The 130550-nt window shown below is 38.8% G+C and overlaps 1 protein-coding gene, 1 non-coding gene and 1 pseudogene across 2 annotated transcripts; 2 read left to right on the plus strand and 1 right to left on the minus strand.

Moving 5' to 3' along the window:
• Nucleotides 1-8944: 8944 nt before the first annotated feature.
• Nucleotides 8945-51729, plus strand: LOC139719543 (uncharacterized). Its single transcript, XM_071630957.1, has 13 exons — nt 8945-9034; nt 37551-37714; nt 38853-38991; nt 39584-39741; nt 40152-40311; nt 43190-43286; nt 43975-45912; nt 46336-46441; nt 46850-47019; nt 47689-47857; nt 48898-49072; nt 50123-50214; nt 51241-51729. The coding sequence occupies exons 1-13, from the start codon at nt 8945-8947 to the stop codon at nt 51449-51451; spliced, it is 3669 nt and encodes a 1222-aa protein (XP_071487058.1). The 3' UTR covers nt 51452-51729.
• Nucleotides 51730-59006: 7277 nt separating this feature from the next.
• Nucleotides 59007-79932, plus strand: LOC139719544 (uncharacterized; annotated as a pseudogene).
• Nucleotides 79933-84795: 4863 nt separating this feature from the next.
• Trnal-cag (transfer RNA leucine (anticodon CAG)) lies at nt 84796-84878 on the minus strand. The gene has a single exon. It is a non-coding gene; the product is annotated as a tRNA-Leu (tRNA).
• Nucleotides 84879-130550: the final 45672 nt, after the last annotated feature.

The raw sequence follows: 130550 nt of genomic DNA on the forward strand, positions 1-130550 counted from the left end.
AAGGGGGAGGGTGTTGTTGTCAATGCTGGAGACCTCCCCTTGGGCTATTCAGCCCCCCCCCCCCCCCATTTTAAAATATTTCTTCATCATACTTTGCTTTTTTTAGGCATACTTCTTTGTTTTATTTTTGTTTTGTAATCTCGTACAATGTATGCCTCTATGAACTGAAATATGAATATTAAAGATTGTGAAAAAGGGTAATTGTGGACTGACTTTAATGAAATCGTGTTCAAATTTGTGAAATTCTTCCGTTGAGAAGTTTTCATTGCAACTGATTGACAAATTGCCCTACATCGACGTAAATAAGCAATGAATTGATCAGTGTTTTACTAGTATAGCCATGATAAAAATCATGGGCGTACATACTCAGACAGATTCAAACCTATGACCTCCTGATCTCTGGACAGGTGTCATCTCTACTAGACCACAGAGCTTGAGTATGTATGCCCATGATTTTTATCATAGCTACTACTAAAACACTGATCAATTCAGTGCTTATAAACGTCGATGTGGGGCAATTTGTCCTTCAGTTGTATTAGTCATGTGTTTCCACTTTTCTTACATGTAAGTTTTTGATATGTTTGCACCCAGTAACATTGATGCCTTTTGCAAACTGCCTCTAGTGTTGATAAGTAGCAACAAATTTTGAGACTTAACAGATAGCAGGCAGAATGACCCATCATGGGCGTCACCAGGGGGGGTGCGTTGGGTGCGAACGCACCCCCCTTCAGACCCTAAAAAAAAAAAAAAAAAAAAAAAAAACCTTCAGTCTGCGAGCGACCTCAACGCCGGACACTAAATGATTATTATTTTTTATCTATTTATTTATTTTTTTGACATTTTGCATCGGGGACAAAAAAAAAAAAAAAAGAAAAAATCGTGGGCAAAAGCAATTCGCACCCCTGGTTCTGGCAGCACTGATTTTATACATAATTATCTACTAGTGCAAGTGTATTCTATACAGTGTTGACTATATACATAGATTTTGGACATCCTTCCCATGCTTGGTCACTTCGACGCCACCTCGCTGGTCATACCCCCCCCCCCCCCCCCCCAGTCATGAACATAAACCGACACCCTTGACGACCAGTGGCGGATCCAGGGGGAGGAGCTCACCGGGCGTCTCCGCCCCCTCTTAATTTCCAAAGCGAAAAAGTATAGCTACAAACGGCAGTTTTTGGACTGTAATGTCAAAATTTTCAAGCTCGCTCGCTGGCATTTAGTCGTAATGCCATTCTCCTGAAGTTGCTGCCAGTAATTGCCGGCAGTTCCACCCGGTGCCCCCCCCCCCCCCTTACTGCAAAAAAATATATGTAGCTACAAACGGCAGTTTTGGGACTGTAAAATGTCACAATTTTCAAGCTCGCTCGCTCCGCTCGCTCGCATTTAAATTCTCCTAATATTGCTGCCAGTAATTGCCAGCAGTTGCGCCCGGTGCGCCCCCTCAATTTCCAAAGCAAAAAAAGATATAGCATCAAACGGCAGTTTTGGGACTGTAAAATGTCAAAATTTTCGAGCTCGCTCGCGTTTAATCTTTATGCAATTCCCCTGATGTTACTGCCAGTAATCGTCCAGTTGCGCCCGGTGCGCCCCCCTTAATTTCCAAAGCGAAAAAATTTAGCTACAAACGGCAGTTTTTCTACTGTAAAATGTCAAAATTTTCAAGCTCGCTCTCTTCGCTCGCTCGCATTGAATTGTTATGCAATTCACCTGATGTTGCTGCCAGTAATTGCCAGCAGTTGCGCCTGGTGGCATGCGCTCCATCCCCCCCCCCCCCCCGCCCCTTAATTTCCAAAGCGAAAAAAAATATGGCTAGGAACGGCAGTTTTTGGACTGTAAAATGTAAAATTTTCAAGCTCGCTCGCATTTAATCGTTATGCAATTCACCTGATGTTGCTGCCAGTAATTGCCAGCAGTTGCGCCCGGTGCGCCCCCTCCCTTAATTTCCAAAGCGAAAAAATATGGCTAAGAATTGCAGTTTTTGGACTGTAAAATGTAAAATTTTCAAGCTCGCTCTCTTCGCTCGCTCGCATTTAATCTTTATGCAATTCCCCTGATGTTACTGCCAGTAATTGTCTGCAGTTGCGCCCGGTGCGGCCCCCCTTAATTTCCAAAGCGAAAAAATATAGATAAAAACGGCAGTTTTTCTACTGTAAAATGTCAAAAATTTTAAGCTCGCTCTCTTCGCTCGCTCGCATTGAATCGTTATGCAATTCACCTGATGTTGCTGCCAGTAATTGCCAGCAGTTGCGCCCGGTGGCATGCGCTCCCCCCCCCCCTCCCTTAATTTCCAAAGCGAAAAAATATGGCTAAGAATGGCAGTTTTTGGACTGTAAAATGTAAAATTTTCAAGCTCGCTCGCATTTTATCGTTATGCAATTCACCTGATGTTGCTGCCAGTAATTGCCAGCAGTTCCGCCAGGTGCGCCCCCTCCCTTAATTTCCAAAGCGAAAAAATATGGCTAAGAACGGCAGTTTTTGGACTGTAAAATGTAAAATTTTCAAACTCGCTCTCTTCGCTCGCTCGCATTTAATCTTTATGCAATTCCCCTGATGTTACTGCCAGTAATTGTCTGCAGTTGCGCCCGGTGCGGCCCCCCTTAATTTCCAAAGCGAAAAAATATAGCTAAAAACGGCAGTTTTTCTACTGTAAAATGTCAAAAATTTTAAGCTCGCTCTCTTCGCTCGCTCGCATTGAATCGTTATGCAATTCACCTGATGTTGCTGCCAGTAATTGCCAGCAGTTGCGCCCGGTGGCATGCGCTCCCCCCCCCCCCCCCCCTCTTAATTTCCAAAGCGAAAAAATATGGCTAAGAATGGCAGTTTTTGGACTGTAAAATGTAAAATTTTTAAGCTCGCTCGCATTTTATCGTTATGCAATTCACCTGATGTTGCTGCCAGTAATTGCCAGCAGTTCCGCCCGGTGCGCCCCCTCCCTTAATTTCCAAAGCGAAAAAATATGGCTAAGAACGGCAGTTTTTGGACTGTAAAATGTAAAATTTTCAAACTCGCTCTCTTCGCTCGCTCGCATTTAATCTTTATGCAATTCCCCTGATGTTACTGCCAGTAATTGTCTGCAGTTGCGCCCGGTGCGCCCCCCCCCCCCTTAATTTCCAAAGCGAAAAAATATAGCTACAAACGGCAGTTTTTCTACTGTAAAATGTCAAAATTTTCAAGCTCGCTCTCTTCGCTCGCTCGCATTGAATCGTTATTCAATTCACCTGATGTTGCTGCCAGTGCCAGTAATTGCCAGCAGTTGCGCTCGGTGGCATGCGCTCCCCCCCCTTAATTTCCAAAGCGAAAAAATATGGCTAAGAACGGCAGTTTTTGGACTGTAAAATGTAACATTTTCAAGCTCGCTCGCATTTAATCGTTATGCAATTCACCTGATGTTGCTGCCAGTAATTGCCAGCAGTTCCGCCCGGTGCGCCCCCTCCCTTTATTTCCAAAGCGAAAAAATATACCAACAAACGGCAGGGTTTTTTTTTTACTGTAAAATGTCAAAATATTCAAGCTCGCTCGCTCCGCTCGCTCGCATTTAATCGTTATGCAATTCACCTGATGTTGCTGCTAGTAATTGCCAGCAGTTCCGCCCGGTGCGCCCCCCCCCCCTCCCTTGATTTCCAAAGCGAAAAAATATGGCTAAGAATGGCAGCTTTTGGTATGTAAAATGTAAAATTTTCAAGCTCGCTCGCATTTAATCGTTATGCAATTCACCTGATGTTGCTGCCAGTAATTGCCAGCAGTTCCGCCCGGTGCGCCCCCTCCCTTTATTTCCAAAGCGAAAAAATATACCAACAAACGGCAGGGTTTTTTTTTTTACTGTAAAATGTCAAAATATTCAAGCTCGCTCGCTCCGCTCGCTCGCATTTAATTGTTATGCCTGTCTCCTGATGTTGCTGCCAGTAATTGCCGGCAGCTGCGCCCGGTGCGCCCTCCCCCCTTTATTTCCAAAGCGAAAAAATATAGCTCCAAATGGTAGTTTTTTTTACTGTAAAAGATGAAATCCTAGCTACGCCGGTGCCCTTTCCCCGCTTGGTTTCCCTCAACAACAGTAAAAGTCTAGGGATTGAGAGCTTCCTATATTCCAAATGTCTATCCAAAAAAAAATGTCGCTACATTAGGGTCAAAACGCACCCCCCTTGAAAAAAAGCTGGTGACGCCCCTGCCCATTGTCCCATAACAGGAGCGGATCCAGGAATTCCGTAAAGAGTGGCCGCCTTTAGAATTAAAGAGGGGGGGGGGCACATGCACCCCTCCCCCATTTTTTTCTTGTTATTTTTTTTTTAAACTAAGAAATAAAGGGGGGCGCCCAGTGCGCTCTTCCCTGGATCCGCCACTGCATAACATGAGAATTATGAACTCGTGTTCCAATTCTTTCATAATATTGTCCATTCCTGGCATACCAGTGTAATCTCCGATCTCAGAAAAAAAAGTGTTTTCGCAGTTCTATGGGAAGCAATGATTACAGTTGAAGCAGCTACTTCATTAAAGTCCCAAGGAATTTCAGTTTACTTCAGATCTGTGAAATTTACCATTTGCTAGCACTATTTGACAATTGCTAAATCTAACCAATCATTAAATTATTCTGCAGAGGATATTGATGGACTTTTCACTTCTCTTTAGTAGTCCAGAAATTGATATAGATGGAATTTCAGGCACAATTGGGATGAGTAGCATTATTCATGTATGTATGTATATTATATGTATATGTATATGTATATGTATATGTATATATATATATATATATATATATATATATATATATATATATATATATATACATATTGTATCTATCTACTGTATCTATCTATTTTATATTCATATATATATATATATATATATATATATATATATATATATATATATATTATATATGTATATAACGAGAAGCGGGCTTGGCCTCGTACGTGGTGGGTGCTGCATTATTGGGTTAATGACTTGCAGTATAGACGTTGCAGTGATGTTCACTATGGCCTTTATTTCCCAAGCTTCCGACTGTGTAACCAGCCTTTTTCAAGGGCTTTTAAGGTGTTGGGATTTGCTTGTGGTGTGTGGTGTGGTGGCAGAGGGATCCCTCTGACACCACACCACACACCAAAACAAATATACAATGTATGTAATATAGATACATATATGTAATATATTTTATATAAATGTTCATATGAATATATATGTAATAACATAGAACATAATATTATTCATATATACAGTGTATCAGATCTAAGTCAGTCTAACCACCAGCGCCTGTGACGATAATTGTGAAAAGCTACAAAGTGTTGTATGTCTTTCTTCCATGATAGTGGTATACTGTACACATAATGAATGCTCATCTACTTATACAAGTGTTACCGCCGGTGGTCAGCAAGGGAAAGGGTATACTTCGTTTCTTAGGGGGGAATTCTTTTTTTTTGGGGGGGGGGGGAGGGGGGGGGGGGGGCATGAAAAGATATAATGCCAGGGCTGTGACGCCTCCTTAATAATGTCCAATGGTAGGTACTTTTGTCTTACAATGTTGTACTGCGTGTACAGTCTGTATATCTACTGTTTTCAATCATTCAAATTTGTTATGATGACAATAATGAAACTTAGATCATAACTTCATCCAGGAGATTGTTCACAGCACAAACGCTCCTCGGCACTTATTGGAAAACGCCAAACTAGAATACATTTTAAATAAGTAATGGGTAAGCTAAACAACCGAAGAGATAAAAAGAAAAAACAAAACAAAACAACCACAAGTATACATAAAAAGGTAGAGGAAAATGAGAAAATATAACGATGATAGGTAATGATGATACCTAAGGGTGATAATGATAGTGATAATGATGATGCAGTAATATTGATGATAACAATAATCGTAATCTTCTTGCTTTTTTACACCAAAGGATGCCTCTTCAATGATGCTAGTAACACTGATCTCCGAGAGCCCTGCTTTTATACTAATTTACCCCACCATCATCAGGTCAAGAGGGATATAATGGGTGAAAATGGATTTGCTCGGGATGTGAACTCAGCTAAGACCTTCGTTTGAAAGTCCAGAGCTCGTACACTGCAAAAACATCGGTGTAAGATTTAACACCATGGGTGTTAAATCTAACACCGATCAAGTGGGGCCACACCCACAGGTGTAGAAAGTATGTTGTGATAGTGTTCGAAAGTGTTTATCTGGCACTTCGTGGTGTTCATTTAAGACTGTAGCTGGTTATATTTTTGACACTGCACTTGTGTTAATTCAACAATGACACCACATGGTGTTGATTTGATATTGCTGGGGTTAATGTCAATGGTATAACACCCGTCCAGCTTCAATAAGAGACCACACCATCCAGTGTTACTGTGGTGTAAATGTGTTCACACCTTCTTCTTTTTTTTCAAAAATCAAGTACTTTATCGGAAAATTCTTGATCGTCTTGTTGAAGTTCAAAAACAACAAAAAGAACAGTAACTAAGAAACTAGGCTATTCGAAATGACGCCCGGACGTGTTAATATCTAACACCATGGATGAGCACCGAAAATTTAACACCAGCTCGGTATTTCATATTTAACACCGGACTTTTTGCAGTGTATCAGTACACCCCCTTCCCCAACAACCCCCGGCTACATACTGGTTAGTCGTGTCAGTGACATGGTTAAAAGTAATGATAGGGTTAGGGTTAGGTCTGTTGTTAGAGTTTGTGGTAGGATTAGGTTCAGGGTTAGGATTAGGGTTGGGGTCAGGGGAAAGGTATACTATGCATGGGGTAGTTGTCCAGGGGTTTTTATCCACAATACTACACATTGGCCTATCGTTTGAATAAGGCGCCAGTAATCGCGAAAACATCAAAGGGTAATCCGACAATTCGTGCCCAAAACGATTAATGCCCCTTGAACAAGATTTATTTGTAGTATTCTATAACATTATGTTGACATTGACGAACCGTGTGAATGAAGAGTGAAGCCTTTAATTTACACTGTTTTGTTACGCTGGAGACCCGATTTCTTTATGCCGCTGCATATAATAAGCAGGCATATATACCATTGTCGATATCACTAACTGTATACATCCGGAAACCGGTGAGGAAAGGGATCGTTCCGGTGGTTTCAGAGCTTTCCTTTGTGTTATTACCGGTTGTACAATTTTCGGGGAGACATGCACTTTTGTGAATTAGAATGAGGAAAGAAAGTTGCTAAACATTGAACAAACGCCAACATAAACATTCGTCCAATGGTCCAAAGTAAATAAATGTGTGGAGGAGTTTGACGCATTCGCATTATAAAAAGTACACATTCATTAATGGACATAATATATCATTGTTCTCCATGTTTAATTCTCGTCGAACTCGATGATGTGATTTTAAGATGTCCTAGATTTTATCATTTTTATTGCAAAGTTAATCGGTCATTTTCTGTGTGTCGTACTGCTTTTGTAACATTACCATATTTTATCGAGTTTCCTTCTATAGGGAAAGTGACGTATTTGTAAAAAAAAAATTGTAAATTCTTAAACTCTTTTGTGGAGTGTGTACTCAATTGATCTATCTGCATTCACTTAAGTCATGTTTTTTTTTTGTTATGTTGATGCTGATGGTTTTTCTTTTTCTTTCTTTGTTTTTTTTTTTTGGGGGGGGGGGGGGGGTGGGGGGACTTGTTTGTTGATCTCTGAATGTTCATAGGTTGCAAAGCAGAAAAATGTTTGACGAATTAATGAAAATGAAACCGGCTTCAATTTACGCATATGATGGTTTGATTACTTGCGTGGAGCATTTTAATGTTTTAGTTTTGTATGTTTTCATGTATCATAGTTCAGCAAGTTTCGGTGTACTAAAATGTGCGATGATACGTTTGTATAAAATGTTCGATTTATTTGTATCTGATTACTACCGTGTATGTGTTTTAGTTTGCCGTGATTTCTGCTACTAATGTTCGAAATGTTTGTAGGGTTGCCCACTTCCAGCACTTCTGTATAGTATTATGAAATGCATACGCTTGAACTTCACCCGCAGTCCACATGTAGATTTTATCTGTGTACGTCCCACCCCCCCCCCCCCACCTCTTCGCGGAAAATGCTTGCGGTGGGGAGCAAATGAGCCCCAATGCAAAGCAAATACAGTACCTTGCAAGGTACTATCCATGGACTATGGGCGGAGTTTAGAGCGCTACTTGCCATTGGACAATAGAATCTCGTTCAGAATGTATCCGCACCGACTGTCCAGACGATTGCCCGCAGAATTCGGCATCTTTTTATTCGTAACCGCGGATAAAGCGAAACATCTCTTCTCAGAAATCAGCGTGTGGGCGCGTCTTCTTCTTATCTGCTACAGTACTTCTTTGTGTTATGTTATTATTGTCTTACGTAATTAGAGGGACACTGATGGGGAGTAGAAAACCTCGTACGCTGAAAAAAGGCGCGAGTCTTTAATCTCTCTGAAGTGGGAATCATAATATTTGGTCACATGACAAAAACACACGCCAGGAGTATAACGTGCTGGGTCAGACCGGCAAGTCGTGGGCTTGTAGTACGGACGCCGGTGAGAACGTGGGCGGGGATGGACCACTGGTGTTGTAGTGTGGATATGGCTTGATATTAGCTCAGAGGAAAAATAATTGTTGTTCTTGTGCATTGCAGACTTCTTCCTTTCCCTGACTGTGTGCCACGATTCATCACAAGCACTTGGGTGACTGCACTGTGCTTCGACGAAGCTGATGTATGCAGAATATTTTAGCAAGTTTACTGTAGAGCGCAAGCGCATTATTATCATCTAACCACTTGAATTGAATCTCCCGATGTAAATATTTTATGAAAACAGAAGTTGCATTACATGACCTTGCCGTAGGAAATCTCAACACGTCATCCCGTGTGGGCACTCAAGTTCAGCTTTTCTTGCCTATGAACTGTAAATTATCAAATTCCGACAAGGAGTTGTTCTTTCTACTGTCTCAGCGGCATTTACTTCACGCAGCATGGCTTCACCGACCCCTACAGCGAGCCGTCGGGCGTGGCTCTCCGTTCCCATCGTACGACTGTATCTCCTGGCTCTCCTCTGCTCTGAGGCAAGTATGAATTTCTTATTGAGCTTTTAAATCGCTATTTGGGATTGCCGCGACATCGAATATTAATCGCATTTGCGTTCAGTCAAGGCTAGTGTAAAATTATTCATAAAGCTCTTTATCATAACAAGAGAAGTTAAGCTCCTCTTCTTTCAATAATCCAGCGATACTGATGGTGAGAATACACCTGTATCTCACGTTTGGCTCGTTTCCGAATCTGTGTTCATGAAGACCTCACGACGATACTGCAGTCCTGATAGTCGACACATGTCAAAGGTCCTTACAGTGACAAGCTAGCTTCCTTGATCGCATGTGACAGATTGAGATGTAAAGTAGGTCGAACCGTGCCCTCGGTATCGTCTGCATCTCTGCTGGCATGGGGCTGACCACTTGTGCTTGGGTCAGCGTGTGAAGAGAGAGAAGGAACTCTCTGTGATAGTAAGGGACATCCATGGAGCTACAGCTCTATGGGACATCCATCCCATCATCGTGAGGAACGTCTTGCCATCATCCGACCAGCTGTAGTCCTCTTGAATTCCTTGCTGCGTCCATGCTGCATAATGACTCATCCACCCTCCAACAGCCACCCCACCCCCATTAACTCATCACAACCCCCACCCCCATTAACTCATCACAAACCCCACCCCCATTAACGGCATCACAAACTCCATATGCCCGTGTTCCCATCGCACATGAGTTAATTACATGGTTCCGCACAGACACATTATTCTGTTTGATACATACTTCATTACCCATATACAGAAGTATCATACTGAACCACCGAGAAAAACGTGCAGTGATTTTCGATTGGATGAACCCAGACATGGCTACGTCAATCCACTGTATAGAAGTGGCCGACGAGATACCCCGAATACGTCCGAAAGGGTATCCTCATTAAAACATTCAGAATGTGAGTTTTTGTTATTATCTCAACTATCAATCAGGCCGTAAATGTAAGTCTCTTGCTAAGGCGTTCAGTGTCCCCAAACAGGTTTCTCATGGACATAAAACGGTCAACTTATTATACGAGAAAGAGATGGTGAAAGATAGAGGGAGGAAGAGAGACAGAGAATATAGTAATTATTTGCTTTATATGCCACAGGGACGTTTTTATTTTAAGATGTAAAAACTATATATACGGAAATTGAAGTACTCCACTAATTTGTTCGCAGGTATCGTTCCCATTAAAACAATTGTAGTTTGTTTCTGTTGTTTTCACCAAACATTAATTCGCCTATATCTTGCATCGATTATAGAGTCTATTCTAGATAGATATGTTTGAATGCATATACATGTGAGGCAGGGTGGGGGGGGGGGGGTGAATTAGTGAAATCTTGTCTCAATCTGTTTATCTGCTGATGAAATTCATTCCACTTTCCTCTGTTGGATGAGATGAGGAATGGAATACAGGCCCTACAATCGTGAATACGTGTAATATTATGTGCAGCACTCGTGTTTGTGTCAGCGGTGAATTTCCCCATACCTTGCGATGTCTGTAATCGAATGAGACATAATCGGGTTAGGTGATCAGTAGTGTGTTTTATATCACTCGAGTCCCACCACTGCGCCTGTTTCCTGATATATCTCAAGTGACTTTCAAACTTGTTTGGATGATTTTTTTCCACTTTTTTTTGGCAACTTGTTTAACCCTTATGTGCTACGTGAGATAATACGAGTTGTTGTACAGGCGCTGAAAAATTGAGTTAAGCCCACACTTCGTGAGTAATCAAACCACTTACGAGCAAATTGTATATTACCAGTATATACTCCACTCTCTAGATAGAGAGGTCGGGAAGGGGAGGATGAAGAGAGAAGAAAGATATAGACAGCACTCGAAAAGACATCTTCAAATAAACAAGCCTTTAGTCAAGTATGCAGGCAAATGGACCGGAGACATAATAGGTGATATTTGGTTGTAGACGATAATAAGCAGTCAAGATGGTACACTTCTTTTATCGATGTTATATCTATTTATTTGTTCATTAGCAATGAAGTAATTCATTTGTCTATTTATTGGTATATAAGACTGATCAGCAGTGCAGAACAGAAAAATATCAGTAAACAGGTTTACAAATGTGTTGAATATGAACAATAATAAAAATACATAATTTTTACAATCACATATGAAATAATAGCTTTGAAATTCCACATATAACACAAATGCAAATTCAAATACAGTTCATAAATATTAAAACTCATGATACATTAGTTTTTGTAAACACATTGAATTTAACACATATTTTTTTATGTGCTAAATGAATTTGTACGATCATTCATGCTTGAAAAAGTTAGAAGAAAAATGACACTGAAACACCCATTCCTTCCTTCACACACATGCAGACATTCATTATTCAGAGTCATCGTATACATAAATTAACCAGTGGGTAATACTATGGACCTTACGGAGCAACTGTTATTGATATTTCTGGCTTCAGAGCAACAGCGATGTGTTCGTTTATCACGCAGTGTGATCTCTTATTGAGAGTTAAAGAAAGGCCGCATTTACCAGCGTATTATACGACGGATTTGTCACCTTTCATAAATCAGTGCAATTGAATGACAATTTAATTGATAGTTTGCTATGTCCTTGTAGGGTTAATGGCTACCCAAGCAATCCCACATCTAGTATTTACTGTCACAATGACAGCAGCTTTGACGGAAATCATGAGATATCACAAAATGTAATAGACTTGCTCTGTTTTGTCTGAAATGTGCATTTTGTTTGTCTCCTAAACACGGAAATAATATTTTTGGGAATGCGGGGTGGATTTGAAACCAGTCATTCATGATGTTAAAAAAATGCTGAAATATCATGCTCCTTTGGCTTCAGATAGACGTAATGATAGCTCTCTAAATTACCAAACAGTGGTCTGTACTTTCTTTTCATGTTTACTGTTTGAATCCGTATATAGCTGCATATCCGTGCTGCGCTATTGTAGTTGAAAACAACCCACTTACATGACTTATAGACAGGCGTTTTTAAGGAGGAAACTGACAATGGATTAGAAAGTTTCGATGCTCGCGGAAGAGTAGAGATAAAAGGATGATAAGAGTATAGATCATTCCAATAACTACAACGAACGATTTAATGGTACCATAGGCAAATTGATCGGAAAGGCTTGCTTGGTGATGGATCAGACCTCTTCATCATCTTTTTACACATGCAGTGTAAAAGTTCACGATTGCATTTATAACACTGACAAACTGATAATAAAAGGTCAAAAAAGAAGAAAAATCAGAGGGAGTGATCAAGCTGATCAAGGGGGGGGGGAGGGACAGAGAGAGAGAAAAGAAGATACTGTAATCAGCTTCTTTTTCAACTTTTTCCACGTTTTTCCTAATGATAATCCGTGATTTTTTATTTCTTATTATATCGAAGTAATAGGGACAGAACAAAGTCTGAAAATTTATAAGAACAAATTCCTTTCAACACAGCTTTATCACATACAACGAAGGAAATGTTTTATTCGGTATTTCTTTCTCTTTCTCCATTATACTTTCAATTTAAAGTAAAATCTATCAACATCATGGATTCCGTGACTAGATTTATTATCCCAAACAACTTATATTGAACACATCTACGTGCGACAGCCTTTAAAGATACGTGATATTTTCCTCTTTTGGGGGGTGATTTTGTTTCTAGTAACTTGGTGCTCTCTCTAATGGTTTGCGTTTTGGTTGAGATAGGGATGCAAGTTTTAACTTTTGCCCGATAATTAGAAATTTATTTGATGAAAATTGGTTTTGAAATGGCTGAGAAATCCAAAAAACAAAGAGGTGCTGTAAAAGGTTGGACCCACCTTTTATCAGGACCACTTTGTTTTACTTTGGCTTTGGATTTCACAGCTCAGCCATTCCAAAACCACTTTGCATCAAATAAACTTAGAATTCTATGCTCTTTAAGAATATGATTGGTTTTTAATTATCGTGCAAGAAGTTGAAACCAGCATCCTCATCTCAACAAAAACCATATCATCCCTTTAGCGGACTGACACTGTCTGTAAAAGGAAGACACAATATGTCATCATCGCGACAATCAGGCTGTTGTCATTCTCACATTCTCACAATGATGTACACAGGCACCCAGCAATAACTCAGACATGCACAAGATTTTAACGTCCTCAACAAACACGCTGGTGTCTGTGAAAGTAATTTCTCCGTGTTAAACACAGCTCGCCTTTCCCATTTTCACATGAATTGGCTCCCTCAAATTGAAACGACACAACTTACTTTCTGTATAAGTCCCTGGCAAAATCGCTTGACGCATTGCAAAAATAGACACGTGAAAAATGAGAGTATAAACCATTCCGGCCTTGGAACCGACATTAAGTGGGCTATAGATACATGTAATTATTATAATAAAACGAAGAAAACTGAGCAATATGTTGGTCCCAGACGCATAAAGGGTGGTGTGGCATAATGACGTCATCACACCTAATTTGCATACGTGACCTGTGATAGGTATTGTTTTGTGAATACACGCGAAATCATATTTTTCCTTTTAACTATCACCGTTCTTTCATATTTTGTTGTTGTTGATTAGTGACAATTGACATGAATCTTCAATGTATGGAAGTTTGTTCTTTTTTTCATAAGTCGCTTATCTGGTAGGTCTGGTATTTTAGCATGAATGATTATACACATTTTATAGAAATGACATTATTTTACGGCAGGGTAGAACAAGACTCGCAGAAGAAGGAGAAGAAAAGGAGGATGTATACAAACCTTTTCTTGTAGATATTTCTACAGGGATGGTGTCTTGGAGATGATTGCAACTATCGCGGGAAAAAAAAATGAAATCCACTTTCCCTCTTTACCATTGTTTACGACACATAACTGTCTCACTCTATGCACCAGTGAAACTTTGTTTGAAAAATAACACGTTCAGACAGAGGTTACAGCAACAATATCTTTTCTAGATTTCTGGGACAATCAGCATTGATTTTCAAGTCTACGTTATTTACAGCAGCAGCATATACAATAACGATGACAGAGTGAGGAGCCCTATTTCTTGGCTAAGTCATAATAACATTCAGTAAATTTGGAAAATGTGTTAGAGTATCTCATCTTGAAGTGTATGTTCTACTTTATTTTATCTGATTTAAATCGATGATGTCACAGAGTTTGATTATTCACATCTGGCGATGGTGGTCCCCCTCCCCCCTTCCCTCCCCGAATATCGAACATATCAATGCTGTTTGAATGATTTATCAAATGGCAGTTATTCCCTTCGGGAACTGATGCAACGCCGGTAGAGCTCAATGATTCTGGTATCCCTCTTCTTGTTCAAACATAAACATGATATCTCCCTGCGTGTTTGAAAATTGAATTGATATTCTTTATAGACAGAGATATTTCTAACATTCTTAAAGTCCGACGAAACATACATTCGAGAGGTCATATGAAAGTGCAGTCTCGTTGATATACATGTATATAATATATATACATTTTTTTCAATGTCATATGCTGATTATAATTGCCAGCGCAAGGCACGTTAGTTACATGGTAAGAATATCTTCAACCGAGGTTGATCTCTAACACTATGAATAATGCCTGATGTTTGTATAATGGCACCGTATGTCTGACTTATTACTATGTATTAATTGAATTTGGCAGTAAATTGGCATCTCGAATGTATCGTTAGTGTAGTATAGTCTCAGCATAGTGTAGTGGTCAGTGCGAATGTATCGTAGTCAACAGAATTTCTATTGTGATATGACACTACCTCAACGGATGCTTGGACAGTTAACTTCCACAGTTTAAAGGATGCTAGTTGCCATAACCAAGTTCACAGAGCTGTGACATTTCCCTTGATCGTTTGGTTACAGCTCGTTATTCCGAAGGTTCGTTATTCCGAAGGCTCTTTAGTCCGAAGATTCGTTATTCCGAAGGTTCGTTATTCCGAATTTCATTTTCGGATTAACGAATCTTCGGAATAACGAACCTTCGGAATAACGCCGCAAATGTTCGGATTAACGAACCCTTTTTCATTTTCGGATTAACGAACCTCTAGGTATAGGGAATTTGTGTGTTTCGGATTAACGAACCTTCGGAATAACGAACCTTCGGAATAAATGAACAGCACCCGATCAGGTTGACGCTTTGTATACGCTGCATTGGTTTGACTGATATCACCGTCATTGTGGAGCTACAGCTCAAGTTATGGCCATATCGATATGAAAGTAGAACAGACCGTGCGGAGGCAACTTTCGAGTTGCTGTGAAATAATCAAGCTCAGAAAGGTCACTAATCCCAAATGTAAACACTCTCTGCAACATTTCCTCGACCTACAAGCAAGAAAATGGGGGGGGGGGGGGGGGTAGAACGGAGACCCCCCTCCCCCTCCCCCCTCCCCCTCCCCCCCCTCCCCCCCCCCCATCACCACCATGAAACCGTGGTTGGATCTAGGGTTGTTGCGCAAATTCAATGTCTTTCCTCCCAGTTATAATCAGGAAAGTGGCACTTCTTTCCACCTCCTTGCAGTATACTGTATGGCCTCCATCCAGGTCATTCCTCACCTTACGTCCGTCTCGGATATTGCCTTGACCCCTTTCCTCAGCCCCCAGTAAACACCCTCTTCTTGAAGTTGAAGTTCCTCCTGCTTCGGGGCTGACTTGATGGCTATTCTTTTCTTTTTTTTAAGTGAAACTCCGCTCCATGCATCATGCTCTCGTTAATCGGGGTAGGTACAGGTGCACCGGTAAAGTTCCATAAGATAACGCAGCAGTCACGGCGTAATGAATGTTTGTAACACATTTTGACAGCTATGGAAATTATGAACCCCTTAAAAACTTGCTGTAAGTCATCTCAACTCTAGAATAATTTGATGGAAAAGAGTTTCCTCCTTTACGAAAAAAAAATGTCATTTGAGGTTTAATCTTTATAGCTTTTCAAGTTTGTAAAGCTGCGCATGCTCAACAAAATCATTGCAAGACATCTTGAGACAAGCTTGAACCAAAACCCCAGGTTTTAACTCTGTATATGTCAACTGCTTCATAAGATTCTTTTTATATCCTGCATCTGACTCGTTGTTAAACGTTATTATAATATTTGTAATAACCATAAAGTGTATCTATTTTTGTTCCTTTTTTTGGATCGAGACATATACAGATATTGTCTTTTTTCTGTTTTCCTTTTCGGCGTTGCTTGCTGTAAAGAACTATGCAGGCTCTCAATACTAGATGATCTTGCAAATCGAACACGAAACTTAAATAATACTGATGAATAATCAGAAATGATATCTCTAAACATTAAATTTGCTGTATATTTTAGGAGGCGTGCAAATTAATGTATCTAATTAATCTACGTGTAGAAGCGATGAAATTAGATGAGAACGTTTATTAACGAATATTGTTGGATTAACCTTTTCAACTTCACACATTGTCGTCATGTCAAAATACAGTACTTGGAATCCAGTTTCATTCACACTAGTTGTTGCTAGTTTGGGCAAGGCTCTGACAAGCTTTCTTGATTGTCGGGAAACAAACTTAGGAAGGAAGATTATGCATAAAGTTTGACCGTGGAGCTAAATACCTGTAGTGTAGCTCCATGGTTTGACCGAAAACACGTCTGTAGCGTGCAGCTAAATGTCATATTGTGCAACAGAGCCACGCATTCTGCCAGTGATTGGTACTACAGGCAGGCCCATGCACTACGCTCTCACTGACAAAATACGGCCAAGAATATTGTTGATTATTACCTATACGAGGGAGTTTTGCGAGGCAATTCCGGTTGTTATTTTGCAGGGTTAAAGGTCAGCAGTTGTTATTTTGCAGGGTTAAAGGTCAGCAGTCAATATGCTTTTCGCCACGTCGCTGCGTAACAGTAACAGTATGAGCAAACAGTGCAATCTTCCGGTTTGGGGAGGGGGGAAGAGAAAGAGTGAAATCTCTCTCCCCACCTCCCTGCTTTAAACGTAAACATTCCGATCGACCACGAAAGGAAAACATTCCAGGACGTCCAGGGTGTCAGTTACACGCACCGCAGAAGAACGCTGATAAATCAACTCATGCAAGGTCGACCACTTACAGCAGCACTAGGCAAATGACTTGTCCATTTGTGATCAGTAATTGCACAATGACCATCAGTTTTACAACTCTCAAACTGTAAACAGAGAAGTAAAAATAAAGTGTAAGAACGTTCAGAAGTTTGAAGTTTGCCTGTTACAACTACATATATCTTTGAAATTGGAGTTGAATGATATACATTGATGAACAATTTTGCAATTATTCAACATGTTGATGGTCTACAGGTAGTCAAATGTGGCTTGATCTGTATCATATAATGTATAGCCGTACTTACATATTTTCTTAATTTACCTAGGGGGATAGGTAATAATTATGATATTGACTGGCCTTTCTTTCGGGAGGTACCAGATAAATATTGCCCGCACTGAAAACATATTGCCCTCGTCTTCGACTCGGGCAATATGCTTTCAGTTTGGGCAATATTTTCTGGTACCTCCCTCAGGGCCAGTCAATATTATATAATTATTACCTATACGAGGGAGTTTTGCGAGGCAATTCCGGTTGTTATTTTGCAGGGTTAAAGGTCAGCAGTTGTTATTTTGCAGGGTTAAAGGTCAGCAGTCAATATGCTTTTCGCCACGTCGCTGCGTAACAGTAACAGTATGAGCAAACAGTGCAATCTTCCGGTTTGGGGAGGGGGGAAGAGAAAGAGTGAAATCTCTCTCCCCACCTCCCTGCTTTAAACGTAAACATTCCGATCGACCACGAAAGGAAAACATTCCAGGACGTCCAGGGTGTCAGTTACACGCACCGCAGAAGAACGCTGATAAATCAACTCATGCAAGGTCGACCACTTACAGCAGCACTAGGCAAATGACTTGTCCATTTGTGATCAGTAATTGCACAATGACCATCAGTTTTACAACTCTCAAACTGTAAACAGAGAAGTAAAAATAAAGTGTAAGAACGTTCAGAAGTTTGAAGTTTGCCTGTTACAACTACATATATCTTTGAAATTGGAGTTGAATGATATACATTGATGAACAATTTTGCAATTATTCAACATGTTGATGGTCTACAGGTAGTCAAATGTGGCTTGATCTGTATCATATAATGTATAGCCGTACTTACATATTTTCTTAATATACCTAGGGGGATAGGTAATAATTATGATATTGACTGGCCTTTCTTTCGGGAGGTACCAGATAAATATTGCCCGCACTGAAAACATATTGCCCTCGTCTTCGACTCGGGCAATATGCTTTCAGTTTGGGCAATATTTTCTGGTACCTCCCTCAGGGCCAGTCAATATTATATAATTATTACCTATACGAGGGAGTTTTGCGAGGCAATTCCGGTTGTTATTTTGCAGGGTTAAAGGTCAGCAGTTGTTATTTTGCAGGGTTAAAGGTCAGCAGTCAATATGCTTTTCGCCACGTCGCTGCGTAACAGTAACAGTATGAGCAAACAGTGCAATCTTCCGGTTTGGGGAGGGGGGAAGAGAAAGAGTGGAATCTCTCTCCCCACCTCCCTGCTTTAAACGTAAACATTCCGATCGACCACGAAAGGAAAACATTCCAGGACGTCCAGGGTGTCAGTTACACGCACCGCAGAAGAACGCTGATAAATCAACTCATGCAAGGTCGACCACTTACAGCAGCACTAGGCAAATGACTTGTCCATTTGTGATCAGTAATTGCACAATGACCATCAGTTTTACAACTCTCAAACTGTAAACAGAGAAGTAAAAATAAAGTGTAAGAACGTTCAGAAGTTTGAAGTTTGCCTGTTACAACTACATATATCTTTGAAGTTGGAGTTGAATGATATACATTGATGAACAATTTTGCAATTATTCAACATGTTGATGGTCTACAGGTAGTCAAATGTGGCTTGATCTGTATCATATAATGTATAGCCGTACTTACATATTTTCTTAATTTACCTAGGGGGATAGGTAATAATTATGATATTGACTGGCCTTTCTTTCGGGAGGTACCAGATAAATATTGCCCGCACTGAAAACATATTGCCCTCGTCTTCGACTCGGGCAATATGCTTTCAGTTTGGGCAATATTTTCTGGTACCTCCCTCAGGGCCAGTCAATATTATATAAGTATATGAATTACGTTACTTCAAAGCAAATTACAGATTGGTTACTCAGTTTTGTCGAGTTTTGTCGAGTGAAAATGCAGTGAATTTGTACTGCATGAGTGAAGAGAGTGAAGTGTTTTAAAACGATGTATCGTTTTCGTTTTGTTTGTTTGGATGGGTAGCTTTTTTTTTTTTTAATTCAGATTTATTTCTCGGCACATACGAAACTAGACTTATTAGACATATTTAAAAAGTAGTAAGGATGGAAGCGTCTGGCCAGCTCCGCGACCGTGAACCTTTCCTCAGGCAGCTCTTCTTTGCCTTCTCTCCGCGGCCTTACCGTATATGGGCATGAGAGAATCAGCGGTAAAAGTATTTTAAATGTCACCGTTAAAAATCATGAATATTCATAGCCCTCATCACTCCTCTCTCTCTCTCTCTCTCTCTCTACGGAGGGCGGGATTTGAATTACGGTGGCGAATATGGTTATTGCTGTTTTCTTTATTACCTGCATGTTGTTAAAAGGCTTCGTATCTTTTGTGGGGTAATGCCCATTATGCTTTCGACGTAGCTGTCTTTTTTTTTTTCTTTTCGATGTCAAGTTATTAGAAACACCGGTGACATCACAATACAGAAAAGTTTAAATTATCATGAATAGTTAGCTTCGATAACGTATGAATGTATCTAAACCACGGGTACAAGGTCTTGTATATAGTCTTGTTTCATGTCCTCGTATTTTTGTTCTTCTCTGATTATCATATACATGTAACTAAAGTTGTAGTTTGTCACAGCACACCTGTTTGCTGATCAGACACAACCCCTATCTCTTGTTCCTCGTAATTTACTAGCCCTTGATTGTTCAAGCACCAACCTATTAACGGTTTGAATAACTCCGTCACCAAGATGATCGTCTGTACACTAGACTAATAAAAATCTAGTTTTGCCAGGAAATTTCGGATAAAAGATCCATGACTTCGCACTTTGCAGAAAGGTGACTGGTGTAAATTACATGAAGCTACAAGTAAACAAACACGTCTCCAATCTGATCCATAAAATGTTACACAATGGCCCATAGGACTCTTGAGCGTTGCACGTTGGCGTGTGTTCCGCTCGCGTCTAAATTCAGTGAGGTATTCCGTCGATAGTTGGTTTTGAAAGTCAGTCTCATTGCAGTGAGAAACATAGACGCAAGGGACTTAATATTATAACAATAATCGCTGTTTTCAGCTTGGTTTTATCAAATGTTCAAAATGTGAAGTTCGCACGATTCTCAAAGTCATCGTAGAAGCAAAATTACAGCTAAAATCAAGCCCGTCCTCAGCTGCAATGAGGTAAATGACCCGGCTTGTTTTGATTGAGTTAATACTCATCCAAAACAAGCCTGGCGTGCTAATGACCCCAAAGTCAAGGAGCCGAGACAATTTCGTTAATGATTAACCGCTACGTGCCGACATGATTGTAAAGGGTAACCATATTGACAGCCTTCTTTTAAATTGGCGACTTTTGTGTGGTCTGTACGACACCAAACTCTCTCTCTCTCTCTCTCTCTCTCTAGAGCAGACCTGGAAAAAAATTAGTCGAACGACTTGACGGTATCTGATTCCATCCCTGATTTGAATTGTAGCAATTTGATGTTGTGCATGAGATTAACTGTAACGCTACATTCAATTCCACACGCATTCATGATGCGATGAAGACATCATGACGAAATGAAGGCATCAGTGCCGTCGATGGCGAGCGTGCTGCCTGCGGTCCCATTCTTCAATATCATACGTCAAAGGGTCATCATCTCGTAATAGGATACTAGTATTAAGGCAGGGCTCGACACTAACGGTGGCCCAGTGGCTCGGGGCCCCCAAAAATGAAAGTCGGGCCACCAAATTTCGAAAAAGGGCAAATTTGGTGGCCCGCCTCGGGCTACCAATTTTTTTTTTTAATAGTATGTCAATAAATTCGTAACTTTTTGCGCCGGAAATTAGCAGTTAAATTTGTTTAAAGGATAGATGAAAAGGACTGAATGAGTGCCTGAGAGCGAGTGTTGCAAGTTTGTTGAAGTTTATTTATGAGTAGATATGTCCAACTTCTAATTCTTACTATCATAAAACTTAAATATTTGACTCATCAAAAAAATGGACTTTTAATGTTTTTTATTGTTTTTTTTGGGGACACCAAATTTTTCTCTCGGGCCACCAAAAATTTGAGATTTAGGATTTTGGTGGCCCCATCGGGCCACCGAACAAAAAAGTTAGTGTCGAGCCATGATTAAAGTACAAGAAATAAGTAACAAAATAACAGAGGTAGGTCCTATTACAACCTGTATTTTTTAAGACGAGTGCACTAATCTCCGATGTCAAACATCGTCTGTCCTTGTACTATTGTTATCACGATGTACAACATAACTAGGCTGCAAAGTCAAGTTTGTTTACGGTAATACCGCCTTGGTGTTGATACAGGAGATGATTGTGTTGCCAAATTGTGGATTCAACTGACTCTTTGTCTGATTTTTTTTTTTTTAAACTCGGTCAAGACTGTAGGCACTGGTGATGAGATTTACATTCTTACCTCAATACTCTCTAAAAAAAATCGAGTGAAAATATTCACTCTTAAAAGAGTGAATACAAAAAAGAGTGAATTTCGAGTGAAGTTGGAGTGAATTTTGAGTGAAAATGCTCATTTTCACTCATTTTGGAGTGACGTCAGGGATCACTCCAAAATCTTCGAGTGATCCCTGACGTCACTCGAAAATGAGTGAAAATGAGCATTTTCACTCAAAATTCACTCCAATTTCACTCGAAATTCACTCTTTTTTGTATTCACTCTTTTTAGAGTGAAAATTTTCACTCGATTTTTTTTAGAGAGTACATCACCTGTTTGCATTAGCTTTGCGAAACATTCTGTCTTGAGATACATTCGCAATATAGGTTAAATATATGAATCACGGAGGTCGAGAAAAAAAAACAGAACATGTGTACAGAACTCGAATGGAGTACAATATTTTCCAGGTATTTTCTCAGTTAGTGTAATATCGGAGCAGGCAGAATTAGCTAAGAAATTAATGCTTTGAGTTGAGCTACCTGGTTCCAGTGCTGACTGTTCGAGTTCCGTGAAAATACCATATTACAAAATGTGAGAATCAATTACACTGACATGCAAAATATTCCTCTGATATAAAATGTACTTCATTGAAATCAAGTCCGTTTCCTAATAAGATTATCGAATTCATACAGGCACAAGCCATTAACGGTGATTTACAAGGCAAGTTTCTCGCATGGTCATTCCCCTGCGAAATATAAGTTCAGATGATTTCCTTGTCTCGAATTCGACAAGAAACGACAAGTGAATGACTTTATTTTCAGACCTGGTGATCTAATTTTGATGAACAAACAGTAATTCTCTTTCGTAGACTGCTTCTGAGAAATCATTACCACAGCATAGATAGCTGTCATTAATCATGTTTATAGAAACAGGAACCAATAATAACATTCTTCTTCCACGCATACTGGACAATAAAAAGGTTAGTGAATTTATTATCCTAAATCAAGTATGTCCTAATTGTATAGACGGATTTACCAACAAGTTATGAAAGACACGAGGAATATGAAGAAGGAAGTAGAAAACTCTCTCATAATTTCAGCTCTTCGTTTTAACGCAATTGTTTTACAGTTTTCGGCCACTTGTACTGAAACTCAGTTCTTACCCAGCTTGATTCACAGATTCCGTTTAATAGAATGTGTATTTAACCTTCTACTATGTACCAAGTTATGTTGAAGGGCAAAACTACTCTTTTGTGTCGGGAAATCTGAATATAGTCACGCTGCTTCCTCCCAGACCAATGCCGCTGGTTGAGATAGGACAGGAAACCGAGAAGGAACCGCAATAAGGGGCTACTTACAAGTAAAAGATGAATATGAATGGACGGAGGGGATTGAATATTAGCCAAGCAGGATACGAGTCCATCTGCCGGACGCGGAAACAGTAAAAGGAAGTCACTTTTAAAAACAAAATTGTAATGTGTTGTTAAGGTTGAACGGGAGTACAAGAAAACATGATACAACTGTATTTTGATTTCCCCCTTTTTTTTCCAACGGTGAGATCAGTTTTTTAGAATCATTTTGATTTGGATGAGAAGATGATATCATCATCTCATAAATTATTTGTGGAGAAAAGTAAAGATTATCATGAAATCATCCTCGTCACTAGTTTATACCAACTAATCAAGTTATTATAGAAATAAGTTCTTCTTCTTCTTCTTCCAGTAAAGTACAGACCGCCGTTGGCGTATTATCGTACTTGTGCTTGTCAAGTGCCCAGATGAAAAGTGCGAGTAAAAGGATCACTACAGATTCTATATGTGCAGTTAAAAAAGACAGAAGAGGCTTAACAAAGCCTAATCTGTTGCACCCCCTGTTTGAAGAACTGTAGATAGGTGCTTCTACTTATAATTGGTGGTAAAGAGTTCCATAGTTTATTTGCGTCAGGAAAGAATGAATACATTACATAAGCTTAGAATAACTTGAAGTGAAATATGTAATTTCCTCTTTGTGATTAAATTTCATTTAATTCAATCTATTTGATAAAGAGTTTTGTGCAGATCAGTGAGTGAGTTGTGGCATCACAACTTGTTTGGTTTGACTCTGTGTATAATTGTGTGTAATTGTTTCATGAAACGCGTGAAATTTTGAATTTCAGTGTTTCTGTGTTTTCTGATATAGCGTCTACTTTTCGGCGCAGTTGGTTTTCATCTCATCATCCCAGACAACATGAACAGGAAGTGCAGTATATAACTTTAACATTCCATCGGTGGCCACACTTAATATGAAACATGGAGGTGAGACGAAATACTCATCTCCCTTTCTGAAATGGAGAATTCGGTTTTTTTCACAATGACTGCCAATCTTTTATGAATTGTGTGATTTTATGTAATTATTAATAACAATGATACTACTACTACTACTACTACTACTACTGCTAATGATAATAATGATTATAATAATAATGGTAATGATAACAATAATAATGATAATACAATATACATTTATTAGGCGCTTAATACGGATGTTTCTAAGCGCACATTGTGAAGCAATAAAACATTTGATTGAAAAGAAAAGAAAAGATTGGACGCTAAGCCAGAGATGAGATAGAGAGAGAAAGAAGGAGAAGGGGGGGGGGGGAGGAGAAAGAGAGGGTGGGGCGGGAGTCAGGGGGAGGAGATTCGCCGTGGAGGCCCCGCCCATCACTGCGCTCTCCTCGCACTCAGTTACAAGCACAGTCCCGCGGGAAAATATGAGGAGAAGGAGTCTAGATGTTTGTTTCCTGTGCCGCCTCTCCCGTCATCCCTCGCAGGGTACGACATGAGGTCGTCAAGGGCGACCAAACAAACAAATAACATGATTCAGTCCTCGAAATTTTCTAAAATATCCAATATGCTTGTTCATAATCGTCATACTTCGCAAACACTGGGAAAACAGTTCATGGCAATGTAACATGTCACTCTACTAAGATAATTCAGTTGGAAATGGCGGGAGATGTCGAGATGTTGGCTGGAACTTTTCCAAAATCAACCGGAAATTGCGCAAAATACAACCCATTGGATCGACCTTTTAAAATTCCAACCCTGTTGTATTACTGGAAAAAACACAATGAATGATGGTTCGAGGTCTTTACTGTCACTGTCACTTGTTCTTGTCATTTTTTTTTTTACCAGCCCAGCTATAATTGCCACTAGCCCGACTACCACCACTGCTACTCGTACTCACACTATAATGTGTATACTACTTCTACTACTCCAGTACTTCTTCTACAACCACTACTTTACTCTTGCTACTACTCTTTCGGCTTCTTCTATACTTGCACTACTTATACTACTACTACTACTACTACTACTACTACTACTACTACTACTACTACTAATACTACTACTATATACTACTATACTACTACTACTATTACTTCCACTACCACTTCTATTACTACTGCTGCTGTTACAACAACTACTATTACAACTACTTTACTGTTTGTAGGCCTACCACTACTTTTACTTACAACTACGACTTCAACCACTATTCATACCGCTTCTGTTAGTCACACTGGTGTAGATGCTTCTACTATTTCGCCCCTTTAACTTATAGACGTACCTTAAATCATCAGTGCAACCTTTTGTGATGTCGCTACTCTTTCCGTTGCTATTGGTCATTTGGATTTATGTGCGAAGTATATTACCACCATTACTGTCGTAATAATCATTACGATGTATTTGATGTATCCCAACAACAACAACAACTATACAACAATGAAGGTAAACACTACTCTTGTTACTGCTACCTTGTTGCTCTCCTCTAAGGACCTATTCCTCCTCCTGCCTGCTTCCGGCAAAGTGTAAAGAGATATTTAGGTTGGAAGAGTGAAGATAGATAGGACAAGCAGGGAGATAACCAGGACAGTGGAAAAAGGATGAAAAAAAAAAGAGGCAGATAGGATGGTGGGATAAGATATCATGTCTATGAATTGACGAAAAATCTTTCGGAAACACAAACCCAATTCCTGTCAACCTAAAATTGCTACAGTTATCAACAGACAGAAAAAGAATAAGATGGATACGCTGTGTTGGAGAGCACCGTCCTGGTTTAGACGTTATTTGGTTACAGAGGAATATCGAGAAGAACGAAAGCAAAAGGTCAGACCTTGGTCTATGGCATTCGATGACAGCAAGGCGGCATTCGACTCGGGACTGTCATCCCGACTTCGAATCCTGCCGAGTGCCTACACACTTGGAGAGACAGTGTCACACAGGATCTTTCTAGATCCAAGTGTAAACGAGATATGAAACTCGTCACGCTGACGAGTTAGGTGATACGCTTGGGGTCATCAGGTGTCGGTCATCTGTGATCGACAAAGAAAAGAATGTGATATAGGCACCTTGAAGTTATATTGAGCGTGCATGCAAAACCGTTTCTCTAACCACTCGGCCACGGGACATCCCCGGAAATGGTAAGGGAAAAAAGAAATGTATAGATATTACAGGGGGAAAAGTCAATGCCCACTCAACAATCGTGGCTGCGTGAACATGTATTGCATTGCTAGACAGAAATGCGGCCTTGTAACGACTGATGTCGCTATGCCATTTCTGGCAACTTGGGAAAAATACGCGCCGTAGACATAAAGCCTATAATCGGCTGGTTTTGATACCTTGCCTTTAATCACAATTTTCAATGTGATGACGTCATCAAAGTACAAAACAATGACATGGTCTTGAAAGACAATTGTTCAAAGTACAACACCTCCGTCGTCGTCATTACATACTATGATCGGTTTGACAAAGTCAGCCTGCAAAATTTTGCAGCAGTCGAAGCAATGTGGTCTCCAACACAAAAAAAGAGGGATATGGTGTGTGTCTGTGTGTCTGTGTGTGTGTATAGGTGCGTTTATATACGAACGTGATTTCTACATGGACGAATATGTGATACAAAATTGAAAAAAAAAGTAAAATAGCTAAGTATTTTGTTTCGTGATCTTGTGGGGTTCGAACCCGCAACTTCACGTCTCTGAGACGTCGCCTTTAACCACTCGGCCATACGTCTCGGCGAGAAAATATGAGGAACGTAAACTTATGTATGTGAAAGCTGAATCGGGAATCGTTTTGTCCACATTCCATTCTCATTTTCAGTTTTAAACTGCAAAATTGTCAACCTGATGAGGAGATTTCGAAGAAGAAAATGCATGATTATTGCAGCTTATTGTCTCAGCTACAACATACTTAAGTTTCAGAGGAAATGAAGCAGAATCAGCTGAGATAAAGGTGCTTAAACGTTGTCAAGTCAATGCATGGTTTTAAAAAAGATCCCCTCCCATAGACATTACACGTAAACTTGTCCGATTTTGCATCTTTACCTTTAATCACAATTTAAGGTATGATGACGTCATTAAATTTCAAAACCATGACATGGACCTGAAAGGCAAATGTTCAAAGTACAACATATCTGAATTTGGGATAATATTGAGCTTAAACAACAGAGATACGAGCAAATGAATGTCAGAAACAGTACCTCAAAAAAATTAATTCCACTTTTTTGATTTCAGATGATGATATGATGACGTCATAATGTAATTATGGAAATATTAATACTTGAAACGTTATTTCCAATTCATATGTTTTTGTAATATGCAATAAAAACATAGGGTAACCAGACGTTTTAAAGAGCTATGGCGAAATAAACAAAGACATGTTTTTCGCTATATTTGCACAAAGACGCGCACACGAAATTTCAACTTTGACGCCAACGCATTCCTTTGTTATAGGTCAAAATTGATCGGAAATCAATGGATATTGTTACTTAATGTATCAGGAATCCAAATCTGTCAAAAAATGTGCATTTTCAGTTTGCTTACGCGCACTACGCGCGAAAATGTGCGGACGGACGCGAACGCGCGAAACGCTTAAAATTGTCTGAAACTTCGAGATTTCCCATTGGTAAGTTGTTTTGAGCCTTTTAAAAGTTTGACGCGCGCGTACGCGCGCGTAATAATGTCTTAGGTAATTAGCATTAAAATGTATGATAGAGCGTGACCTGAACTTAATGTCCGCCGAAAATGATACAGACATGACCTTTAGATATGAAGTTATGATCGATCATGTAACATGGTCCGAAAATCACAAAATGGCGCCTAGATGACGTCATAGATATGTTACTGTCATGAAAACCTTATTGTGGCTAGATTTTGTCATGAGACATGTTCCCTGAAAATGTCATGTTATTCCGTAATGTCATTCTTGAGATATTGATGACACAAAATTGTCCAGAAAGAAAGAAGAATAACTAGACTCGGAATTTGTCAACACTGACAAATTAGGTGATCCGATCTCTTCGAAAGTCAATGATTTGAGTCCTGATCCCAATAGGCATGACCGTAAAGGTTCATCTGTGGTTATGGACATTGGCCGTGTGATGTTTGGATTCTCATTTAAAAAAAAGGGAGTCGGGTTTGCCATCTTTGGTACCATATTCCGTATACACTATAACGAAGATACAGAATAAAGTATATTTGACCATTGACCCCACTTTGCACAGCCAAGATGGCATCTGAGAAAGAAATGGTTATTTTGTGAAATGATCCTGGTAACGTGATCTTTGTGTGTGCAAAATATTGGAAAGATAGGACATGTATTCACCAAGATACAGGATGAAACATTTATGAAATTTGACCCTAATTTACATACCCAAGATGGTGTCTGATCAAGAAGTTGTTATTTTATGAAATAATGTAGGTGACATGAACTAAACATGTGCAAAATATGGGATTGATAACCATTGTTGTTCTTCATCTATTGCACAGAATGTAGTAGAAAGAAAGAAAAATAAAGAAAAAATTATGTTATTTTATAGAAATTTGAAGGAGAAGCATTAAAAAATCAGAAAAAGATAAAAATAGGAAGGGAGATTAAGACTAAATAAAGAAAAAGAAGAAAAAAAGAGTTTGAAAAAAAAAATATTGGCAAGGGTGAGGCTCGAACCAGGGACCTTAGGATTACGAGTCGGATGCGCTATGCAATGACCTATTTCATGCTCCATAGGCCCTGTGTATTAAGCAAAATGACGCTGCATCGAAGCCACGTGCCATTTTCAACCAAGTTTTTCGACGTGATGCCGGCCTCGTATGAAAAAATGGAGGGCACATTAACGATAGCCCAAAGTCTCAGCTACAACATACTAAAATCTGGGAAAAATTCACCGAAGCATAAGTGAGCTAATGCTCGAAAAAGATAGTCATGTCAATTTTCACTGCCAGAAAAACTGCTCTCCCATAGAGATAACACGTAAACTGGTCAAATTTGAAAGATTACATTTAATCCATTTTTACGAGGTGATGCCGCCATCCAATCAAAATGTTGTAATTACATTAATGAAAGAACATTTAATAAGCTACAACATACTGAAATCTGGGTGAAAATTGGCAAAGGATAAGTGAGATACGCCCAAGTAAACTTGAAAATTGATGACGTCATTTTGAAAATTTACTTTTTTTACTTTATTAAGAAATTTGATATCTTTGAATCACTTTTTCAGTATCGCCAACCCATAAACTGACATGTACAACTCATCAGCTTTCAGAATATGTAAAGAAAATTGGGGGTCACCGTCCATCCTGACGAGTAAAATCGGATTTAAAATTGGCGGTTTTGGGGCATTGTTGTACTGTATATCGCCATTGACGCGCGCGCGGAATTTCAACTTTGACAGTCCCGTATGACGTCATATTGAGTCGGATTGACTTGAAACTTGCTAGAAATATTCCTTGACTTTTCAGACATCCGATAAATGTAAAAAATCGGGAAATTTCTGTTGCATATGAGCTGTACGTGCGTATATGTGCGCGCGCGTACGCGTCCGTCCAATTTTTTCAATTTTTCAAAAAATGCTCCAAATGGTCTGAAACGTATGCAAAAAAAATTTGAGCTTGATTGGAGCATACAAATATTTCAACGCGCGCGTACGCGCACGTCTTTACGATGCGAGGAATTCTGAAAATATGGGTAGAATTCCCTTGAATTGAAATTTATGTGACGTAAATTTCATTGAGAAATTCCACTCCATTAATGAGATATGATTGAAAATGTGTTTTCATATAATGACGTCATAGTGACGTCACGGTCGACTGATCACTACGATTTTACTTGACATGTCGTCTTTGGGACATGATACACATATGGTATAAGTTTGACATTCATAGGCAATGCACTTTCTGAGCTAGTCTCTACACAACTTTTGCGGAGAAATAAAGAAGAAGAAGAAGAAGAAGAAGAAGAACAAAGAATCAGTACAGATACAGAAGGTGATCCGAGAGGATTCTCGGATCACCTAAAAAGAAATAAAGAGAGATTTTGACAATCACAATAGGTGATACGCTGATAGCGTATCACCTAAAAATGGGATGGGTGCCGAGACATTTGGCGATGCTTGGGTAATAGTAATAGGTATTCTTGTGGAGCGGGAGAGCGAGACTGAAGAGGATATCCCTGGTAAATTATGCTCACGGTATCATTCTAATCAAAACAGACAAGAATTCTGACTAAAAGACTGCCTCGTCCCTGTCAATGAGGACGAATGTTTTGATAAAGCGATTCGCCCATCCCATCCCAAACCGCCGCCTCTCGGTGCTCTTCAAACCGCTGGATGTTGCCAAACTCACGGCAGTCGGATGAGCCTTGACACACAACGCGTGTGATAGGGTCGTACGAGAATGAGGTGATTTGTGTTTTGGCGGAAGTGTGAGGCAAGATCAATTTACAACCGACTTCCGGATTCTCCTCCTACGCGGACAGACGGGTTGCCGAGCAGCAGGGAGGAGACAGAAACTCAACGTGTACATGATGGTGGCGCAGTGTGAACCACTCTGAACACAAGCTGAAAAAGATATTTTGCCTGAATTATTTATTACATGATCTAAGGAATAAATAAAAACAAAATCATGGGGGAGGAGATTAAGGCTGACAGTTAACAATAAAATTGATATACACATGACATTCTAAAATCTGTCATCAGCATAACGAATGCTTTCGTTAAGAATATACCCCCATAATCAGATGCCATTCTAGCCATTGGTAAGGTTTAGGCCTACATCAGTATAATCTGGCACGTGTCCAAAAATAACAATAACACTACTACTACTACTTCAAATGCTGCTGCTGATAATGATGATGTTGATACTGATAATATCAATGATGGTATTAGCCACAACAACCACAATGATGATAATATTAATAATAATGATGATAATAATAATAATAATAATAATAATAACAATAATAATAATAATAACGATAGCTTTTAATACTATCATACGAGACAAAATGATAAGAATAACGGTCATATTAGTGATCCATTGTAACCTCTTAGTTGCTAACAAAAAAATTGCAAAGCGTCTTTAGGTCGATGCTATTGATAGGTATCCATCTCTATACTCGTAAGTCAAGAGGAACATCACAGGTAAACACAACACTTCCCTCAAAGGATATTGGCACCATGCAGCAATCCACTATCATAATTTATAACAGTATTCCCACTAAAATTGGACTAACATTCAGGATTCGTTACACACAAAAATTAATGTCGAGATGTATGAACATTGATTGTTTTCTAAACTCTACGCTTAAGTTATTTAAAATAAGAAAAATGAATGCATGTATTGACATTTATTGCTTATTCAAGTCGTCCCTGAAGTAACTTGAAATCAATTTTTGAATTAATGCATGCAATTGATTTTCAGCATTTAGCACGGGGGAAAATCTGTGTAGCTGTAATGGAGCATACTATAGAACCTGCCAGGTATGCCGGGGAAGTTGTGTTGTCAGTACAGCGTATTTGAAATAATAAGAGAGCTTCAATAACATTTATGTTTCAATTTTGTTAATCCTGCGCGCCGTCGGAGCCATTAACGTCCGGAATGTTATGCTGATTTATACCGAGACCTCGACAAAAAAAAAAAAAAAAAAAAAAAAAAAAAAAAAACTCTGTGGAGGTAGTATAGCCGCGTTTGGAGGCTATAGAGATGAGACGTGCTTTTATTTCAATAGATGGTGATGCAGTTCAGAGAAATTTAGATCCATCCTACTCGACTGCATGGATGTGTAACGGTACGATATATGGCGCAGAGCGGCAATATTGTGTTGTACGTCGAAAATGCGCATGTATTCAGTCTGAACTGAACATGCTAAATCACAGCACACACACAGTTCAGTCTTCATTAGTGACGCCACGTTACACTCGTCTGCCACCGCTTGTCTGGGGGAGTGTTGAAGGGTTGCCCTTTGCCAATATTACTGGTACTTTTTAGCTACTCTTCGAGATGGCCACGCTTTGAATTCAAGGCTGTTTTTCATTCTTATGGAGATATTCTTATCATCAATATTTACCGTTGATATATCATGATAAGAGAAAACAGTATATAGGCCTACAACTATGATTATGCACATACATTCATATTTACATAGTACATGTACGCACATACACATTGCATTATATTGAATAGAGTTTGACATTCTAAGCAAATTCGATATCATGGAGTTTTCATGTTTTATCAGGTAACATGTAATTTCTGTACACTTAATTAGCACGACAGTAAATTTTCATTTGGCCCAGTTCGTGTGAAGATTCATATTATCGTGAGTTCCTCCACTGTCACGTGCTGAACTCAGACACTGTCCGTCATACATATTTAAATTTTTATCTAGCAACTTACTTCCTTATAGTGTTATTAGTTGTATTGTCCACGAGGAGACTGCAAAATACAAGCTTGGCTTTTCAGCACGTCTCCTCCATTTCCTGCAACTTTAATATTAATTCGATATTATCAGAAAGCGATACGTAGTATTGTTGATTTCACAGTATTTTTCTTCATTACTAAATTGTATTGATATTGTGTTATTATGTGTATGTAAGTGTTTTGCATTAGTGGAAATAAAATGAAATGAAATGAAATGAATAAAAAGCTATATAAACAACAAACAAACGATCAAACCCAAACTGATATGCCTACGGTCCTGCAAGTAACTGCGGTAAATCTGTAAATGTGTGAAACTGAAGTTATCAAAACCAATGATGGGGTTGAATAATTTGTCCTAACAATTCGTTGAAATTTGAAAACAACAGTGCTTAAAAATTTAAGATCTTCAAGTGACTTTCACTCAGTTTTCTCACAGACAATAGTATCACAATCTCGAAAACAGTTACCAACACTTCAGTATATTATAATATTTGTTTAAAGGTATCATGATAGTGACAACATTATCATAAAAAAGTCTTCCGTGTGTTTGATTTTTTTTTATCTGTTCGAAGTTTTAGCTCTATCATACATCAGTCAGTCAGCAAACTTCGCAAAGATTGAGTCACCCCAAAGCTAAATAGTATTTCATAATAATGTCTCCCGCCATCTCCCTCTTAATGCTCAATCCCCTTTAAACTCATCTTTGGCAAATTTGTTCGGTCCTCCAAGCTAATCAATACTCTCATCCCAATATGCTTTAATTTCCTGTGGAACGAAGCTAAAGCATGTAAAGAGAGAGAGAGAGAGAGAGAGAAACGGTGGTAAGAAGACAAAATTGTCCGCAATTGTCTCCTGATTCATTGAGCCAATTCACATAATTATTCTTTTAGCTGATGTTCAGCTGTGTTTTGTCGCCTATGTGGATGATGATAATGATAACTCTAAGTCAACTTTAATCAATATCAGATTTTACAAGTTTCAAACATTAGTCACGCTTGAGGATGCATTTCAGAGCGCCACTTTTTTTTTCCATGAATTCTAATATTTTTTTTTGGTCAACCTTGCTAAGTGTGCATTGCTATTTTGGTTTTTGGTTTTTCTTTGATGAAATTGTATATATATTTTGATATACCTCATGAGTAAGGTTTTTTTTTTTAATGATAAAATAATAATTGTGTAATGTATACTTTGTATTTTGTTTCGGTGTTTGTGGATGAATGGAAATAAATATCATTTGAGTTGAATTGAACTGAATTTCTTTGCAAATCTTTGTTCAAGATGAGGACGTGTGACATGAAATGTATTCCCGTATTGGGAGCCGACTCAAACGACACTTTCATTCCAGTAAGTGTTTTGCTGTGGAAAGTTTGTCGTCTAAAAACAAAGAAGCGGAAGTTGAAGCTCATTTCTTCAAACTCTTCTGTCACAAGAATGCCACCGGGAAACGCACTCGAGACAAGAAAAAAAGAAAAGAGAAGAAAAAGAAAACCAAGCACACAAACAAACAAGCAAGAACAAAGGAAACACTCTGATCTCGTGATGATAGGTACAACCAGTGGGTTTATTCTTAACCAGCTGAAATACAATCTTGACCTTGAGAGAAAGCTTAGATCAGGCTTCCATTGCAGCAATAGGCACGATCATTATGATTATGATAATAAATCCAAACTATCCGTGATATCCTTCCGCTTGAAATTCTAACGCATCTCCTTTTTTTCTTCTGCTTCATGTGGACAATATAAACATTACTGATATTGCTCAGATAACCGACAATTATCATAATGTGTGGATGTTATATGGAGGAATGAAAATTACGACAGGGAGTAGAGAAACTGAGATCGAAAGTGAAGATAAACGCAACGCACTTTCTTCAGCAACGTTATTCTTATAACCATGCAGCAACATACTGATGGTCGGAAAGAGATATTGAAAACGTTGATTGGCAAAATTAAGAAAAGTGCCAGTTTGCGCTTGAATTAATTACATAAACGACAATAATTAAGAAATCAACATTCCGGATCAACTTTCTGCGAACAATACACTTTGATAAGAATTTTACCTATATATATATATATATATATATATATATATATATATATATATATAGATATATATATATATATATATATATATATATATATATATATATATATACATAAATAAGATTCAGATTTATAGCTCTGTTTGTATTTAATGTGCGACAAAAATCCAAGACATGATGGTTGATACATCGAGGATCAACCGCACTTGTAATCTTGCATCGCTCATTCACAAACTAACTCGGGAAAATAGCTGTGAACTTGCTTACAAGAGGGAGATATGGTATTAATGTCACATAAAAACTACAAAGAAATGTCGGCAATTCTGAAGTATATTATGTATCTTAATGCATGTTGCGAAATGACAGCCCAGGTGTATTTTTCTTCTCCCACCACTCTCTGAAGAGCTTTCAATACACTTTCGTTTTCGTTTTCAACTTCTCCACCAGGTAACTGTGTTCCACTGTTTATTATTAAACAATAAAAAGGAACTGACTGAATTTTCCATGTCATCCGATTCAGCCATCGAGTGTCAACTGCAACATCCGCTTCTCTAAAAACAATATCCGCAAAGTCTTACTTGAAAAGCGTTGATTGTTTCTCCGCTATACAGTAAAAATGATAGTTTGCGTCCTCCCGTGTGTAAGAAGATCCTCTATCATATCAAAGGACAAGTTCACCTTCATAAACATAAGGATTGAGAGAATGTAGCAATATTAGTATAACACATCATTGAAAGTTTGAGGAAAATCGGACAATCCGTTCAAAAGTTATGAATTTTTGAAGTTTTTGTGCAGTAACCGCTGGATGAGAAGACTACTGCAGTGTATGAATAACTTAGATGTCACATGCGTACAACAATATAAGGAAAATATAAAGAGGATTTCACAAAATTTCATCTTTTGAAAAAAGTACACATTCCCTTGACTCGTTACCGACATATGTTATGGGTAATATTATTCCCCCTGCCTTTAGAAAGAGGCAAGTCAAGTGCTCTTTTATTATGCGAAAAAAAGTGAAAATATGTTGAATTTTCTTTACATTTTCTTTATACTGTTGTACGCATAATTACTCACAAGCTGTAGTAGTCTCCTCATCCAGCGATTCCAACACAAAAATTTTAAAAATTCATAACTTTTGCATTGATTGTCCAATTTTCCTCAAACTTTCACTGATGCGTTCTACTAATATAGCTGCATTCTCTCCATCCTTATGTTTATGAAGGTGAACTTGTCCTTTAAGTAAGCAAACCACATACAAAGCTGTAAGGAAATCATGTAAAACATACCACTTTCTTGGCATGGCATTGCCTCACTTGTCTTCCCCTTTCTCTTTGATAAACCGATTACCATATCTCAATTGCTGATGATAATTTTCACGTGTAATATCACGTGATTGTTTGGTTTTTCCCGTTCACATTTTTTTTTTGTTCTTGGCATAAAGTTGTCTCCTATCTGTTTACGTATAGCTTTATCACAATATTGGAGTATAAAGTGAACACGAATGTGAAAGCGGATAAAAGCATACGCAGCTGTGCGATCATGATGATATTACAAGCATTTCTTTTGAATTTATTGAGACAATAAACTTTCACTTTGCGGCATAGATTTATATGATCCTCTCCTGAATACCCCCCCCCCCCCCGTCTCCTTACATCAAACTATTCAATAAACATATTTAAGTTTTCCTATCTTAGAAGGCACCTTATTGCGCGCCTGCTGGGCTCATTCACTTGCACCAGCACTCACCTCACTCACCTCATTCTCTCATTCTCTGTATAGTGTCTATACAATTTTTGTTGTCGCAATGTGATGCCAGAATGTCACTGTTTTTTTTTCTTTCTTTTTCTTTTCTTTTCGATAAGTATACAAGATTTATGTTTTGCCCATTTTCTTTTTTTCTCTTTCAAGGCTGTCGTATCTTCAAGCTATATGCATATTTGACGACAGTCTTCTGCATTCACACTCCCAATACATGTGCAATAATTCAGTCAGATCATTTTTGATTCACTTTATCCCGAGTGGTTCCCAATTGATGTGTTCTCTTATTCTTTTCTTTAATCTGTACACGTATATCTCAGTTTTATATCCGGATGTACACACTGTATGTTCCATTGTCTTGTAAACAAAAAGAAATGACAGTATTTCATTTGTAATATATATTCGATGAAGAAAATTCCTAATAAATTCATTTGAATTGAAAAAAAAGTCGAAGCATGACAAAGATTCAACTCATTGTACTGAATGGAATGCGTGCAAACACAGTTCATACGGTTTTTGTTTTACTATAAATCATAAAAATGATATTGTTGCTTTTTCGATAAACCCAATAGGGTGACATCATACAAACTCAATGAGTTGTTGGGTAAAGAATCATTCTGATTTGCACAATTTTAGCACTAGATGTAGTGAGATAAAATAAAGGTTATTGCTATAATACTCTAAGCTCGAAGTGACCATGCAAACCTGAAAGGTGTTTCTTCTTCTTCTTCTTCTTCTTCTTCTTCTTCTTCTTCTTCTTCTTCTTCTTCTTCTTCTTCGTGATAGGCGTAGAGGGCTTCCGTCTGTGTCTGTCTGTGTCTAATGTTTTCACCAATTTATTGTTAACTTTATCTGGTGGTGTGTTCGAGTATATCATAATATGATCATTACCTTATCGTGTGTGGGGGGGGGGGGGTGTGAGGGTGTGTGTATGTGTGTTTGTCTTCCCATTTAGTATGCATTGGCAAATGGGCATTGCTTCTTTTCTTACATGAAATCAATCCATATTCGACATACTTGATGTATTCTGACCAGGGGTTTGAATTGTATATGCTATTTTTTGTCGCTTATAGGAAGCAATTGCATGCTATTAGCGAGCAACCAACCACCCAACTGGTTGCCCTAATCTTCTGAAGGACTATTCATACAGGCAACGAGGATAATTTGCCTTACCTAGGGGAACAACCTGCTACTAGTGGATTCTTATCATGGGCTTCAATATTGAAAGTCCATGATCTTAACCATTCATCAGCCACATTGCATCTTCACTGATGTATGCTTATAAAGAATATAAAATACAAAGGGTTTTCATACGACACTGACTTGACTGAATTCTGTACACTTAAGTTCGTTTAGTCCGGTCCTGTCATTTTGGTGTTATTTGAATATCACATATCACCAGGCTTTCCAGACTGTGAAGTCGTCTGCCACTTTCTCGCTGAAACTGGTGAGCTACTCCAATCTTGCAAATCGGGAACTAGACGGCGACTGCTGTGACACAGTGTGGTTGTGTAAAATTGACAAGTGCGACCCCCGATTTAACATCTGCCTTCATCGTCAGGGCAGGTAAGAGTAAACATGGGTATAACAGAAGAGCGTCTTCAAATTCGGTTTCTAAAGTAACACAGTTCCATAACTGACTGGCGATGATACCCGACCAGGGCTTTCTTTGTTTTCATTTCCCACTGACTTCAGTTTAAGAATGTCTTGTCTCAAAGTTTTAGCGCAGGCATTTAGTGCTATGATTTGCTTATTATGTTATGTATCAGAGAGTATGCATTGTACTGCTGATATTTTCCTGCTTGCAAGATGTAGTTTCAGTTTAACGACGTGATTGTCCAGCTGCATAGAATGTGCCTTTCCCATTTATCATTGTTTTGCTTTTGCTTTTCTTGAAGCAAGTATTTCTCCTGCTTTCAACGCATTAGAAACCGGCGTGCTGGAATAACCTTAAAAACTGCGCAGAAGCAAAGAAGCATACAGAAAACAACAACTATTTTGTAGAGTCATGATTGGAGCGATCGCCGTTGCCATTGTCCCTGTTCTTCCAAATTGATTATCAGTAATCATGTACTCCTCAAAAAGTTTGAAAGCAGTGCCACCTTGTCTCAGTAATAATGGAGACATGCTTTGGTAACCACAGGAAGATTGTTAAAATCTTTGTAAAATTATATCCTATCCGTTATGATTGTATATGGCTTACATGAAGATGAAGTGCTTTAGATTTTGGGGTGTGGTCAAAATTGAAAAGTTGCAAAAATGACCCAAGCTTGGTAAGTCCTCATTTTTCCCTCGTTGATGAGTGAGTTTTCCAATGTCTCTTTAATAATTGTTATGCATTCTAACATCGGCGTTGAGGTAGAAACGTGTGCATAAGTAAACAAATAAACATGCATGTATGGGCATTAAAAAACAGGACTTCAGCCATCTAATGTAACAGAACCTTCACCACATTAACACACCAAATCCGTAAACAAATTACTGGCAGGGTCTTGATTTGCTTGGATTTTCATTGTTACTGTCACAGGGATAGATATAGATTATATAAGATATATATATATATATTGATATATATATATATATATATATATATATATATATATATAACAGATAACATGACAGGTGTACCATTGAATCAATGAATCACATCCTATGTTATAGAAGATCGTCACCGTTTATATTTTGGCGACTTTCTCTCTCGCAGTTCCAACAGCATGACGGCGTGTGACCACGGTCGTATCACTACCGGTTTGGTGCAGGACAACGGACAGTCCTTCTCCTTCCCCGCTGTACTACCCACCAATATTGCAAATCCCATTCGGCGACAGCTACAGAGATGGCAGGTAGGCCGATGCTTTTCACAGTCCCAGTATTATAGTGGATAATTTTAGTCCAGCGGAAGAATGGTGTATACTAAGTGACACGTCATTTGCTCCTGCGAAAATAGTGCTTGCCCCGGTCTTGTTTTCTCCAAGAACTTACGTTTAGGGTTACGATTGCGATAGGGTTGTAGGTTTTGTTTGATGTGAGGATTAGGAATAGGGTTAGGGTTATGTTTGGAGGTAGGTTTCATGTTTGGCTTAACGTGCAGATATTTCATTGGAGCAATCGAAAGGGAACAAAATGACAAGGAACCGGTATATACATGTATTGGGTAAGGTTTAGGGTTCAGTCCTGCCAAGAGCAGACATCTTTCGACACAATGATGCACCCAGTGTCCCTCATTACCCATTTGTGCTGTCTGTGACATTGACAAGGCCATCTGGTAGAAATTAACAAAGTAAATATCCTTCAAAAGCCAAGAATGTTCATGAATCTGTATTCGCAATACTTACCTATGTGATGTATATATAACCTATACTGACTGCATGATACGATAGATCATAGATTGTGTTAAAGTGTTCTCTTAAAGTAATCACATCTTGTTTCCTATAGGGTGGTATAAGAGTGAAAATCGAGATTTGGGACGTGGACCCGAACGCAGACGACAAGATCGATTTCTACGCGGCAAACTTGAGAATGGCGCCCGCACGCGATGAGGCGAGCGCGGTTCCCATCCGCACCACGCTGTCCAGTACCAGAGGATACTCTGCGTGAGTTCTTGCTTTCGATTCCTCTGATTTACAATCTTTAATACAGGGCTTCGTAAAGACAGAAAACAAATTTCAAGTCGGTATGAGACCGGATGACATCTCCACATAAAATCCATCTTACACACTTTTATATCTCACCTTCAATTTTCTGTTCCCTTTCAACATGTCTACGCTTATTCGCTGCATTTCAGTTCTATTTGTTTTTCATCTTTTTGCACTTCGTTTTCTGACGAATGCAATTGTAGCTGAATCTAAGATAATACATTGTAGTTTCACTCTTGATATGATTCTCACGTTGTTGTTTTCGTCAGTGACTTATAGATGCTATTCTTGGTCATCTCTCTCCATTGGCCAGAATGACACGACATGTCTCGTTACGGCACGTGCTTCTTTTGTTTTCTCCACCGCAGAACCATCATTGAGACCAAAGTGTTTTGCAATCCACACTACTACGGCAGTGACTGCACCCGATTCTGCAGGCCGAACAACGGGCCGGGTGGACATTATTCCTGCAGCCCTCTAGGACGAAAGATATGTCACGCAGGCTACACGGGACTCAACTGTGATGTGGTAAACACGCACATCAAATAAACTTTAAGCCCGCTGCACACTATACGACTCACGACTATACGAATGACAGACTTTGGATCCGAAATAAATCACGTAGTCTCAGAATAAACGCGCCTAGTTATTTCAGATCCAAATCTGTCAGTCGTATAGCCATGGGTCGTAGTGTGCGATGGGCTTTACAATGAGGGTGTCGCCGAATCGGATCGCAATCCAAACAAAGCATACCAAGAAAGAAAGAAGAAAGAAAAGAGAGATTTGCAGAAACTTGTTGGTGATCCTAGGAGAAATTTTCACGTTAGTCCCTAACAATCATCATGAACATGCAGTACTGCATTCAATTCGTGGTTCAAATCATATTCGCAGATTCGAGCAGTGACTGGTAATTGCAGCTTCTCCTTTGAAGGCAATGGCAAGCACGCCACGAGACTATTAAGACAATGCAAAGATATATGGATTACTTTTAAACCTCATGGTTTAATCCCGGTGCCTGTATAGTGAGAAGTAAAAATTACGAACTTTAAAAAAAACCAAACAAACTTAGAAAGCCATGCTTACAATTTCTGTTGCCTTTAGAGATGAAAGTAATGATAATGGTGATGATGATGATGATGATGATTACATTAGTTATAGAGAGATGATCATGTTGATGCAGGAGTGTAAACTCTGACTGCAATCTTGCTTTTTAAAAGGTGCAAAATTAATAAATCCTTGCTTCGAGTTGCTTTATTGCAACTTATTGACAAATTGCCCTTTATGGACGTAAATTTGTTATCATGACCACTACTCTGACACTAACTAACCGTGGCTTATTTACATCGATGAAGGGTAATTTGTCAATCAGTTGCAATAACAACTGTTATGATTGTTTTCAACGTCCTGCATGTCACCCTACCCCTCCCAAACCTATCTACTGTCCTACATAGCTGAAAAGATTTCAGACAAAGATGTAAACATTTCCCATTCACAACTCTTCCATGATCTACTGCTGTTAAATATCAGGACTACGTGGCACCGGCAAATCAGTGCAGTAGCTGTGTCTATGTAACGTTAAAGTTTCCAAAACGACCGAAGCCGAATAGCCATATCTTTCACTTACGCAATTATTAAAGGAAAGATACAACAACAGCTGGTGAGAGGTAATATAAGATCACTCTGGTCTATATGGTAATGGCAAGCACCTTTTTCAGGTATAGCGTTACAAATGATTACTAGTACATCCCACTCACATGTTGCTTGATATATGACCCAAACACTGAAGACGTGAAGTATCATATCCCCTAACTTTGCGCGTGGAGACCAACATAAGATCACGCGATGTATTGTAAACTCTTTATCACCCCAAGAAGTCTGTGACTGGGTAAATGTACTTTCGTTTAACTGGGTCACCGTTATCGCCAGAGTTCCACATTCATGCCTACTTTTGTTAGTCGAAAATAAATGGCATCAGGTGACGAGACCGGTATAGGGCAAACCACCTACTTCAAGGGTGTGTACAGTTCTGGTCGAGGTGAATATTTAGCTTTTAACGTCTTGTGAGATATTCACAAACCACTCTATGAGATGTCAAAAAACATGCAATTCTAAGGGGTATCAAAAGATTATTCGATGAAAATCGGTTTTGAAATGGCTGAGATATCCAAAAACAAGGTGAAACAAAGAGGTACTAATAAAGTTGGGGCATGTCACCTTTTATTATTAGCACTTTTTTGGATATCTCAGCCATTTGAAAACCAATTTTCATCAAATAAACGTTGAATCCTTCTTAAAATTACATGCTCTTTCATATTTCATAAGAGGCTTTTCATTATCTCACTTAGGAATGTTCAAAACATGAATCCCTACCTCAACCAGTACTGTACAGTCCCTTTAATCTATGGAGTTAATCGAAGCTCGTTCGTCTGTTTTGATGCCAGCAGTGTTTCGTGACAACAAAAACAGGCATTGTTCAAATAGTGAAATGCTCATGAATGTAAAGAAAATGAAATTTGATTCATCAATCAAAGTCTGATTTCTCTTTCGGGAAAATCCTTTTCATCGATTAAAAAAAAGACTTTACTTCAAACGGTGATATTTTATAACACCTTCATGTAGCTTTGCAGGAAGAGTTGGGAATATTTCAGCGGCTTACAGCATGGTTCAATTTCTCATTTCTAGACTAGGGAAACACAAGACCCAAGCGTAAATGTATTACACAGAAAACTGGTTGTTAAGAATTGTAGGATGGGGAGGTACCATTGCTTTGGGGTTTTTTTTTCTTATAGATGTATCAAGATATTCATGGACGCTTATAAGACTTGCGCTAGAACGAATGTACTGGTTTCGTAGATAACTTGGGAGTTGAAGAGACACATTCATAACTCCAAAGGGTGTTTTCTAAGACAACATAATGTCATAAAGAGACACAAAAGTATAAAAACGGGCTGCTGCATTTTATCTTGTTTTTTTTTTTGGGGGGGGGGCAAATCGTTGACGAAGAGGGGGCTTTGTACAGGTGGATGGTTTGTGTTTGCTGCTGAATCATCGTTTTTTTTTGTATACATACAAATCTTTTTGTAAATGAACGTAAGTTGTGTGACCATTATGTCTTAGGACGACAGTGGAGTTAGAATCAAGACTGTTGTTTCCAATTACTGTCGTCAGCATGTGCTTTACCATCTTGCTAACACTTCGATACTCTCCTTAAAACATGGGAAAGGGAGAGATCATAATGGACAAAGCGTCATTTCTTAATCCGTGCTACCGATATATGGAAATTTTAGTGTCAGAAACTTTACGTAAAATGATGTATGATGTCGTTTGATGAAATAGTTTGAAGATATTCATTGAGTCAGAAATCAATAATGGCTGTTTTGATTTGTTGTCTGTGTTTCTGTGTCAGGAAATTAATGAGTGCGCATCAGGACCTTGCCAAAATGGAGGATCTTGTTCTGACATCATCAATGGATACACATGTGAATGCGTGCAGGGAATACAAGGTAAATATCTCGTCTCATATCAATGTACATGGGGATTTGTGCAATGGGGAGGCTGGCCTGATTCGGATATATTCGAGAATACCCGTAGCGAATTGTGTGCAGCGTTATCACTGATATCTATGTAAGTACACACACAGCCGAAGAATCTCGACTGTAGTCGAACGTTACCGATGTGCGTACGCTTCGATTCACATATTCGCTGACGGGCAAGCAAGCTGCGTTACTTGTAGTTTGAAAGTGTGCGTATTTAAGCAGCAATGAAGATCTATTGAACTGGACCACCTTCTCTCTCCACGCTTCCGGGCCTTTAAATTCTTGTCTGCTCTGTCCTCCATGTTTAGAAGGGGTAACGGCGAAACTTTATGTGCAATATTCGTCACGAAACAGTCACTACGAGCAAATGTAAGAAATATATTTTTGAATTCTTTTTAAAGGAATGAGTGATTAAATGGGTATGTACTGTATCAATAGTTTCGAGAAGTCTCAGCTAATCAGATGAATGACAAATATACATGTTAGATCTTTTGTGCAAAAAAGTGATCATGGAATGACCCAAATTAGTGTTTGATTGTCCACAAAATCGAACGCATAGAGTAGTATGATGCGAATGACTATTCGGCAAATGAATGTTGATTCTACCCTAGTGTTGTATCATATTTCTCTTTTATACACTGTGAATTTGTTTCAGGTCTAAATTGTGAAATCAACATAGATGAGTGCGCGCCCTCACCGTGTCAGAACTCTGGATCATGCACAGATCTGATTGGAAACTACTCATGTTCTTGTCTTGCTGGCTTTGAGGGGACAAATTGCGAAGTCAACGTCGATGAATGCGGAAGCGACCCTTGTGTTAATGGAGCGACCTGCCTTGATGCCATCGACGGCTTCACCTGTGAGTGCGTTGATGGGTTTGAGGGTGCCATCTGTGAGGTGAACAGGGACGAGTGCCTCAGCAACCCGTGTACGGATAATCATACTTGTATTGACGGCGTGAATGGTTATCATTGCGAGTGTTCAGCAGGCTTTGAGGGTGTTCACTGCGAGTTAGAGATCAACGAATGCAGCAGCCGACCTTGCTTGCATGATGGCGTCTGCACCAGCCTGATCGGCAGCTTTGTCTGCAGTTGCCAGGATGGTTATAACGGAACTCTTTGCGAAGTGAATGTTGATGAGTGTGAGAGCGGCCCGTGTTTAAACAACGGAACCTGCTCAGATCTCGTGAACGCGTACAACTGTAGCTGCCAGCCTGGTTTCTCGGGACCAGATTGTGAAACAAATATCGACGAATGCCAGAGCAGTCCCTGCAACAATGACCACACGTGCGTTGACGGCATTAACGGTTATGTCTGCCTGTGCTCCTCTGGCTTTGCGGGAATACACTGTGAAGTGAATGTTAACGAGTGTCAGAGTGCACCATGCTTCAACAACGCCACCTGTGTAGACGGCATCAACGGTTTCACTTGCGAATGTTCTCCTGGTTTCGAAGGCACCCTGTGTAACGCTGATATCAATGAATGCGTGAGCAACCCTTGTCAAAACGGACACACATGCGTGGACGCTGTTAATGGCTATCATTGCCCCTGTAGGCCAGGATACTCCGGAGCCCACTGTGAAGTTAATATTGACGATTGTTCGCCTGAACCATGTCTTAATGGAGGAACCTGTGAGGATCTCGTCAATGGATTTTCCTGTCACTGCAGGATAGGATTTGAAGGCCCCCTGTGCCAAGTCAACATCGACGAGTGTCACAGTGATCCCTGTATGAACAACGGGATTTGCCAGGATCAAATCGCGGCATACCTGTGTCTGTGTCCTGACGGTTTCCAAGGTGAACGATGCCAATCAGAGATCAACGAATGCGAGAGTCAGCCCTGCTTGAATGGCGCCACTTGCATAGATAGAATTAATGGCTATGCTTGCGCCTGCCCGTATGGTTTTACTGGATCTGTCTGTGAAATCAATGTTGATGAATGCCATAGTGCGCCATGTTTGAATAACGGAACTTGTCAAGATGGTATTGCTCAGTTCACATGCAGGTGCCAGCTGGGTTTTGATGGTGACTTGTGTGAACAGAACATCAACGAGTGTGCGAGCAGACCTTGCCAACATGATGGCAGCTGTACCGACGGTGTAAACGGATTCCGTTGCGACTGTGATCCAGGGTTTGACGGAGAGGTCTGCCAAAACAACATCAACGAATGCGGTAGCAATCCCTGTTTAAATGGGGCGTATTGCATTGACGAGATCGACGGATACGTCTGCTCATGCGCAAGTGGTTACTATGGGATCCATTGCGAGGTAGACCATGACGAGTGCGCCAGTAAACCATGTCTTCATAATGGTACTTGTGTCGATTTCGTAGATGGATTCCGATGTCGCTGCACGCGTGGCTTTGGAGGAATGTATTGTGAATCTAATCTGGATGAGTGTAGTAGTTCTCCCTGCTTAAATAATGGTACGTGCCAAGATGGAGTTGCGGTTTTCGTATGCACGTGTTCAGCAGGATACGACGGCGACTTCTGCGAAAATGACATCGATGACTGCTCGCTGGAGCCGTGTTTCAACAATGCAACGTGTACTGACATGGTCAATGATTACCACTGCGAATGCCCGCCGGGGTACACCGGTAAGAACTGTTCGATAAATGTGAACGAATGCGCAAGTAATCCCTGTCAGAATGATGCTAAATGTGTAGATGGCATAGACGGATATCTGTGTCTTTGTAGACCTGGTTTCGAGGGTATTAAGTGTGAGAATGATACCAATGAATGCGCAGTTCTGCCATGTCAGAATGGAGCCACTTGCCAAGATCTTGTGAATGACTTTAGGTGCTCTTGCCCCCTTGGTTTTGAGGGAAAATCTTGCGAAGTGAACATCGACGAATGTGCGGGAAATCCGTGCCTGAACATGGCCACGTGCATTGACGGCACAGCATCGTCTTCCTGCGTCTGCGCAGAAGGGTATTTCGGGAGACGCTGCGAGAATGACGTCAATGAATGTGAAGAAAACCCATGCCCGCTTGAACGTCCTCATTGTGTCAACCTACCAGGGACCTTTCGATGCACAGAGCTGCCGACCTCCACGCCGATGTCACTATGTGCTGGAGATTTTTGCCAGAATGGGGCTTCGTGCAGTCAACAGGGTCATGAAGTTAGGTAAACGACTCCTTTGGTATTATCTGATAACAAATTGTTGTTGTTGTGAGAAATCACCCCGGGTTATTTCAAAATTGTCATGTTACTTCACGATCATCATCATGACAAACCATCATGAAGGAGATGTTGTGAATGAAATATGTGATTGAAAACCTTTCTTGAAGTAATTTTACCCATAATACATATATTTGTGGACTAACATCGCAATTTCATAACTGAATATCTCAACTACAGCACGCCTTAGCAATTCTAAAGGTTCTCTCGAATAACTTTCTCGATTGTAGTATTTTCTGCGCCTGCAGTGTAGCCAGTAACAACTAGTTCAAATTGTTGTGATAGAAGTTATATGTATAAACTCAATTGTCAGATTTTACAACAATCTTATCTCGAGTTTGTTTGTCGTTTTAGATGCATATGTCCAGCAGACTTTACGGGTGCCCGATGTGAAAACCCACTCAGAGGGCCCTGCCACCCTTCACCCTGTGTTAATGGGGTCTGCGAGCTGGACACCGCTGGCCCTTCACCGGCAGCACGATGCATCTGTCAAGAAAACTTCGTAGGCACCTTGTGTGACGTCGGTGAGTGTTAACTTACATCTGACTGCACGCCATTAATTAATGTGTCGTCTTTCAAGACTCTTGAAGCTACTTAAAGGGGATGGCTAGTAACTGATCAGTGGGAATGCTGGGGGATGGTTGTTCCAATTCTTGTGGGATTCATTACACTGCACATTACTTGAATATGAGACCATTCTGAAGCAATAATTTTCATACAACAATAGATATATAATGTACTCTTGGATGAATCCCACAAGAATTGAAACAATCATCCCCCAGCATTCCCACTGATCCCCACTGATCAGTTACTAGCCATCCCCTTTAAGTATAACTCCATAGTTAATTTAACAATAACTCATAATTTATTGTTTGTCACTTTTGTTACCCGGTTGAAAAGTAAAACACAGACTTCAGACGTATGGGTAGCAAGATTTGCCTATCAGTGGTAATGGTATAATCGTCTTCATTTCAATGGTTAAAGCCCTATGCTAAGCAAAAGGCTAAGTGTATGATACTATTTTCCCCGTTTCATTGACGTACTAATCTGACTTTTTTAAGGTTAATTTAGTTTTCCTATTCGTTTTTTCAGTCACATACCCACACAAATACATACATACACGCAAACTTTCTGCCTGTCTGCTTGTATTTATCTTCAACCGTTTGCCTTCGACATTATCTACAAACCAACAGACCCAAGCAAACACGTTTTCTCTCTGACACTGGCTGAGCACACCACTCCCTCGGGTGATCTGGAGTACGAAATCTCTCAGCTTCTGCTATCCACCATGGACATCCGGGACCCGGAGAGTCTGAAGGTGGTCTTCCAGAAGGCCCAGTACGGCGAGTCTCAGCTCAGCGGGTAAGCCATTGCATTGAGACTTGGCATAGGGCTTGATTGGAAATCACATTACAACTCTGCGTGGTCTCTCCATGTAGTGCTCACACTTATTTTCCCCATGGCCTGAGCATTATTATCACCACAACACTGATTGGTAATCATGCCTTCATATAGTCAAGGAGGTCATGGGGAATTTAGCCCAGGAATTGTGCACACGGGGGAGGAAATCTGACCTCTTCTGGTTAAGCGTCAACAGATTTTACACTGTATGTACCAGAGGTGATCCATGAAAAAAAAAGCCCAGAAAAACTAACTCCAAATCATAACAATTAGGTGTACGCTCATGTAAATGTCAACTTAATTACAACTTGTATATTCTTACTTTCTATGAACACCTATCTATAAATAAATTTTATTTTTATTCACTTACCCTCATGGTATCGAAAGTTTTAACGCAAGAGCTAAGCAAGTTTTCTGCGACTAGCCTAGCAGGTAGAGCGGATGGTGGGAGGTAAAGCTGAAGAGAAATGGATCCCAAAATATCAAAAAAAAAAAAAAGATAATGATAATCCCACTCATAAGAGTCATATACCGGGTTCACGTTACAAGTTCGACACCCGCGAGTCATACAGCCTACGAGTCATACAGCCCACGAGTCGAACAGCCCATGAGCTCGACACTAGACGAAAAGATGCCCATGAGTCGACACTGGGCCAACAAGACCCTCAGACAAGTCAGACAATAGGTAAGCCAGGCCCACGAGTTCGACACTAGGAAAAAAAAAGTTCATGGGACCGACATTTCATCACGGGGCTAAATGTGTCAGATTCGTGGGTCTTTTTTGCCTGTGTCGGACTCACGGGCCATATTAGCCTCGTGTCGAGCTCATGGACTGTATGGCTCGTGGACTGTATGACTTATGGACCTTTTTTTTTCGATGTCAAACTCCTGGGCTATATGACTTGTGGGTGCCGGTCTCGTGGGATGACTCCAATACACCCAAATGATGACTCACATGGAATCTCATTGATGTTTCCGTTGTCTTGCTTTATGTTCAACAGCCAACTCTACACTGTGATAGAGTTTTACGTGCGAGCTGGTGGTGCCGTGATTACGTCATCAAAATTAGAGACTGCCATCCACTCACGAACGAGCAAGGAAATAAACGACATAATCCGTCCTTACAGACTTTTCGCTGAGGCAACACCAGTTGGTGTCAAATCAAGTTATAAGAGGGTAAGTTAATTATGAAATGCTCCTACAAATGACGAATCGTCGTGAAGATTGATGAAATATGATATTTCAAAGCTGACACTTTCTGACAACACTGTAAACTTCTTAAGTTTGTGATATGATTCTACGTAGATGTTCTTTTACTGACACAGTATGAGTAGAATTTTTCTGCATGTACCAAGCAGAAATTCCGCTGTTCCAGAAGAATGTCCATAAACATTTCAACACAATGTAATGTCAGGCTATGACTTTTTACCCATTGTCACATCCTTTTCATCAGAGTTACCAGCCTCTGCAATTATAAAAAAAAAAACACAGCAACCACAACAACTTTCACTGCAAACGCATTTCGCCAAAATCCTCAAACACGACAGATAGCAACATTAAGGCGTGTCCATAATACTTGGTGCATGATGGCCGATTAAGAAAGAAGCAAAGAAAAAGAAAACAAGCAAAGATGATGTGTGTGTGCGTGTGTGTGTGAGTGTGTGTGTGTGTGTTGGGGGTGGGGTAGATAACTACTAGTATGATGCCGAAGAAATAGCCCCATACTTTTGCAATGACAACACGTATGGATAGGTTTATGGATGTAACAGGTGTATGTTCACTATGGCGTCGCACTGTATTACATGTATGTTATCAACTTGATTTGAATAGATTCAGGTAAGTACGTTCAAGCATAGCTGGCTTTCAAGGTAACGCGTCTACCATAATTGCGTGCAAACTTGAAGAGACTAGTAGCGGCTGTATTAGTGATTTGTGCGAGTAAAACATCCTTTCCTAATGATATTCACAAAATATGAGTTTCAAGAATTTGACAAACTTCTGGCTGATCGAAATGTTTATTATTATCTCCATGCAAAAAGCATTGTTGATCGTTGCCGGCAGCAAGATCTTTGATGGTTGAAATACCTCTTCATCTCCCCCCTGGACATTTTGTGTGGATATGCCTTGTATTTCAGTGTCAGGAAAAAAAATTATTCTGTCTGCAAGGATTCTGAGCTTGTATTTGAAGACATATCACGCTAAGTCTGTATTAATACTCTTTGCCAGGAATGGATGACCCACAACTGGTTCGTCTTCGTGGTCATCGCGTTGATCATCCTCATCATCGTGGTCATATTACTGTATGTGTATGTGAAGAGGTAAGACTACGAGAAAACGGAGTTCATTTTATTCATCGTGTGGTTCCATAGCCCCATGTAGCATAATTATTATCAATATAAAAACATTCATGATTACCTCGTGAAACCATGTCCTCACTGGTTAGTATAACATTGTTTTATGTTTCTACCTTGACATAATATTATGAGTGCATTAAAAGTGCTGAAAAAACAAAGAGCTAGACACAGATTCCAAACATTTTCAGAAGGTTTTGACACCTTGAAAATGAACGTTCCCTGCTCCTGTGATCTTCATTAAACGTTCTCTGCAGAATTTTCATGCAAAAGTTGCAATGAGAGTTGCTTACTCGTACACTGTCGTAACTATCGTGATACATTGACAAAAGAGACAAATAATATTGTTGCCACCTGGTAAGAATTGCTCCGTTGTATATTCTGTTCCAAAATTGAAATAATGTTTGAATAGAATTGATATGAATTGAATTGGATTGAGTTAAAGTGATGTGATTTGAATTGAATTGAATTGAATTGAATTGAATTGAATTGAATTGAATTTAAGAATTGCCATGAAATAAAGGTTGCAAAGCCAAATATGTGTAAGAAAGGGGGGGGGGGGGTCAGGGGTCGGCGTACCACTGTAAATTATGACTGCAATGAATTTAAAGTCATTGCATCCCTTTCGCATTGTTTACCCTGCTATAGCTTACTCATACATTTTATTTTCTGTTACTTTCTGTTCATGTCTTGTGCGTGATACCCTCTGGCCTATACTTCACTTTTCTGGTATTTCACAATTAAGCTTTAATCATGTTGTAACGACTTGTGGTCAAAGTTAAATCTCCTCTTCTTGGTGACACTTACAAGTTTTCGTAAAAGGCAGATATAGAGTTGTATATATCTCGGAAAGTCAGAAGTGCAATAAAGACGGAAAGATTGTTTCGCCCTTTGCTATATACACTGTAATATATTTTGTTCGCAGGATTAAAAATAAGTTTGTCTGCGTTGTACAAAGTTGCATTTGTTTTTCTAACTTACTTGACGATGCAGGAGAAAACGGAGGGAGGCTTTCGATCACGACGAACTCGAGAAAGAAGGTACTCGATTCCTCAACCCCGCCTTTGCGACCACGCCAACTGGCGCCCAATTACGGCTAGAGGACGCTAGCACGCCCAGCGAAACGACGCCATGGGAGACGAATTTGAGCAATACGAACATGTATTCTTTCAGGGGGCCGCCAGAGACCGAGTCTGAACAATGACGTTTGTAAAACTGTCACACATTCCGGGGCGAATGCAAGACCTTGAACTGTGTTATGTATAGAGATAATGAATATAATGCATCTTTAGTGATACTCCATAGATATGCAAATATTTTCTGTTCGTTTGCCCTACATTCTTGGTGTCAATGTCAGCTTCTGTATGAAATACAGTAGGTGTGTCCGGGACGACTCATTACGAAGATAACGTGCTGTCAGACTGATCCAAAACTATATCCGACTTCGACGCTTCTTCGCTTTGTCAAAACGTGGATTGCCCTCTCTCTCTCTCTCTCTCTCTCTCTTCTTTTTTACACATACGTACGTGTATGTGTGTGTGTACATGTAGGTATAAAGAAAATTTTGGTAACATTATAGACAGCACATTGACAGCAAGATACCAAATACTAGTTGGGAGAAAGAGAGAGAGAGAGAAAAGAAGATGAAAATACGCGTGTTTTTTGTCGTTCGAAATTGCGGTATTTGTATATTTTACATCACTGTACCACTAGTATTTTTAGTTTCCGTTTTATTTTGTCTTACATTGTCTTGGCGTTGTCCGGTTGAAACCATTAAACAGACTAAAGAAAACTGTGCGCTTGCAATAACACTGCGGCAGACAGGATCATTCCAGATTCGGTGCTCATGTTTGTTCCACGGAGCCGGGATAGTGCCTTATTGTGCCGTTCTGTATGGGCTAAAAGGGCGATAAAACGTGTGGTACGTGTGGTCATGCGAAAATACAAAAACGTGACGCAGCAGGAACTTGTGATTTTTTTTTAAGGCAGAGCTTGAATTAGAAAGGATGAAAATTAGTAAATAGTTACCCAGCATAATGATCGAGTTATTGATAACTTACGTTGTTAATATCGTGACATTATCACTTTCATATCTGTCCTCAAACAATCACGCGGACTAGCACTGTGTCTTGGTTTAATGCACTTTCTCCGCCGCATGAAATTATCCCAATGTCTCCCAGATAATATGGTGTCCTCAGTGCACTGTAATACCGTATCCAGAACGTGTAGTTTTGTAAAAAAAAAACCACAAAAACTAGAAATAAACGAAAACACAACATTGAGCCAGCAAGGTAGGATAACCTGCTGTCGTGGCCATCTTGTGTCTGTAAGATATAAACATACATCCAAGCATCAGTACAGATAGATCGATAGATAGATACAAGTAGATAGAAAGAAAGATAGATAGACAGATAGATAGATAGATACATACATACATACATACATACATGCATACATACATACATACATACATACATACATACATACATACATACGTACATACATATATACATATATACAAACATAATATGTGTATGTGTGTGCTTGTTTGTATGTATGCAATGTCAAATTCCGACGTTTTGTCCCAACCGGTCTACCAATGGAGGAAGCAAATATTCCCATAATAAGTGCCTTCCTTGCCATTTTCGAAGAGAAAAATCATTCAGTGGTATTTTCATGATAGACGGAAATTAAGCCAACCATTAGCAAGATCAGGCAGGCTATCTTCTTTTAGACATAGAATGTGAAAGACATTCACTCGGTATTTTTACAGCTTAATTTCAATCCTTAATATTTCATTTCTTTGTCGCCACCATCATGACATTTGTCTTTAAATATGCCACGTAATTTCGTAAAGGGATGATCTGGTATTGGTTGAGACGGGGATTGAGCTTTTAACTTTTTGCGAGACACTAAGAAACCACCTATGAAATATTACAGAGCATCCAATTCTGAGAGGGATTCAAAGTTTATTTGATGAAAATCGGTTTTGAAATGGCAGAGATATGAAAAAAATAAAACAAAGGATCCAATTCAAAAGGTGGGTCCCACCTTTTACTATCTAGGATCCCTTGTTTTGGATATCTCAGCCTCAGCCACTCCTGGAATTACATGCTCTTTCATATTTCATAAGAGGTTTCTCATTATCTCACAAAAAAGTTGGAAACCTAAGGCCCATCTCAACCAAAAGTATACCATCCCTTTAAATCTCACTATCACATTCAAACACGCCATTACGCACATATACGGACACACATACACACGCGTGCATGCACATTTAATGTATACAAGACTAAATGCTGGTAATGAATAGACTGCATGTAATGTTTTGAATGAATTTTGCTTCATTATGGCAGTAACATGATGGTGTCATCATATTTTGTTGAAACTTTCCTTCTATTTCTTTTTGTTGTTGTTTGCATGGGTTTGTCATACTCTTGTGAAACAAAATTACCCATGATCTGATGATAATTTTTATCTTTTGCGTTGTCAGTCGCTTAGAATCTAAGGGTCCATTTGCTTTAAAGCAATTTAATTGGAAAGATTAGTATCATAGTGTAATATACTTGCAATTTATGTTCTATGATTGTTATATACGTTATGTATCTTTTCCATTTCCTCATGCCACAATTGTACGTAGGCTGTGTAAGATTGTGCATGACACTGTCACGTGATCACATTTGTAATCGACAGTCTGTATGATAGTGTAAATAAAGCAAAGGGAAAAAAATCATGCCAAACTACTTCTTTGTAACTTGACTAGGTGTTTAGTTTACTTTGTAATACCTGAGTGCTTTTGCTGGTTAGGTGTGTATAGGAAGAGTTGAGTGGGTCGATGTTTAAAATAGAGTGAAATCCTGTTTTGTTGTTGTGATTGCACCAATGATGGTATAAGAGCGAGTTAGATGCTTCCAAGGAAATGAATGGATGGAGGTGTCATAAAACCGAATATATACCAACTTTTCGAAAGCAGTTTAGAAATAACTTCAGACGCACTTTAAATAAATAACAACTGAGTTTTGTATATTCTGCCAGTACTTCACTCTTTTCCTTCTCCACTCTGCTTTGCTTTATTATTATTATTTTGTATTCCACAAGTACCACTATTTTAACTTGTGAAAGTTTAAAACTTACTTTGGGGCCTTTTCCCATCTAGCCAGTAAGAGGTTTTGATCAACCCCACCATAAATATGATTATACTACGACTTGAAACTGTAACGATTGCTGTTTTTAATGTAGAAATAAATGAAATGAAATCTAAAGAAGGTGAAAAAAAAAACAGCACGCGCCATTTTTGCTAGAGCAAAGCCGTCAATCATTAGAATTTTGCACGGGCCAACTAACAACTTGCTTAAAACGGCATACACTGATGTCGTTCAGCCTATACCCTATATCTTAGGGACTTGTTTACTCCCAATTCTTTGAAATTTACTTAGAATAGTTGAATCTTATGAAACGACGTGTTTCTTCTATTCTGTCAATTTTTTTTCAGACTAAAATATTGGAGAATGTTAAAACAAAGCGGCAACAAAAGAAACTCAGATAATTTGCACTTTGTCAGCAAGCCTATACTCTTCACAAACTTGTTTTCCATAAACTATTCTCGATGTTTCTTTAATGGCGGTGAACTATTGTATTTCTCCCTGTCACATTGCACAGAATATTAAGGGTCTCTGACAACAGTGAAATAGTTGGATGATGAGCATGCCGAAAAAAAGCAAATATATCTCCTACAGCGTTGTTACCTGCATGCATGACGCATCCACGCTACCATAATACAGAACAACAATGGTGATTGTTCGGCAGGCTTCAACCATGACCGAGGAGGAATGGAAGGGGCCTATAGTCAATAGTAGGAGATATGAATAGTGCCAGGAGTAAGTTTTGCCATTTTGACTACTAACGATCTGCTAATGCTTAGTGTTTACTCAGTTATCATAAAGACACAATGCGAATTGTGTTGAATAGGCACAGCAATTAGACATAATTATATATGCTGTATATTGCTATCGGACCGAGATTGATAGGCTACATTAAAATATATCATAATGTGATACGTTCCTTTCCCCTGGAATCACTGACAATCAAACACAAGAATGCAACTTTGATAAGTTGATAAAAGGATTGGAAGATATAGGCCTAAACCATTTCTTCAGATCAACAGATTCAAGCAGGTGGCGTATCATGCAGTCCCTACAAAAATAAAGATCATTTAGTTTAACTAGTGATAAAAGGCAAAGTCTTTTAAGGATTTCTTTCTGTTATCTTACTTGTTTATGTTTTTGGAGGTGGTTTGTTCTTCGACAAAAAAAGAGAAATATCTTCAAATTGAAAAAATAGAAAATACCTCCATGATAGATTTGAATTACATATCCGCATTGATTTAACGAATTTCTGATCGATAACTGCAAACTTTTTTATCCATTAAAAGTGTTGGAAAGTCCGTTAATGTCTTTTTAATTTGAGAATAATGCTTCAACGGCTTCTTTTCTCTTGAAGCATTTCTTCAATTACTTTATTCTAGCTGCCACTGTTCATGTTGTGTGTGATTATCTTTGTGTCTATCGAGTGGACAGGTTTGTGCGAGCGAGTGCTACATATGAAAAGATTTTTGTTTAATGTATGATTAAAGCGATGTAAATGTAATGACTAAATTCGAATCCAATAATAATTACAGTTTCATTATGATACCATAATCTATACCTGGGAGACGATTTTGAGTGAAACTGACGTCAATGATTATCAGCAGGAGACATTGATTTTGCAGTCTCTTCGGTATATGCTCGGCTACTGTGACTGACGAAATTAAACTGCAGAGCACGAGATTTCGTTTCAAATGGAAATTTGCACATTCCAGAGTGTCAGGGAAGAAACTGAAAATAAATTGTTAGAAAATGGGAGGGGAACCTGTTATATTTGATACTGCGCGTATACTACATGTTCTTTCATGAAGTTCGTACATGGTGCCAAAATGATAATGAAATGAAAATCCCCTAACTGTCTGCCATTATTCACGTCGTTCGGAATTCTTCGATTTAGAATATCTGGGCTATAGAAGTCAGTGATTGAGGAAGTCCACAGTACCCTATTTCGCTGCCATGCATCGTCATAGAAAAAAAAAATCGACCCCCTTCCCTTTAAAAAAGAAAATTCCCCTTATGCTTGTGTATGTGGGAAGTATCTACACGACGAAAACATTTTGGCTGCCACTTGAAAAGTGGCAGACGTTAGTGGTAAAGATAATACTCTTTCAAATTGCATGAAAGGTTTTTAGATGTCACATCGTGAAAAAGCTTGTAAGCAAGATGACAAGTTTAGGTTATGGTTTACACTGGTGAATTGCTCTCGAAGACAAGGATATGGGAAACGTGTGTGTCCTGTAGGCATGACCTCCATGGAGACATGTCAATTTGTCGAAGGCAACAAGTTGATAAATATAGTGGTCAATGAGTGACAAGGGCGTTTCGTTACAGTGGCATTGAAGTACATGTACTAGCAAACAATCCGGACGCACAGAAGCACCAAAAACCACCGTCATTTCATATCATATTATGTCTTTTTTTTTATTTAAAAAAATAATATCATATGTTAATGCTAGACTCACGAAGTACACGCTCACACACACACACACACACACACACACACACACACACACACGCACAACCCAAACAAACAAACAAACAAACAAACAAACAAACAAACAAACAAACAAACGAACGCGCACAGAAAAGTTTGTCGTGGGTGACTGACGATTTTGATGAAATTTTCCTAATCACACAGAGGTGAGATTCAAGGTTAGCCTTGGATCAAGCCTTGATAAAAAACAACAACACCACCACCAGCAGCAACAAAAAAAAACCAAAAAAAAAAAAAACCACATTATTTCAAATATTTTCACAGAGTTGATTGCAAAAGCCGAAGATACCGGATTGCATAACGTTTAACCAGTGGTGCACAAACGTCTGTAACCTTAAAGCAGAGTTGTCTCGGTGGATGATATCACCGAAGAAGCTACTGGAAATAGTCAGGAGCTAGCTAAAGTAAGAAGTGGCATGCTACTATCGAAAGTCAATATTCAATGCTCTGTTTGACGGGTTACCATATTTGATTATTTTTTTTTTTCTAAAAAGGAACCACTAGTCTTGAAGAAATTTCCGTTTCGTGTTTGCCCAAAATATGTTTCATAAATCCTATGCAGTAAACCATTACAACCATAATGTTGTCTATAGTTTGAGAGGATGCTAATCAAACGCTTGGCGAAAGTATTCTACTACGAAATATGAAGCGACTCGACAGCGTTACCAGGAGGGTGAAAAGAAGGCTTCCTTGGTGTTGTCAATCTTAGAATCACGTTGTACTCCTCCATTCAAAGAAATTCCCTATTCGCAATCAATACATGATGTCATCGGCGATTGCCCAATAACAAGAGGGGATATAGAGGATGGGGTCAGAACGCCATTGTCTTCCTGCGACCCTCAGCGGTATCCTCTCACGGTCGGGCGATGATCAGGTCCAGTCATAAAGGTAGAACAATGGAGGTACAATCTACCTCCTTGGTAGAACTGCTGTTACGAGTTGGCAGGATGTCGGGCCACCAAATTTCCCTACCTTGGTGGCTCGATCGGGCAGCTAAAATTCAAAATCAATTTTTATATTTCCTTTTATTTAAGATCACTACAGGTCTTTTTCTGGCCACCAAGATTCTATATTCGAAAGGGCCACCAGAGAAAGAAAAATTTAATCTATATACATAATTATATGTATTTATATACGTGTGTGTGTGTGCGTGTGTATTGATGTACATATCATGTACATCGATTTAAAGAACTTAAGAGAATTTCCTTATGAACATATGATGAGAGAGAACGATTGTACTATAATGTAATGACAACAATGGTATTAAAAGATTGGTAGTAAAAGATTGCTGACACTTGAAACACAACTGCTAAAATTATACTAATGATAATAACAACAACAATGGGGATCACGATGATGATAATGATGATGACATTGTTACCAAATTGATAAAACGCTTTCAATTCTCACAAATAATTATCTAAATTCTCAGGTGGATACGATAAAAGACACAAAAGTTAAATCGCTTTCTTTTACAGCTTGTTAGGTTTGACTTCTTGATAATCAACTTCGGGAATATTTTTCTTGCAGTACAAGATTTTAAACAGTTAAAAAAACACTCCAAACTTATCAAACTGATCAAAGCGGTCAAATTATGAAATAGACCAAACCCTGCCCTGAGCTTTGAGCATTAAGTTATAGAAACATATAGTAGTTTACCAGACATGTGGATAGTACTTTCTGTCCTGATGTAAAAAAAAATATATATATTATTGTTAGGATAAACCAATTGACGTGTGACCAAGATCAGGAAAACATGATGACATGGATCGGCATCTCCATTTCCTTTAGTACTTTTAAAGAACAAATTTTCATTATTATACACATGGATAAATTAATTGTCTAAATCTGGCCTCGACTTTGTGTCTATTTTAAGTTACACCCAGTCCCTGCCTGTTACGAGGCCCTCACCTTTCATTGAGGCTGCTTCGTAACTCTTTTGTGAAGATTTTTTTTTGTTTGTTATTATTCGTGACGAAAGACTGGCATTATTGTGGACGCACTGGACCAACGAATCCTGCATTCATCGCACCACACAGCTCCCACGGACTTTTGTGAGGTGATCCGTCGTGTATCCTGACGTCGTAGGACTCGGGTTAGACAGTTCTCAGTTGCGTTGAGCACTGCGCGGAGGGAGAGCATCTCACAGGGCACTTGCAGGCAAGATATAAGCCAAAGAAGTTTTAGCCTTCAGTGGAAAGTCATGGATCGATTCATAAAACTCTTCTTAACCATTTCTTTGCTTCATCAGGTATGTTTTGAATGTCATACTCTATTTGTTTGTTTGGCATAGTGCTATACTAATTAACATTTAGTGCTTCCCTGTACCTGTGTGTTTTGTTTATGTACATTTGCCCACAAGTTTGTGCACGGTGCGGTGTAGCAATTGGTACTGGCATACCGGTATAGACCACTCGTGGGCTGGTGGAAGGTCAAACCGCAGGACGATGCCTCGGTCTTGCACGGGGTGTGTTTCTGGCAACGCTCCGTGGTCACTCGCTGGGTCGTGGGTAGCTGACGCGTGGCAGAAATAGACATATGCCGCTATTTCATATCACTTCTATAAAACGATTTAAAGAGTAATTGTGATAATGAATATGATGATACACATGATATTTTCATACTAAAGAAACGGTCTGCCGATCAGATTAAAAGTTTATAGGTGGGTGTGTGCATGAGTCTTTGCGTGCATGTGTTAATTGTGTGTGTGTTGTCGTGAATCAGTTATCAGTACTCCTTTATTATAGATTATTGAATATATCAGCAGCCTTAAATCTTCTTCTCTTCAATGTATATGTGCTTGACCACTTCACCGGGATTTCACCGTGTCTTTGTGAGAGAAGTGAAATAGGTTTTCAATTGATAGGTCGATCCAGACAGACACCAAAATCACATTACAATGACTGTGTAACAGTATTCCAAGGCAGCTCGGCTAGTGCCTAATTCTATCAAATTAAAATCACTTCTAACGTACACTCTCACCCCTACAGGCCTACCCCTCCAAGTGTGTAACTTAAGTGATAAATGAACGAAAAGCTTGATTTAGATATTACTCTATGTTTTATGTAAGTGTTTGCCTTGTTCGTTCTACTTCTTTCTTGCATTCTTCTTCTTCTTCTTCTTCTTCCGTGAGAGTGAAGACAATCAACTTGCTGATTATTGTGTCCCTTTCGGGGAGGTCTTGTAAGTTGTACAAGTCTTCGAAGGGTTCAAATAGTTGTAGAAATAATAATAATGATAATAATAATCATCATCATCATCTGGTACAGGAAGAAAGCGTTGGCCTGTAATTCCCGATCACTGCTTCTTGTTTGGCCTGTACTTAACTGAGTACGACAGAGTACGACATGCGCAGGAGTGGAGTCATGGGAGATCAAAATGATGCTCCCACCAATATTTGTCAATATATCTTTTAAATTTTTCAGTTGTTGGCAAGACCGCTATGTTCCGGCAAGCTGTTCCAGTCCTGGATGATACTTATCATCATGATACTTATCATCATCCAAATAAGTATTGTAACGGTATAAAAAGAGAATAGAAGGACGTGACTCAAAACTGAAAATGAACTCAGAGAATAGAAAAAAAAAGTGATGTGGGGAATAACACCACTACACCGAAACAGACAGCCGTGGCCTTTCTCGCAGATGCCTTATCCTTGCTGTCAATCTCACAAGTTGGAGTCTGCTGGTTCGTAAGCCTCTTTGCTTAGAGGTCGTAGGTAATCTACTGGAAGTGTCCACCCTAAAGAAAGGAAACCGAACATGTCGATCCGCGGATAACGAGAGACAAAGAACAGTATACCTGCGTGGGTCTTGAGAAGTTCGAATGGCTGCTGTTTCATGTCCTTCTGTCAATCGCACATAGCAGTTGTAGAAATGTAATGGTTTGACCCGTCCGGCAAAGGCAGGTGGAAGGCGTAGACGCTAAACGTTGAAGTTTACCAAAATGTTTTAGAAAGGAAACTAACAAATAACAAATCAGTGATAGAATAATAAGAGAACAATCATATAAATAAAACCAAATTTACCACAATATAAAGCCCCCAGTAACAAGCATCAACACCAACAGCACCACCACCAACAACAACAACAAGAACGGCAACGACAACAACGACAACAACCACGACAACAACGCAGAGACTTGAAAAGACATGAAGAACACTGCAAATTAATTTTTTTTTCACATTGTGTACATCCGGGTATGAAGGCATTTTGTGGATCTATTATTCAATACTGACTTGTGTGACTCCCAAAGTTGATCGTTGCATTTCTGTAACATGTGCCGGCCTATATTGTGCAAATCACCGCACCACACATAGCGACAAACATTGCTCCTGTATTTCTATTTCCGCATGAGCAATTTGATTTTGCTCTGGGACAAATGAAATATAATTATGTCGCTGACATTTCACAAGCTAACATCATTATTCATTACACTATCCTTTGGTGTGCTGAACACATACACACACAGACAACTGAACATTATACAGACACAGACATATTTCCTTATTCACAAACTATAAATATGATCAATAAAAAAATGGCTTACAATGTATACATCGAGACCGCCCTCGCGTATTAGCTGACTAAACAGTAATAGATTTTGTCATTTCATTGTTCTCTCTTCGGGCTAATGGCTTCATTCATTTTATTTTTTTTTTTTAATCTCGCAATTTGTTAGTTCACTAATTTTTCGCTCATTCTTCCCCAACTTTGCAATTGGGAATTTAGAGTGGGAGAGGTGGGGGTTGGGAGATCATTGTCATTATTATTGTTTTGTTTTGTTATTTGTTTTTTAGCGTACTGATTTTATGCAAGTACTATCTTGCGTCGTGCGTAATGCTACTTTCTTGATTGTTAATGTCTCATGCAGGCATTCTTTGTCCTCTCAGGTTGTTACCAATTAGTTTGTTACCAAATATATAAATTATTTTTAAAGGGGGTCTTTTTTGCCTTCTTCACTCTGTCAGACTGGTTTATTCAGTGATTAATTTCTGAAGGGAAAAGATGGCTGAAACCAGTCCTTTAAAGATTCTATACTTCACGGAAGAGGAACTAAATGGGCAGATGTAGCATCAGTTAAAGAGAAGGGATGTTTAAAGATGTGCACGGCTTGGATGACAAAAGTTAACGAAAGTCGTTTGGATGGTAAACTTAGATTATATATTTGAAGCTGGTATATAGGATTGAATAACACATTAGTTTCAACCATGTCTAAAGAACGAGAATGTTATGCGATGGGAGGTAATTGAAGTTTTGCATTTAGTTAGATTCATTGTCTTCCAGCTTGCTCACTTGCTGAATCCCTTTATCCAACACACACACGAAAATATGTGTAGATTCAGGTGGCATGATGTATAATACATACATTTGCAAATGAATATATTGGTTAATAGAAACAGATAGGTAATTTGTAATAGTGAGAGACAACAGTGCTGATATGATAGTATGTTTTCTCGTATAGAGTGTTAATGTCAGTTGTAAGTTGTCCCAAAAGTTCACTAACATAGATGAAATGTCAGTTACATTTCCCAAAGTAGCTTTGCTGTTTCGTTTGATTGTTCGTTGTTGTTTTTTTTTTGAGAAAGAAATGCTCGAAGCAGAGTTGAAATATTTCCTGCTTTCCCCCGTTTTTTTCAGAACCGAAACTATTTTATTAACAAAAGCGAAGCAGGGCGACATAGAAATCAACACTATTGTGGAATGGAGCAAAGTTCATCCACATTAATAATTGCAGATTACAATCCAGAGTCAAGCTTGTTCCTAACATTTTCATACCTTATTCCTGTTTCGCTGTTGTGTTCAATTGACAAGTCTATTAAACGTTGGCTCACAAGCACCGCTGTAGCTTAACAGCGTTGAAGTCAGACATGTTGATTACTAGTTTTATAGACTTTACAGTCCTTATACATTGTACTTGCTTTTTCCCGACCAAAGGTGCCCTAAAGTTTCTTATGTATGTATCATATTCATTGAAAAGTGTGGTGTCATTCATCGAGAAATGCTTTTGACCTTAAAGGACAAGTTCACCTTCATAAACATAAGGATTGAGAGAATGTAGCAATATCAGTAGAACACATCATTGAAAGTTTGAGGAAAATCAAACAATCCGTTCAAAAGTTATGATTTTTTGAAGTTTTTGTGCAGTACCCGCTGGATGAGAAGACTACTGCAGTGTATGAATAACTTAGATGTCACATGCGTACAACAATATAAGGAAAATATAAAGAGAATTTCACAAAATTCCATCTTTTGAAGAAAGTACACATTCCCCTGACTCGTTACCGATACATGTTATGGGTAATATTATTCCCCCTGCCCTTAGAAAGAGGCAAGTCAATTGCTCTTTTATTTTGCGAAAAAAGTGAAAATATGTTGAATTTTCTTTTATATTTTCTTTATACTGTTGTACGCATATGACTCACAAGCTGTAGTAGTCTCCTCATCCAGCGGTTCCAACACAAAAATTTTAAAAATTCATAACTTTTGCATCGATTGTCCAATTTTCCTCAAACTTTCACTGATGTGAAGGACAATATTGTTGCATTTTCTCAATCCTTATGTTTATGAAGGTGAACTTGTCCTTTGTTGCATTTTCTCAATCCTTATGTTTATGAAGGTGAACTTGTCCTTTAACATACCAGACGCTGAAAATAAGTGATTATAAAGATTCGCTTTTGATTTTTGTGACTTGCGATAAATCGCAAGTGTGTGCAACCATAATATAAATACGAGTAGTCCTCATGCAAATGCAGACAACATTCACGCCCATTATAGGCGAACGAAATATGTAAAGCATTGGGGCCCTTGTGATTGTCTACTGTCTCTGTCTGTTTGTCTGTCTGTCTGTCTGTCTGTCTGTCGATATGCTTGTCTGTCCAGGGAGATGGGGATTTTTTCCATATTCCCTGTTGGTCTTTCTTTCTCATTATGATCCCCATAATACCGACTGGCAGTCATTCGCATCACTTTATGACGACTCATGTGGCAGTTGAATGGGTTTAACAGGTTGAATTTCACTGTGCGTTTTGTTTGTTTATTTTTCTTGCGGCCACTATTGTTTAGGCTGCCAAATATCATAATATTCTACTAGAAGTGCACTGATGGCCCACGAATATCACTGCTCTAAGAAATAAAGCTTCCGTAATTTTCTCTATTTCTTCCCCTTGAGCATTCATATCGATGAACGATGAATTCATTTTAAGTGCTTTTTTTACAGACCGTTTGCACACCGTGCCATGGTTCAACAGGTTTATTTATTAACAATTAAATCGGGAGCAAACGTGAAGTTTATAGTACATTGTTGACATAGAGGTACACAATTCCTTTTGAACTTTCATCACGACCAAACTAAATGTCAAGCTTAAAAAAAATACAGGGCATGTTCGGACACGCAGCAGATGTAAGAAAGTCGTTAAGAATAGATCGGAACATATTTTCCCGAAATGTATTGTGTGCATGACATATTCGATAGGATTGTGCTGGTCCAATTGCATATAGGAAAAAAAATAAACTTTTTTATTGATTAAGGAGTTGTGATGTGAACAATGCTGGCTGCTGCTGACCCGCACCCAAAGCAAGCAGTAAAAGGAACTCTGTGATGTTTTGGTCAGAAAATGACACGGGTTGTTGTCGATTGAAATAAAGCCTGGGTTGTCACAAAACTATACTTTTTGCCTGAAAAAAGTTGTTGCTTTTTTTTTTCTTTAAGTTTTAGTTGTAAACTTGTAACCTCTCCAATAGGGACATGAATCCAAGTGATAATATAAAGAGCAAAATACAATGTTATTCATACTGAAGACAGGACTCATTTTCATGTCCGCTTCGGTAACTTGAGTGTCACGTGATAAGAACTTGAAGGAGAATACCGGTTACTATGGAGCTATACAACACAATATCTCCATGATAATGACTTGACAAACACCATCTCATAAAATGAGTGTAACGACACAGAAAAGTCGACGTGCCATGGTACTAACTTGTCGTAGTCAAATATTTATGCGTCAGAACAAAGGTTGCCCAGGTTCAGGGTTCTCGCCATAAACAAAAAAAGAAAAAAGAAAAAAAGAATGCGAATGCATTTACCAATATGATGACATTATTCGTCGCCTAGACACGCCTTTCTCAGATCCGTTGATGTTTGTCAAGATTTCCAAAATTAATGGTAACCGTTTGTTTGAAGGTCCCTCTATAGGTTATCCCAACAAGGCGTTTGACATCACGTATAACATAAACTTCATACACGTCATAGGATCTACTCTGTTCTTGAAAATCAAGCTTTTTGTGTGACATGATTGTGTTTTTGTAAGTGGAAATTTGTGTAAATTTTGAGGATTCTGTGCATTTGTTCTGTGAAAGGAGGAAATGATCACCATGCTTCTGTTAGAGACACTGCAAAAAGTCCGGTGTTAAATAGTGAACACCGAGCTGGTGTTAAATTTTCGGTGCTCATTTATGGTGTTAAATCAACACCTCCGGGTGTCATTTCCAAATTCTAAACTGTTTTTTGAAGAGTTTCTTAGTAACTGCACTTCTTGTTGATTTTTAATTTAAACAAGACGATCAAGAATTTTACATTAAGATACTAGATTTTTGAAAAAATTTGAAAATAAATTTACACCAAAGTAACACAAGCTGGTGTGGTCCCTTATTGAAGCTGGACGGTGTTAAACCATTGATATTAACACCAACAAATATCAAATCAACACCATGTGGTGTCATTTTTGAATTAACACCAGTACAGTGTCAAAATAACACCAGGTACAGTGTCAAATTAACACCACGAAGTGTCAGGTGAACACTTTCCAACACCATCACAGTGCATTTTTAACACCTGTGGGTGTGGTCCTTTATTGAAGTTTGAGCGGTGTTAGATTTAACACCCGTGGTGTTAAATCTAACACCGATGTTTTTACAGTATGATGACTCAAATGTTATTATCCATTGGAATCATGTATGACTACAGTTGTGATGTACCTATTCCATCATAGCGTTGGCAAGCTCCATGGGTCACACCCTCCTAAAATCTGTGTCCATATCCTTTTTTCATGCACTCACTGGGACTTTTGTTTGCCTGCTTCGAGTGCTTGGATGATACAGGTGGGTGCTTTCCAGTCAAATAAAGAGCAAACAAGAAGCTCTGACTTCGCCGACCCAACATGGCAAAAGTGTTGACCTGTTTACGGCAGTTTGAGCTACATACACAGGGGATATTTACCTTCCTTGATTTGTCTCTTTGTCGATTTTATAGGGCAATACAGTGAAAACCCGTGCAAAGGTGTAAGCCTTATCCATTTTGACAGAGAAAAAAGAGACAGGAATATGTATTGATATAGAAGAGGAAAGGACAGTGAATGACAACAATCGACGAAGAAAACTGCACCCTAAGTTCTTATGATCTATATTGACCTGCATACGTACGATATCTTCTCCTACTGGACCTTGAACACAATCATACACTTGCCCGCACGCGCGCATTCATTATGACTTGCACAACAGCTACATCAACGACAACATCAACAACAGCAACAGCAACAACAACAAATACAACAACACCAACTACAAAAACAACAATAACAACAGCAGCTACAACATTTTTCTTTTCTTCATCCTGGCGGATTATGGCGACATGAGGCTTAAATTGCTCAAGAGAGACCAACTGTGATGCCGGTCCCGCACAAAACAAATGAAAGCTCAGCAGTAACATTTATAACCTTTCCTTGATGGTTTATTTATTCAGGTATACACCGCAATACACGCACCTCGATCAGTCACATGACCAACACTCACTAGGAGGACAATCAGGGAAGTGAGACACGTCCCTGGTACAATGTATGTCGATTATGACGTCAACTATGGAACCGCGAAAAACAGATGATATTCAATGTATCTGCATTCGTAAGGGTAACGTGCAAACTAACATTCCCTGGGTGATATAGATTATTGTATAGCTTGGTAAAGGAAGAAGAAACTTTAACCCAATGCATTTATTACAGGTAAATATGGTGGAGATCCCCGGTAGTTCTCTAGAGTTAATTACGATAAGTGTTCATTAGTTTCTTAAACAAATGAACGCGATAAAAGCACGTGATATGGTGGAATTCCAAATAAGGGCAAGAAACTGCAGTTCGTGAGAGTTTGCTACATGTACTGTTATAGAAGTCTTGACGCGTTGGCAGGTATCCACTTCTTTTCTTCGCCATTGTGTTCATTCCAGTCGATCGCACTTGAATTGATGCTGACTGGAGCACAGGCATGTACAATCGGTACTAGACAGCCCTCTTTTTATGACGTCACTACCAAAGCAGTATTTTTTCCTAGTCTAAGGTTATTTTTATCATTTTTGTTTGTCCCGCGACAAGTCCTACATTTCTTGAGATCATTCATGCGGTCTTTTATGGTTACCGTAGCTTGGTTGATATTGGAAGTTGCCGGGTCACTATTCATCCTGTGCAACGCCAGAACGCACCGTTTTCATTCAAGAAAGGGGCGCAAATGCATATCATTCTTATAGTCGTGTACGTTCAGCCATCTTTCATTTCATATATGCCGGCTATAAAATTACAAGACTCTGTTGTAATCTTATAGCCGGCAAATATGAAATGAAAGATGTTAACCATGGAATCAATAAAAGGTTTTACGATGAAAAGGATTTTGACAGTGATCCTATGCTTGTGTAGTTTAGAGATAGGAGAAATACAAACAACACTTGACGTTCATGGCAGGAATAGTTGTTGCGTTGGGTCAAAATGAAGCAACACAGACTTGGCATGTTCAAGATGCATCAAGGGATGAGAAGAAAGGCCCAATTCGAACAGTGACCATTTTCATTAAATAAATTTATGCGCCCAAACAACATCAATCAGAGAAACAAACACACACACACACACACACACACGCGCGCGCGCGCGCGCGCGCGCAAAACCAAAACTCATGGCTGTTTTTATCGCTATCGTTTGTTTAATTAACTAATTTGCATATGACCTGGTAATTGCCACAACAATCTCCATTCCTTTTAAACACATAAAAGTTGAACTTTCATCCCTGCCCAGGTTTGGCAAAACCCCCTGCTATTCCTGCTCTATTGGTCATTTCTTTCTGTTCTTTTCTTCTTTTTTTCTTGCTGGTTAATCTTTTTATTATCAATCTAACGTGTTAAATTCTTAAGTTTCTGTCCGTGTTATCATTACGAAATCATACTGAACAGAGTAATATCCAAATATTGGAGTAGTTTCCATATAGAGGACATCCCAAAAATCTCGTGCTTGTGCCATAATCATCGTTTTAACGTTTCAATTGCAACAATCGGTATCAGTCTTAACTCACTGGTTTAGTTTCTACTCTGTAAGAAAAATTTGCTCTTGAATAAGTTCACTATAATCTGGTAAAACCGAATTATACAACTGATCGATTCTTAGCCACTGGTTGTCTTAATGATAATCAAACAAAATATGCTTCTTTTTTTTTAAATTAAATTAGAACTTAGATTCTCAAAAGTTTTGGTTCTATGTCTAATACAAGGATCTTGGAAGAAAATCATGTTATGGTCGTTACTATACTCTTTGAACGTATCCAACACCCACATGACTGGAAGGAAAAATAACCCCCAACTTGTACTTCTTTATTTAGTAAATATCGAGATGCATATCTCATGCGGGTCATGTAATATATTTTGAGTTTTCTCTCCACACAATCATGTCGCTTTTCTCGGGACGTTATCAGCAACAACAGTCATACTATACTATGCACAATTCAGTGTATGTTTTGGCACATCTTACTCTAATTTCAAACATTTTTCAATACCCAGAGCGTACTAGCCTTTTTTACAAAAACTCCCATGGTGTTTTTTTTTTTCCACTGACAGACGTGAGTAAAGAGCTGGTAAAGAGTTGAAGCCAAGAGTGTTCGCTGGTCTTGGCTCTTAACTGTCGCTGGTGGTTTGAATAGACCGATCCTCTCTTTGCTTGTTCAACTTGCAATCATGACATCGAAGGGGCCTTTGACAAGGCTAGCAACACACTTGAAAAAGTACAGGCAAGGGTAAAGTTTTGCTTAGAAATATAATCAAACATACCAAATACATTGCGAGATATATTTTGTTGAATATAAGTCCAGTGGGCAGAAGTGAAGGGATTATAATAAGTTTCATGTCTTCTGCTCAAATGAGATGAAAAAAAAAACAACAACAAATGAAACGCAGTTGATGCATCTGTTAATAAACGCGATTGCGTAGTGGTTGAGTCATGCAGAGCAAATACTTCAACTATACAACTTCACAATGAGTGTACTGTATAATCCTTATACTTGGACATTGTTTTAATGAGGTAATGTGTTTTCATGAACTTTGTGATTGCTGGGGCTCAAGTAAGCTGACCACAAAACTTATTGATTGATGAAAATAGTCAATACAATGCAAAGTCAGATAGAAGGATATGTGACGCTTTCAGTGTTGCTGAAGAGTATGGTTAAGTATTAGGAAATATTTCTGGAAATGAACCGTGGTGAGTCATTTCTTACACTTCCTCAAGCAACAACCAAGAGGTTACCAAAACTCTTTTCAATGCTCTAAATCCGGGACAGAGGTGACAAAAGGTCTGAACTCTGTGCCATCAAGTTCCCGCATTATCCTTCCTTCTGCCAGATCCCGCTATTCTACGCCCCCCCCCCCCATGGTTACATTTCGAATGGTTACATTCGTATGTCAGAGCATTATGGTAGTATGGGACATCATACTATTAAAACGAAAAAACAAACAAACTAGCAAGCAACAGGTGCATGTGTGTTCAAAAATATTATATTTGTATGCATCATAGGTGCGTAATGGATTGGTGTGGTGACGTATTAAATGAATGAACGAATAAATTGATGAATTAATACGACCAAATAATAATTTAACATAAATAAACACATTCCATCATTCTTTCTGTCACCTCCGTTATCAAGTGAGTCAATATCGGTTATTAGTGACCGTTGAAACATCGACGTCATAATTATCTTTCATGACATCATTGAATCGATATTGTTTCATCTCTTGTCGTCTCTTGGTTGACAGGCACTGGGAAGGGTTGAGATATCCTACAAGCTCAAACACTACGAGAACCTGGGCCACATCGAGCTGGACGGGGGGTTGCTGCGATCTCTTCTGCGGCAGCTGCGACAACCGGTTCAATCTCTGCTTCGACCAGTACCGTGGGTGAGCAAGTCCAAGCGCGCCATCTCGCGGTGATATTACCCTGGTGCCCGGGGGCTTTCCTAACTTGAATCTTGTTTCAACATGTACACAGTGGTATGATTTCAGTGGTTTGATTTTAGAGCTTTCCAAGGTACCAAGTGCGGATGCGGCGCCTTGCCGAAATGCATATAAATGTATATGTATTAAAAATTGTAGAAAATCACTCTCGAATAGCATGATGACATGGCAATAATGTAAAAACATGTGCCCCGGGTTGGTTGTGGGATGCTTTAGCTCTCTACACTACGCATATATGGGCTGTCTGAAAAAAAAAAAAAAAAAAAAACCAGCAAGTTTCGCCATAAATCTTGTTTTTAAAATGTTTACACCCCTTGTCCTTCATTTACTAACACCGAGAGAATGGACATACTTATACACGTACACACAGTAGGCCTACACACTTATACCGTTCCCACTCATTTCCGAAGCACACCCTAACAGATATTTTACGTGATATGTATACGTGCACATTAAAAAAAATTAGGCACTACAAGCCATCACCTCCATCCCCCACCATGTTTTCGATTTTTGTTTCTCTCGTAAGATCCATGTAGCATTTCATATCTTTCATGTTATTGCAATGTTATACAGCAACAATGACGTCGCAGACTGCGACTATGGAAACTATGAGACGGATCGCTTGTACGAGAACAACGATAATTTCAACTTCCCGACTTCCTTGTCATCTTCCGTCTCGAACCCGATCGTTTTTTACCATCAATTCGTTTTCGGTAAGTCTGTCAACTGTAAAACCAGACATGTTTGTGTGCATAAAACTTTCGTGAATTTCGTGAGGAGACAAGATCCGCGAGAGAAAATTACGTGATTAAGATCCTTAGTAATAAAGCTTTTGTCCATGCACAATTTACAGAATTCCAGTCGCCGATTCGCGAAAGTTTCATGCCGCGAAAAAGGCCGTCGGCTGGTTTTACCATATGTCACGGAGTAACCGCCAACCTTTCTTCATGCTTTGAACGCTCTGGTTAATGGATTATCGTTGGATAAAGTACCTGCTTTGATATCTGAGGTCGTTTTTAATGACGTCAGCGTTAACATTGCAATAAAAAAAAAAGTCCGAGTCGAGCCCTCTAAAACTAACTTGGTATAGAACCCTATCATTATTATGGTTTAATGTTTGTTTGTTTTGTTGGTTGTTTGACTAATATATCACGATTTTTGATGAGTTTAGTAAAACGTCAAAGATATTTGTGGTTTAAACTTTTTCTGTCTCTTGATGATTTCCCATAACATGAAAATGCTGTGTATAAACTGTATAGTGACTGATAGGTTTTATGGCTCAGAAGAGTTGTCATGTCGACAATGTGCAAGAAGACAATTAGAATCTACTGTAGAATTCTGGAAAATTTGTGATGACGAAACGATAATTCCATTGCAAAAAAAAAAAAAAAATCTCGCATTGAACATGTAGAATGATAGACACATAGACCAGATGACTAGACAAAGGCCTTTTTATGAATTTGTGTTTTTCTAAGCCCTTTCTTGTTGCTTTTATGTTGCTGCAATTGAGTTTATGTTTTCCTTCTTGTGAGATTTGTCGAAAACGCAACCCTCACAAATATACTTTATATTATTTACCCATTTTTTTTTTAATAATTGAAAGTTTTTGAGAAAATGAACAAAACACTGATGATATGTATAGTAAACCCACCAACGTCAAATGATATCACCAACCCCAAACAGAACGGTTTCCGATCAAAATCGAAGTATGGGACTATGACCCGGGCAACAGCGATGATAAGATCGATTACTTCGGCTACAACTACAGAATATCACCGGACAGGACAGCCGCCCTCGCCTCAGCCCATGCGGTGACACTCACTGGTGCCGGAGAGGCTACGTAAGTATTCCTTCCCCCACCTCCCTCCCTCCCCCCTCGACTCGCTCTGTCTGTCTGTCTTATTGTCTATCCATCTGTACATCTATCTGTAATATATAATAGTCCATACCAAATTTTGACTGTGTCGATTGCCAGCATTATAGATCAATCACTGTTTCGGGGGGGGGGGGGGGGGGGCGTAAACAGCCAGCCTGTATACTTCAGTTTCAACAAGACTATAATTATTTTTCTACGCTTTGTGTGAAGGAAACAGGGAAGAAGCAATGAAAGGGAGAGGCACTGAGATCGGAACCTACTATATCATTTCCTTTCACAGGACAAATGCTTAGAGGACCCTGTATATACCATGACGACACCAACAACGTATTAACACTGCTACCAGTCCACTACTTTTGTCATTGCTACAACAACTACAATCGCAGTCGCCATCAAAATAATTCCCCCCGTATGACTTGAATTTTAGATGTTTTATTTTTTCGCATTAGCTTACTATACACTTCGTGTATGTTTATGTAAAAAAAAAAAGCAGCGAGAATTGTTCGTCCCTTCCCTTACACCACACTTGCTGGGGAAAATGCTATACTTCCACCTTCACAATGACCACTTACGTTCCAATGACACAATTGTTCAGTACAAAATATACTACTTATAGAAATATGGACCGACATATACATACATGGACTATTAACGGAGGTCTTTTTTTGATCCCATCATCACCGCCGCCACCTGATTATGTACATGTTAATAAGTTGATTCAGAAGTTTGGACAATGACGATTGTGTAATCGTGCGTCGTCACTGACAAAAGAATCGTTTCTCTCATTTTGGTCTTATTTCACTGAGGGGCTTTTTCAGACTCAACTGCCTTTGAATAAACATCAATGATGGGGAGCAGCAAACCTAAATACATGACAAATTTTGTGTCACAAATAGATTGATAATTACTGAAGTGGACACTGTCTTGTGGACACGCATGTAACGTTGCTTAATGGTAAAACATAACATGTCGTCTGCCGTTACTGTCCATGTTTACTCTGAAAAAATGTGCGAAAATTGGGGAAAATAGATTACAAACCACAATCAATCTGCCAAAATATTTGCTTTCTCTTGTAAAGTACGTGGATTTCGAAAACGAAACTTCTTGAGAGATGATTTACCAATACACACTACAACTGCACATGCATTTTTTTTCATGATTTACAAGAGTTATTATCTTCTGCGTATGTGGTTCTTAGATTTCTCAAAGCGCCGTCTTGATTTTATCCAGACTGACTGTCGGCGGTGATGGTAAGATCAATGCAGGATCATTTTTGACAAAAATAGATGCATGAATTAAATAACGAATGATGAATGTCCATGTGCAGTAGGTACATGCTAGAAACAAACGCATACTGCAGTATTTCCGTTAGAACGTTAGAACATCAATCTATACACTTTCTTAAGTCTTCTGATTATTCTGCAACAACCTCAAAGGAATATCTGCCCAGTAGGCCCTATAAATAAAAACAAACTGTCATTTGGTTTTCTTTGTACTGGACATGTTGAGAATTATTGTGTCATTCGCTTGTAAATTGCAGAATGACTGTGGAGGTGAAAGTGTACTGCGCCCAACATTATTACGGAACCTCGTCAGGGTGTGACGTGTACTGCGTTGCCAGGGACGACGTTGTTGGGCATTATGACTGCAATGACGTCACAGGGGCCAAAATGTGCCACGATGGTTGGACAGGGACAGACTGCAATGTGGTAAGTTTTACGCTGTGACATTTATCCGGCATTACAACCTTCACGATATCGTCAGTCGATAATATCGAAATGAAAATCATATCGTCTTCTTCATACATTTTGTACAAAATTAATACTGGGTTAATTTTTCCTGTAGGTTCTATACTACCCTGAGATTTAGACTTCATTAAAATTGTGCTTATCATGCTGTAATCGACAATTATTGCCACAAATTCATGGTGTTAGTGTCGACATGAGACCAAACAATACATTGTATTTGCAATCCGTTCATCCATGAGGTAATGTCGCGTATAATTGTCGAGTTCTTGTGCTCATTATTGTAGGAGTATAGTGTGTATAACATGCATGACTAGCCAATCATCAGATTGATTGGGCAGAACAAATACTTGGAGGTTACTCCTGAATTCAGTCGTTCATTTTGCATCTACTGTTAATTTGGTTCACACCAGTCGATAAAGTTGACGTGGTAACGCCTGTATGCGCAATGGTTAACTCCATAAAGCTTTGAAGCTATTTTGACCCCTTCCACGCGGGGTGGGGGGGGGGGGGGGGACAGCACGGTAAATTTTACTATTTGATACGGTTGAAAATTCTCGAGGTCCACACATGGGGGCGTTTTTCGTTACAATAAAAAGGAATATATGATTCCTATGATGTATTGTCTGGGATTGTTTGCAGATAGATAATCATAAACAATGATACTACCGGCAAAACTCGTGAGAAAGATTCAAAATGACACTAAATAAAATCTTCGGAAAGTACTGTATTTTTAATTATTTCTGTTACGTCTATTGCTTGATGCCTTTGTCACATGAAAAAATAAAGGAAATAATAAGACCATTTCAGCATCATTCACAACAGTAATTACTTCCTTATTCTTGTTCTCAGCAAATTACAGCCGAGAAAACCCAATTTCATCCACTTTTTTCAACTGAAATTTGAACAGAAAAACATGCAAAATCTGATTGTCAGTTGGTTGTCAGTTTATGGTTGTCATGGCAACCAGCAATATCGGACATAGCTATATTATATATAATAATGTTTGCAATAAAATTCTACGAAAAGTTACCAAATTTGGTTGAAATAACAGTTAAAGGGCGTAGGAGTGGCAATTGGAAATAATGGTTGGGGCACAATGTGCCCCTTTGAGCTTTATAGAGTCAGTACAATGCATGCATGAGATACCTTACACAAGGCCCCAACACAGGGTAACAGGTCTTCACCCGCTGAAAACACACAAACAAACGAACACGCACGCACGCGCGCACACACATAAATCATACACACACACGCACACGCACACACACATACGCACGCAGAGGCACGCACGCACGTGTAAGCCTTCGATTTACCTTTTTAATGTGATTGTATGCAGGAAATCAATGAGTGCGATTCGAACCCATGCTTGAACGGTGGGAGCTGCAACGACCTCTTGGCTGACTATTCATGCAACTGTCCCGCGGGAACACAAGGTAAGATTGTGTCGATGCGATACGAAACGAATATGCTCGACATTGATTTTTGCTTATATGTATGAGGTATTATAGACTGCATTAAATGTTGGTATGATCATGAGTTCCGTATGCCTCTATGACGATGACTGGAATGAGAGGAAAATGATCTTGGATTAGGATGGTGTCAATGCAAATTATTCGAAAACTCTGAAACGCTATCACGTTCCCAAAAGAACGCTGTCATGACAATATTTGGATAATCGGAAAAACCACAACAGTATAGGTACTTTTAAGGACCTGCCTTTAACTACAATGAATTGCACTTAATGTTTATTTTGGCACTCAGCAGGGGAGGTATGTTGAACACAGTGATTAGAATTCCTGCTTGTTATGATTGATTTACAGGAAAAAACTGTCTGAACATCGATGAATGTGCTTCTTCGCCTTGTGAACACGGTGGTACGTGCCAAGATTTCATAAACTACTTCACTTGCGTTTGCGCTCAAGACTACAGCGGCGTAACCTGTCAGTTTGAGATCGATTACTGCGATCCGAATCCTTGCCTCAATGGAGCAACTTGTCTCGGACTGGACGACGATCGCGTAATCGAGTGTCAATGTGCACCCGGATACACTGGGGGAAATTGCTCTCTCGACATTGACGAATGTGCCAGTGACCCTTGTTTGAATAATGGAACATGTGTCGACCAGGTAAATGGCTACAACTGTTCTTGTCCCGCTGGGTTTATTGGGACACATTGCGAATCAGATGTCCGCAATGAGTGCGAATCGAATCCTTGTCAAAACAACGCGTCATGCGTTGACCAAGTAGGTGGATACGTGTGTGTCTGTATGGCTGGCTTCGCTGACGACCATTGCAATGAAGATATAGATGAGTGCTCTCCGAATCCTTGCGTGTTCGGCAATTGTTCGGATAAAGTCAATAAGTACATTTGCGAGTGCGACCCGGGATACGCTGGTGTCAACTGTACAGAGAACGTTGACGATTGTGATCCGAATCAATGTCAGCACAACTCATCTTGCGTCGATGGAATCAATAATTTCACCTGCTCTTGCTCTCCGGGCTTCTTTGGACGTTTCTGCGAGATCGACATCGACGAGTGTGCCAGCGCGCCATGCCAACACGGTGGACGGTGCGAAACCCCAGCAGTGAACGACTTCAGGTGCCACTGCTCTGGGACGGGTTACACCGGGCTGCTTTGCCAAGATGATGTGAACGAATGCGACTTTGACTTTGCATGTCCGCCGGAGACTACCTGTGTCAACACGAATGGAAGCTATTCGTGCTCTCAGCCAGAGGGAACCACACCTTTGCCAGGACTGTGCCGCTCCAATATCTGCTACAATGGAGGCACCTGCATGATCGTCAATGACACATATCAGTTAGTATTGATTTTCACTTTTATTTTAGCCTGATGATGCTTAAATCAGAAAGAAGATAATTATACAAACTTACCTTTTATTCATGGCCATGAAGCCTTTTCTTTGCTTGACATAATCATTATTAGAAGATGATGCCAAGCAGGGTGAGAATACCCTACACAGTCAAATTGACTAGGTGTAACAGGGAATATTTAAGACGGAATTTAAACGAGAGTCCGTTATGGGCGGTGTAATTGTTCTGGTTTGGCTGTTACGGTTCCAAAGGATGGGGGTAATGACTGAAAAACACGATTGCCCTACACTTTGTATCAGGTCGTTGTGCGATGTCCAGGAAAACGTTGACCAGTGACACAGGCAGAGGTACGCCCAAGATTTTTATGAATTTGGATCGCAAGGATTCAGGATTATGTCAGTATCGTTGTGCTAGGTTGTGCATGATTCTGGAGAGGAGAATATGAATTTTGAGTGCGATAAGTTGTTAAATAGGAAGCCCGTGAAGGGATTTGAGAAGGGGTAGTCACATTCTCTTTTGTATGGGTTGAAAAGGGGAGCAGTTTCATTTCGTCGCAAAGGGGAAGATGTTTAGTATACAGGAGTCAAGATTGGGGAACTTTTTTTCTCCGTCTATCTGTTGTTTGTGAACAAAAATCTATATTCGACTTTCTGTCAACTATGATTCACAGGTGCTTGTGTAACAACGACTTTAAAGGGGAACTGTGTCAGACACCGACTGAGCCATGTTCTCCCAACCCCTGCCAGAATGGAGGGCTCTGTGAAGTACTGGTGGCTGGCAACGGTACAGTAAGCTATGAGTGCACATGTCTGACTGGTTACTTCGGAGTCAACTGCACACAGAGTAAGTAGACTCAACCATTAGCTCTCTATTACTTATCACACTCACCAAGCTTGCAGACGGAGGCGACCTATACTAAAACATCCATGCCCATTTATGACAGCAGAAAGTGAAGGAAAAATGTTTCCATTATTAATTGTACGACAATGGCATGTCTAGAGGTCTTTGTAAGTGGACTGTTGTGATCCTCAGTATTGCAAAAAATGGTTTCTTTAATATGTAATAATTACCGAGCATTGATCATAGAGGGGTATACATCCCGTACTCTCCCTCTCACCCCTCCCACTTCAGACCTATCCCAGAAAGCATCTCTAATCCAACAGCGCTTGTGAGAAAAAAACAACAACTGAAAACAAGAGAACAAAACAGAGACATCCCTAAAAACAGTAAGGTTGAAAATAAAAGGTGCGAGAAAAAAAAATTATCATTTGATAGATATGAATTCTGCCAACAAAGAAAGTGAATACTCGAGTACAATTTTAGAGGTGTGAGCTGAAAATTAAGTGTTGTTGTTGTTTTATAGAAAGAAGGAAGAAAGAAAGAAAATTAAGTGAGAGATGATTCCTACTAATGTAGAAACGCATCCTTTGTGAAATGATTACCTGTTTGTGTTGTCGATTGAAAATTTTTGTGTACAGATAGTATGCAATTCAAATTAGTTCGTATAATCCGTCATGTCTCCAATATTGTTTAAAACTTTTGGTAAGACACACATACACGCACAGACACACACACACACACACACACACACACACAACAAAGACAAGCAAACGAACAAACAGATCAAAGTATTAATGAATGGGAATACAGTCCGCAATATCAAACCGTAATTATTTCTCTCCAAATGAATATATCTTTCTCATTTTTGTTCGACAGGTGCTGTCGTATCTCCGGGACCGCAGTCGGTAAGTTGATTTTGCAATTCTGTCTTATCATAGCTCGGTGCTTTTATTATTATCATTATTATTGTTATTCAATAAAACGTTTTTTATCGAATTATTATTTTTGAAACGCTTTCATAGCATGTGTAAATAGATGATCGTAATATTCACTTTTATTTCGCTTTATTCCAGTCGGCACCCATATGGATCAGTGCTCCCATTTTGCTACTGATCATCGTTATCATCCTCGTGTTGGCATTGTTCATCTACATAGTGAGAAGGTAAGCTCTTCTGCATGCTTATTTTTTCTGTTCGTTTTATGCCTTCGCAAATTATACGAATTTGATATGCATTAAACGCTGTGCCATGAAAGTTGATATTTTCAAAACAATATATTGCCAGGTTGCCCATTTACGTTTCTTCCAAGATTCTCAAGCATGGATATCATGCAATTACGGAACGGTTCAGAAAATAATTATACATTACGGAAAACCGAAAAAAAAGAGACATGGCTTATCCTGACGTCCGACAGTTGCTATCCCCACAAAGCTAAGCCTTTTAGAAAATTATGTTGTTGTTGTTGTTGTTTTTTCAGGAACAGGAAGAAAGATCGGTTGGTAAACTCGCCTGTAGTGCTAGCTAACCCTCATGCCGATACGGTGGTCCTTCCCGGAATGAGCTCTCCCGAGGCCCCGCCCTTGCCCCCTAAGGGAAAACTCGGCCAACCCGATGGGTCTGTGGTCTTTACCAACAATCTGTACAGTGATATGGACATTGAATCGCGTGGGGCTTGTGCCCTTCCACCGTTACCTCCTCCGTACACAGTATCTGAAAATAGTGACTACCATGGCATTGAAAATCCCTATGCAGAGGGAAACTACATGGGAACTGATCCACTTAAGGCTAGCAGTGGGTCAACAAAAGAACCGCGAAGTCAAGCAGTTGAGAACGATTACGAAATGGCGCCCGACCTCTTTCACTCTGAGCTAGGCCCTAGGGTGCAGAATGAGTACACGATGGACCCAGCGGCCGCTCCTGTTCATGCTCCAGATGGACCCTACTCAACAAAGATCTTCCCCGGAAAGGATGACTCAGAACAGAGGGCACAACCCAATGTGAGACCACTGTCCATCTCTCTTGATCCTCCAGCTACCAACCCAGAAAATGATTACGTTCTTCCTTCTTCCCCTGCCAAATCCCAATCCCCTTCTACCCCTGCTAGCCCTTACTCAACTGCCATCTATGCTCAAAAGGCTGACGAACCGTCACCATATTCTGATTCTGCGGACCCGTACTCCACCAAAATATTCCAAGGCAGTGACGCATCTCAACCGACCACTCCAGTAAGCCCCCAGTCACCAACGTCTCCCAACAGTGATCATAGCTCAACCATCTCTACTCCCAATAATGACTATGCTTACCCAACAGCATTCGATGCCAAGCCAGATGAGGTCTCCACCCCTCCAGCAAATCACTACGCACAGCCTACCATACCACCTGTACCACACTCACCGAACACTGGTGGTCCCAGTGAGAACGTGTACTCCAATACCTCTCGTCCTGGAAGCTATTCCAAACTCCCGTCGGTCCCCGATGCCTCTCTCGACACGGCTGATGACAACTAGTCCAGCTCGGTTTAAGATGGGCACAAGGTCTGCTCATCTACGTAATCAACAATTGAATTCTTCGATTTGAGATGGTATACCAATCACTGTTCGTCGCTGGCGACGAAAGAATTAATTAATGCGATGAAAAAAAAAAATCTTTCGTGACCCAACATCAATGAGTGACGTATATTTTAGCTGCATTACTATCAAACAATAGTAATAATGCTGCATGCTAATTATGATGATAGTAGATACTTATTAATGTCATTATTATATTTCAATAGTGTGTTTTATGATGTATTTTCAGAGTAACATTGGCATCGTATGTAGAATGACACTCATTATTCTTTCACGGCTTTTCCCACTGATTATTTGGTGATCTCTCTGTACAGTGTTTTCATGTTGGAAGCTTTATTGTCTGCAGCTAGTGCAAGTATTCCGGTGAGAGATTTTCAAGTTTCTATCTTTCTTTTTCTTGGCCAGTTTCCTATTTGTAAGAATGTTAGTATAAGTTCGATTATGTTTAAATACTTTGAAATAACAGGCAACTTGCGTTCTGACAGGGAGTTGTGCGAGGGAGAGAGATCAAAAGTACACAGACTCCATCCTCAGTCCATGCATCTGCCACATAAATATATATATTTTTATTCAATACACAATACACATACTCATGTAATAGAGAGAGAGAGAGAGAGAGAGAGAGAGATGGAGTTTGTTGAATATACATGTATATTAAAGTATGTATAAGTATATAGCTTTTAAAGTGCGCGAGGAAAGCGTATAACGATGGTCTCATAGAATTGACATTTTTTGACATTGTTATTTTCCATACCGTCGCTGCGCGTTGTTGTGTGTATATTTGTTTGTTTGTTTGTTTCATTTCCATCTGAGAAGATGGCTGGATAGCCCATATTCAGCTGCAATAGCTGGCCTCCCATGGGGTCCAGTTATTGTGAGGTGGGACCACTTCACCGGGTTAAACACCCTGCTCTTTGCGATGAATAAATGAAGCGGGATCTTTTACAGTACGTGCATGAGTTGTGACTCTCTCACACACGGCACCTCCATTTATGTCCTATCCGAGGAACAGAGTGTGTTGCCTCTTTAAGTTAGCTAGAGGGGACGGTATGCTTACACACAACATTGCCTCTGTGGGACCTGGGAATCGAATCGGGGTCTTTTGGATCGTGAGGCAGACGCGCTACCGACTGAGCTAACTCACCGCATGTATTCTGTATTGTTACTTTAATGAGCAACTCTTGTAAGTGTTTGCACTTTGAATTTCAGCATCCCAACCAATACGCCTTCAATGTTACGTCACATCCCATTATATGAGAGTTTGCTCGCAAAAACCGATAAGTCCATATTTGCCAAATGGAGATATTTGCGATTAAAGGTCAAGAAAAATAAAGAGAATAATTAGAAAATTTTTGCTTCTTTTGACGATAACTTCAAGAATGTACCTGTATATGTAGTGACCAATGTATCATTTACAAGGCATTATTTTGCACTTTATGACAGAGACCGTACTTCAAAATCTTGAAAAATGGACTTATCAGTTTTTGCGAACAAACTCTTCATATACTTATTATTATAGTATCATACCAGGAAAGTCGTATAACAGCTCGAAAATGTACTATTTTGCAAAGTACAAATCATTCATTTTATTGCTTGTCTGAAGAGTGTGGGGTTTTTTTTTCGCCTGAAGAATCTGTAATTATGAATACCCTTGTAATTTTTGAGGTTCTTCATTTATACATAGTGTGTTCTATTATTATACAGTTTTACGCATGTACACATGACATACAACGAACACTAGTATATACCACTGTTTTGGACTGCTATCATGATATATGCACGTTGTATTCGACATTTTCTACTTTTTGTACATGTAGTGTCTTTTTCCCTTTGTGCTGATTCGATGTGACATAAAAATGACTGTATTCTTGAAGAGCCTACGAGTATCCTTGTTTACATGGCAACCCCATCCTGCGAACCAAATTTGTCAATCTTTTATTATTGCCTTCTTATATGAACTGAAAAGGGTGTTGATATAGTAAATTTTTCCCGAAGTGTTTGTGAGAAATATAATTACCCCATGATTCTCAGTTGCCCAAGACACGCATCTGGTGTCTGTCGTTTATATATATACAATTATTGTATAATAAATAAAACATACTTTATTTCTTCATAAATCAGAGCATGTATATGGACAATCCTAGGTTACTATAAACCTGCCCACATTAGGCAGGTAAGTACAAGGAAAGATACAGTACTATATATTACAACACAATGTCACTGACAAGGGCACAAAATATACAAATGAGATCAGTATAGAAATGCTGCACTTTTATTTTTCACAGTCTGCATTCATCCATTACGTACAATGCAGAAGAAAACGTCCCTTGTATTGTCTCTTTTATGTTTGTCTCCATTCGTGTGAACGAAATGTGTATGTTGCTTTTCACCCTTGAATATTGTTGTCAATTCAATATATTTTGATGAACTTGTATGTGCAGCATCCGTGTGGTGTAATCGAACAATGGTAAACTATACAATCTTTTACTATTTTGTACAAAAATGTCATTCATGTACTTACTATGATACACCCTATCACAAACTGTAAATAGACCTTTCCTCTTTTTGTCCATAGAAATAATATACTTAATAGCGGCATGGTAATCATGATAATAAGAGAGTAACATTGTTGCACTACATAGAAAAAGACTTTGAACTCAACTTGCTTTGTATCGACCAAAAAATGAAAGAAGAGTACTATAATGTTTTGTGCAAATTGCAACACAAAAAGGAATAAAGAAAAGACAAATTGACCTGAAATGTGCATTTTTTTCCTTCAGCATATACATGTCTGTCGTCTGTCAAGATATTGTTGATTTGTACAGTAATGTAGTACAAGTATCATACGATGTAATCATGCAGACTGAACTCCCTATCATCCCTATATCTATCTATCTATCTATCTATCTATCTGTCTATCTATCTATCTATCTATCTATCTATCTATCTATCTAAATATCTATCTATCTATCTATATCTGTCTATCTATCTATCTATCTATCTATCTATCTATCTATCTATCTAAGTACACTGTATATTATTATCTATATAGAAGTAGTTAAAAGGGCTTGACTCTAACATTTTCTGTGATGGCCAGTTCGGGCCACTAGAATCGTTGAATCTCAAATTTTGGTGGACCGAGAAAGAACTGTAGTGGCTTGAAGTAAACGACCACATGACAATCCATCGGGGCAACCTAAAGTTACTCGTTTTGTAAATTTGGTGGGGCGACATCAATTTTTAGTTGCTACGGGCCATCGAGCAAACACTTGCCAAAGGGCAAGGTGCCCGAAACTGTGTGATTCCAAAATAAAATGTTGATGTAGAGCATGAAAAGTTTCCACAGTATAATAATACGTAATAGAATATTATTGTGACCGTGCTCCACAAAACCAACAAAAAATTGCACGCCGTGATTTCACGTGAGGACTCCAAATAGGTGAAACGGGTTAACATAGTCAATCTTGAGTTATCTTATATTTTCTGAAAGAGCAATCCTTCTACATGATATCAGAGTTTGGGATCATAAAACAAAATGTCGAATTTCTTCTTAGCAGTTTTTGTAGAACACTTTGTTTGCGAATAGAGAGATTCCCGGAGAGATTAGGTATATTACTACATGTCATAGAGGCCCCTTTTCATTTCTTTACGCACTGCACTTTCAACTCTAATCCCTTTGAGAAAATGCTTTAAAAGTTAGCATTGTAGTCATAAATAGGATGTGCTGATAGAGCGTGCTCAATTTCAGCCTAATCTGATAATCCCTTCATTGTTGTTCCTATGGTGTTTTCCATCTTTTTGTCGTTGTTGTTGTTTCTTTTTCCCCATTCATTGTGCAGCTAGCACGGCTTGGTATAAGTGATTGAATAGACCCTGTACTTCAAAAACTCTTCTTTTTTTTCAGTACACACTTTTCCAGAATGTGTGCGTTCTTTCAAATATTTAGATATTATAGAAATATGTAGAGTCCATTTGATTTGAGTTAAACATTATCATAAAGCTTTAGGTCTGGTTTGTTTTTCCGAATCTGTCCTTATACTCTGTCCTGATTTATGGGCGCTGCAACACAAAAACTGCGACGGGAAGCGATTGGTTGCATTTTGTTATTAGGGGGCTTTTGTAGAAGCCCCAACGAAGACCAGCAAGGTTAATTTATTTTGTCTTAATTGATTTATTTTATAATAGCAAAAGAGTACAGTATACGGATTTGCTTTTAATATCTATCTGGATTATTCAGGATAATCAATCATATTCATTAGGACTGATTATACACATAAAAACAAACCTTTTTTTTTTAAGAATAAAATTGGAATAGGAATGTGATAGATGTTGATGACCTTGTTGCAGTGTACATCCGAATTGAAAATTTACACTCTGCTTTAAAGGGGAAATCCAGTCCAATTCGTTAGTCTGATAAGAAAGAGTAAAATATTACGTGTTCAACGGTAAAATTTTGATCAAAATCGGGTGAAAAATAAGGAAGTTATAACATTTTCAAGTTTCGTTATTATGCCAGAGGCTCAAATCCTAGTAGGCCTACTAATAACTAACTGGTCACTATTTGGGTTATTCAACCAGGAATAACATCATATTTCAGACTTTAATGATAGAAACATTGAATATTTTGGAATTCAATAGCACCTTAGTACATGTATAATGTAATATTGTAATAAAAAATATATATCTATAATAGCAACTGTGCCTTAAAAAAAATGTGTCAATATCAACACAGTACATAAATAATGATCAAAATCAGACAGCTGGTACAGCAGTACTAGCAAAAACAAAATTGGGAAAAAGTTATGTCAGGAGTGGGATTCGAACCCACGCCTACAGAGTAGACTACGACCTGAACGTAGCGCCTTAGACCGCTCGGCCATCCTGACTACATGTCAACTGCGGGGCACATGTAAATTATATACACTACAACAATACTTGCACCGCACGTGTTACGTATTCACTACTGTGCGTGTGCGTACACGCGCGTGTATAATCTTCGGTACCACCATGCACATACGTTGCTTATTTTCCCCGATATTACACAGTGCTGCGACATTTCGAATGACTACCGCTCACTGAGCGAGTGATACGGTATTTAAATCTTCGTTTTCGATAGGTTATGAATTCCGTATGTAAATGTCAATAGAAAAAATAGAGCTGAATAGATCAAGTTTATGACTACATAGTTTGAGTAACAAATATGGTGTAATAGATTTAAAATCGTGTTGTCGCTCCGAAATTAGATGATTGCTTGGCCTCCAGTAGGTACGGTACGCGGTACGCGTACGGTACAGCCCTGTCGCGACAGAGCTGTTAATAGTGAGTATCTATAGAGACTAGTCAAAGCTTGATATTTGTTTGGTTTTTCTTTTTTATTTTCTAAATTCTTCTAAGAATACAGTTTTTTATAAAGGTCCATTAATATGGACCGAAATACCATTTGATTTGAAAATGAAACTGTCTTTGAATAGTTTTAAAAGGAATTATAAATTTTTACTCCTGAATTCATATTTTCATTCAGAATGATTATTTCATAATTGCACTTATATATGTCTTTTGATTTGTTCTTCAGTCCTGTCCCTTTCTTTTCCTCCTTAGTTTCGTTTCTATACTCCCGATATATTTTACACAGTATTTATGTTTTCTAGGGGTCAGCGATTTACAAGGTTATATTGCTCTTCTCTGTTGACCCCCCATTCACATGAATTTACGCATCGGCTCTTGTTCTTGTTGTTTTGTGTATGTGTGTGTATTTCTTTTGATATTCATATATGTATCTATGTGTTTTCATTGTATGAATTGCTTGATGATTTTATGTCGAATGGAAATAGATTTGAACTTTGAACTTGAATTTTACCATTCTAATGTTTTATTCCCGACCTCAAAATATTACGGTACAGTCACAGTATCATGGTTTACATGGCATTGCCATTTACACTTCCGTACATTTTCGTGGTCATGCACCGCACGCAATCCATTGCATTGCTATTGGTATTGAGCCTTGATTCAGGGTCCCACGTACCTCCCTAAAACATTGCATGCCTACTATAGGACATGAAGATTAACTGCAGGTACTCAAGTTCATGTACACGGCCATAACAAATAGATCTCCGTATAGTGAGTACTAGTATTCAAAATAGAAAGCAGACATCGTATCGAAGAGTATCAGAGCATGGATCTACAGCTCACCAGGGAGGCGGTGAGATAAACGCTTAGAAACGCACACAGCGGCAATGCTCCCTGGTTTTACCTATAAAAGAGGAATAGTTTACAAGGACATTGAAAAACCTTTGTTGGTCGTAAAGGAGTCTGCGCCGAGACTACTATGCACCACTGACACTACCCTATAAGGCCCTGACACGGGTAAATATTTCCCCATAGAGACGTGTGTTAAATTTAAAAAGAAAAAAGAAAAAGAAAAATAAATCTGTAAAATATATAGCTGGGAGAAATGAGGTGTTTCATCTTCACCTTAAGCCGAAAAGTGAGATATACCCTTTCATCCATCGAATTTCCATTGGGGGTTCTTCAGCGCAGACTCTGTCCAAGGGTTCGCAAAGCCAGACTACGAGTTCTTTAATACTAAAAAGTCACTCATTATCATTAAAGACATAGAACCTGCTCCCCAGAGAGTGGCTGGTCATTAAGCAGTGAGACATGGAAGAGTGATATTGATATGGAATAGAGAATATTATTATCTCCCTATCTATGCGGCAGATCCAGTTTGGCACTTTCAATATGCAAACGTTCAACAATTTCAATTAATTTTAACCCCCTATCAGTGCATGGTGGATCCAGGGGGCGCCCCCCTTAATTTTTTTTTTTTTTTTTTTTTTTTTTGCTAAAACAGAAGAAACAAAAAGAAAAAATGGGGAGGGGTGCGTGCGCCCCGTTTAATTTTGTAAAGGCGCCCCTTCTTTACGGAATTCCTGGATCCGCCCCTGCCTATAGTCAACTCCTCTCTCGCTATGTTGACTCTTCTACATTTATCATTTTGATAATTCTATCATAAACTTATCTCCGTTCCTGCTGATGTCATATGGACATATTCCTTTACAAACCAATTTATCTCAAGCTATTTTGCTTGTCTAATGTTGCCATTAGCATTTACTGGGGATACTTAACAGGATAGGAACGTTTGAAAGTTGTCAAAACGAATAATGATATATTTTGAACCCATATGTTGACATGATTCAAATGCCTAAAGTGCATTTTTCGCCACTCAGATTTTAATCATAAAGAAATTTAAAGACTCCATTATGCATGAAATAGGCAATAAGACTTCGCAATCATCCCTTTACGTAATTTATGTGATTTTCTCGTTGTTGCACTATTCGTAATCAAAGTGGAATATTATTAACAACAAGTTGTAATATCATTTTAATCAATCAAAAAAAAATATGGTGAATAACAACCATTTTGCGTTGTGATCATGTTCCTTTTAAACGTTTGACAGTATGGTGTCTATTAAGAGCCGATTGATTTGTGTCTTGAGCATAAAAAAGACGACAATAAACAGTAGATTGAGGATCATGACACATTCATTTTAATCTTTGTCATTACTGATTACATTTTTTTGGTGATTTCATAACAGATTCATTGTGGCTACTTTCAATATGACCATACTGGTATACATTTTACTGCTTCTCTATTGGTCAAGTATAATCAGAATAAAGTTACAATCAACTCGTTACTAATCAAAAACTGAAACGTAATTTTGTTATCTTTTAACAACGCTCTTTCCGGGAAGAACTTGTTTACAACGAATAGTTACAAGAACACGACGAGATTTGATGACAAAATACTGTTGTACATAATTGTACATTATGCTTATAATGAATCCAGCTTTTACGAAAGTATAAAGATGAACAGATATCCATGTTTTTACCGTCGTTACCATGGTTACAATCATTTGTGAAAAAGGTATGACACAGGGAGTGCACGATTACCCCTGATTTTCAATATTTTCCAATGTATAAGAAATATACTACAGTGGTACATAATTTCATTATGCTTTCTTGATATCACAATAGTCACGTTTCTAATAAGTCTACAGAGTCTCTGCAGACATTTCATTAGTATTTCAAAATTGGTACGTGTGTAAAGGTACATTGAGCTTAGCTTGAAGGATTTGACTCAAAGATAAATGACATATTTGACAAAAGCAACATTATTTTTTCTAATATGACAAAAATTTATAGAGAATACACACACTTATAGCAGCTGTGCAGTCTTACTTACATTTTACATAAAATTGCCGCATTCCTATCACCATTGTTCAGTTTCTCTAAAAAATTCGTGTATATATGATTAATATTCTGCTGAAAAAAAGCCAAGTTAACATAAAATAGTGACAAGTTCGGTCCTACCACTATATTACAATAATGATAGTGGTACTTGTATAGTAATAATGATAATGTATATTTGAGACATTCATCGCAAATATGACACATAGCATCGGAATCAAATACAACGCATTGATACATGCTGCAGTTCAGTATTATTTCTTGACATAAAAATGAAAACTTGTCTTTGTCAGCCTGTCAATATGTCTATATATCTAGGCATTTGCATTATCATAATCAAGGCAGGATCAAGTGTCGGAACATTACATTGTGCGATTGATTGTATCGACGCCTCTGAAGCATAAATGGAAATAATTATGAACACATATGACCAGCATACATGTTGTCGTCATTTAACAGCCATGAGAATGTCAGTATCTTGGAGGAGGTATGATAATTAAGAAAGAGGAGAAACCGGATAACCGACGATCCAGTTCAGGAACTTTTGTTATACGATGAAAAAAAAATATATGTCTCTCAATATTTTACAGGCTTTATATAACTTATAAACATAAATTGTATTGGTGAAACCATCGATTGATCCTTTAAGCGAAAATGTTAAGATTGTGATGGTCGCGATCTTTTTTCTTCAAAATCAATAAATGCATCCACCCCATATGAAATGAATGATTGAACTATGAAATGAAGACATCGAATTGTTCAGTATTACATTATTGTGACGTCCTGTTCAGTATTTTCTTATTCGTAAGATGAAAGACGGGTTTTCGGCCCGCGCCCATGTCGATCCAATATGAAAATGACATCGCTATTGATGAGACGGTGTTCCTCCTGCCTCTCATTGATACTGTAATGGATCTTTGATGATATCTAGGAATATAGGTGTTGTGGTGAGAGGGTATAGATTATCGTTCTAAAACTGTTTCGTTGACATCTACCTCAAAGTGCTCTGATACAGATTATCTTCTGCCTGTCTCTGTGGTTCGCCTAGCCGTCTTTCCCGCGGAGGGGTATCCCACCCGGTGGGATCAGAAGCGTTGGACGCCAGTTCTACCAAATGACCTACCTTGGCCCCATTCTCCTCAGGCATTTCTTCATAAACGGGATTATCATAGACGCTATCATAATCCTTCGATGATTTGATTGGTACCGAAGCGTATCCCGCTTCAGCACCGATTCCATTGGACGCATTCAAGTTCGTCTGATCGAAGCGGAGACCCGCCGACTCCGCACCGGCCACTTCGTCGGGAATGGCATGTTTGCGTCGTATGCGAACTCTGAAATTTTCAACAAGGACAGTTTTAATTGAATCATGCACTTTCAGTAACAGTGATTAAAGTTCGAGTTTCAGTCTACATGTATATTAATGGGGCTTGCTCGAAGCCTACAGATCAGTCACATTCAACCACGCCTTTCCTCTTCCTACAGGAATTAGTTCTATGTACAATAATGTACTTGCATTTCTAAGCAATATTTTTTTTTTCATAATGGCGATAATATCTATGATATTTATAATATCATTATCATTATTACATTATCAAAATCACAATTACAATCATGACAGAGGCAAAAGAAAAAAAAAAGGATGAACAAAGCATACTGACGAAGCTATCAGAATGTGAAATGCAGTTTACGTAGATCGCTGGCTTAATTCTCCAATCATAACGTTTCCCGTACTACAGTAGTTCACCCGAAACCTTCAGGATAAAAGGATACCTCTTTACTATGGCACACACAAACACAAACAGAAACACACACACATACACACACACACACACACACACACACACACACACAGAGTCTCTCTCTCTCTCTCTCCCTATCTTACACAGTCACACACACACATAAACACAAACACGCACACACATATTAATTGGTAATTGATAAGCACATCAAGACATGCACAATCCCTGTATGTTTTTCATCCAGCAAGCTAGTGTCCGTACCTGCGCACATAGTACGCCCAGGCTGCAACGATGACGACGATGGCCAAGATGAGCAAAACCACCAGGATGATAATCCATGATTGCACTCCGGGCTCCTCACTCTACGGTTAACAAAACCAGAGACAAAACAGAAGCAAAAGGAGCGGAACCGGAAATCACTTTGTTGTTATTATACTACACGAAAAAGCTTATTGATAAAACACTAAAACGACAGTGATGATTACACTAGCCATGTTTCAATATGCATACACACAAACACATTTATAGATTTATATGCATATTATATGCATAAATGTATAATTATGTCCGCATATACATTCTAACGACCGCACAGAAATCCACCACTGTCGAGTTTTTGTTTTGTTTTGTTTTGTTAAGTTCGGAGATTATCACATACAGATTCACCATGAGACGTCAATATCAGCTTTCACTGATTATAATATAATTGATTTTAGATACAGCTCTTGGAGTCTATCATTGATGAAAGGGACGTTGAGTGAACGAGCAAGGAGTGTTAAGCACTACACGGCAATTTGATTGTTTTCCAAAAATGAATTATAAAAGTAAAGCCATAACGTTGTGTCCAACTCCTCAATCTCGACAGTTTTCGCTGTCATTCCACAGGGCAAAACAGCAGACCCAAGACATGCAGAGATCTTACCCCTTGTTCTCCTGAAGACCGAAGTGTTGAGTTCGCGTCAGTAGTCGTTTCAAGTCGTAGTCTGAACACCTTGAAGGGATGAATGATGTCATTCTGTTCGGTCACTGTCATTGCTGAGAGACCTGTTGATATGTCCTCTGCAGTCACGGTACTCTCGTCCACGTAAGCATAAAAACCAACCCCTGTATACTCTTGCCTGTAAAATCAGACGCCAATTAAGGATAGGGAAGGACGCAACCTTTCGAAATAACATTGACATGTAATTTCAAACTGCAAAGCTCGCTTTGATAGCACTCTAATCCCCACAACATTCAGGAAAATTAGCAGAGTACATGAATAATGTTGACAACAGTAAGAAGTTCATGATTAGTGCAATTGAGTGAATTGTATTCCAGTGACTAAAGGGATAATGGTCATTGGAAGATTATCATACAGTGTATCAATACGTGTGTTCATAGTCATTATTATGACGTGCATATCTTGGATAAAACGTGCTGCAAAGGACTTACCCGGTAAATGCTTCGAGTAGAGTGGTGTTGAAGATAATGACAGTGAGTATGGAATTCGGGTTATTCAAAGCCACCCCTAGAAGAGAGCTTAGTCTGCTGCTCAGGCCTTCTAGATTTTGAATGTGATCCTCCAGCTCAATCGTATAGAATATGCCGAGCAAATCTAAGGTGAAAAGAGGAGAAACTCGGAGTTTTTTTAAGCGCTTAAGTGACGAGTAGTTTATTTTAACTTCAAATTCTGTGACTGAGATACAAGCAGTTTTAAATAAAGGGATTCTCAACAGGAAAAAGTATGAATAAGATGAATAGTGGAAACAATCACACACGAGAAGGCCTTTAGAATTGAAATACACCGTCAAATCCAAGGGAAACATTACGGAAGAAATTATAATCTGCATTGCTATCGCAAACTCGCTGCGTGCTACATTAATTACCTGTCCATAGCTCATTGACTCATTGGTATAAAAAGGGTGAAACAAGTACAGTGTATCTCTAAATTTCACTGCAAATGTGACAGAGAGGATTAATTGGATCTATCATATCTGCACTAAATAAGAAGTAAGCTAACCCCAAACTTACCAATTTGAGAGGGAATCCGAAACTCAGTTTTAAATATATGTTGCAAATAAAAAAAAAAATGTGCTTTGATTTTTATCAATCATTATTGTGAGGCTTTAGAAAATTCTGCAACAAAAGAAGTAATCGTACTGACGAACAAACGTTCAAGTGAAAGGGAATGTTTCACTCTATACCTGAAGTACATGTACATGGTAAAAAGGTAAAAACATCATTCCATGGGAATTGGTTTCCAGGACGCGATTAGTTTTGAAAAAGAAGAAAGGGAAAACTGGAGTCACCAGCGAAATTTGTGCGTGTTCTTTTCTTTCTCGGATTTGATTTTGTCTACAATGATGTACTTAAACACACTAACAGTACACGTACTCTGTTATCCGAACTCACTTGTTTGACATGTTCGGCCCACGAAGTTTTCTTCGCATTCGCACCTTGCTGTGGTGGTCATATCGGCTTCATGGGTCTCCACACATGTGCCACCGTTCTGGCACAGGGACGGGGTACACATGAAATCCATCGGCGTTCGCACATTACTCCCGTAAACTCTGCGTGACATCGACAACTAGATCATAGACGAGAGGGGTTGGGGTGGGGGAGTAGAAGACCACAGAAAATGGCCGATGATCATGACATTGATCTGGTGGTTCATTACAATGAAAAAGTATCTCAACTGGTTAAATATAGATACATCTGCAAATAAGAGATATCATTCCGTTATTTCAGCATACTATCTTTGGTTATATAACTCAATGATATTAGACAGGTACCTTAAAATTGGATACGTGAGTATTTGAAATATTTACCTATTCGATATAATACGTATTAACATGGTTGACTTGTGAAAAATTGCAATAACGCTGAAGTTACACCCAAGAAAATAATGATATTGTATGTGCTTGGTGAATGCAGTGCATCGCATGAGTTGTATGCTGATTATTATTGCGCGTAATACTTGAAATACTTGAAAATATGCTCTTAATAAACAATCTTGGGGCCCTCCATTCATTTTGTAGTCTTTGCGACATTTTTTTTTTTTTTTAAGAATTAAGACATAGACCGCCCTTCGGATTGGTGGAGTCCTGTTTTGTTAATGTAGGAATGTCGTTGACAGGTCCCGAACTGAATCAAGAGGATCATTGATGATGATTTTATTTGGAGAAAACAAATTTGAACACTACGAATGAGACCCGGAATGAGGGATGACATAACTTACACATATGCTTCTCCCTCTAGTTCGCACGTCCCGCCATTAAAGCAACCCTGTGTCTGACACACTCCAGCTGGTGGGGTTTCCTGCGTCGGCACTTCGCTGCATCGGTAGCCGCCGAAGACATTAGTGCAAGCTGCACCGGGAGGGCAAACCTGGTCGTACACCGTGCACTCGTCGACGTCGCTTTCGCAAAGCGACCCAGTGAAACCCACCTTGCATTGGCACGAGAATGTCTGGAACCCGTCGATGCAGGTGCCGTTATTCAGGCATGAGTCTTCGTCGCAGTCGTTTGAGCTCTGGAGGCAGTTTGTGCCAGCGTAGCCTGGATCACAAGAACATACATAAAAATTCGGTATACTTTGAATGCATATCCCTCTGTTCTTACAAGGATTGCTCATGCATTCGTTCACGTCGATCTCGCAATGGACACCTTCATATCCCGCAATGCAATTACAGTGATACCCGTCGACCTCGTCTTCACAGATGCCTGTACCAGCGTTGCATGGATCACTCAGACACTCATCGATTTCATTTTCACAATGTACTCCTGTATACCCATTGACACAGCTACACAAATATCCATTGTTCTTATCTCTACAAGATGCTCCATTTTCACACGGACTACTGGCGCACTCGTCCAAATTAACTGAGCAGTAGCGGCCAGTGAATCCCGGTGCGCAAAGACAGGTGTAATCATCCATTCCATCCACACACATTGCAGTATAGTGACAATCATTGTTGATGCAATTATCTTCGTAGATTTCACAGTGGGTACCGGTTAAACCAGTGCTGCATTGACAGGTGTAGCTTGCTACCATATCATTGCAGGTACCGCCATTTCTGCATGGAGAGCTAGCGCATTCGTCGATAGCCATCTCACAGTCGAAACCCATGTATCCCTCCAAGCATCCACAAGAGTATGTGTTGATACCATTGATGCACGTGGCATTGTTCTGACAGGGATTGTTCTCGCAGTTGTCGGTAAGGGTTTCGCATCGGGCATCTTCGAAACCGGGACGACAGTTGCACTCGTAACTGTTCATACCATCTGTGCAGGAACCGCCGTTCTTACAGGGACTGCTTAGGCACTCGTCGATATTTATCGAGCAATTCGCCCCGCTGTATCCTGAGAAGCATTCGCAGGTGTAACCACCCACTCTGTCGACACACTGGCCACCATTCTGGCACTGGTGGTTGACACAATCGTCAATGTCCACGTCACAGGTTACGTTTGTAAACCCTTTGGCACAACTGCATGTGAATGCATCCGGGAGGTCGTTGCATGTGGCGCCATTTAAGCAAGGCTGTGATCTGCAGGTGTTCACGTCAACGGCGCAGTTTCCACTACCGAAGCCGGGAGGACAGACACAGGTGAACGAATCTATCCCATCAATGCACGTCGCTCCATGATGACACGGGCTACTGACACAATCATCGATGTTGTCCTCGCAGAGGTCTCCCTCGTATCCCGGCTGACACAAGCAGATTGTGTCTGAGTCGAAGGCCTCGCAGGTGGCATTATTCATACACTGGTGGTTGTCGCAAGTATGTGCCTGGCAGTTTGTTCCAATGTAACCGTCGGGGCAACTGCATCGATAGAGGTTTAACTCGGTAGGAGATGTCACACATGTGCCGCTGTTCTCGCAAGGTGACGAATCGCACTCGTCTATGTCTACTTCGCATTGGTTACCTGAAAACATACACACATAGAAGGAATCGATTTGAGAGGAACTAACTAGTCTTTATTGAAGGAAATATCCAATGATCCATCAAGGTCTCCTTGGGGGTACCATCTCATGCTAGTGGATTCAATATCATTATTGTCATTAAAAGAAGCTGCCGAAACCACTGCAGATCGTAAAATCATTATTATTACTCTTTATATCCAGGGGCGGCCTACGAGAAGCCACTTTATGCCTGCCTTTCAAAAATGCATTTACGTTTTTATCTTAAATAACCAATGTTCCTATTTGCTTTCACTCTAATCTAAACAAACGAAAATGAATTTCCGCAGATTACAGAGGTTACCAATACACGACATTCTCTTAAGATTGTTTAACACCTTTTTTTTAATTTACAGCTTCCTTTCCGTTGACCACGAAACAATTCATCAATGATTTATTTTTTTAAAGAAAACTTCTTGTTATAGAGGTAATAAAGTATTGTGCAAACAATTACTTTCTTTACCAATAGGATCTTAAAGATTGTATTACTTTAGCGGGAGCGTAAAGATCTTCTATCAATTATTTACGTTCACAGGCTGAACGAACTACATGACGGTGATCACGTAAACTTTGCTTTCTAATTCTAGTAGCCATTCCCCGAGAAACATGTATAACTTCGCTGGTATAACTAGAGCTTGCCATGTGTTAATGTACAAACATTAACTGCTTCTCTCGTAAAGTTGAACCAACGGCTTACCAGACAATCCTGGCCGACATTCGCACTCGAATCCGTTGACGACGTCAGTACATGTGCTGCCATATTGACACGGGCTTGAATCACACTCGTCGACTTCGATTTCACAAGTGGTGCCAGAAAAACCGGGATAACAGTTGCAGTGGAAACCTTTACTCAGACTGTCAAGATTTACACAGAGCCCATTTTGACAGGGACTGCTGGCACACTCGTCTATATCCTCCTCGCATGTGACTCCTGCCCCATATCAAAGATTAGGTAAAATAATTATAATTGTTTAAATTGATGTAAGAGAAAGTTTTAGAGCTAAAATTGATTAGATTAGATTTAATTTGATTTATTGGTTTCTGCGTTATCATTGTACATGTACATTCATAGTCGATTATATATAAATGACTCAATGAATTACGTAATTTCAAGTTTCAAGTGCAACCCCCCCCCCAAAAAAAAAATATATATATATACATACATATATTTAATGTTAGCTGTCGCTTGGATGGAAAGCCGTGTTATTGCGTGCAATAAAAGTTGTATAGTATCACTTTCCTCGGAACTTTTCGACATATCTGCTCATTTAAATTTAACGACTCGGCCCCTTGTCATTTTCATCTTCCAATACCTACTTAATCCAAGATGTCTTTGAACAATACCGAAATAAACATGAGGTATATCGCCGATTTAAAAACGCGTTTACAGGGCAGTCGAGGAAAATTCGTAGTAACCATGCTTTTTGAGGTGAGTGAAAGACTGTCATCAATGGTCGAATCAAAAACGACTTGTATACCTGCGCGTCCTTCCGGGCACACACAGCGGAACGAATCGACGAGGTCCTCGCACGTCGACGCGGCAGAGCACGGTTGGGAGGCGCACTCGTCTACGTCCAGCTCGCAGTTGGTACCACTGAATCCGCCCGTGCAGTTACATATATAGTGATCGAGTCGGTCAGGAGAAGTGGAACACGTCCCGGAATGTTGACAGGGAAAACTTAGACACTCGTCCACATCGATTTCACACCGTGTCCCTTAGTGTATGCAAAGGCATAAGTATACACTGATGATAAGAGGCATTTGTACACTTGAACAAGACCAATGAATATAATATTCAACTAGATGAAATGTAATGTGAAGCAAGATAAAAGTGGTGTTAGTATACGTCTTCTTTCATTTACCATCAGAACGAACAGAAAAAAAGACATTCGTTGAAAGCTCTTGCTCCATCGTTCCTTGTCTATATGACACAAACATATCGATGGTAATCCTCACATTTGATCCTTTCATCCAAAGAGTGACGCTCTCACTAGAATCCTTTTCAGAAAACAAAAGAGGGAATATCTTATCCCTGGATGCCATGGTTACAAACTTTTCCTTCTACAATGAAAGGCCTACCAAACTTGATGCTAACACGCTGTGTGCTTTGTGGAAAAATAGCAAATAATTGTTTGCATTTAACCCGCGCATCCAGCCAGATTAGGTTGGTGAAGTCATATAATTTGATTGAATATATGAGCTGGATAATGCATACCGCTTGGGATGGTACCGGTGATAATAAATAAACTCTGTTAATACTTTCACCCTCCTATATAAGTAGGATTCCTTGAATCCGACCAGTGCAAACTCACCATCTGTTCCCTGAGGACACTGACACTCATAATCGTTGACCCGGTCCAGGCAGTTCCCACCGTTCTCGCACGGATCAGACCCACATTCGTTGACATCAAGTTCGCAGTTCTTTCCCTCGTAGCCAGCTCGACATGAACAGTTATAATCATTCAGCACTGCGGCGGAGGTCGTACAGTAACCGCCATTTTGGCAAGGGAACGTGTCGCATTCATCGATGTCGTTCTCACAGCGCGAACCTCCAAAGAAGGAACAAAACACACCCTCGTTAAAATTCCACTCGAGTTTTTTACCATTATTATTCAAATGAACCATTATAAAACTTTTAGGCTAATGTCCTCAATATGGAAAGTGACAGACTGAACCATTAGAAAACGATTAAAAAATCAGTAGAGATACAGCCCCATTAGGAAATAACTAGGCTCATGGACCATCAAATATGTCATTCAGCAATACCAAGAATGCGAAACTAATGTACAAATTAGCAAGAATATTATCAAATGTACTGGAAATTATAATAGTACAGCAGTAGTAATAATCACGACAAAAACATTTATACATCAGACAAACAGAAATATGTAACAAAATAAATCCAACTCCTGTCATGCATGTTCTTGAGGTAGATTCATTATATAAAGGCCTACCACTATGCACTGATGACACTGTCGCCAAATGGCAAATAATCTTGAGAGCTAATATGTCTCCTGTCCCCTGTCCGGTACTATAAAAGCGAGCTTACCTATGATATCTCATCGGTTTGGCAAAAATTCACTATCTTAACTTAAAGGTACTAGCCCACATTTGTAAACCTACAGCAATTGGTCTCATAGTTAGCATGGGGTTTGGGTATGATTGCAGTAACACCTGTGCAAAATTTCGTTCCAATTAGTCCATTACTTTCATAAAAATAAATGAAAATGCACCGTATGCATGCGTATAACGCTCGCTAGCTCCGGTCCACGTACGTACTACTTGCATGCGATACATGTGTAAGTTACATGTACGTACTAGTAGCTAGCCCCGGAGACCGCGCCGCGACTTCACAAATAAAGCACGGCTAAATTTCTATCATAAACACAGTGACAATTAATACATTACCTTTTCGACTTGGTTTTTCTCACCCATTTATCTAGAAACTGAAAAATTTTCTACATTTTTTCAGGAGTAATAAGCGGCCTGCCCTAGTGCAACAGTGGAGAGACTTGCTGCTATATCCATTAGTACGCATTACACATGCTCTCAATGCACTGCACTGCATGCATGCTGTGCGCCTGTGCAAGTGATTATGAGTTTCAGTGAGCATCGGTGAGCTGAAGATATTCGCGTTATAAGACAACATTTTCTGCATCATAAACAATGAAATGCATCAAACAGTCGCCGAAATTAATCATTTAGGTTTAATCGACCCATGTAAGTATTCCTAGTAGTTTTTGTTGAAAAATTAAGGAAATATAGCGCCGAAACGGCACCCGTTTTGTACAACTCCTCGATCTGAATGCGAAAACGGCACAGCCCCAACGCTGCACGTTGGGGCTGGTCGCAGTTAGTACGTAGCTAGCCCGCGCTCGTAATTCGATTTTGGGTCGGGTTGACCCGGTTTGAAAATTGATTTTAAAACGATGATTTTTCTCTCTTTTATCGAATGGTATAGACAAAGAGCAACAGGTGAGGTATGTTACTGTTATAACTTGTACTTGAAGTCATATTGGACCTGTTTTATGCAGTTTTGATTTTCGTGGGTTTGCAAAATGTGGGCTAGTACCTTTAAACTTTTGAAAGAAGTAGTTTCTGTACTATTTACGTATAGGGGTAAAAGTTAAAAATGGGGGAATATAGTTACCTTGGGTTCCCTGGGGGCAATCACAATGAAAACCACCGATAAGGTTTGTACACAAAGCTTCGTACTGACACGGGTTGGAGGCGCATTCATCTATCTCTGTTTCGCAGTTGACTCCCTCGAAACCGCGTTCACACTGACACGTGTAGTAGTCCAAGACAGTGGGGATGGTCATGCAAGTCCCATTGACGCAGGGGGCGCTTTCACATTCGTCCAGGTCGATCTCACATTGTGGTCCTAACGTCATATCATTTAAAGAGAGTGTAGTGGGTAGAAGGATATTTTCACTATTTATTTACGATATATTCAGCGAATTATGTTTCTATGAGTGACAAGGAGTGAAAAATGAAGGCTATTAAATTTATGTGCAGACGTCATGCATTGTTAACTGTCTTGAACATCGTTTCAACTCGGTGCGGATACACCGAGAAATATATGTGTATATGTATGTATGTATATATGTATATATATATATATATATATATATATATATATATATATGTATAAGATAGTCCAGTATCAAAGCAAATAAAAAAAGAAATACTATATAGAACAAGAATATTTCGGTGTGACTTTAATAAACACTGAATGTGGAACATAAATTTTGACCTCAAGCCCCAAGTGAGGATCAGTAAAAACCATATTAAAACCGGGCGCATTCTGAATAACAGATACAAAACGGGTTTATGATGACGTCGTAATGTAGGTGTGGAATGCTCAATTCATAAGTATATTTTTACCCGAACTTCCAGGGAGACATGAGCAGCTAAACGCGTCTACCAGATCGGAGCACTCGCCGTCATTTCGACAGGGACTCGACATGCACTCGTCAAAGTTCTGGGTAGAGAAAATGATAATATTATCATTACTGTGGGCGTACAGCTCTCTTGGAGAGGGAAACACGTTTAACACACTGACAAACACACACACACCCACAAACACAAACACACACACACATGTATACTGTATATATACTGTATATTTATATATTATATGTATATAAATATATATATTATATATATATATATATAAACGAGAGTAAAGAGGCGGTAGACGTTGCTTAATCCTCACAAGTGAGTTTACTCAAGCTTTCGGGCTTCCTGCCCTTTGTCAAGACTGGGGACAAGATACAAAACACGGATATCATATACACAAATAGAAAATAATAATGATGATCAAAACAATAGCGGAACTGATAACTAAAGTGAAGGAGGCAGAGACGGCTTCACTTTAGTTATCAGTTCCGCTATTGTTTTGATCATCATTATTATTTTCTATTTGTGTATATAATATCCATGTTTTGTATCTTGTCCCCAGTCTTGACAAAGGGCAGGAAGCCCGAAAGCTTGAGTAAACTCACTTGTGAGGATTAAGCAACGTCTACCGCCTCTTTACTCTCGTTTACATACACACTCCAAAAAGATGCGACGACCCAGGGGTTCATCATTAGCTGACGACACACGACTCACACTTATATATATATATATATATATATATATATATATATATATATATATATATAATATATATATATATATATATATATATATATATATATATAATATATATATATAAATATATATATATAATTGTATATATATACATATATATATAAATGAGAGAGAGAGAGAGAGAGAGACAGACAGACAGACAGAGAGAAAGCTTCTATGACGACAAAAAAAAAGAAACATGTGCACTCGGTCCCAAATATCATTGACTAATAACTAGCGGTAATGACTGAACGAACGTGCGCGCAATCGAAATGTTTTCCACCGAAATGTCGGATTGTGGTTCCTAGTTTTTACCTGCTCACAGTTCTCACCGACGTACCCCGGATGGCACACCTTTGAACCCGTGACGCTATCGCAGTCATAGTGTCCAAGGTCATCGTCACGAGGTAAACAGTAGGTGGCGCACCCGTTTTCAGGACCGTAATAATGGTCCTCACAATAGATCTTCACCTCCACTGTGATTCTGCATGGACCGTGACAAAATGACAACAAAAGCACTTTGAATCCGTGTTTACTTCCACTGCTTAGTATAGCTAGGTAAAAATTGCAATCATTGTGAAGAGATATGGATTCTAAAATTAGGTTCTAGTTCAAATAATGACCTCATCAACAAGCGATAAAGCCAGGGTGTAGGTATAATGTGGGCGGTCTACTGGCATAAAGCTATGAATTAGGTACACTTACCCTTATGACGATGCACATTCCAGTTTATGTCTGGCTTAATAGAACTAATATTTTCTTCATCGAATAGCTTCCGGTATTGTGTCTCTCTACCAGCATTATCTCTCATGGCTACAAATAGAAGCACGTAAGAGACATTAAATACATTCAGGAACGTGATGGTATGTTGTTCGAACAATGACATAAAGCTTGAATCTTACATACTGTAGGGTATACATATACTTCAGAGCAGTATTCCTCTTGCGGCCAGTGTGCTATCCATATGATAGTATAGATCAAATATTGCTTTTATTTCCTTTTGAATTACTTCAATACAGTGCACTCCCGTTAGAACGAACACGGTTGTAACAAATTCCGGTTACAACGAAATAAAGATTCAGACCGCAACATTGTCAGCTCTATGTTTGTTATTGTTTATTTGTTCGGTTATAACGAAATTTCGACACAACGAAAGAAAACTGCCTGTCCCGAGGACTTCGTTATAACGGGAGTCCACTGTATTGCAAATGACTGTTATAACTGATGTAAGTCGGACATACGTTGACTGCTGCCCATCGTGCAGGATCTCCTCGTTCCATGTTGTCGCTGCCCCTTCGTTCGCAGCTGGCTGATACTGGCTTCCCTCAAAGTTAAAACCAAGTTCATCGACGAGGTCGTCGGCGTTCGTTGGGTCATAATCCCACACCTGAATCTTGACCCGAAACCCATCCTATGATTCAAAGATGTGTCACGAAGATTGCTGAAGTTAGTTTTCAGCTGATTTCGATGGTCATTTACGACATAGATGGTCTTAAGTAGGAATAATCCAGCGGCTTGTCTTTTTGTAGTTCAATTCTTCTTTGTTTAATTTCTCACTTACGTATATTCTTTCTATCTTTCTATGCATAAAAACTTTTTAAGCTCAATTTGGTATTCTTGCGTTTCTTCCTGACCTTCTCTCCAAGTTTATTTCATTGTTGCAACTATCCTTTCTTTTTTTTTATCTTTAATTCTACCCCTTTGCATTCTGTATTTTTTTCCTTTTTCGTTTTTTTTTTTGTCTTTGCTTCTCATGTTAGGCAGTGCCTGCCCTTTGGAAAAATGTCTAATACTAAATATTCTACAAATATATATGTTCTATACACCACTTAATAAAAGCGGTCATTCCACGAGCTCGACACCCACGAGTCCTACAGCTCACGAGCTCGACACCCACGAGTCATACAGCTCACGAGCTCGACACCCACGAGTCATACAGCCCACGAGCTCGACACTAGCCAAAAGAGGTCTACCAGCTCGATAAAAGGGAAATAAGGTCCATGAGCTCGACACCAGGCAAATAAGGCCCACAAGCTCGACACTGCGCACATTAAGCCCCGTGATGTAATATCAAGCTCGTGAGCTTCTTTTTTTTTGCCTCGTGTCGAGCTCTTTGCCTTGCTTGCCTAGTGTCGACCTCATGGGCCTCATTTGCCTTGTTTCGTGCTGGTGAACCATACAGCTCATGGGCACATTTTATCTGATGTCGAGCTCATGAGCCTTGCTTTCTTAGTTTATAGATTGTGGGCCTATTTCAATTGCTGTCTAGCTCATGAGCCTTGTTTTGTAAATAGTGTTGAGCTCATGGAATGTATGTCTCTTGGGCTGTATGACTCATGGGCTGTGTGACTCGTGGGTGTCGATCTCGTGACGTGCACCCCTATAGAAATCGCATTCTTATGATATAACAACGACATCATCTCTACTATATTGATGTCTAACGCTTATTTCAATAATTTTGTGCACTGAAAAGCTATCTCTCCTTACTATTGGATCACTTTATAATAATAATAATAATAATAATAAGAATAAGAATAACAACAATAATACTAACTTTTTGTTATTGAGCGCTTTTACAGGACCTGATCAATGCGCTATACAATCAACATACGACATTTACAAAATATAGAAACAACATAATTACAATTTTCATTCAACATTTGCTTCTAGTAAGAGGAGCAAACGGTTAAGTGGATAGGGTTCTGAATTTGTGAACAGACGGGCTGGGGTCGAATCCTGTCCGGTGCGTTTATCCTTTGACAAGATATTTGCCCACAGTGTCCTTCTTGAAGCATTTTTAAAAAGGGTATGCCCGATAATGCTTAGAAAATGATAATGGCAGAGCCCTGTGCAAGAACAGTGAGTTGCAACCCTTAAGATGCTTCCCTAGATGTGACCATATCATGAATTATCACTATCATCCTGCTAAATAAACTGCATAACAGTCCTATTTTCTGTTACAGAAATAAAGATATGGACTTAAAATGTAGTTTATGTCATCGGCATAGTTGTCATCATCATATAGCTTTTCATAATATGAGTAAATTACAATGATGTCATGTCAAGACGTAGACGTATTAGTGCCTAATCTATCTTATTTTGTTTATATATATTATATCTAAAGTAAAACGAGTTTAGTATAGCTCTGTTTGTCTGAGTGTGAAGTTGTCAAGCATACCTGCCAGCTAGATGTCGTAAAATGATACGGGTTTGGGATGTCATCATCCTCCTCGTCCAGTGGAGCGAGTGGTGATGGAAAGTAGAAGTCATCGTCATCAGCAATCAAACGATTGGTGGAGAAGCTTCCATAGGTGCATGGATGGAGGTTGAGATCACTAGAACACAAAATAAAGGAGAAAATACGATGACTTGTCTAAAATGTTTAAATGGTTTAGATGAATCCTGCTACCTTTAAAAGAGATATTAGTTGCTTGTTCAGGAATACTAACTACCAATATAGAAGAAAAAATATTGTTGGTTTGTAAAGGGACTGGATTCATTCTGCGGCTATTGGATTCATCTTCTTCTTGACATGTTTGACCAACTAGTTTTCGAGCCACGTGTTCTGTCAGAGGTAACAATTTCATCTTGCATGGCTCAACTTTTATCTCTTACGACGATTGCACTCATATATTTGAATTATAGATACCAATGCACGGCATTAACAATCTCCTCATTTGAAATTATCACCTTAACAGCACCAAGATTTCATGTTATTTGCTGCACATTTCATATAAACGAAAACAACAACTACAAAAAAAAAATATCAGAGACATGCATTAGAATGCAGACAAGCTGGTTGATTAGCGATTACAAAATATTAAGATGCGGCTTTGCATGCAAACTCATGTGCCCAATCCCTCTGCCCTCAACCTAAAATTACACCAACAATAATATGAAACAAAAACTGACAAGACACAGGCGTTCAAATACGCAAACAATAACATAAATCAAACGGAAAACAAAACACAAATAGTATTGCGTCCTTCGGCACGCATTTTTCTTTTTGTTCAGTTCTTTCATGGCTGAACAAAACACAACATTGTCATAATGGCGTAAGCTACTTGGGCCATTCTATCATTAACTTTTTTCATCACCACTTGCAACTAATACAATCAAGTTTTACCAAGTTTCTTGGAGTTATTATAGATGACCATTTAACATGGCTTATCATGTTAACAAAGTATGCTGTGAAATCTCCAGAGCAATAGGTGCAATCGTAACTTCTGAAATTCAATGTCCTTTGATTATGCCTTATTTATCATACTGTAACATTGTATGGGGAAATTGTGCTAAGTATCTCTTAGAGCGAATTTTTTATCTTACAAAAGCATGCAATTCGTATGATTAGTAATATACCATTTTTCAGTCACACAGGTCCTCTATTCAAAGAACATAACATATTGACTATTTTTGATATGACTAAATTCTTTCTCGCTGTTTTTATGTACACATATATGAACAACATTTTGCCGAAGTTTTTTCGATATTTCCTTCATCCAAAATAAAAATAGTTATAATACTAGACAGATGAATAAATTCTATGTCCCCAAGTTTACATACTGCATTTCAAGATACACTTTCAAATACATGTTTACGGGACCTGTTTTATGGAATGATTTGCCAAATAAAATAAAGTCGTCTAATAAACTTTCAATATTTAAAAGAAGTTACAAATTCTTTCTTGTTCATAAAGATATGCTATAAGTTTGAAGTTTTATTCATTGTATAAGCACCTCAATTTGATGACTCTCGCCTTCTTATATGTATTCTGTTCTTTCTGTAGTATAGTTTTCTAATCTTTGTATTGCATTAATGTAACTATTTTAGCTGTAATTCTTGGGATCAGCCATAGAAAGACCAACAGTCTTTGTTGATCCCCCACCCCACACAAACTGAAATAACTGTTTTTATGCTGTGTTTGTCTCTTGTCAAATTGTTATACAAGTTGTACATTAACAGCATTGTTCTAATGGTTTATGTTTATTTGTTGTTTTCTTTGTAAATGCTTTTATCAGGATGTGGAAATAAATGAATAAAAAGAAAAACTGTCCGAAATCCGGTCATATCATTATGATGGTATAGAATAGAGTGAGCAAAAAGCTGTGCAAAAGCAGCAGGAGACTTACTTCGAGACGGTGTCGAAGCAGACGATGAAACGGTTGTCGCAATCGTTGCAAGGGTCCCAGAAGAGCCATGGCTGTGGATCGCAGCACTCGTTGTCGCTGTCATGGTGCCCCGGGTTTTGATATCGCTTGAACCTGAAGGCGACTACAGTCACGGCGTCGACCTCGATAGAGTAACACATTAAACAAAAATGAAAGAAAATGAGGGAAGGAAGGCTGGAGGGAAGAAAGAATACAGTCTACGCGTAGGTAGATAAAATAATCAATGGCTAAGGGTCAATTGTACACTACTAAAAGGGCCCTTGAGTTACAAAATTTGGTTTGCCAATCACTATTCCGTGAATGCTTGTAGTCACATTTGGGTTGAATATTACTTAATCACATGACATCTGACTAAATTGATGACCCCCCCCCCCCCCCTAGCAATTCTGACATCTTTGGCTACTACGTATGGTCAGTGTAGGATGCCTCCACAATATCACGTCCACTACACGACTTCTCGCCTCACATTTTCACATCCTTTTGTTTCAATTTTTGATCCACATATAAAACAAACATATTCGCCCTAATTTCGACTATCTTGTTAAAATCACAAACCTTGGTGCCTCCAAAAATACTATTCACTATGCGGGCCTGCGCCCCTCAGTGAATTGCACTACTCTGGAGTCACCTCTGCCCATAGTTTTAAGCAGAAACTTTCAAGGGAAAGTTTATCAGATTTTTGTATAATATAGGCCTACATAGTCTTCAAGGCACAGCGCAGTCTATTCATTCGAAGGAGATACAACCCACAAATAGATTTTAGGACGTCTCTTATTCTTTGCTTCCTGAATTTCTGTACACAGACGCTATGATTAGGCTACAATGCAGGTACGCAATGGTCATTACAATGTCAACTTCATATTTCGTTACATGCCTTTGGCATGACGTGTTGCCTGTCTTATTTCTAATGGTATTTCTTAGCACTATCAATGACCTATACAGGCCTGTAATGAGTACGCTATTGACTTACCTTAGTATGTGAAAGCATGACAATGACTGTCATCAGGGTACAAAGTAGAATATATCTATCCATGGCGTATTGATCTTACTGTTTCAGATTCAATATCATTCCACCTGCTTTGTCGCGATGAACTCAAACCAGACTCAGATTTTTAGTCGTTAATCGCTGGTTTCCACTGTCAAATCATTGCACGTTGTTTAATCTGTCCATCGCACCTACAGAGCTCAGGTTGTTCCGACGAAGATCATAGAAAAATCACACTTTGCCCGTTTCGATGCATACGCAGACAAACTATATAGAAACTCATTGGGGTGGAAACGGGTACAAAGAAGTGAATATGTACGCTCGAGTTGAAAACTTCCCACGTTTCATTTCTTCAGCTCAACCGGAGCGGAAATATTACATATCATAAAGACAACAACAAGGGCACAACTCCATCATTTAAAATGGTGAATCATTGTCAGTCATGACAGTCCGTTTGTATGGAATATCTGAAAACTGGTCAAAATACTGTGTTCTTGCGTTTTTGTGGACTTCGAGCTGCAATATGTAGATGATACATGGGCCTATGCTACCAGTCTGGCCACTGCGTTGCGATGAATGATAGTTTACAATGTATAGTCAGTTGTTTGTTTCATTTTTCCACCTGAGAAGGTGGCTGGATAGCCTATCTTCAGCGGCAAGATAGGCCTATCTGGTCTTCCATGGGGTTCAGTTGGATGTGAGGTGGCACCACTTCACCGGGGATGGCACCATGCTCTTTGCGATGAATGAACTAAGCGGGATCTTTTACGTGCATGGGTAGTGACTCTCTCATACTCGGGGGCCCCCATTTTATGTCCTATCCGAGGGACAGTGTGTTTTGCCTCTTATTAGAGGGGACGGTATGATTGTACACAGTATTGCTCAGTTATAGAGTCGAGAATCGAACCCCGGTCCTTTGAATCTAGAGACAGACGGGCTACCGACTTAGCCAATCAGCGTCTTTCGAAAGAAGTTGTTCTTTCGTATGACATAATGGGGAATATTCCTATATATCTCTTTGTGTTAAAATGTGAAGTGCAATATTTACAAGTAAATTCGGCTGAAGACATATTACAAGCTGCTCATCTTTAGTCTCTAAACATTACACTGCAAGAAAGGACTCTCTTGGTAAAGACTGTGTATTAGAATTTGGAGCCCGAAACGATAACTTCTTCTGCCTGCACATTACACAGCTAGGTTCCCACTGCTGTTGGATTGCTTCTAATTGCAGATATTTGTCAATATGCAAAACTCTCTCTCGCCCCCCTCTCTCTCTCTTTTATATATATATATATATATATATATATATATATATATATATATATATATATACATATACATAATTATACATGTACGAACACACACAAGCACACACGCACACACACACATACACACACAGCCGCGTTTTTCCTTATCCGTACAACTGTCCGTATGTAACATCTTGAGTATCGTTTGCTCGGGTTCTTTATCAAGTGCCATGTATAAAGATGTGTTCATTCATGTTGTATATTTTGTTAAATTTTCTTGTTTTCCAATGATAACACAAATGGTATATCTCCTGTTTTCTCTTTCTTTCTCCTCTATACCCTCTCTCTCGACTCTCCTTCATTTTGACCCACACGCATCCCCACAATGGTTGGAAGGAATATGATTTACAGGACTTTTTTGACGCCGATGCAACGTTTGTTGATTACAAGTAGTATATTCGCTAGACAAATGCAATACAATACTGCAATAAAGCAGAAATTACTCCACACAAGCACAATGTCGTGTGCAGGGTTGTTCATCATCGGTGCGACTTTGCAAAACATTTTCTATATCTATACAGGGCGTATACAATGGAATATCTCACAAACAGCACATAGTATAAGACAAGTGTGTGTACATGCATATTACCATATCGATATAAAATTATGAAGAGATTGACCGCTAAAACAGATAAACGCCATTTCTACAATTTTTAAAAGTAGGGTCATCATCAAATAGAGAAAAAATAAAATCTTCTCAATGAAATTTGTATACTCATTACATTACAAGAATTTTTTTGGCAGGTATCATTACAATTGTCACATATGTTTTAATCATTTTGCTTTTCATCAGCTTTGATTTCAAATATCTCAAATTGATGATTATAGATATATCTGATTTTGCATTCAAACATGCATAATACACATAATAAACCATATTTCTAAGCAGGAATGCGCTGTTTCAGAGATTTCGTAAACGGCCACATTAGGCGGTCTAATTTTTCGACAGAATAAAGACGACTGCGTCGCATATCGAATATTTGGAATATCTCATATCTTTCCCCACGTTAACCTTTTAATACATGTATGCATTGGTTTAGAATGTTTACATAATTATAATCCGTATTTCCCTTATACTTGAAATCTAATCTAAACACCAAAAGCTCATTTTCTAAATCATTCCCTATTTTCAAGTACTGTATACGCAGTATGGTTTCATTCATGTATAAAGCGAAATGTTAAATGATTAAAATGGTTCTTGCTTTAGTTTATCTACATTCAGTAAAATAATTTCCGATTGAGGCTGACCAATAGACAAAAATAGCCGCAATAATTACTCTTGTGTTTGACAAGAAAATGAAGGCATAGAGCTAGTACGTGAAGCTAAAAAAAAGCAAAATCAAAATCAAAAGAAACAACAAAAAAAGAACGCTTTCTTGTACGTTCCAATTGACTTTCATATGATACATAAAGAGTAAAACTCAACAAAGGAAATTATTCATTGTCAAAGTTTTTACGTGCAGAACAATAAGGGAGCTATCTCATTTACATATTACATAAACAATGTAAAACAAACAATCACGTATGTGATTGTGACCCATAACACAATTTCGCATCCATAATTCGCAAATATTTTACCAATTAAATGAAACTTAGACTATTCAGTGGAAGTTTAGTTTACATAACCGGGAAACCACTGTTTTTATGTTGCTTTGTAAGAAAACAGAAAAAAAATCAGAAAAGTGAAACCATGGAAATTTGAGAAAAAATCGGACACTTATAAAAGTTATGAATTGTAAAAGTTCAGAGAGAGTGACCTATAGATAAAATTAAGTTTCGCACACAAAATCTTGCTAATTCTCATTTTTGCAAATTGAACACAAAAAAATACATCCGCTGAGGAGGACACGTAAATAATAATAATTATAAAAAAGAATCACTCTTAATGTATAATAAAGCAGGTTTGAAGATTCTTTCTTTCTCAGGAGAAAAATAAAAATTGCTTGTGTTCAAACTGAATAGAGAGCTGTCTAACAAATATATTTAAAAGAAAATGATCTACTTCTTCGGTTTTTCGTGCAAAGCAGCATAAACTATATTAGGATGGAATTTGACTACTTGTTCTGTTAATACATGGTGCTATACACATTCTCTACTGTAGAAACGCTGGTCTGCACATGTATGCCGTTCTCCATCCCACAGCTTTGTGGCGCATTCGAATCGGCTTGGCCCTCAAAGCCCGGGTTGATGAATCTGTTGTTCTGGTGAGGACTTGGCAACGCAGCAGTCCCATTCGCGCTGCTGACAGTCCCGGCAAAGCTCATGGCGTAAGGCGATTCTGCCGGTTCGTCCAATCTTCTCCTCGCCCTATAGCAAACGCAACAAAGGAAGCAGTTTGTCATTTTGGAGAAATGTTTTTGCCATAGCTACGAAATAAAATGAGTTTTTGCAGACCTTGTAACCTATTTCGACATTAGTTTTACATGGATTTTTTAACTTCCTTGTAACATTGTTATAAAGTGACAAAATATTGATAACAGAATCTCGGGCAATGGTTGAGTAGGCCATTATTCGTGATAAATGCCATGAATGTACTTGCAGTCTTCGTAAAGATATGATCTTAGTGGAAGATCGCCCCCTTTCGACAAGATCTTTGAATTTCTATTCTGAAAATGCAAACGCACTCACACCCTCCCCTTGCTCGGTGGTCACAATGTGCAGTAACATAAATCCAAGAAGGATGAATTTGCTGTTGGGACGATGAAAATCGTATTTTAAAAAATGTGATATGATATGTTCAGAAGAGCGAAAACCGTAAGCCCAAAACGCCACATAGCAGCCAAAGCACTTAAATGGGATTGCCCTTCCTTTGACATGCCATGGTGGCTTCATTTTGGGAGTAAGACAGCTAAAATTTGGAGGGGACATCATTTTACTGATTAATCTGAAAATTATCTTTTTTTTTAAAGGTGATTAAAAAAAAAAATGAGAACAAGATTTTCTCAGCCCAGCAACGGGATGCTGGAGTTGTGTAGGTAATAGGCGAGAACGATTACATGCAGACACGAAGAAAATTAGACTCTTTTCTTCATGGCTGACACATATCATGTAGGAGCCTACATGATACATATGATAATGATGATACATGACATGCCGGTATACCTGTGTATTTTTATGCAATCTTTTTAAAATCAATCAGTGCTTATTTTCTTTCTTTTCTCTTTTTCCCTTTTCTTTCTCTTCTCTCTTTTCTTTTACTTATTCTGCCCTTTGTACCTTGCTAGTTCAGCTTTCATATACTAAGTAGTTTCTTTATTTGTACTTTGTGTCTTATCTCCATTGCAAAACGAATTTACAATGGTATTTTTTTTTTCCTGGAACCCGCGATCACAAGCTTTGCTGTGGCGGTTCCTTCATATTTCACGTGTTATAGAGATTTGTCTTTTATGTCCATATGCTGACACACTTTCTTGCCATGACCAACTTTATCTTGCTGATTATTGTTTGTTTGTATTTTCTTGTTCTTTTTTGTTAAGTACATGTAGAGATGTGAAATAAAGTATGAAATAAACGTGATGGTCACTGTGTCTCGAATGTAAGACCAGTGCACTTTCAGAAATTTAATTCAGTAATTCAATATGTGTGTTTATCAAAAACAAAACCCAGTGCACAGACCAAGGTACCTTTTAGTTCTGAAGATTATCACAATAGCAAAAATTGCTATCACGATGAACATCAGAAGACAAACAAGAAAGATGCCCCATGCTGGTATTCCTGTTCCTCCAGTCTGCTTGAACAGTGAAAGTTTGAAAAGGAATAAATCAGTAAGCTTTAAAGCCAGACGTCATTACTCGCGTTTAAAAAGAAAAGTCAGATTTCATGTAACAAGTCGAAAATAGAAAGTCTCGTCAAATCGGTTCATATCTTTTTATACAACATTTCCACTGTAGAGTATGGAAGTACGGACATAATAACAAAGCTTTTATGTACTTAATTATTTCTTCACAAGCTGATTTAAGTAATTTCATTTACGTAGTACTTTTGACTCCTTATGTGAGATGAAAGTTATATTTGCTTCGCGATAAAATTAAATGTGAACATAAAGCTCTTACCAAGAGATCATTTGTTCCAGACCCGCCACCAGATTTTGTGGTACTGCTGACCACATCAGGAGGGCCTGTTCCCGGTGATGACGGGAAATGGACGACGAAGATCTTGAATGGATGGACAATGGCGTTTTGGACCTGAACGTCGAGTATGGATAGACCACGTGCAATATCTACGCTGCGAGCTAGCATGTTGTCACGGTAAGCATAGAACCCGATGTATGTGTATTCTTGTCTGCATGGGAAAAAGCGAGTGTTCAATAATAATGGTAGTGAGTAGTAAAATACCTTTTAAGAAAAAGAGTCTTACAAGATGAAAAGAATAGTACACCCCTAATGCAGTTTTGGTAAAGAGACCGCATTTCACGTTTAACATTCTAACTCACACTCTCATTGGAATTCAATGATTGCATGCGATATTACGTCTGATTATGTTGATGTGACATTATGCCAAATCAAATAGAATCTAATAGAATCAAATCAAATCAAATCAATTTAAATCAAACAGCTCGTGTCATTGCAACGTTCGTAACCATGATTGCTCTCATGATTCAAAACAGTCACTTACCCTGTAGACGCTTCATGAAATGAAATGTTATATAGGACTGCTTCCACTGTGGCGCCACTTACACCCAGTGCTATGGCAACGAGGTTATCAAGACGACTGCTCAGACCGTCCACATTGAGAAGGTGATCCTCAAAGAGAATTGGATAGAATATTCCTTTCAAATCTGGGTAATGTAACAACAGAAAAAGGAAATGATAGAGTCAATGGTTCTACCCCTATGATATTCAAGCTCATTCGTAATTGAGTCAGGGCGATTTATCACAATGCCCTCTTCATCTGATATTCATCATAATTATTCAAGAACGCTCAAAGGCAAGACATAAAATGAAATGTATTGAAATGTAAGATTATCGATTCTTTCTTTTCTTTCCTTAAGAACATCAGATCGTTGTTATAATGAGTGTGATTCATTAAGGAACTTCACGGTGATGTCCTTAACTTATCTTATCCATGTAATTTCATCAAACGACAGCTTTCATCACGGTTATAAGTGAAGAACTATATCACATGAATGAAAATAAAAGAGTTATAAAGTCCATATCTCAATGACACTGGTTAAAGAGTTCTCGTTGATATGCTACCTGATACGTCACCTTCATGATAAAAAAGATACTGTATGATTGGTACTTCACTAACGGCCTTTGCAATGCTGAACTGTACCTACACCAGTGCGATTCTTGAAAGAACAGAGTAATCCATAGATTCCTCTATAGAGTCACTTATCACTCATGCCATGTAGTTAACAATTTCCTTTGCATGAAATGATCGTATGTGATTTTCCTCATACAACGTTTGTCTGTCAGTATCGCATATCATTAGCAGATCAAATGCAGTTTTCGAAATGCTAAGACACTGAGTGATGAGAAGACAAACATCAATTTTACGGAAGGAATTTATTCTTAGAAAAGCCCATTAAACATTTACTTTTTCCCCAAAGAACAGTCCTCAGTGCCTTATATTTTTGATATGACAAACTGATTGAAAAACCAATCTGGGTGTAATTACTGATAAAGTAACGAAGTATGGGATACGAGTCTATGTCATTATTGATTTGAATTGAAGAGCGGTTCGTGCTGCCGTGAACTTCGCGTGCAATCTATTGATGAGCGTGAGAATACGTAAATGTCTTAGTGAGACCAAGGAGGTTCAAGAGATTGGAGTCACAACTCTTATATTCCCTTTGAAATCATGTTCGAAGCCGCCACTCAGAAATATTTGAAGTATGTACCAAACTGGAGCTGCCCCACAGATAGGAAGACAATTGATTCATGTGTCACTGCATAACGACCAGCTACCTTCTAGGAAAGATATGTCTTTATGATGGAAATAATTTTTCGCCATCCCTACTTATGGAATATGAGCAATACAAAAAGGTATAGGCAGGGGATGCGCGGATAGAAATCACAAAGGAATAAATGAAATGAAAATCAAGTTTACTGGACATGGTCATGTCCGGGCACAAATCTGACATATTGATTTATAAAGAACTATTGTCGAAGACTATTCCATATCATTTTCATTTGGCGGAAGTTAGCGGAAAAATGTTAAAATCGGCATTCAAAGAGGGTGTACTTTCAAATACTTTCACAACATACAGCTCCGATTTACACTTTTGCAGGTATTTCTGGACGAGTTTGACCTTTGTTTTAAATGTTTTATCATAAGGAGAAACTTAATGTCATTTAATGAATAAACAAGCAAGATATACCCAATATAATGTTAGAGTTCAAAATCCTTCTAATTGCCCAGAATGATGGCGGCTTCAGACATCGAACGTCAAAGGTACAAATGCATCTGTGGAATTCTTTTGTGCATCCATAGATATCTGATAAATGTTTGAATTATTATCGCCAGTTGGAACTCCAGCTCTAGAACCTCCTTGGTGAGACATTTGAAAACGGGTCATACCAGTTTCACATCTCTGGCCAATGAAACCAGAAACACAGCTGCAGCGATGGACAATCTCAGATGTGGCTAGAGATTGTTGGAGGCAGGAACCGTTGTTGAGACACGGGGAGCTCTGGCAGACATCGACAGCAGTCTCGCATAGCTCACCTGTGAAATCTGACGGACAGTCACAGCTGGCAAGCAGACAACATCAATAGGAAATTACTTGATGACAGTAAAGTAATCTCCTTCAAACATGAAAACATGATTTCATCTAAGCTGAAAAAAACGCAACGTTCGCTGGCTCAATTCTATATTTTAGTCCCTCAATGAATCGTGTGTAACGCATTTTATTATTACACATCCTCTTTCGACGAAACATGAAGTTCTTATACGTACATAATCAGTTGATTTGAAGAAAACTCTATTCCTACTTATCCGCTGCTGAACACTTAATATTATTATATCCTGTGATATAATATGACTGTGGGGTGCTGTGGCACAGTGGATAAGACTCGAGACTCCACATTGGAGAATCCGAGTTCGATTCCCATCAGGTCCTTACATTATTGGCATTTAATTTTTACCCACCACGTCCTTCACGACTCAAGTGTATAAATTGGTACCTGACAACACTGAAGTAATGATAATGGCAGGGCCCTCTGGTAGAGCAGTGGCAACATTGAAGAGGCTACCCTGGATAAAGAAGTCATTATCGTTAAATCTTGTAATTTGCGGATGATGTATGAGGCACATTGTGTATCAGACACTGTATCTTATCTGTCGGTGAACGACAAAAATCAAGTAAGCAACTAATTTAGAAACAAGTTAAGAAATTTTACCTAAAGACTGTTCCGTGACTCTCACAGATTCCTCCATTGTGACAGTCCTCAGTGAAGCACGGCCCGGAGTACACAGGAGATGTAGTCGGCACCACCAGGCAAGCATAACTTCCGACCGTGTTGGAACACAGCCTCCCAGGAGGACAGACATTGTCGAACTCTTCACATTCATCAATGTCCTCATCGCAGAGCGCACCAGTAAAGCCACTGGTGCAGCTACAAGTATAACTTTCGAAACCGTCGACACATGTGGCGTTGTTGGCACATTGGTGGTTTTGGCAGTCATTAAAGCCCTGCTGGCAGTTCATTCCTTTAAATTAAAAAAAAGACAAGCAAATTAATAAGAGTTTCAAAGGTCCAGATAATATTCTCTCGTTTCAGACGGTGCACTTGGGCATTTATCATAATATCTCTCGCAGTTGTTGCCAGAGAATCCGTTTGAACGAATTACATTGCGTTTATGATATCCCATAGGTTCGTTATTCTGAAGGTCGTTATCCGAAGATTCGTTCCTCTGAAGGTTCATTAATTCGAAAATTAAAACAAAAAGGTTTGTTATTCAAGAGGGTTCGTAAATCATATTAATCCGAAAATAAAATCAGATTCGTTTTACCGAAGGTTCGTTAGCGGTTAGTACTCACCGTCTTGACATTTTCCACTCTACAGCCAGTTATTCGTAAATTGACAATGTATTCATATCACTTAAAATTTCACATCATTCGTGATTGAATGAATTCAATAATTTTGTCGAAAAACAAAATATATTGGCACCAACGGGTAAGTATACCTACAGAAGTTAGGTTTCGCTTGGAACTTGTATTCATTTAGTCCTACCTGTTGTTCCGGGAGGGCAGTCGCAGCGATAGGCGTCGTGGAGATCGACACAGGTCCCGCCGTTCCAGCATGGATTGGAGTGACATTCATCCTTTGCCTGCCGGAAAGCAAATGGGTTCGTCACCATTTCAATTCATTCGCTACTGGCAATGACATTTGTATAAACTTTCTTTGCTTTGCTGTGTTCCGAGTTCGACTTCCTCAGAGATATTCAATTCTCTTCGGTATAATTTATATGTTTACTCTCGATCCTCTATTAAAAACCCTTGACCATAAACAGATTTTTTTTCGACTAATTTTTAGTAATGATAACAATGATGATGCAGATCGATGATAATAATAATGATAATCATTATCATAATCATACTCGAAATCATCATAATCATCATCATCATCATCATCAAAATCATAATCATAATGACAACTATAATGATGATGATAATAAACTTCATTCTTCAGTGTTGTCGCTGCTCTAAAGAGGGTCTTGCCATGCTCATTGCCGTAGTGTTGCCAGGTGCCAAGCTTTACAGCTTGTAAAAGAGGATGTGGGTTTTTTTTTTTAAAAATCTTGTCCAAGGACAAAGGTTTGGATCCAAGCATAGGTCCTCCAAGAGTCTTGTCTATCATGCCACAGTACCCCAATTGTAGCAAAGCCTCTCCAAGGCATCAACAAAGTTCTGTTTTTGTTCTGAATCCCTCATCCTTCTTGTCCTCTACATCAATTAAGCTATTAAGAACACAGTTTCTATTTACCTTTCCTCATCTTCAGTAACATTAAAACTACATATCTCTCTCCCTCTCTCCATATATATTTTATATTATCTCATATCATGATATCTTATCATAACATATTTATATGTTAAGTCTTTTCTCCTGCTTCGTCCACTACTTTGGGGATACCTCCCAGTCGATCTTCTTTTATATCTTGACACTTTGTTCCTGTCATTATTTGTTCTCTCATTCTGCCTCTCGTCTTTCTTTCTTTCTCTCTCTCTCTGCTCTCGCGTTCTTTTTTCACACCACCCGAAATTTCTTCATATTCCTCCTTCCCTGTCATCTAAAGCTGCCAGATAACTCCGAATCAACAAACCTGATTTTGTCCCTACTTATCATCCTTTCTCCATGCACAACATCACTATCCCTATATTGTGTGCATTTATCTGCTAGACAACAATCAACATTTCTTACCTCGTTGCAGTCGGGCCCTTCGTAGCCAGTGAGACACATCTTCGCCCCACTGATGTCATCGCAGTCGTAGTGGCCCAAGTTGTCGTCCCGAGCCAAGCAGTAAACGCTGCAACCTGCCGACGTGTTGTAGTAGTGCTGTTCGCAGTAGATCTTCACAGAGACTCTGATGCTTTTGTTTTTGTTTTGTTTTTTTAGTTTTTTTTTGGTCAAAACGAAAAAAAAAAGTGTATTAATTTTCGGAGTAAATGGGTCCTCACTAGATTATCTTTTGATCAATACGAATACACGTATATGCAACACCTTACTAGATAATTTTCAAACTGGAGAAAAAAGAAAGTGGTCAATAATTCAAGGTTTAAAGAACTAAACACAAAATAAAAATTTATCTTTGTTATCGCGTTACAATCAAGGCGTAGATGTAACGTGAAAAAAAAAGTTCTACTCACCTGGCTTGTCCGCTTCCTTGATTCAAGTCCAGAGACCTTGTTTCGGCAAGGGCGGCCGATCGAAATGGTTGGTGCAAGCTGCCTTGGAAGTTGAAACCGATTTGGTCGATTATGTCATGGCCAGAGAAAGTATCCTCGTCAACGACTTCAATGTTCGCTCTAAATCCGCCCTGCAGGTTGGCATCGCATTGGTGAATAGTTAGATGGAAAGAGAGGAAGATGAGTTATGAAGACCGATGGATGATTAATGAATATTTAAGTAGACATAAACATATCTTTGACGAATTAGATAAAATATCATTTTATACATCTCTGGGCATGAAGGATTAGATGATACACATTTAGGGTAAACACATAATTGTTATGAAATGAACTTACGAATTTATGTCGATGTGGAAAAAAATGTTTCGGCTTATGGAGTGGGGTCGAAAGCCTCAGGACTATATTGCAAATGAGCTATGTATAGCTAATCAAATAAGGCCTTTGGGCTTTTTATCAGAAAAGGAGATGCACTGGTAATGTTTGGATCTCTGAGATGCAAATTGGTACATCCTATAAAGAGTGACACTACATATAAATGCAAACCCGCTAAATAACAACTACGTCTTGTAACTATTAATAACACGCAACAGTATTTTGGTGGGTTTCTTCAAGACAATGGGAAGAAAAATTTTCTTGCCAATTTGCCAGATTTTCTTGTCTGTTATTTTCTATGAGTTGTTACTCAGGCTATTACACGAAGAAAACGCAATACATGTTTATCCTAACATGAAATCCACCTGCTACAGAGAATGTTAAAAGCTTTTTTTTTAAACCAGAAGAGGAGATGGTTATCATACCTGCCACGAGCTGATAGAAAGTTCAAGAGGATTTTGAACCGTGTTCGCTAATGTCTGAGGAAAGTGGAAGTCATCGTTGTCCCTATACAATATGTCGGTCTCGTGCTTGCCATAGGGACAGGAGCTCTGTGTGAACGAGCTGTATAAGTAATATGAACAGATTGCACGTGAAATAAATTGATTGCATTCATTACACTGAAGTGTCTCTCCTTTTCAGCCTCAGCTATAGTCGAAATCTCTGGCATTTGAATCCTTCTCGCTAAATCCTGAAGTCCAAAACAATGGAACTTTAACAATATTTACCTATGCTAAGAGGGAATAAGACTAAAGTATCGCCATATGGTGAATATAGATCTACACTGGAGACATTCCATATAAATTCGAATGAAAATACATTATAATAAATGCCTTAAAAGTTGTCTTTATCAAACAGCTTGTATAATAATATTCCTCTTCTTTGGGGGAGGGGGTTTGTTAAAGGACATGGTTACTGTCAGAAGTAATATTTTGTATAGGACTCTGCTCATTTTTTAACGGTTTCCCTTGCAGAGGAAAGACTGTTCCTGACAAAAACGTGTCCGCTAACTCTGGGTCAGTGTGCATAAACCAATTAATTAGGAGCTATGCACAACTTGACCAAAACCGTCATACACTCGAGTCAAGAGTGGCGATGCATGAGCGTAAAGCAGCGTATCCAACATTGTGCAGGCCAGGGGCGAGATTTGGACTTGGGTTCTCCTGTTCCCGCGCCTAGAGCATCAGGCCACCCAACCACACATATCTTATTATGCTCAGAATTACTTGCCTTCTAACTTCCGAGAAACACAGGAGGAAGTAGTTGTCGCATGCGTTGCAGAAAATGTAAAAGCCGTCGCAACATCCACCGTCTAATTTTTCGTGATCTGAATTGGAATATGTATCGAGCTGAAACGATACTTTGACAACAGCCGAAACCTATAGGAAGATATAGGAGAACACTGTCAGGTATGTCAGGTCTAGCAAATACAAAACAGAACTCTGGCTACTGCCTTTCTCTTGATAGAAGAAATAAAACAACAAAAATATCGGCGAGATTCTGTCAAGGCAAGAAGATTCAAACGCTGCAGTCCCAACTGGTCATATTCAAAGAGCTGTCAGTTTTCTAAGGATGTACACAAATACAAGAATTGCACAGGTGCATTTGAGTCTGTGATAATCGATGTTTAATGCCGCCATCTTTTACAGCAATCTGAAGATTAATTTTGAACTCTACCATAGATTGGTCCCGTGTACTTTGCTTGTTTACAGATTCATTTGAATGAAATGTCACTAAATAATAAGGCGTTAATTTTAAAGAATAGTCAATCCCGTCCAGAAATATGTGCACGCATGGAGGTGTAGGCCCTATAAATCAGAGCTGTTTGTTGTGAAAGCGTCTGAAACTACACCTTCCCGGAAAACCGATTGTATCACTTTTCTGATTAATTTTCGCAAATAAAACTGGCGGGTGTGGTATATAATCTTCAAGTGTAGTTCTTTATAAATCAAAATATCAGACTTGTCCCCAGACACGCCCAAGTGGAGTAATTTTTACCTTTATTTCATCAATCCTAGTGCATTTTCTGTGTCAAGTTTATGTAGGTTAAGTTTCATGCAATTCTTCACCCACGAGTCATATAGCTCACGAGTCATAGAGTCCATAGATTGTGCAGTTCACGAGTCCTACAGACCATGAGTTCCACACTAGGCTAACAAGGCCACGAGACCAGCACATAAGCTCCGTGTTGTATCTGCCGAACTCGTGGGCTGCTTCTATATACCTAGTTTCGAACTCATGGGCTGTATGACTCGTGAGAGCCTGTATGACTCATGGACCTGTTTTCAATGTTGAAGTCGTGGGCTGTATGACTCGTTGGTGTCGGTCTTGTGGGATGACCCCGATCGTATGACTATGAAACAGAAGAAAATAATTCATAAAAATCATATCAGTGCTTAACCCTAACGTAAGGTCATTTATTCTTTTATACTGATGCGTATCCCAGTATACAATCTCGAATCTGTTTCAACAAGTCGTTCGTCAAAGTAATATTTTGGATCCTCGTTGTTTGTCAAACAACATCTCACTGTGCTCTTTTGTTTATCCAATTTGAAGTGTTAAATAAAATTTAAGATGTAGTGAAGTCAAGGCAAAGACTTGGACAATCTTGATGCAGTTCAACTTCAACTTCAATGTTGCATTTCCATTGAATAAACAGGGAAAATAATATACAATACATTAACAGAACATATTTGTAACAATTTCAAAGAAAACATACATGTGATCACGAGTAACAACAGAAATCCCTATTCTAAGGTATATACATAACACAAAGATTAGAACGAAATGGAGGGTCCCACTAAAAAGCAAAGCTTGTAGGGTATGGGACCCTCTGAAAATACATACACGAAATCAAAAAAAAAAATCAAGTTTAAAGATACCCTCAGATGATTCAATCTTTCGGACTGTTTTATACAAACTAGTCTTCTGTAAACAGTTTTTAACAAGGGTAATTAACATTTACTGCAGCGTGGTAGGAGGAGGATGTATAAGGAAATTATCAGGTCGAATTACTGACGTGATCCTGGACATGAAAATAGACTCATCTGAAGAACACATTTCAGCAAAACTATTTCAATACTTACTGTATATGGACCAGATCATGTGACCCTTACTGGAAAAAAAACAGTGTCCCACAATGAGTTCATATAGTCGACTACTAAGTATGTGAAAATGCTCGAAATTAACAATGTGAAGATGATTTCACACTGTGGTGTGTTTTTCACAGAATGTTCCCATAGTAATGCTTTGTTTCACACTGTGAACTGATGACTCACATTGTGTTCACACTGTCAAAACGCTCGAATTTAACAGTGTGAAGAGATTTCACACTGTTTACACACTGTGTTTCTCACACTGTGGAACACTGTGTTCTTTCCAGCAGGGGATCTCTATGCTTATCTGAACAAACATGACGCGTTGTATGAACGCAAGCCCAAATTAATTTTAAAATGTCAGATGATTTATGATCTTAACAATTTGATTGCAGTCAGCATATTCAAATGTTCTTGGTTTTTTTCACCATCCTTGCGGGAAATCGAGATATTTGTAGGCTCTTCAACGGTTCTTTGGTAACGTCTTGAATATCATCATTTTCAAGTTATATTGACTGTGTCAATGATCATCCTTTTATATGAAATAGAAATAAGGGAATTTCCCCGTGCAGTACCAAGCCGATCATGACAACAAAGCAAGATAAATGCATGTATCAACGCAAAGCCGTTGCCATTGTACATCAAAATCCTGTCGGCTGTGAAATTCACGCAACATTGTATGTACCCTTACATTATCATGATGGTGCGGTCCACCTTTGTTTGAAGTGGAATTCACCGCAATAATGCGAACAAAAGTTGAATAGCACTGATGTGCATACAATGATATTCTATGTACAGGTCTTTTTATCTGAATAATAATGGCTTGTTTCAATAACTCCTATAGTTCTCCTTCTCTCTCTCTCGGTATTCATTTACAAATGGCGCTGAAATAAGCCTAAAATAAGAAAAAAGGATAAAGCTCCGTGTCTAAATAAAGCTATACTTGGCGGTGCTTCACCTTCACTTTGGACGTAATGTAAGAAAGACTTCGAAGCCATATAAAATCAGCGATTGTATCGTCAGCAAATACAAAAGTTCGGTTAACTAGCATCCTTGGGGGAATTGGGAAAATATTTGTATCCCTTTTGAGTCGTCCTATGATAATTACGATCATCATGAATATCACAGACTTTGTTTGTGAAGTTCCAAGTTATAATGGCTGTTTTAATAATTTTCTGATACAGATTAGGGAATTTCCCTGCGCTGTACCAGGGCGACCAGGATAACAAAGCAAAATTATGGACCAACGTAAAACAGTTCACATTGTACATCGAATTTTAGTCGGCTTTAAATATCGTGTCGCCCTGAAAATATTATACTGCCGTCCGATTCACCTTGAACGGGTAGTCACCAGAACAGGTGAACAAATGATAAATAGAAAAAAAAATTATATAGAAAAAGAGAAACATTAATACTTTCAATCTATATTATCTCTCAAAACCTTTTATCTTCCTCTATGTCTATCTTTTTGACTATATTATTCTTATATGTGCTGTAGAAGTATTGACACGCCGAACAAAGGATAAAACTCCGCGTCAAACTGAAGCTATACTTGGTCTCAGCTTCATTCCCATGTAAGATGTAACAACAGGGAAGTTTAGAAACTGTATTATAAACTTTACACACACACACACACACACACACACGCACACACACAATAGATTGGACCTGGTCCTATGAAACTACCAAGGTTGCAATCAGCTTTTGTATATTGGAAACGAAGCATAATCGTGAGATATTTGCACAGTGAATGAAATGTTACTGACACAAGTTGAAAAAAAAGTCGCTGAAATTCTCAGTTTTCCATCGAGTATACTACGTAGCTATAATATATATAATAATTCATTGTACATATATTTTGCAAGAATGTGGGTCACTTTCTCTTTCTTTCTTTCTTTCTCTCTCTCTCTCTCTCTCTCTCTCTCTCTCTCGGGGGGGGGGGGTACATGTAGCTGGAAAAACCTCTCCTTACAGGTAATGACTTATTAACACTCCAGGCACTGCCTGCAAAAAAAAAAGAGAGAGAAAGACAATGAAAGTGAGGAAAATGAAACTCTCGTCAAGCATTTAGGGTCCGATTCAGGAGGGACATTCTCAAGTGAAACAAATCTAATGATCTTTTATGACGATTAATGGAAGTTTAACAATCATAATCCAAATCCGTAGTCAGGAATGGCACCAGAAATAGAAACATTAGGTAGTGGGCGGTACGGCAGGGACGAAGTAGCCCCCAGATGTAGCCATGCCGGGTTTGGTTGGAATAGTATACAAGAGGTAAGGGTACCAGTGGTCGTAGCAGCTGCGTTATCAGATCATTTAAAGGGGCATTTCAGAAGATTTTCATAATTTCACATCATGTATAGTACATAAAACGACAACTCCATAGATTTGTGAAATTTGTTGTGGTCCTTGAGCAGACAAACCAATACACTGAATAAAGTTGATGACACAGGAGGCTCACATAATATTTCAGAAATGTGGCAATGTAATTTCATTTTCATTACAATACAACTTGGTTAACAAATCCACCTGTGTACAATCTATGTATGCTTTCTTCTTTTGTCCTGCTTCCGTGAGCCCCAACTCATGCATTCTTATGGTGAGGTTGCCATGTCATCATCCTTGTTCATTGCAATTTGTTATGAATTTTGAAAATAATATTTTCAAAATTCATAACAAATTGCAATGAACAAGAATTATTATCATTTCTTATTCTTCAGCCCAATCACTATAAATTCTGAAACTCTGTACTCAATGTAACCATGTTATTGTTGTTCAAATGTAAAAAGTCTGAAAATCATCCGAAGGTCTCACAATACCGGAGGTAGAAGGTAGAAGGCAGTTAATACCAGAAGTGGTAGTATTAGTACAAGTTATAATGATGGTGCAGTTAACAAGGGCACACGTGGTTGGCCCTAAGGACACCAGACGAATGTGATGGAGGTCTCAAGCTTTGTTTCAGTGGTAAAATATGGACAACAAACAGAAGAATTCGGAGTTTAGGAAATTTTTATAATGTAATGCACATCAAACAGGCATTTCGTGAAACGAAACAAACAAAATACACTACGACCTCCATAACGTTACAAAAATGAAAAAAAAAATAAGAGGGATATTACTCTGCTAATCCTGAAAAGTGCTTCAAAACAAATTCGGCAGAATGTTGTAAAAATTCAAACACGCAAATGTAAATTGCCCAAATCAATGATGCCAAGAATGTATAGCATTTTATAGTCCTAAAAATTCATTAGACCAAAGTGGTCACTTATCGCATACTATACCAAATATTTATGTATCGTAATTATTCAATTAGTTATAAGATATATTTAGCAACGACGAGGCGCGGGACAAAGAATATAAAGGTACAATATCGGCAGAACCAAGCTACATATTGAAAAGCTCTTGTTTGAACCTGATAGACGTATGGACCAAAATATGTTTGGTATTAAAGATTACATGCCCCATTGTCGGTATCGGTTGGATCACTGTACACTGTAAAAAATGCGACATGCGACATGTTTATGAACTAAACACAGTGTTAAAAATATAAACACTTTGTTTAACATCTAAACACCCGGTGTGTATAGCACGTTTAAAGTATTGAGAGTTAAAGTGTTTAGCTTGGAGTGTTTAGTTGGAGTGTTTATTCTGGTCACGCTATGTTAATCTAGATATGCCCATATATATATGTAAAAGTGTTGGAAATGGTGTGTAAATTGCAATTTCTAGTTTCCTTTTATCACGAGAAAGTGGAAACTGTTACGACATCAAGATGCACTATGAAATAATTCATGTTTTAGGCCTTTCATGGAAATGCCTAATCAATAAGGAAAAAGGATAACCTAAAAATATGTAACACAACTGTAATAAATTTATATTTTGGTTTCGCATGTACAGTCCTATATTTTAACTGCTAGAAAAAAAAAGGGAATTGCCTTTGTTAATGATTTCGTTCATGGTTTAGGGCATTACCCAAATGTTTGTTGGTTAGGCCTAAACACTTCTACTGTCAGGGTAAACAGACGCGTTTATATTTAGAACGCCTCGTAAACACGTTCTAAACACCGCACATGTTTAACATAAACACTGTGATACTCGTACTCTACAAGTCAGCAGCGCATGTGACATGACGGCCGCGGCCACAACGCACGCAGTGGTGCCCTGTGCGTGCGCTTCTAGCGCACACTCGTGCTATATGACCATAATCAATGCACAATTGGCGGGAAAGAAGATGTGCACGTACGTACCTGTACGGATACGGATGGATCTCTGTCTGAATGGCTGGCTGGTGCTGCCCTAGCAGCGTGATGTGCGTATAGGCCTACAGTACGTGCGCATTCGTTGCTTGGCACACTACACTTGTACACTGTACTTACGACTCGATCGACTGCACTGACTGTTGTAATACTGCTGCATAGCGGATCTAGCTAAGATGGCGTCGAAGCGATAAAGTTCTAGCCTGGCCGGCCTGCATGAAAGCGGTAAGTCTGCTAAGCCTGCTAAGTCGGTGAATACCAAGATTTATTGCAAAATTGCCCTCGTTTAATGTAAACTGTAGTAGGCGTAGAAATAGGCTACGCCCTTAAAGATTTTGCTCGTTTGTTTTAGTTTTCTATTTCTAAATCTAACGGTTAACGTTCTCCACGGGGAACGCTCTAACTGTAACGTGTTAGTGTTGTTAACGTTACAATAGGCCTACACTCTACAGATTACCGGTACCGTAGTTATGGGTAAACTCGGCCTAGCGGGTAGACTCACTGTATCTTTTACGAAGTTATGAAGTATCTTTCATGTGAATGACGATGGGTTAGTGACTATATTATGAGTGAAATTCAGTTTTATTCCCTGTAAATTCTTCATAACTCAACAGGTGGTGAAAATTGAATGTAAAGCCCGTAAGAATAGGATGTCTTGGAAAGGGATGCCGATGACACCAAAGTGGGTGACGATGATGTCCTGACGACTGTATAAATTCTGCAAGACATTACCTCTGCTGGCAGAGAACGAGGCATGCTGCAGTCAGCAGAGTAAATCAACTGGGGATAGTACATCACTGTATACTACCCATGTGGAAAGTGGAAATCAAGTAAGTACACAGAATTACAGAGCCAAATCAATGAATATTATGTACTTAAAGGGCATGTAAATGATTTTCTATAAAATGCAGATTTTAGATGCTTTAAGTTCTTCTGTTTGTTTGTCTGTTTGTTTGTTTTGTTTTGTTTTGTTTTGTGTGTGTGGTTTTTTTTTTTGGGTGGGGGGGGGGGGGGGGACCTACTCCCGACTCCCGAATCCATTCCATTACCTAAAATAAATATGGAAACTTGATTTATTGTAAATATTGTTGAAAGTGTAAATTACAGGTGTGAAAATCTTCACCCAAGAGACAAAGGATACAGTAATGGTCGTAACTCTGCTTGATAATGATGATGAATAAGAAAGAAGCAACAACAACAAAAAAAGACTTGAACTATGTCCAGAAAATTCAGCAAAGTAAGTAAAAACTGACGCAAGACACTAAGTGCTAATGTGACGAAGGGATTCTGTCATTCCTTTAAATTTGAACTTGCTTATGGATTCAGTCAACTTCTTTGCTACCCATTCATTTTCAGAATCTATGGGAGCAGTTAAGTCCATTGTATTGCAAAGCCAACTGATTTGTTTTCCTTGTGTAATCATTTCTTTTTACCAGCACCAGTACGTCATGGAAGAATTGATCAGGGATCACGCCAAACCTGTCTGGATTAGAATGAAAGATGCATGCGCTTTACTATACACCCCGTCTAAAAGTGCAAACATCTGAGGATTACAAGGACATCGCAAGATATACTGATATACAGTATATCTATAGGCCTACATGCCATATGAAGGAAATGAACCATGGATAACAATTTTGAATATTAATAATCTTTTTCCCGCTATCCGTGTGATGTCTCACAACGTCATGATGGACTACAGACCTATTAGGAGGCACCCCACCTGTTAGAGCAACCTTTCTATTGTTTTTTTTTCTTCACTGACAGTGTGCATGTAAACCTGTATACTAGAATAAAGTAAATCATATGGGGGATGATAGGGTTTTGTATGCGATAGGGCTTCAGTTCTCCGTGTGTGTGTATGCGTGTGTGTATTACATAATGACGAACCTCTAAAGAAATATGAAGGTAGGGGGCCTATATAATTCGAAGAGGAATTCAAAGCTTATTTGATGAAAATTGGTTTTAAAATGGCAGGGATATCCAAAACAAAGCGATTCTATTGTCCTCTGTCCTTACGATAATGGTCACCTTCATTCTTATTGCTCATTCATAGACATGTGTAATTGTCTTTTTTTAACAGCTGGTACGTAAAATTGTAATTTTGTCTACTATGTAAAGACACTTGCTCGAAATCGTTTTGCACTATTAAGAAAAACAGTTTTATTCACTTCATTTTATTCATCAACCAATGTCCTTGTAAGATATTACTCAAGAACTTTGTTCGATTGGCTTTCTGTTACATTCTTGTGCAAAAGGGACTATAGAAATCAAAACAAATCAAATCAAAATATTTGCCATTTCATTTTTTCCCCTCAGGTGCTTCCTAATACAATCAGCAGATATTGGACGCAAATAAGAGGCCAGTAGTTGTATTTGTTCGGAATTCTTTGCAATTTTCTTGTAGACCTGATATGAAATGCAGTATTCGGTAGTTAATATTTTCTTTCTGAGATATTCTTTAAATCGGTCACATGGAGAGAGGTATTAGAAATGTAGTACAACATGTATGGAGAATAGGGAGGAGTTTTGCAACTGACTGACAAATTGACAAGGGAGGAGTCTTGCTGATCACATCGCGTGTTCATGACAGCCTTGCATACCCTCCCGCCTCCAGTTGCAATGCATTATTTTTTCTTTGTTCATATCCTCTTGTCTTTACCAAAAATTCTGCTGTGTCGAGATTGAAAGTAGCCCTCCATACCATGATTATGTGGAGTATGATGAAACTGATTAGACTCTAATAGACTATTCATGTATACCCATTGAGTTTGACTTCTTTCTCCAAGGTTCTAGCAAGGTACAGTTGTATAATTTTTTTCTCACTCACCCTTTGAAATCCACTAACATTCTAATATTTCTCTCAAAATAGCAAAAGTGAAAAATCCATACAGTACTGTTAGCCTACATGTACTTTCAGTGATCGTCGCAGTGAAAAGAACAATATCATGTATGTATTTAAGTTCCATTATTGGTACTGATCAGGGAGTGCAGATGTTCACCACCGGCTAAATACAGTGAAAACATTTTTTTTTTTTTTTTTTTTGGGGGGGGGGGGGTCTCTTTATAATGGAGTGCATCATCTATACTCCCTGATCAGTACCAATACGACCATAGTGTTGTGCATGGTATAATTTGCCGTGAGCCTAATCTGGTTTGGGTACCCAAAGCACTTTGCCAATAATTGATGCAATCTTGGATTTGTTCACAGACTGCAGTTATGTTCCTGGAGGTATTACATATATGTCAAGCTTCCGAAGCGTTGAGTTGCAATTCACAATCAACAAGTTTATTAGTTTGTTTTACAATACTAAGAATTAGTTCTGAATACAGTAGAAAGACGGCAATTCTTGAAAGTAGGCCAAGAATTATATGTAACTAAAAAGTAATTGTTAAATGCAATATTGTTTTTTCTCCAAAATGAGTTGTGTGCCATTTCCTGCATATACAAACTTTACTGTCTGTATAGGAGAGAATTTTATTTACGTCTTCCTGTACAGGCCAGTGACTCCCAGGTATCTTGCATTTAACTCAGTATGGTGTCGTATAGCAAAACATGGCAATATCTAAAGGGGAAATCCAGTGAAAATACAAGTTAGTCTGATAAGAAAGAGTAAAATATTAAGAGTTCATTGGTAAAATTTTGATCGAAATCGGATGTAAAATAAGGAAGTTATGACATTTTGAAGTTTCGCTAATTTTTGAGGAAACAGTTCTTGAATGGTTATTTATGAATATGCAAATGGCAACGTGGGCATGTCATTCCCCACTTACTTAATTTAAAGTTTTTCATCCAAACGCAATTATTCCCGAGGCTCAAGTCCTGATATAATAACTGATCACTTTCTGAAGTTATTCAACCAGCAATACCATAATCTTTCACATTTCATTAACATAAACATTGAATTTCATCATTTTTTTTTGTACACAATCAATGGAAAATTGTGAGGTTATGACATGGTCAACTCACTCATTTGCATATTCATATCCACTTTTAACTGCTTTTCAGAAATTAGCAAAACTTCAAAATTTTATAACTTCCTTATTTTTCATCCGATTTCATTCAAATTTTTACTGTTAAACTTGTAAGATTTTACTCTTTTTTATCAGACTATCTAATTTATTGGACTCGATTTCCCCTTTAAAGGATTTTAACTTATTATTCATCAGACATTGCCCAAGCTTTGACTGATGTTTTGATAACTTACATTCAGAGAAGTGCCTTTGACTCTTGTAGCCAAAATGTTTGTGAAAGCTAACCCAGGTCTTCCCTGGTATTATGCGTTGTAAGTGTGCTGATGATTTGGTACATCACTGGGTAAATTCTATATGATGTTATGCGTTTATCTCATTCCATGCAAAAGTGGAAACAATCCACTTTACATTAATAATTACATGGGAATTAACATGCATGATGAGTAACATGTCTCATTTAAACACGTAGAAATTAGCATGTATGAATGTATGATGTGTAAACATGTCTCATATAAACACGTGGAAATTACCATGTATGATGTGTAAACATGTCTCATATAAACACTCAGCATGTATAAGGTGTAAACATGTATCATATAAACACTGAGAAATTGCGATGTTTAATATGTAAACATGTCACATGTTTAGTGTATGCAATTTTGTGATCGATCTAAAAATCAGACATGTGTTCTGAGAATAAACACTCAAATGGCAAATAAACATGTCGCAGTGTTTTTAATCTGTCACAGCGAATAAACATGTCGCAGTGTTTACATTGTAAACAGTGCGTCATGTTTATTTTTTGGTTCAGTGTTTAGATCTTAAACATTGTGGGTGATTATGTGACTGTGCGGTGTTTAGTATTTAAACACTGTGAGTGATTATGGTGTAAACGTTTGGTGTTTAGGCTATAAACAGAGCAGGTGTTTAGTTTTTAAACATCAGAACCGTTTAAAACATAAACATGTGTGTGTGATAAACACC

Source organism: Diadema antillarum, unplaced genomic scaffold, assembly GCF_040938485.1.
Source record: "Diadema antillarum isolate AM-2024a unplaced genomic scaffold, OU_Dant_1.0 scf00000112, whole genome shotgun sequence".
Taxonomy (NCBI): Eukaryota; Metazoa; Echinodermata; class Echinoidea; order Diadematoida; family Diadematidae; genus Diadema; species Diadema antillarum.

What these genes read in the sequence shown, in the direction of transcription:
- LOC139719543 (XM_071630957.1), top strand. Translation starts at nt 8,945, where the DNA reads ATGGCTTCACCGACCCCTACAGCGAGCCGTCGGGCGTGGCTCTCCGTT. An exon ending in AGGCACCTTGTGTGACGTCG is followed by an intron (nt 47,020 to 47,688) that starts GTGAGTGTTAAC and finishes ACAAACCAACAG; the next exon opens with ACCCAAGCAAACACGTTTTC. An exon ending in TCAAATCAAGTTATAAGAGG is followed by an intron (nt 49,073 to 50,122) that starts GTAAGTTAATTA and finishes ACTCTTTGCCAG; the next exon opens with GAATGGATGACCCACAACTG.